The sequence below is a fragment of the Columba livia genome, chromosome 1, assembly GCF_036013475.1.
Source record: "Columba livia isolate bColLiv1 breed racing homer chromosome 1, bColLiv1.pat.W.v2, whole genome shotgun sequence".
Lineage (NCBI taxonomy): Eukaryota > Metazoa > Chordata > Aves > Columbiformes > Columbidae > Columba > Columba livia.
The window spans coordinates 89201621-89345799 of NC_088602.1; the positions used below are offsets into that span (position 1 = coordinate 89201621).

The window sequence follows — 144179 nt, forward strand, 5'->3', positions numbered from 1 at the left end:
CACCCAAGCAGGCTACAAAACCAGGGTTGATGAAAACTTTCCTATATTAGAGTGATTTCATTGCTTTTCCCTCCGGGTCGTGAAGGTTCATTTGGCATTCAACAATTGTGCAAAAAACAAAGCAGGGGAAAAGTCCCTTCTTTTCCCAAAGAAATGCCAGTTGCTCATTTCAGGTTAAACAAACAAAATTAAAGAAAACCATCCTATCCAACTCATATTCACCCCTCATTTATCAAAATATAACCTTCTAGGATGCCTGTCCTAAGTAAATTATAACCTACAACATCATGTACAAAGCTGAAAAAAGAGGCACCTCCCAACCCCTTGAGAAGGTTTTCAGTTCCTCCTTGCAGTGTACACAAGGGTCACGATGCCTCCTGCCACCAAGGGGCTGAGGGCAGGCGCGGTGGCCTGCAGCCACCGTAAGAGCTGATGTCGCTGGCGTGGTCACAGCAAAAAGTTTAGAGTCATAGAATGTCCTGAATTGGAAGGGACCCACAAGGGTCATCGAGTCCAACTCCTGTCCCTGCATATGACAACCCCACAATTCAGGCTGTTAGGTCTCTGTATCACACTTCAGCCCCGGAAAAGTTAAATTTCAAGACCAGTGAGGAAAGCCAATGATGAGCCTTAGTGAAGCTCAGCAATACCACACAGGTGATACAAAACAGATTAATCACCAGTGGAGCCAAATACACCATGGGAGCTTCATCTTCCATGTAAATGGATGCTCAGACCAAAAGGTTTCTTAAGAAGTCATTACGTCTCCTACCATACTCTGTTCTCACGCTGCCTTTGTGGGATATCAGATTTCACTCAACTCACCTCAACACACCCAACTCACATTTACTAGGAATGACATGAGTAATGGCAGCACCAAAGACGGGAAGGCAAAGGGCTTAGAGCAGTGTTCTTGGGGTGTGGTGCAGCCTCTCCAGACCCCTCTGTACCTCCCCATTGTGGATCTGACTATTGTGTCCTCTCTGCTGCCCTCCCAGGTGTGCTACAATGGGTGACAATCACACTTCCATGTCACCACACAGACCCATCCTGAAGTCTAGCCAGCACATTTCAATGAATGAGGCTAGCAAGACACTTTAACTGTCGACCTTGTATTCAATATTTCCCTGGGAAAAACTGAATATTTTGTCATGCCTGATTACATTTAGAAGTTCAAGTCTTCCCTCAGACCCCAACTAGATGTTGAGTAATTTTCTTTCTGAATTACACAGAGACCAGCAAATCATACATAACGGAAACCATTAAAAAAAAAAAAACAAACAAGAAAAAAAAGAAGCTATTTTCTGATGGCATTGTCTCTAATAAATAGAGACTGTGAAAAGGTATTATGCTCAGTATCAATTATTCATATTTCCAACAAGTAACTGACACATCCTCAAGTTACAACTTCCATCCACACTGGCTATAAAATACCATTTTCACTGTGATTGGAATGGCTGTTACTGGCTGCCAATTAAAATATATATCATGTACCAGGCAATAGAAGCTGACAACTCCAGGAAGAAATAACACTTGACAGCCACTTGGGGAATATATAGGCAAGAGAAGACTGAAAATTGCTGAAGATCTTTATCTACAGCTTCTTACTTTTAAACACTGACCTCCACGGTATGAAGAACAGAAAGATTTATCTGCACTTGGAAATTTCCTTTACCTCCTGTTGTTTTGCTTCCATTTCATAACCAGAAGAAATGAAATATTTCTAAATTGGATTGCATTATGCATATTTTAAGGAAGTAGCAAGGAAGTCACTCTCACTGTCCAGCATGAGCAATTCCCCTCAGCAGAAATCCTTGGCTGTCATTTTCTAGCCCTTGCACCCAGGGTGGACTGGAGCTAATTACCTGAAGTGAGGAAGTCTTCAGGTGAAGCCCAGGGAAGATTTATCATTTCGTTTGTTTAGCCCTTAGTTCCAGTGGAATTTGCCTTTCATAGCAATATATCATTCATACAGGAAGGAGGCCTTTTTTTTTCAGAAGCTGGGAAGTCAAACAAAATATTCTCAACTCTTGGAGAGGAACCCAGATATGGACAACTTATGCAAAGTAGCTATACCATCTCAAAAATTAACAGTCTAGAGATTGCAGAGTTGGCCATATAATTACCTAGCAGCTCCCAAGGCTGGATGCAGATGCTCAGAGCTGTGCCTGTTCCCTCCATCCGTGCTGTCACTGGGGTCCAGAGCTACTGCCAGAGGTCAGCCTGAACTCTATTTATTTTTGGGGCAGGGAAGAAGCAAATGGCAAAAATTTAATTGCAAAGATCAGAATTACCAGCTCACCGAATTGACATAAAATGAGTGAGAGTATCTGGTTGAAGATCTCACTTTGCTTAATCCAACTTTATCATGCAAGTCTTATGTGAGGGTCACGGGGAATGGGGCACCAGGTGAAGCACACACTTTGCTCTGTCTAGATCAGAATTATTCTTCCGTCACAGACAGAACCGATCACTGTTGTCCTGCTTCATTTATGAAAACTCACCAGCTACCCTCACTGTCATGATCAAAATAAGTCTATTATCCATGGATGGAGAGGTGCTTTAAAACTTCAGTGAACCTTGAGCTCCAACTAGTGGGATGCTTTGTTTCCCCTCACTTCCCACAACAAAGATCTGAATCATTCCCTTTTATTATCCTAACTGGTGTCAGATCACTGTCCATGCATACCACTGAGCAGATAAGGACTAAAAAAGAAATTCTCTGCACTCATCAGCTAGAGAAAGAACATATGTTGGGCTCCTGATCTTTGTTGTTGTTGTTGTTAAATGACTATGTGGAAAGCATAAGAACATCAGGATGCTACAAACATCAATAAACTTACATGTTAATGTTGTGACTCTTCCCAGGCTTCTTGATTATCAGGTCAATCTTACCTTTCTGCAGGACTTCAACCATTCAGACATACAGCATCCCCTCTCTGCACCACATCACTAGTCACAGCTTGTTCTCAATCTCACTCACTGAAGCTGACCAGAAATTATAATCAGCAATAAACACCAGCAACCAGAAGGATTTTAATGATTTTTATTTTTTTTCAATGAAATTAAGTATGGGCTCTTGCCAAGCTGACTTACTGCTGTGTCCCCTATTTGTTTTGGACTCATGTCTGGGGAGAGGGAGCCCTCCCCAGCAGGGAAGGATGACTAAGTGCCCTAGTTTGATTGTATCACACAGTGAGAGCTACTGGAAGCTCTGTTTTACCCTACCAGTCTCTCAGATGTCTCAGGGACCATTTATACCTCGCTATAGACTCTTGTAGATTATGAAGATGGATATACAGCAAAAGCACGACAAGGGCTGTGGCAGACCTCTTAAACATAGGTCCACAGTTTGTCTCTAAGGAGCCCACATCTATCACCCAGCTGGTGGTTAATCTCCAAGTTCATCACTATGTGCACACACATGAATCAGCTGATTTTCCAATCCTGAATCAGATGGCTGATGCCTCACAATCCACCTCAGAGGAAGAGCACCACCAAATGAGGAAGAGCAATGCAGCACATACTTTTTTTTTTTTTTGTTCCTAATCTCAAGAATTTGCCTGATGAGATCTCAGCTGAGGCCCAGCAGCAGAGACTGCACTACCACAGCACTTCCGTGATGAATGCACACAAGAGCTCTGCCTTGTTTTTTAAACACAGAAATAATGATGATGGTAATTGACAAGGGCAGTCTCAGCTGATTTAACAAATTCTTATTGTGTGAGGTAGCAGGTACAGAAGCAACCTTGTCTCCTAGCTGTCAATAAATGGCAGGTACCCTGGTATCCCTTTATGCCTTGGCAAGTAATCAGCCACCCTAAGCCCATTATCATAACAAAGCAGCTCACTGCTATGATAATCATGAAACTCAAACAAGGGCCAGGCACAAGTATATAGATTTTTTCCACATGCATGTTCTGCATATCCTGCCATACAATCCATACAATCTGTAGTTGTTATTGTTCACATTCCACGGTATAATGAAAGAGTTTAAAGCCCACTACATGGGTTCACTGGATGCTGGGCCACAGATTAAGCACAGCCTGGTCATCATCAATAACAAGACCAAGGGACCGGAGATATCTAAAAATTAAGCCAGGAAGTGTATTATACTTCAACAAAAAGGGTTAAAAGAATTTCCCAGTTGAGTGGTTGTTCATAAAGGTCTGGATGCAAAGCAAGTGGCTATAGGTACCAAAATCACAAGGCAGCCCCAGGGAACGTTTGGGCTTTGCAGTTGCACACGTGCGCATAGCTCACCCTCCCCTCCTGCTAATGGTGCTCTGAGCAAAGGAAAACAGAAAAGAGACAAACTATCAGCTCGATCACTGGCAACACACAGGGAAAAAGACGTTCCTCAGAGCTGAGCTAAACCAGAAAGCAGGTGCGGGCACAACTTCTTTTTCCATTTCCCTTTCCTCTTTATAAGCTTACTGACCACATTTGGATTTTTGTAAACAGAGAGAGAGAAAGAATGGAGTTCCATCACAAGCAAAGCTTGGGCTGAGAGTGATCTCAGGATAGCTGCCGAACAGCTGCTCTCCGTCCCCTGCAGAGGAGGTGACGCTGACAAGCAGCGTAGGGATGACTCTTGCAGAGCTCAACCCCCAGCAGTGGTGACGCAGGGGGGCAGGAAAAGGGTTTGCTTGGAAGATGTTTTCCTGTGATCGACGCTCTTCGGAAAACCTCTTTGGCAAGCAGCAGTGAAATAAGGATGCAGCCCTGAGGGATCTTGAGGGAGCATGTAAAATAAGGGCAATGAGATGAGTCACCGGTAAATATGCTGTGATATAAAAAAGACAGTGCAATTTGGATAAACTGGCAAAAGGCCGTACCAGTCTCCACACTAGTTCCTGTAATGGAGGACTTCCCATGAATGCAACATGGGAACTAACAAGAGAAAGTTGGGAATTGCTTAGTGGCCATGAAAAAAAAGGTTCTGCCCATGTTCTTCAAAACAAACATATCATAGATGTGTTGTGAAGGCTAAGGACCAAGATAGGCAGCCTGACATTCGTGCAAGAAAGGAGAACCGCCATGAAGCCTTCTTCCTGGCAGGTGGGTGAGCAGAGGGCTCAGGTGAAGACTCAGGCCTGGGGACAACCAGCATCATCCAGTTCCCCCTTGAGCTTCCTTCCTGCAGGCTTCAGCTGTTTAAAATCAGCTGCTTGCGCTGGCAGCAGGCCAGCTCGCCTCTGTGAAGGAACCAGCTCCATATGCTATGTTGGCAAAAAAACCCCCACACTTTCTTCAGAAACACCTAAGTCTTTGGCTTTCCTTTTGTTTCTGTTGGCTTTAGACCATTCTTAGTCACCACTGTGATAGCAATGGCGTCTCAACGCTGCCCTTTTCTAGTTTCAACTAAGGATGCAAAGTACTTATGGTGCATAGCTTAACAAAAATAATTAACATTTTCTACTTGCACTGCTGTGTGAATATTAACCATCTAATCTTCACAGCACACCAGACAAATGTTTCTGCTCTAGTTATTGCCTCAGCACCTTGACATCCATGATCCCTTAGTCAGAGCTCCCTGGATCCTTCTCTAGGCTGTTCTCCCAACTCCTGAGCAGCTCTTCAGCATGCTCCATGCTCGCCTTTTCCTTGTCTTACCAGCAACAGCACCAGCGAACCATCCCTGTAGGTCATGCAAAATCAGACAGCCTTGAGCATTTTGGTTTTCCCCTGTAAAGTAAGGGACCACCGCTCCTCCTTTCTGTAGTTCTCTGTTTGTCCATCTCTTTTGGCTGCAAACCAAAACCATGGCAGGAGGGGTGTTTTCAGAACGGGTGCACTGCAATCCAGGTTCGGACCGGGGATCTGCTTTCTGGATCTCAGACATTACTGCAATCTAAAAACCAGTACTAGAATGGCTGTACACATTAGAAAATACTAATAGGGACCACTTGACAATAGGTCCTGGTTGTTATTTTCCCAAGGTGTTTTGTCCAAGCACTGGCATTTTTGTGAAACTGAAGAAATATATTCAGTGTCCCTTAATTCTTCTACCTCAGGGTGTTACATAGTATTACTGTGTGGTGTTCAATGCCTGTTGCATTTTATTCCAAGGTGACTAAAATAATTATTTTTCTAGTTACTAAAGCATTTGGAGAGCTTCCAGGATGAAAGTGAATACAGAAATGCCAAACATTTACTATTCTAATAGATAGCCATCAGTGCTTTATGAACTATCCCACTACATCCAAAAAATATCATTGTGGTTTCACAAAGAGTCTTGAGAACATTTGCTTTAAATTGAAGGCTCTATTTCTGCTATACCAAGAACATTGTTAATATCGATCCAGGTGCTCTATGGAGCAATCTAATCTTTTCATTGTGACACTATTGAAAATCTGGTCTAGTACACTGGCAAAATGGCATCATTCAAAGTTACCAACATTAAAAAAGCAAATCGTTACATTTTTCATTAATTAAAAAAGGCTTATAATAGCATTAACGATCCTTGCATCAGAGATCCTTGCATCATTTAGGTAATGGCAGCCTAGCGCATTAACTTCCCTTGGCTTTGCCTTGGCCTTTTAACTCCTCCGACTGATTATTACCTAATTTGTAAAGTCTCCCAAATGGGTCATTAGCTCTTAAATATATTTCTCCTGCTGTTTGGTGTATACCCGAGAAACAGTAGGCTGTCAGAGAGATAACTCGTTTGGAAGTAGCTCCTTCTGGGGGAAAAAAAAGTTAAAGAAATGCCAGATGAAATTAAGTTTGCGAAATGAATCATAGCTCGAAATATCCCCGATACACGATTAACTAAGACATCACACAGAAATGCTTTTTTTCCACAAAAGAGGACTGGCATCAGAGCATCTGCAAGCTGATGTGCCCCTGCAAGCACCTGCAACTCCTGCTGCTCCTGACCTGTAACAGCCCTAGTGCAACCAGGCAGTCAGCTAATGTGCTAAACTAGGAAACCCAGCAGAAAGGCTTACAGGACCAGCTCCTGTGCTCTCACCTTCCCACTCTGCCTCCCCAGCTCAGCCCTGAAATCATGAGCCAAAGGCAGAGCAACCTCAGACCACAAGAAAATCAGTAGCATTTGGTCCAAGAATATGAACTGCACAGGGCAACGCTACATTCACCAACCAAATTAGTGATAACGTCCACTGCCAAGCCAGAAAAGCAAAAGATCATACAGCCTTTACCAGCCACAGATTACATTTTCGTATTTTTTCTCTTACTTTACAGTATGATGTAGGGCATGAGACTGAAATAAGCCAGTGTGACTAAGTAAAAACTCTTTGTACTAACCCACTCATCTGCAAGCTATTCATGGGAAACAGAATAAATGACTGTTGGCCGGCAGCATCTGCACTGCAGGAACTTTGAATATGGAGGTGTTGAACCAATTACATGTTTCCCCACAAAGAAAATAACAATTAAGGTATAACAACACTTAAACTTTTTCAACTAAATTCGACTAATAAAACTTTAGTACTAGCGAATGCTCCCATTTGTTTATGCAGCAACCTTTGTTCTATTCTTTTACTTCTACAGGTCTTTTTGACTCTCTGCTCCTCTTTGGCTCTCTCGGTTCGCTCATTTATTTTCAATGCTATTATCACCTCTTTCTGAAAAGAGGCTACTCTCTACTAATTTTACCTGGTTTGCTGGAAGGGCCACAGCTTCATGTCCTATGCCTTTTGCAAGGACAAGAGATGTGGTGTCCTTTGGGATAAAAATTACTGTCTGCTATGGCCCAATATACATGGATCTGCAGAACATTAATTAACATACCAAAACAACATCCTCACCAGTGTTTTCATAGCAAACAAATAGCTTTCTCTCACTATGAAATTCTCAATTTGCTATTTCCACAATTTTCCCCTGGAATAAGCTGCATATACTTTGTAGGTACTTTGGTCACTATGACCTTTATGCAGTTATCATCAGAGGCAACATGCAATCACAAAGCTGAAATACAGACGACTCTGTGATCAAAGACTTTTGTTTTCCAGAAATGCCTTTTTATTTAAGAAATCTTCTTTATAACTTGTTCTGACAAATGTCACAGCTGGAGAAATTCTTCCTCTAAGGGAAGCTTTACGATCTATAGGATAGTTTTCTTCCTCTGTGTTTTTCAGGAGGCTGGATTCATCAAATACAAACTGCACTTTGATTTGTGTGTCTGCATGTTCAGCACAAAGAAATGAAATACAAGAATGGGAAAAATGACAATCCTCTTTATCTATAGGTAACTTTTTGGCATAGAAATATCATCCGCTGTCATCAACTGAAAAGTGCTGAGGTACTAGCATAGAATGATGTAGAAGGAACAGGATTTCCCACAGAGCAAACTCTGCTTATTCTGGTTTTGTACTGGCCACCACGTTGTCAAGCACGTCAGTACCCCAGCAGATGGTTTTGAGAAGGGACTGCCAAATCACTGCATGCAGAAGGACGCCCTTCAGGGGAGGATTTCAGCTGAGGAACATCTCACTCTTGAGAGGTCATGGTACCAGCTGAAACATCGCAGGGCATAGCCCAGAGCCAAAGTAATTGTAAAGATAACATGTTCAGGACAGAAATGAGAATACAATTTCTTCAGAGTAGACTTTATGGAATCAGCAGCAAGCAAATCCTGTGATGCAGCTCAGTTTTCCTCTGACTGGGTTACAAATGCCTGGGTGGAGCTAACGGGCCTGTGACTTCAGGCTCAGTTTGGCCAAGGGCCACAACACACATCTTCTGAACTTATAGCGGCAACAAGTGAGGCCATTTGCACTTTCAAGTGCGGTTTCAAGGGGACAAGCTTAGTCAGCCTGGAAAGGACAAATACAATTACAAAATGTGAGCAAGAACAGTCAGAGGTCTTGTTTACAAGAAAGCCTCTGAATAACTCGTGTGCTCAAAGGTGAAAGGTTGCTTGAGTTCTTCCCTGAATCAGGACTGAATGCCAAAAAACAGCAGACTTTGGGAGTGTTGAGAGGTGGACAGTTGACTTCATGGGGATGTGGCAGCACCTTTTGCTTTTTTATTCATTAATCCACTGAAAAACCTAAACAGAAGATGAGGCCTACACTGGAAAACATTTCAATGTGATCTGATCTCTGGGAATCAGCATTAACCTGCAGCCTCTCCCTCTGAAATGAACCTGATGCCAAGGCTGTCCTGTGCTGCATTTTTGTTACCTGCTGCCGTTTTTGCTGTAGCATTCTTAAACTGTCCAGCCACCCAACTGAAACTAAGGGCGTTCAGCACTTTTAAATCTCCAAAGAGAAACACTGTCTTTGTGGTTCGCATATAAAACTGAGAAAAAAACCAGTCTCACCATTGAAGGATGATGCTTTAGGTCATGCAATACTCTATTCTGTAGTCAAACAGTGGCTGCTGAATTAGTTAGCCTCATACATATCCGGAACATTTTAAATCATAAAGGTCTATACTTCACAGAGTAGAGATTAAACAATTTTGAACACTACGCGTGACAAATGCAAAAAGTATTATTTGGTGACTTACAGTTTTAAAATTGCCAAAGACAACATTCAAAAGCAACCTGATGTTCACAGTCTTCATGCTCGTCTCTTTGGTTAGGCTAAATATCATTATTCCGGGTAAACAATAAGTTGTGTTTTGTTTGTTTGTTTAGTCTTTACACAATCCAACTGAAGACAAATCTATTATGTTTTAACATTTGGTTTATATTTCTTCTCTCATTTGTGAGTTTTCCCAATTTAGTACTTTTTTTAAAAAATCCAAGTATCGTTTGCTGATAAAAAAGGCATTGTAGCATATTTCCAACATACATAGTATTTAAGTCCAGGTAAATCAGCTATAAATTAGTGTATTTCACATATACAGATCCTCTTTATGTTTACATTTTAAGCCACAAACTAGTCTCAAACTGTTTAAATGTAGGCACTTCAAACAACCTGCACTTTGCCAAAAACAATATCCGTAATTTTTGGGTTATTGAACAACTCTGACAGCACTTCTCTTTGTAATATGCTTGTCAGACCAACATGCACAGCTGATCATTGGCTATTATCAGCCTGAAGTAGAAATTGAAAACAGCTTCAGTCTTCCTTGTTCCTCCTTCTTCCCCTCATTTCAAGGAAAGCCGTAACACATTCTTGAAGACAACAATTCTAGTTTTTCCCCAGAATAAAGCCTCAGCAGCTGCCTCTTGTGCTTTCAAAACAGCTTCTCGAACCATTTGCACCACTGGCACATTCTTACATGGGAAGACCCCCACTCCCAGGTGCTGTAACAGGCTGCAGCTGGAGCGAAGCACCAACACTAAGCGTTGCCCATCAGGCACTGAGTTACAGAATTGTTTCTTTGGTCACGCGCTGTTTAATCCTGAAACGTGATGATCTGGAGCAGACAGGATTTTTCTTCATCCTGAGCCATGGCAACCTTCCCAGGTTATTTCAACACCTGGCCACATGTGTTGATGCAGACCCCTTCCTGTTTGTCCCTGAGCTGATAATATTTGTCCCAACGGTGCTGGCTGTTTCAACAAGCAGTTAATATCTGTGTGAAGCCATGTAATTATTTCCCTGAATATCCAGGGTATGGAGGGGGCGGGGGATACTGTATTGAAGTCTGTGGGGTTGGAGTATAAGGTGGAGGTAGGTCAGCTGGGTACTCCATTTCGTATTCGTAACTGTATGGTGGTGGAGCCACTGAAATGGGAGAAAAAAGAAGACAAAGTTAAAACCCTTTTTTTTCAGACGCAGGGCCCCAGGTATTTGCTAGTTGACATTCAGACTTCCACACAACAGATGTAAAGTCTCCTGGCAATGCGCTCGCTTTTTTTTCAGACTGTTATAATACAATCACTTTATGTCAACGCAAGTCCTTGCTTCTTGCCCTTTCCTTCACTGCTTAGCCATGTGCCCACCGACATGTTGTGCTGGGAGCCGCGTTTGAGTGGCCATATGGCATATGATACCAGGGTGATGTGTCAGAGCTAAACTTTTTCAGGGGAGGAAGACTGGGATTTTATCAGATCCATTCCCTTCCACCTCCTTCAGCAGCAACACGGATTTATGTTGTCCAAAATGACGGGGTAGCCAGGGCTTTCCCTGATCTTCACAGACCTCTCATACACCCTCTGTGTCCCCAGGAGATGTGTGACATGCCACACCATGCCAAACACTGAAGCATCAGAGCCCCAAGGCCAAATGCTGAACATCTTCCCAGGATGTTCCCAGGGCTCAGACTGAGGAAGAACAGAGTTTTTGCCTTGTTCGCTCCCCTGGAGACATTTGAGGAAAGCCCAGTGTTTGTAAACTGGGTCAGGCATTTAGGAAACATCAAAAGTATGCACAAACATCTGAAAACATTTTCTCAGCTATTTCCACTAACCTTAGAGAAGAAGTGATCAAAAAGACAGTAAATGCTGCAGAACGATGGCATGGTAGGAACTGAAGGCTCCATATCAAGACCCCATTAGAGTAGTCTCTACAAATTTTAAGGTCCAGAGTCTGCTCATGTCTCTCTTCATGTCATGGATGCTTTCCTATCCCTCCCCCAGATGTCCCAAGCAGACTGGCAGTGGAATAGAGAGGAAACAGAAACCTCAAATACTTGTGATGGGGGTTGGGGAAGAGAATCTATATGGGAATGTAGCGGAAGAATGGCGAGGAGGATCATTGTAAACAGGCTCAAGCAACTGCAGCTGGGGTGTAGAACACACACATACATCACACTAATTGTTTTACTGACCTTCTGTGCTTGACAAGTAGAACCTCTGTGCTAGGTAACATAGGCTTGTGAGAAACTCTAAGACACCTTATCATTATGTCTGAGATTCCTGCTTTGTTGTGAGAAAGAGCAAAAGGCTGCGCCTGCTTGAAGCCTTGAAATACAGGCAAATGCAGCAGGCCCAGTGATCTTCTACCAGGGCTGAATTCTGCAGCGCCTGCATCTCCGCTTGTCTCACCTCTGCCCAGGAGGTTAGGTGCTGCTTCGGAGATCCCCCAGTAGAGAAACCCAAATAAATTTGCTCTTTGCAAAAGCATTCGTGGCCTCTGGCTCTTCTTGCAACATGTCTGCATTGGTTCACACAGAGTCAAATCCCAGTGTGCCATGAAAAGCACTTCCTGCTCTCTGAACACCCAGCTGCTGCTGTGGCTGAGGCCAAAGGAAGGGCAGCCCTGAGCTCACTGTTCCTGTCCAAAACAGGTAATGGTGGGGGGAGAGCTGGTCACAAACCCTGCAGACAAAGCCCGGTCAATTGTTACTCCAGAAGCGTCCATGACAGCAGAGAACACAGAAGTAATTTCAGAACCTCCCCAACCTCCAGAAAAATGCTGCTGCTGGGAGGCAGAACAGCTCAAATTGATGTTTGCGGGAACGGGGAGTGTGCAGTCAAACTGCCTGGAGCTGGAGAGAGAGGGGTGAGTCATTGCAGGAGCAGACATGGGGAGGAAGAGGCTACAGCCCCCAAGTCTTCATTTTGCTTTTGTTTTCACAGCCTGCAGTGACTATTAGATTCTGAAGCAGCTCTTCAGCAATTCATGGTTGAGAATACTGCAGTTTGCTTTCATTACTCATCTCTCTATGCAAAACAATGTTGCAATGATAAGGATGATTATAGATGGTTTTAGTTTAACTGGAAAGTAGGAGCATGAGGGAGAAAACATACTCAGAGCAGTGAATGTGTTAAAGGAACAGATAATAAATATTGCACAGCTTGCCTATAAGTGTACATAATGCACTCGTGGTTTGCTGCAACGTTTTAAACAGGAAGGAATACAAAGCCAGGGAACCTCTAAGAGTGGGATGCAGCCACTTCATCCATGAACACCATTGCCCTTTATTACAGAGAACTCTCAAGTTATCTGAAGACAATTGTTCCTGTATTTGTAATTAAGTATCACTGAAGCAGAGATGTAGCTGCATTGCATAAAAACTGTTATGATACTTCCAGGGTCAGCTTTGCTCTTCAACAACGTGGTCACTTTCATGTGGTGGGAGCCCAGACAAGTAAGCCTTGCAGACCCCAGCTGGCTCCATACAGATCCACCTTCAGGGCTCCTGTACCCCAGGGTGATTGGTGGGCTATGAAGATGACTAGGGGTCTAGAGCACCTTTCCTATGAGGAGAGACTGAGAAAGCTGGGTCTGTTCAGCGTGGAGAAGAGAAGGCTGAGAGGGAATCTCACCAATGTTTATAAATATCTCAAGAGTGGGTGTCAAGAGGATGGGACCAGACTCCTTTCAGTGGTGCCCAATAATAGGATGAGGGGCAACGAGCACAGACTGAAGCACAGGAGGTTCCATCTGAATATGAGGAGAAACTTCTTCACAGGGAGGGTGCCAGAGCACTGGCCCAGGCTGCCCAGAGAGGCTGTGGAGTCTCCTTCTCTGGAGACATTCAAGACTCACCTGGACACACTCCTGTGTGATCTCCTCTGGGTGAACCCGCTTTAGCAGGTGGGTTAGACTAGATGATCTCCAGAGGTTCCTTCCAATCCCAACTATTCTGTGATTCTGTGACAAGTGTGGTACAGGGAGTGCCTCTGCACATAGATAGCTCAGGTACAGCCTGAGGTACCAGTTCCCACTCACTGTGGACATAACTCCACTGCAGCAGACCCATCAGGGGTCCCTACTGTCCCCTGGGATGCCCCAGAGCCTGTGACAGCTTATAAGCTCAGTGCCAGATCTGACTTAGGCTCTGTGCCTCCCCTGCTGCTGCCCTGCACCTAAAAAACATTACACCAAAACAATGTAAACCTACAGACAGGCCTGTATTGAACAGGTTCAACACTAAGCCAGAGCTAACAAGCACTGCCAGATCTCAGCTGACTTTGACCTAGGCACAACAGACATCTCTGCACCATTCCTGTCAGTCCAGGCATGGTGCCAGGCAGATGCAGAGAGCTAGCTCGGGTCCGGTGGTGCGTGTCAGCCAGTGGTCCCTTCTGGGGCACACAGCAGCGAACACACTGCAGAGATGCCTCTGTGTCTTTGTAGGAGTCATCGGGGATCCTGCAGCACCCAGCAGTGCCTGTGAGCTCCAGATGAGCACCAGTAAGCTTGGGCTGCATTAGACTCCACATGGCACCACTCGAAACCTTTGCACTACAATTCACAGACCTTATTGTCCAGGTTTTCCCCTCGATGTGGTATGCCGGGTCCCCATTGTATTGGACAATGAAAAGGAGCTGACTGCACACGAACGAGAGCAAATACAAGAACCAGAACACAAAAGAAGAACAACTGATCTGCTGCCAGACAGCCTCTGGCGCAGGGAGAAGGTCTGTCCTGCACAATGCAGCATCGCCCCGAGCGAGGTCTCAACGAGCTGCGGTGGGCACCACCAGTCATACAGCTGTGTGTGTGTGGCACCCAGCCAGACCTCATTAGCCCACCGAGCAGCTGAATCAATTATCCCAGGCAGACTGCTGCACTGACGAACGCCGCGCATGTTGAGCTGCCTTGCGCTTCTCAGCAGGGAGTTGTGCTGATCCCCTCCGGACTGAGAAGAGCTGCCTGCTCTATCCACATCCCCCATTCACTGCGGAGCCATCACAGTCCAAAGATACACCCCTCCCATGACTGCAGGCACCCTTGCAGGGGTGTCATTTTGCTTGCTTACCTGGGTACGTGCTGATAGTGTTGATGTGCGTAGTTCGGATGACCCCTACTCGAGTCCCACGGTTGTTCTTCATGCACATGCAGATACAGATGGCAATCCCAGCAATCACTCCCATTATAAACACTATACCGAAAACAATTCCAGCTATCGCTGTGCCTCTGCAAGGGGAATGAAAACATGAAGTCAATCTCAGCCAAATAATATTTACAAAACAAAACCCTTTTCTCAGGAGTGGCTCCCATTTAAGCAAAAAAGTGCACGTGGATTACTGAAAATGCTGCAAATTTTGATCCATCAAGGCATCTGAACAGAAGAAATGAAAGATCTCTGAGACCAAAATGAGAAACTCTTTCAAAGTTGCCTTTGCAATCATGCCAGTTCACACTGTTGATTTGCCCTATGTTAAATCCTCCCATTCCAGGGCCTTTAGAATTTAACAGTTTTTAAATATTACCAAGAATAATATATTCCTGTTCCCCTCGTCACACAAGATTTTTTTTTTTCCCTAAAGGCACTGGTATGACTTTCTTTTCTAAAGAAAGACTAAGTTATCCCCAGTAATATATTCCAGAAGCATCCCGAAGCGCCTGCATGCTGTGCTTCCACAGGAATGGTTTTGTCATTGTTTTATCTTAGGTCAAAAAGTCCTTCTGCTGTGCTTCTGAGCCCACAGATTAAGGAGAGCCTCCTCTTCTTGAGGATGAGCAGCAAGAAGCAAAGCAAATGCCCACTCTTTCACACATCTGCTGCTGCAGCCAGCACAAGTATTTGAGGCTTAAACGATTTCTTTTCAAACGGCCCAGAGGAAAGAATTTAGCTCGGCCTCTGAAGTAATGAATCAAACTTTCCTTGAAATCCTATAGAGAAAGGAAAGGAAGCCTTATTACCCTGACACACAGGAAAAAAAAAACAACCTTACCAAGAGGCACTGAAGAGCTCCCAATAATATTGAGGGCAAAATCAGCCTTTTTGATGAACCCTAGCTCATTCAAGTTTGCTGTCAGGCATTGGCAGTGCAGCATATGTTATATGAAAGATGGTATTTATAGCCTGCCCTTTCATGAAAAAAACTCAGTGACTTGCCAGAAATATTCTTACTCTGTGTATTTCTTCATCTTCCAGAAAAAATTTCAAGTAGCAACCTTGCTGGCGACTTTTCTACTGGACATTTTAATCAACCCAAACTGATAGTCTGTCAACAAGAATAAGCTTCACTAGGAATTATTGCAATGCGGAAAATAAAACAGGCACTGCAATACTACAAAGACAAATATGAAAAGGTATCTAAAACATAGTTTGGCTTTCCCATACAGGCATGGGAATAAGCAGGAGGCCTGGTTTTCAAAATGCTATTAGTATCCTGGCTTCCAAAGTGCCAGCAAGAGTCAGGATGGACTCAATACTTGAAAAATCAGACCTTCTATTTAGGAACCTAAACATGAATCTAAGAGCTTGTTTTTAGACCCCAACTATTCAGCAGCTTGGTCAAGATTTGCAGTACAATTACAGAATTATATAGCATAAGTAAACAGAGACAATTTGCTGTCTTACTAAAATACACTGCCAGGGAGCTAAATTGCTGTCTGCTGTTACGCAGCAATGAGTGAAGAGTGGGCAGGGAGAGTAAACCTATTAATATTTTGCAAAATATATAAAGGCCTAATTTATGAAACCTTAACTCATGGCAGCAAGCACCTGGCCATAAAGCCAGTAACTCTAAACACTGATGCAATCAAGTGCTTCAGTATTAACCACCATGAGTAACTGAGAAACAACCTCCCCACCCTGCTGCGTTCCCAATAGTTTGGATCTAAAAAAAAGATAGTCTGATGCTCTTGGAAGATGTGACCAAGAGACGCCCAGTTTCGCCATTTTGCTCTCTCTGGGAACATTATCACTACCTTGAGAGAAACTACCGTATGGGAAAACAGTTTGATTTAGCAGACACTTTGACACAATACTCTCTTCATTCCAGAAAGTTTCCTTATAATACCACAATTAAAAAATCAGGCATAACATACCCCAAATATAAACAACAATGAACTGTTACTGCTTTTGCTCCATCCATTTAGTGGATGAATTGTTGTGCCCTTCGCTGGGAGCACTGCATCGCAGAGTCATGGGGAACTCCGTTTCGCTGAAATAATCCCTCTCCGAGGTGGAAGAAGCAGGACCAGCCGCTGCTGACCGCTGGCCTCGGGTCCAGCATTGCATTTCTGCTTTGTACACGGCCCACTGCTGCCCAGCTCCTGCATCCCAGGTACGCTCTGCCTGGCTGATCAGCTTAAATCTCAGAAACCACAAGAGTTTCCTGTACTTCTAACCAGCTGCACCCTGAGGAACACCCACCCTCCATCCTAGAGGCTGACAGAAGTGGGTAACACACAGCACATGTTACTTTCCCAGTGCTAAATTACAAGTTCTTTTATTTAAAAAGCCCATTTCAAACACAGTTTAAATAGTGTTTGTCTCAGCTGTCTCCAAAGTCATTGGTTCCAGAAGTGGGCAGTCAGACGCCATTTGGTCATCTGCCCTGAGTGATGGGTTGCACTCTTCATGCACCAGTGCCTGCCAGACACCCCAGCCTCACACCCAAAGCCCATCTTCCCCTTCTGCATGAACAGGAACTGCTCCAAAGCAACACCCCTCCACTAATTTAAGTGTTGATTCTGTGATATCTGGCCTATGAAGGAAGACGGTTTGTTCACAAGGAAAAAAGATGACAAAAGGCCTGATACCATCTTCAAGAGCAGTTTCAATCTTTCATCAGGTATTAAGCAGATCCTTACACACCTGTCAGCCTGCTTTGGGTGACAGAGCTGAGATCTGAGGACTTACCTGCAGTCCTATAGTTTTACCTAGTGACCCTTTGGAGGTGTTGGCTGATTGGCACTGTCTTACCTCTGCAAAGAAACAGCAGCAGGACCATACACAGCTATAAAAAGCCCCTCTGCATCTGTTTGCATCTGAAATTCAAAAAGAGCTGACCTCGACTGGCGAAACTTCCAAGTTGGAAAAGGCCTCTCACTTTAAACACAACTGTACTAGAAAGCAAAAACCACTTCAGCCAGACTAGGTCAGCAAGCAAAATAACAAATATCTACTAAAGCGCTCATTTGCTGGTCCCCACCATAGCTCCTGCTGCTATAGCCATGAACCAGAAGCAAAAATGGTCACCAAAAAAAAATATTCACCAACTTTAGTTTTGCTGACAAAATTGGTAAGTGCAAGCAAGGACAAAAAGCGGTTTAAATAGCTACACCCACCGCTGCTCATGGATTCAGGTTTTCACACTGCAGTGATAAATTTAGGCCACCTATGGATGGTTACACAAAGAAAGCCTGAGATATGGAGCAAAAGATGTAGGTCATTCTTTAAATCCAGTTGCAGTCTGACCGAATACCAGCAGAAAAGCGCTTGCTGGCCTCAGTGGGCTTCAGACCAGACCCAGTGATACGTATGTTAAACTGTTCCAGGAATCAAGTGTTTGAGTTGAAAAGGATCTGTTTGAGAGGACTTCAGGAGATGCATCTTGCCAAATATATATAACAGGACATATGTAATGTTATACCACTCTCTGACGGTGAGTTAAAGCTTAAACCCATCCAATTCAGAGACCTGTAGCCCCTGCCACTCACAACAGCTCCGAGTAAAACGAGGAGTGCTCTGCCTCTGAACATCGAGCTGCACGTCCTCAGCACCAAATCCCGGCAGGGCGACAGTCATGCAGTAGCTGTTCTGGGCACACAGCACAAAAATAAATACTTGTTCTTTTTGTGGAAAGCTTGTGGTATGACTAGAACTTACAAAGAAAAACAAGCATGTACTTTTTTGTAAAATATGGCAGAGTTTCTCTTTGTGCTACTATGGAATTTCTGAAAATAAATATCCGGTAAGTAGATATCCCTTATTTTATATTAAAAAAAAAATATGCTTGCTTTCTCTCTCTCTCACTGATATTTTAGACTTCTGTATAGAGACACAGAAGGATAGAGTGATTTTTCATGCTATTGCCATTGTAGAGCTGCTCAAGGGAAAATACCTAAGAGAAAAAGGGTACTGTAAAGCAAAAGAAGACCTAGAAACCACACAGCAGAGTCACATAGCAACTAGGAAGTCTGAAATAAAGGTAAAATTTTGAAATGGAACAATTGAAAGGAAAACACGATGCAAAGTCCTCTACAGAAGCAAAGCCAATGAAGAGACAAAGACTGCCAGAGAAAAGCAATGCACAGAAAAGTAAAGATGGAGAAAAGTAATTTTAAAGCTGCGGAAATGTCAAGAGACATTGCCAGGGACAAAATCAGATATTCAAAGAAGCAGCTTTCCACCTGCTTTTAGCAACATTCCCCTGGAAAGAATATAAATCCCATTCACAGCTTAACATTTCTGGCCCAGCAGCGGCCTGTGCAGGGCATCAGGTCCTTTGCTGGGTGGCACTGAGGCCTTGGTGATACTGGAGCCAGGCAGGGCTCTAATTGCTCTTTAAGCTGGCACAGCTGAGGTGCCCAGAGTCAGAGGAATTGTCCTTTGGGAAACTGGTAACTTGGGTGTTTTACACGAGTGGCAGAGGCGCCACCAGCGGTTGCTCCAGCCTGTGATGGCTAGGGTTGAGATGACTGGAGAAAAGGAGAGAGACTGAAGAGCAGCCCTGCTCCTTCGGGTCTTAATGAGTGGGAACGGACTTCATTCAGAGCCTCTTCCCCTTCCAGAAGGTTACTAATTTGGGATTTAGGCAAGTAAAATGGATGTCAAATTTGCTAAAGACAAATATGGCCTCCGCAGTCATTTCCACTTCAGAGTCACTGGATTTCAGAGGCCTAAAAATCTTCTGGTTCAATAGGTCAGCCTTTCCTGGAGGAAGAATGATTACTGAATAGGCACCAATTTTTAAATGCATTGCCAAAATTTGGGAGCCAGGTATATATATGACCTTCATGGCTCTGTGGCAGGGACTTTGTAGTCTGTTTGCCTTTGTTTTTCCTTCTTGGGATCTGTCCTAACTTCCCATGTGGTATGGTGAGATGCATAAAACTTTGCCAGGGAGCCTGATTTATTAGTACAAAACTGCAAAGAAAAGAAAAAAACCTTTCAGTCAGCTTTTCCAGAAAGCCCACATAAAGTGATGCAAACTGTCTTAATCCCACCACCACCAAGACAGTCCCTCCTGAGTCTGCCGCCTCTGCCCCTGCTTCCAACCCAGGGATCCCATGTCCAGTGAAGTGCACGTCCCAAAAACTCCCTGCACTACTGTGGCTGAGGGATGCTGTGCAGCATGTCCCCCTGCCCTCCTCCTGCCTCTGAGGTGTCCTCAGCACAGGGACACACATGGGTCTGGCTCCAGGGAAGGGTCAGGGCAAACCAGGCGATGCAGAGGGGAAGAGATGCTCACCAGCCTGGCCTCGCTGCACCAGAGACCTCCAGCCACGTCCTTGCATCCCAGTGCTGCTTCGACCTCTCCCCAAAACTCTCCTACTGAGGCATGGGTTGCCCTCCTCCCCTCACGTTTGTACTCATGCCTCCAGACCTGCACCTACTCAGTGTGCTGAGAAAGCCCCAGCTCCTGGTGGCCTTCTCCTCCAAGGATGCTATGGGGACAGTTTCCATTTGCAAGTCCCCACCTGGCAGCACTCCTTGTCCCCTGGGTGCCTGGGAGGGAGTGGGTGCTGCCTGGCACTCTGCTGGCTCACCCCACACCCCCAGCTTTTCAGCTTTGGGTCTTGTGACCCTCACACTCCTGCCCATTTTGTTGTCCTTTACAAGCAGATGGTTTCTCTTGATTCCCGTTTTCCTCCCTGGAACACCTTTAGAGGCTTTCTTTGACTGGAGAAGCTACTAGGGGCATGTAGCCAAAAAGATACCTCCAGAAAACCGCAAGAGAGAAAACTTTCTCTCCTGACCTCCTTCAGCGTTTGGCAGCTCAGCAACTTTGTGACCCAGAGAGGTTGGTTTGTTTCTTAAATGTATCACCCAGTCGACTTCTCTGCAAACCTGCTCAGCCTCATCCTGAGCTCATGCAAATTTTAGCATCCACAGCTTCATGGCAAACAGCTCCCCAGCTTAGTTACGTATCACAGAATCACAGAATGTTAGGGACTGGACCTTGAAAGATCATCTAGTCCAATCCCCCTGAAGCAGTGAATCTGAAGAACTGTGTCCTCTGGCAGGTCATGTCAGCCCAGAACCCATCAATTCATGTGGGAGTTTGGATTGTTTTTCCCTGTACACATCACATAGCATTTACAGGCCCAGGATCTCCTGCCTGGACCCATGTTCTCCATTGAGGACAGAAGCGAAAGCTCTAGCACAGGGGAACTGCAGCCGCCGGTTTTTCCAAAACCCAGCTCACTCCGTAACGCTGTTATCAATTTAGAAACTATCATTGCAGAAGCCGCAGAGCTCCGCACCAGAGAGGCATTTATATTGGCATAAAGGTCTTTTCATCCTGTAATAGCTCACATTAGCAATTTTACAGAAATTTGACCGAGTATGGCAAGAAGTCATTAAGAGCATGTGAAGATCAGTATTCCCACTCTGCCTTCGCTATATTTCATTACCATATTAGTGCAAGAAAGACGTGCCGCTCATAGTCTTCACTCTGCTCAGCTGATCTCTTCCACCTCATCATCTTTCCTCATTTCCAGTACTTTTTTAGTTCTCCAATTAATTTATTGCCAAGTCTCTGTATCTATGATTTGCTGGCTCTGCATCTCTGGAATAATATTAAGAAGAAAGCACGCAATGCATTTTGGAATACTACTCCTAATACTAATAAACACCCTTTAATTTTTTCCCCTTTCAGGCATTCAAAAAGAAGCTGATAAGCGATTTTTTAAAACTCATTCTCTGAGATAAAATAAAATTTAAAAAAATCAATGGTCTTTGATCTTCTGATCCAGCCACTGACATTTTGAAAAATGTGCTCTTTGGACTCTCAATCAGACTTGATGTTACTTGGAGGGAAGGGGTGTTGGGCTATTTATGTAATTTGATTGGCAAACCCTGGGTTACTTGGACCATCAGCAGAAGTGCAGCGGGCTTGTGCCCCATTTTCTCCTGCCACTGCCAAGGCAGGCAGACTCATTCTGGGGCATTCGCTCCTCTCTACAGTTGTCCTTTTATTTTCATAAGGACAAAAACACACAGCAAGTGATCCACTAAGAGACTGGCATTGCCATCCCAGGGCATTTGGGCTTGACAGCTGGGGTACCCCATGGCAAAAGCTGATGGAGGAGTGACTGAATTAGCCGGAGTACCCCATGGTTGAACCAGCAGCCCTCTCACCACAGAGTTTTACAGTCCTGGAATGCAGAAATCAGGGTAGTGTTAACCGAAAAGCCATCCAACTAGGGAATCAGTTAAACAGTCAGCTAGCTGCTGCCTCCTGGTTTAAATTAAATAATTGGTTTACAGAGTGGCAACTCAAATGGACCAGGCTTGACTTTGAGGTTTTACTTGGCAAGTTGCACTTAGACAAAATTCCTACTAGTACTTCCTTTAAATACATGATTTACTACAGGGAGGATGGAGATGATTCTGTTTCTGTAAACAAATCCCGCCTGCCTGTTGGAACTGGGTACCGACTGTACTTCGACAGTACTTCCCTCCTTTTGCTCCTACTTGGTTGTATTCAAGGTGAACTGTTAATGTTTAATTTCTTCCAAATAGTTTCCTCTGTGCCGTTCCCTCTCTACCTTGTTATGTTTGAAAGGCTATCAACTCAAGCACCAAAATATCCTGAGTAGCAGATGTACAATGAAAAGGTAGTGAGTAATCATCCCAGTTCATGACCTCCCTCTTCTCAGCTCCTTGAGGACAGTTCATCACTTTTAGACTCCTCCATGTTGTTAAGCTACATAATCTTGCAAAGAGTTAAAGGATCATATGTTCTGTATTTTGGTATTGCCAGTGCCTGAGCAATAGGGTATCTTCTACAGCTTATTCAAATGCTGCTGAGCCACTGAAGCATAACTGTAGCACGCTTGCAAAACCAGAGAGAAAATCATATAAACTGCAAACCAAAAGGATACATAATTACAGCTTGTTCTGGTTTGAGCTATCATTGGACAGACTTTTTAGACAATTTGCCTTTTGAGAAATATGTAGACGTTTTATGCTTACTTCCTTTATGCCAAACCATATGCTTTTCTCCCCAGCACACTGCTGGAAATGCTGCTTGGCCAGCAGTGCTGCAAAGTGTTTCAAATAAGCAACACTGGGAAGGCCAATGGAGCTGCTACAGTAGAGAAAGTGGGTTCTTCCTCTAGCTGGATCCCAAACTGCTTGTGTGCAACAGGCCTGAGATCCTCCTGTTGCCCCAGACAGAGGGGGTGGAGGGAGGGGTGGCACGGCATCCACCCTGCTTCAGACTCAGTGCAGGTCTGCCTCAGAAACTCAGTTTTATGAAGAGAGAATGATGCAGGATATACAGCCGGGAGGTGCGTGCTGCAGTATAGCGAGCACAATACGCAATGCACAGTGGTGTTATTAACTGATCAGGGCTAAGCAGATACATTTTGATCAGTCCCGTCCTGTCCAGCATTTTCATCAGACTAATACATGCTAAAGCAGATGCTGGTTCCGAAACACTAAGTCAGAAATACAGAACTAACTGAGGAGGAGGAAGTGGGTAAGTGGAAGCTTTTGTTTGACCTTTTATGTGAAGGAATTCTGATTAAGATATTGCAAGGTTTCCAGTTACCACTTTTCAACCTTGTGCTCTCCTGCTGCTTCTCTGTCCTTGTTTTGCAGCACCTCCTCTCACCCCACCTTTCCCCCTCAGACATCCTGTCCTGTTCCCTGCAGCCATGACCTTCCCTTGCTCTGTAATGTGCTTCACATGCTTCTCTGGAAAGGAAACAGAAGTCATAATGCAATTTCCACTTTCCAAAACGTTCCTCATTGTGCTCATGAATCCAAAGCCCAACACAACATTGACTTAAACAGAAAATCACGGCACAATTGTACCTCATATAGCCTTCACTTTAACTCGGAGATTTTTATCCTTTTTTATGCCTGTATTTTGCATTGCTGGATGAGTCTGCAATTTAAAATGCTTCCTGAATCAACAGCAACAGGAGAGGCCGAAATTCCTGCCCAGCTTCCAGCCCTTTGAGTATCAAAGCGTGCAAGGTAAGGACGATGTGGTGGGCTTCCAAGAATACCACAAAATTAGTAACCCCCAGTAATAGTTCACTTTTGGCAGTTGCGTTACTGGGTATAAACACTTGGGAGAATCCCAGAAATATTACGTTTCTGGTAATTGTTAACATACTCTTTCTGATAGTCATTTTATTTATATCAATTTCTGCAAATGCTTAACTTTGCATGCTTCATCAGCTCAGTGCGGGAGAATCCCACAGTCTCCCTCCTGGGAAACTCTCGCTGTAGGAGCCTGACTTACTATTCCGACTTCTGGACATCTTGCTTGTCAGATCCTGAAATCTCTGAGCAGCAGACAGTCAAACCTGCCTAGTTTTACCCAGGCATGCATCTAGAGTGTATTTTTACCCAGCCTGAAGCTAAGCCTATAAAGTCACGGTTGCCAGAAAGGTTGATAGTTAGGCATCTCTTTGCATGCCTGCTTCGCACGTGTAATAAACCCCAAACCCAGCTGTGTGTGATGTGATTTTGATGTGCCAGGTAAGATCCTGCACAGGGCTAACTGTGTTTTGGTCAGCGAAACAAGGGAGCAGGCGCTATGGGAAAGGGCTCAGAGACAGAGCTCTTAACTCTTGCTCTGTGAGGCAGAGGAGAACCAAGGCGGGATGAAGGAGATCCACAGATTAATTTTAAAAGAGAAATAACAGTGATAGCTGTAATTAAAAGTGACAGTTCCTCATGATTTCCAAGGCAATGTGCTAAACAGAGAAACAAACGCTAGATATGGAAACCAAAGGAGAGCGCTGCCACACTCCAGGATGTCTTCCGTGACTTCTCTTTATTTTCTTGTGCTGGCCTTGATTTCTGTCTTCATAGTTTCACGCCACTTTGCCCATTCCAGTCAACTTCACTTGCAAAGCTGTGCACAGTGAAGGCTGGTCCTTACTGTATTTATTAATGATTTTCTACGCATAAGACTGTCGCCTTCTCAGCAGCCTTGTGCGTGCCACCTAACCGCTGCCCAGAGCGCTGCGGCACAACCTGCAGGTGCTGGATGAGCTAATCAATAACCATCCTCTGCTGCCACATCTTCTTTGGCTGGAACAAAGAAGCCAGTGACAGAAAATGAACTGGTTGTTGGCATAAAGTCAACTCCTTAACAGAACGACAACACCTTTTTATTGAAGTTTCTGAAAAAGAACAACAAAAACGATGACAAAATGATAGCAGCAGCACTCTTCTCATTGTGTTTCATTTGGGTGGCATCAGGGTGACCCTCCTCTGCTGTTAAGAGCTGGGACCTGATTCCTAGACAAGGCATCCTCCAGCAGAGACCAGGGCCAGGGGCCTCAGGAGGGCAGTGCTGGAAAAGTCTTCTCCTGCCTGTTCCCACTGGCAGGGAACAAACCCATACCAAACTCAACTGACCGTGTATCTCTGGCTGAAATTCAATGACTGAGCGAATCGAGGTAAAAACACATTATTTCCCTGCCAGTTAAACCCCTTCCATGACAGGGTTGTCTTCAAGAAGCAAAACGCCGCTTAAAGTAACTCTAAGACAATGTTACTATTTGGTTTGCTAATGAGAAATCTGTTTGTATTATGTAAACGTGGCTCTTCTAGGCTGCAACCATGGACTTTATAGGTTCCCCTGAGGGGCTCCCAAAGAAGGCCATGGTTCAAGCACTCGGTCTCAAAACAAAATTGCATGTTGCTGACTCAAGATCTCCTTCCCAATTATGGAAAAGTTGAGGCCAACAGAAACATTTTTTTCCTTCTTGGTGGTCAGCTCTGAAGATGAAAGTAACCTAGATGCCAATCTAGCAGCTCATGTAAATTGCCAAGACAGACATATTTTTGATATTGAAAGATTTCCTCCTAGATGCAATGTAGCCCCTAAATAAAGCAACATATGAGCTTTCAGAGGAACGAAGACTACAGAGTAGAAAAGCCAACAAGCAAACACCACAGACCAGATATTACAAAACCAATTGCAGCTCTTTCTTGTGCAAACTGAACTGGAAGAGCATCATAGAGAGCCTCATCCCTGACATGCTCCCTGCTCATTCAGGCCATTTTGCAGGAGTCCATCATTCTCCTCTAAGGGGGATGACAGATCTTCCTCTGACTGCCTAGGATATATCCTCATCACCTGTTTAGAAGTTGAATGGGAGCTCAGATCATCCATAGTAACTTCTTTCATGAGCACACTGATTCTTCATCAATTGCCTCTCTCTGAAATAAGTACTGTCTTGGGAGAGATCAGCAGACACCTGACCACAGCAACGCCAAGAGTACAAACCATATTTATCCACACCACCACTGGAAAAGCATCTGAAGAAGCTCTGGCTCCCTGCTATACCTTCTGGAAAGGCCAGCAATGCTCCTGCTCCTTTTACTGGAATGTGGTGTGAACACCAGCACCATGAGGGAGGGAGCATCAGGACCCACTTGCTGAAGCTGTGTCAGGGCTGGTGCCAGTTACCCAGCGACTACATCCGCGACTAGAAAACAGCTCTGATGATAAAAAGCCAAATGCCTTCCAGCTCCTGCAAAGCTCAGTGCACGTGACAGGCAGTTCATGGTCCTTTCCTAACTAACAGCATTGTTTTATTTGTACTCTTTCACTGACATTAGTGAGCTATAAATTACTGCCAGAGCAGAATCTTATTAACTCTTATTTTATTTTTTTTTTCTCTTCTTGGAAATTGACGGAGGAAGAAGGGAATTTTGCCTTTTTATGCAACAAAGAAGAGGAAGATTGTAACCAAAAATCCTGTTTCACAACAACAACAACAAAGTGAAAAGAACACAGAATATGACAAAGCAATAACATATCTGAAAATTAACAGATGCCTGCAAGCAACACTACTTTATGGATATGAAAAAAAGGTTTTTGACTTCTTCACAAATCTGATTCTCAGAACAGAAACTGTGGCTCCAAAATGCATTCATGATTCATTAGATTTCATCTCAAATTGGAAGATTTTACTGCTTTTAGAATTCTGTCTGTTAGACAGACAAATGAAAAAGATGTAGGGGTTTTTTTGGACATTGAATAATCTGAAGTGGTTCCTGGAAGACGTGGAAGAAAATATCTGGATTAAGAGATTAAAACCCCAGCAACATAAATTATTTTATTCCATTTTGAAAATAAAATAATAAATTATGTGCATTGCCAGAGTAACAGTGCAATAGCTTTTAAAAAGGCAGTGCTAGCTAGTACTTTATATTTTGCGTATCAGTAAATCTATCTAGGCTTTGAATTATCCAGCATAGGGATCTCTCCCTCATATTTTCCAATAAAAATAATAAGACACTGAGAGTTTAATTTTAGAAATTCTGGAGTAGAGTGAAAGAAAAAAAATGTTTTTCATCTTCTCTTTCCATCTTCTTTTTCTAATGTACTTTAATATTCAACTCTCACCCCTGTGAAAGCAATAAAAGAGCCTCTTCTGCATTCTTTTCTTCTCAGATTTATAGCAGCAATTCCATTTTTCTTTCTCATTCTCTCTTCCCAGGTGCTGTGTCCGAGCTTATGGTGACCACGAAGATCCACTGAGTCTAAGCCAGTGGACATTCTAGCTCTAAGTCACCATTTGCAAAAACCTACAATGAACTTTATGTAAGTCTTTGAGGGACTCAAACTTTATTATGTAGCATAAGCAAATTATGGTTTTAGTGGTTTGGAACACCCTTGTTAAGCATGCATGAATGCCACTTACAAATGTAAAAGGAGTTAAGTGGTTGGGTATATGAATCATTTTATATTTCTGGAGAAAAGGACTATGAGTCAGAAAACTAAAAAAACCTGAAAATTAAACTGCAGTTACAAAACCGTGCTGTGGCTCTTACAGGTTCCATAAAATGAGGAAAGTTGCTGTATCTGAAGGCAGCTGTGCTGAGGATGCAGAAGTCACTGCACGATAAAAACGTGTGCACACACTACATTAAGTAACGTTGAGCTAGATTTGACCTCTTCCACCTCAGGAGCTATTTGGGGGCTGGAGAAGAGCCAGTTACTGATGAATCAGCAATAATTTCCCTCGTCAGTGCAGGAAATCCTTGCTGGTGTGCCTGCATGACCCAGACAAAGGGCAGGACACCCCACCGAGCAGCGGGGGAGAGCAGACCTGGGACACAGTCCCCTTCTCCTCTTTCCCAGGCAGTGGGACATTGCTTATTCCTGGAGAGATGTGCAGAAGAGACACCCCTTTGTCCTGGTCCCTTCCTCACAGTTTCAGTGTCACTTTTTACGCTAATGAGGTGTAGCAAATAAAGTACTTTGATTTCTTTAGGCACAGAGCCTGGTGCCTTTTCCCCTCCCATGCAGGGAAGGTTAAGAACCCCTCTTCCCAAGGGCCTTGTTTGGAAACCCCAAGAAAGACCTTAAACATATGCTTAGGTTTAAATACCACACTCCCAATGAAGTCAACAGACTCCATGTGCTTTGTCGAATAAAAGCCTAAATCCACTGTCTCTCAGGCAATTAAAATGTTATCCTTCCATTTTAGTTTTGCCTAAGGTAACAGCTTTGATGCTTACTCGACTATTTGAAAAGAAACGCTCTGTTCCCTCCCCTCGGAAACGCGAGGAAGCCTGGCAGAAGGCTCTCCCATGCTGTGATTATCACATTTGATGGTGGTTAAACACAAGCGGGAACACCAAAGCGCAGCCAATCTTCAGGTGTCCTTTGCCATATCGCACGCACCGGTACGGCCCTGCTCTGTCACAGGGCTGAGCGTTCATCACGGCTCCGTGGAACAACGGAGCATCTGCAAGCCAGAAGAGCTCGTATCCATGCAAATATCTCCGGCAGCATAAATAAAGACGTAGTGACGATCTCAGTGATTTTGACAGAACAGTCCGTAAATATTGCATTTTGCGAAGTTTTCCTCGAGGCTTTAAGTACTGCTGTTATGTCACGACCTGTTACTAATCTAAACTTTACACCAGTTTGCAACAGTGTGACGGAAGTGACTGAATGCCATTATATCACCTGCAAAATATTTAACATCAAAATTATCCACAACCACATATTAATACAGTTTTCATTAAGACACGTGCTTGTGGGGTGAATTTTCTCCCCCAGTGTCAGAGTCCATCACAGTCACTTCAGATGTATGTGCAACTGTTGGAAAGAGCAGACAGGTTGGTCAACAGCACAGTGAAATAACACAGAAAAATGTTTCCCCAGGAAAACGAATGGAATTCTGTCCCTTGGCATAAGCAAACCATGCACCCCATCGATTAAACAAGAGTTATACTCTTGAATCAAGAAATGCACTTTAGCTTACACAGCTGACAAGAACACTGTCATACATGCAAGGATGTATACTCTGCCACACAGCATCTCTCCAAAACAATTCCAGTCTGGAAACACCATCACTTAAGAAGGGATCGAAAAGCTATTTCACACTTTTATATCAAAATGGAATATGCAAGGTCATTTTAGAAACACATCACTAGAAACACACTTGTAGAGGAAGCTTGCAAAAAAAAAGATTCTCAACAAATGGAGGAGTATGGCTCTGAACAGCTTTCCAGGAGATGCAGCAGGGGTTAGTTGCTTGAGAGGTGTGAATATTGAGCTTGGCACGTTTATAAAAGCAATCACGTGACGGGTTGCCCGCGATAGCGGGAGCCCGGTCGCAGTGACCCGGGAGTGCAACGCAAGCAAAAGTTCTGAATTCAAAGCTAAGCTGCAGTAGGTTTAAAAAAGAAAAATATGCAAAGACATCAAAAGGACTCACATCTCTGAGTCAGTGCTAAGTCACCAAAGCTCTGGAAAAGCTCTGGGCTCAGAGATTGAGAGAAGCATCTAATTAGCAGCCTCCATTCCAAACTTTCAATTATTTTCTTTCTGAAGCAGCTGCATGCGTCGACTATTTCCAAACAAAACACGGGAAAATTCTTGTATTAAGCAAACATTTAGTCCAGCAGAGGCATTTTTATCGTGTTGGAACAAATAGAAGTGAGATAATACCCTCAGACAGGTCTTCTCATGGCATAAGAGTGAGATCCTTGGTTTACTGCCAAAGGTACCAGAAGCATGTCACGGACTAGTCAATCTGAACTGCCAACTCAATTAAACTAATGATTGTACCGTACAACAAATTTGCTGAGGTACGAAGTAGAATTATGCTTCCCAGCTATGGGGAAGAAGTGGTAAATGAAAGAAGAACAGAGTGATATGAAGCAAAAAGGCGGATGGTACAATAAGGCAGCGAAAGTAAAAAATGGGAATCTAAGAGCATTTATATTGAAGAATCAAAAAGACTAATAAATGAAAGAATTAACTAGTCCTCTCCACGTCACTGAGAATGTCTCTTTGTGCCTTTCAAATTTCAAAGGCTACTCACACTCAGAGCAAAGGTCCTGACTCAAAAGAACACTTCATCACTTAGGGCTGAGCACACGTTTAAATGCTTTCTTGCACTGGGACGCCAGTGCTTGAGGGGAACGGGAAAGCAGGAACAGAAAAATAAGTGGCAGTATGTTGGACTTGGCAGAAGCTGCAGAACACACTGTGTTTAATACGTGACATGAGCTGAAATGGAAGGAGGCTGGGAAGAGAGTTAAGAATTGACAGAGTTTTAAGTACCGACAGCCAAGATGACATAATGGCTGAGAAGGTCTGATCCTGAAGTGAAGCTAATGACACACACTGATTTCCCTAAAACGGATCAGAGTTTTACAAGCACTGGTGATCTGCCTTTGTATTGTGCCTTGCTTTTCAAACCATGGCATTGCTGTCTCTCACCCTGCACACGAACGGTGAACATTTCCACCACACCGAAGGTTTGGGACAGGCACGCTTTAGGAATGGGACAGCAATGGCACACACAGATCATGGGACTGAGCAAAAGTGGTGGTGATGGGAGGGCCTGAATTCTTGTTGCTTGACACGAGTGCATCAAGAAGTATGAGAAATGCACCAGAAAGCCATGGCACATACATACTCCCATCACAGAATAAGATGCCACAACGTTTTGGGCACATGATGAAGATACATCCAGGCACAAACTGCAGACAGGGCCATGGAGAAAGAGAACAGCAGCTGGGCAACGTGTCAGCTGCATTAATTAGAACATCAGCCACTCTTGTTTTTGAGGGAATTCAATCACTGCACAAAAGCAAAGCATCATCAGGAACACTAAAGAAAAAAAATTAAGACTTAAAAAAAAGGAGGAAAGCAAAACATTAGTGGGTATAACGAAGGAACTGGAAAAAAACAGGTGAAAATACGAAGGTGCTTTATCATACAGTTCTCCTTTTCAGGCTTTTGCAATGGATAGCTTACACTCTGAGTGGCTTTTTTGCAGTTCGACTATCTCAAACTTCAGCTATTTATGTTTGCCTGAACAAAATACATGACTTAGCAATCAGGTAAATGTATTTTTATCTGTCTGTCTTTAATACTACCCTCTTGTCTACAGCACTGAATAGAAGGTAAAGTCGATATGAAACCCATCAAGCAAGAGGATATAACTGCTGTATGTGGCTTAATGGTGTAATGTAATGGACGTATTTTCTGACACAAAAATGCACTCAAGCCTCTCCTATGACCTGCCAGCTTGTGAGTAATGAAGTATGTGATCTAGTTTGCTTTTGCTTCGGAATTATTTAATAATCTTTTTTTCTTCCACATTGTGTTTCTACCCTGTGTTATCACATAGACAATTACAAGAAAGAGATGTACAGCTTCTTTTTTTCTGATCAAAGAGCTCATATGGATAAAGTAACATACATGCTGGCATGTTTTATAATACCTTTATTTCAAACACCAGGATATCACTTGATTTTCAGCCTTCATGTCCTGCACTCACCAAAGACAACAAAGCTTCTAATAGGACTGTGTCAATGACAAACCACCATCATTTTTAAGAAGCAATTTGCTCTTTTTAAAGTGAATGTAAGAAAGTAAAGTAAAAAGTAGTCTTGGTATTTATAACATCTAAGATATTTATTTTGGAACTACTGTTCAGTACATGCCTCGTAGTACAGTCACCAGAGCAAGATACAAATATTGCAGCTGCCAAAGAAGCAGCACAAAGTATCCAAGGAATCATTTCAGTCCCACTGTGCTTTTGCTTTCCTTTATCAGCAAGTTATCTTGAAAGGTGTTTCATCTATTTAAAAATGTTTTTACAACTCCCTCATTTCTTTAATGGATGTGGGGATCATGAACAGACCCTCTCACCACAAGAGAATCTGATAATGCTCAGATAAACAATCTGTTTAGTGACCCAAGGTTATGTGAGACCCATCACCAGATTATGAGTCGTTTGGGGACCCTGTTGTAAACACTAACTTTTGGGAAGCAGAGAAATAGATAAATTAAATTCTTCCATTTCAAAACAGCAATTTGATAAAGTGCTTTTTCCTCCCTCAAAAACAGGGTTTGGGAGATTTCAGAGAGAAAGGTTTTCACCACTAATGAAAGGCTTAGCTGAAAGCTCATATGATCAAAACCACGGTGTTCCTTTCTTCCTATTTAATTGTCAAAGGGAACAGCCATATTTTAATTTTGTCTTTTCCTCATTTACTAATTGCACAGAAAGCTGTTTAATTTAGCTTATTCCTTACAGAATTAAACTCTACAGAAACAAAATGTAAATCATGCTCAATCAGTGACAGTTTAGACTACCAGGAAGCAGTTAGGTCTGATTTGAAGTAAGAGAGAGTTTAAATGCATATCCGACACAGAAGCCAAGATCAAATACTCTGCTTTTTCTAGCCTTACAGCAGTGATGGATTTCCAGAGATGTACCACCAAGACAGGGGTTTTGACTGCCTTTGGCATTTTGCACTGTGCTTCTGGTCCCACCTTCAGCCTCAGGTGAACCAGCCAACTCAGGCAGAGGGGAAGAAGGAGGTGGGGAGAGAGATCTCTCACCTAGTTTTAATTATCGACACCATGCACGTGTGGCAATATTCACAATATGGAAACTTGCTTCTCCTTTCTTTGCAGAGGACAAAAAAACTTGTTTCAGCTCCCCAGCCGGCTTGAGAGGATGCAGGTCTATGAAAGCTGACAAATATTAATGCAGATATTCACCAGCCAAGGACTTAGCTCAGAGGGTTTTAGAATAATTTCTCCTGAGTAGCATTCAAATGACCCTAACTCTACTTCGTCCATGTAAAACAATGGTCAGTGACAGAAGAAATAGTTTCTCCAACCCCTACAGCACCGCACCGAGCAGGTACCCACACTGCAGCCCACCAAGGAGCGCACGCTGGAGCAGGGGAAAGGTGTGAGGAGGAAGGAGCAGCAGAGAGGAGCTCTGAGGGGCAAATCAGACACCCCATTCCCCATCCACCTGTGCCACTCAGGATAGGGAGGCAGAGGAACTGGGGATGAAGCTGAACCTGGATGAAGCCTGGGACAGGAGGTAAGAGGAAGGTATTTTAGTTTACGTCTTTGTTTCTCACCAACCAACTCTATATTTACTTGGCAAAAAAAAATTATTTTTCCCTTGGTTGAGTCTGTTTTGCCCATTATAGTAATGAGTAAGTGATCTCCCTGTCCTTATCTCAACCCACAAGCTTTTTCATCTTATTTCTCCCCCCTGTCCTATTGAAGAGAGTGAGAAAGCAGCTGGGTAGGCATCTGGAAGCCATCCAAGGTCAAACCACCACAAGCAGGCAAATGATCTAGACCCCTAAATCTAATTTTCTTCAATGAATCCAGCTCTCAGAGAGTAATGTTCCATGGTATTCAAGAACCCCATGCCTACAGCAGGAGGAGTCAGATTTTTAGCTGAATTAGAAGGGAGGATCTACCTTAGAAACCCTCTGGACTGGTCCTTAGCTGCCCACTCCACATTCTCCCAGAGATTCCCAGCCACACTGCAGGTATCATTCGGGTTTCTGCTAATTACTTACTCAAGTACCACAAATTGCAGTCTGACGTATTAAGAAAAGACAAAACTAGAGCAAGTTTACCTTAGCTGCATAAAGCTTGATGGGCATTTTAGGGCAGGGGGCACAGTTTTTCACTGAATGTCTGGGCTTTTTGTTGTTGTTGTTTTGGTAATGTTAATGTGACCTCTGAATCAGGGCAGTAAAAAGTTCTGCCTTTTCCAAAATTTTCTGCTTGGTGAGAGCTAATATAAAGAGATATCAGAACTGGCACAAACCAGCAAGGATACATTGTATTTAAAAATGCAACTCACAGGTGCTCAGAGGTTAAGCTCGCCTATTCTGGTCTCAAGCTGACATGACATAAAATCAGAGGTAGAACAGCTTTTGTGAACCAAGCTGAGGGAACAGGCCATTCATTAAAATGTCATACTGAAAAACTGGAGATAAGTGATGACAGTTGAAATATAAAGCAAAATAGAATGACGGGAAAAAATCCCTATTTAGCAATCCAATAACATTTTAAAAGACTTGATAGTAGCTGATTAACCACCATTTCCAGAAAAACAAAAATCTCAATGATTTAATGAGGAAATACAAAAACAAAGACAATCCCAGTACTACAAAAGGAAACACATTCCCTAAGGATAAACTCATCAAACACCTGTGTATCATCTAAATTTATGAAGATAAAGCTATGTCACACCTCTCACAAATACCTGTGCCCACTCTACTAACCTTCCACAGAGAAATCTTAGGTGCTTTTTTTAGGATGTGTGCAGCCATGCAGCATCCTATTACATGGAGCTGTGAAGAAATTAGTCAGTGCTAGAATGGCAAAGCTGGGAAACTCAGCCAAGAAAATCATAGCCTAGAAGTTACAGTGGTGGCAGAAAGAAGATTTGCTGCTGTCCTGGGGCTAATGGGGAGAACTGGATGTTATTTAGTCCCTTCTCATGCTACTAGTCTCCACTCCTGGGGTCAGGATCTGAGTAAGTTTCACTGAAGTGATCAAATAAAATAGAGTCGTCATGCTGGAAGGCATAGCATGGCTGGACGAAATAGAGGTCACAGGCTGGATTTTGCCTCTGCTGCCTGCCTTCTCTTCACTATCTGAAAAGACAAATGGGTTCTTTATACATTCACTCCTCTGTAGCATGATTGCTTTGTCAAGATAAACACTAGAAATCACATTTTTTAAGTTGTGGAGGTTGATGCTGGTGTACCTAACTGAGTTTTTCAAACCTTGTTTAGGACAGAAAATTAGCTTTATAAAAGCACTCCTGTAAGACAAGTACACAACCACCCCAACCACTTCACAAAAGAAGAAGAGGCACAAAAAGGTTTAACCGCAGGAGTTCTTGAAAAAGAACCCAGGATTTCCAGTCCTCATACATACTAGCTGCTTCCCACTGGCATACATCTCCCTGTTGCAAAATAAAGCTTTATCGTTTCCAAGTGTTTTACTGCACTGATGTGCAGATACTGAAAAGCAGCGCTAGAGGCTTCCTCAACAGTCAGAGCACAAAGATCTGTGGAGAAATGCCGAGTTTGATGCAGGCTGTAGGGTCCTTTCCTCTCCCTGAGCATATGCATTCGAAGGGTCTAACACATAAAGAACATGTTCCAGAAATGGCTGCCGAGATGAAGAGCCCGCCAGTGATTCAGTCTGACTCCAGGCTTGAATTTTCTTCTCTGTTCGCAAAGACTTCTCACCCGAAGAGGCTGGCAGTCATAAATAAATGTACAGCAGTTTGTGACTACCAGCAAATTTCCATGATACGTTAGTTTGGGTCTGGACTAAATATGAACCAAAGCCAAAGAAGTTACAGGTCAGGGCACTGATGTACAAGCAAGGTTGGCAATAAATGGAGAAAATCGGCATCAGAAACTACTACAGATAGTTTCGATCTCATCCAGGCATCTTGAGTCAAAATCAGACTTGGGGCTTTACTAGGTGCTTCTCCTGCCTCAGGCACTGTGGCACACAGGATGCTTAACCAAAACACTAATCCTTGATGTGCTCAACAGGTAAGCAGTGAAGGCTGCAGATAAGCTGAGCACAGCTGATGGAAGTAGGAAATTTCAGGCATTTTCCCCCTTTTTGTACAGTAACCCTTCTTTAGAATTTTTCTGCCCCTTTGGCAGGAGGATGAATAGAATGACTGAATCCAAGGCAAAAAGTTTTGTAGGCTTGCTTGTTGTGCAGAAGGGAAGGAAAGACCTCCAACTCTCCTGAGGTCCAGGTAAACACAGAATACTTTCTTTACTTGGCACTATAAATCATGGGGCAAGAAACTGCGTGGAATGGAGTCAGTCCCTGGCAGAAAAGACACAGGTCTTCTCACCTATCTGTTAGGAAACAGGAAAAAAATCTGGTAGCGCATCCCACTCTTCATAGTGTTTGTTCTGTGCTTCAGTGTGGCCATTTACATTCATGCGAAATTAGAGGGAAAAGGCTGCAAATTAGAAAGGTAGGAGTTTACACCCGCTTTGCTCCCTCATAAACACGCAAAATGCAAAACAGTGGAGGGGGGTTGGGGGGGAAACTAAATTGGGCATGGATGGTAGAAGAGGTAGGAGAAACGACATCGTAATGCTTCCACTAAATCCTCATGGCAGATTGTAGAGAAGCCTTTTAAGCACAACACTGAGTCCTGGCTGTGCTGGGACCCTGTCATGCCCTATGGGCCATGCATGGCTCCGAGCCCCCCTCAGTCTCCGTGGTGCTCCTTCTTTCACATGACTGGTGCTGTAGCAGAGGGTGAGTTATCTGACAAATAACATGCATTTCTCAGATCATTATTACATGCTCAGGTGTTAGAAACCAGGAGTGAAACGGTAGCACAAATGTAATCCAGGAAGACAGTACCCACTCCCCGGAGAATCTCAATGGTGCTGCTATGCCCCTGTGAACCAGGCAGAAAAGTCAAGTAGGTATGTAATAAAATATAAGTGAGCTTTTGTAGAACAAGTCTGATCAAAATCCCCGCCAATGTGTTTCCGCCCCTTCAACATTTTAATCTTTGTGTCAATTTCCTGTGTTTCAAATAAAGCAGGAACCATTAATGCATTTTCTTTCATTTCAAGAACCAGGCAGGCTCTTGGCTCAGCACTTGGTGATTGGAAACAGCTATTCTGCCTCAGCATTGAGTCTGCATGAACATAAAATGCTTTGGAAGCCACTATGGCATTGGCAAACATAATTCTTTCGGTGTCATCAATGCAGTGTAAATCCAACCTTTTTTGAAATTCATTGCCTGCCAGGCAAAACTATTCATGCATAATACATATCTTGGAGTTGGACACAAGATTACTGACATTATTTTACTCCCTATTTCCTTTGTCATGGAAGCTCTTCATTCCTGGCAAACAGAAAAAATGTCTTACATCCCTCATAAAGAAAGACGTCTCAACTATGTTTTTATTTACCTTTTCTGAGTATTGACTCAAAGTTTGGCATCAGTATAAGAATTACTCCCATTCTTCCTTTTCATAAAGTTTTTAATTTGTTTGCATTGTTCATAAACGACCTTCAAAATGACATGAAGAGAGAGCATACTTTACAACAAGCACAACCACAGTACAAGTAACGGCATGTGTTATAAAGAAGGTATGTATCAGTCATTCTTGGGGTAATTCTAGCTGTAACAAAATAAAAAATGAAGCAACTCTGAGGTAAGCCTGTAATTTTCCGCTGAAAGCCGTAAGTCTGCATTCTGCTAATATTCTTTGCACTTTTACAAGGCAATAGTTTCATATTTGAGCTTTTCTTTGTTATCTTTTCAAACCTGAGCTTCTCTTTAACCCTCTTGAAAACAAGCATTTGTTCCCAGGAAGAAATATATGCATATGTGCTGTGTAACAGAGATGTGGTAAGGGTAGTGCATCCTGGATGCAACAGGGCTGCAGATACTCAGGAAAAACAACTTCGAACCATGCCAGGCTAACTCTCTGTGTCAATGGCAATAGTGTCTGCTCATGAGGTTTGCAGACCATGGAAATTTTGGCCTTGCTGTGTGAAGTTCTTACCTCTGGGCAGAGATGATCAGTGTCTGACCCATGGGGTGTTTGCAATGGAAATCCTCCTGGTCATGGGAGGTCCCGGGACTCGGCATCAGGTCTGCACTGAGGTCACACATCCCTACCTCTCATCTCCATAAGCATGACAGAAGAATGGCCAAAGATGGCTTTTACAGATCACAGAATCAGGGAATCACAGAATGGTTTGTGTTGGAAGGGACCTTCAAAGCCCATCTAGTCCAACCCCCTGCAATAAGCAGGGACATCTTCAACTAGATCAGGTTGCTCAGAGTCCCAACCAGCCTGGCCTGGAATGTCTCCAGGAATGGGGCTACTACCAGCTCTCTGGGCAACCTGTGCCAGTGTTTCACCACCCTCATTGTAAAAAAACTCTTTCTTCTATCTCGTCTGAATCTACCCTCTTTTAGTTTAAGATCATTCAAATAATTTCTAGAGGCTAGCAGTTGGTCAAATGTAAAAGAAAGTCGGTGTTTTGGATACTTAAAGACAGCTTGTAACCATGTTCTTCCAAGCTGTTCCAGTGGCCACTTGTGTGTGTGACTATTCACCTGATCAAAGTTATTTTTAAGGTGTTTCCAATAAGGTGTTTCTGAGAAAGTCCGTATGATTTACACTCTTGGCTTTGTACTAGAAAATACAGCGGTGAGCATAACAAATATGTAGAATTAAATTGTGGAGCAGAAGTCAAGCTGGCAACGGCTGCTGGCATGGACAAACATTCCAGCCTCTGACTCAGGTGTATCAGGTTCTCTCCCCACCGTTAATCATATCTGAGTCAATTACTTCTTTCAAGGATTATGTGGAAGGAATACAATGACAACATTTGTACTAGCAAATTATGCAAAATATCAGGTGACAATTTCTTGGCAGTTTCAAAATAAGGAAATAGAGCAAAGAGGTCTTTTTGGTAGCTTTCCATTAGTGACCATAAGTCCACTGATGAAGGGAAGTATTTGGTTTTCTCATCTCACCATTGTGATTTTTTTTAAAACTGAGTAATTATCAAATTCCAGTCTGCTTTCACTTCAGAATCTCAAATGACAAGGACTCAAAGATTATCTTGTTGCTTTGTTTAAGTTCTCATTTCTCTCACTACACCTCCTTCCTCCTGGTTTATAACCCTGTGCACAGATGTTTGCTTAGTTAAAGCCTAAGACAGAAAGATGATACAGCTATTTCACAGTAAGCCTGTGCACTGCAGCTGTGGAGGGCTGTGCCTGCACCAGAGCAGCACCACATAAAGTAAGTTTTCAGGCTGCAGCAGCGTTGCATGACCTGGAAGCACCTGTGCTCGGTTTTCTGAGGGTCCTGGGGCAATGGGGCGAAACAAGACAGGAAGGGAGTCAGCATCGAATGCATCTGTTCCCGTACAGGGATGGGCTGCAATAAAAGCCACTGCTGACTGAGGTGCCTGCCACCTCTGCGATGCCTCTGAAAAGGCAGCAGCTTCGTGCAGAGCCCCTGGCGCTGTTCCAGAAAGTTACTCAGTTTTCAAGAGCGCGAAGCAACAAAGCAAGTGCTGCTACTGCAAAACCAATGCCCCCCAGTCACGTTACCCAAGCTGTGGCTGTGCCCTTGGCTGTGGGGAGCAAACTTTCCAAAGGAAAAGTCAAGTGCAATAGATGCGTGGAGAAGGCTGTCCATGCAACCCCGAATAACAGCGTGCATCAGTGCAGAGTGAACATGCAGTGGTAGCTCTCTGGCACAGTTATGTTTTCTTTTCTCTTCATCAGGACCTAAACAACCTGCCTTGGGGAGCAAGGACGAAGGAAAACAGTGCAGAAGATGGAGACCAGGGCAGTTCACAGGAAGACACAAACATGATTGCCAGCAAAGGAGAAAAGAGCTTCTCTTACATGCAAAAGTTATTTTTCATTCTATTCAGAAGTACATTTAATCTTGTATCACTTCAAATACGTGACAGTCTCCCCTACCGTTTTGGAAAAAGTGACTTTTCCTTCTGAGCAGCCTTTCAGGATTATTTTCATCCTGTTGGTTTCCGCATGCGGCCAGGCTGATCTCCTGCCAAGGGCTGCTGCTGAGCTCCCCACCCCTCTGATCCTCACAGGACCTCAACCACTCATGCCTCTCTCATCTCAGAATCAGAAGCAAGAGGGTGGCCTGGACCATCAGCCCTGGGAGAAGCCGACCTCTAAATGCACCAGACAAATGGAGCCACACCACTGCCAAGAAGGGTCAGCAACAAATCACACTCCATTGCCTCTCACATGCAACCGTTTACAGTCTATAGAGAAAGGAAAAACCCCTCCTGCCTACCACGTCCGGCAGGACATTTCTTACTGACGACCCAGGCTGAAATAAAACACCAGGACCTATGCCAGAGCATGCAGAAGTAGAGGCAGATGCAAACCATGCATTGTTCTTCCAGGGATAAAGTGGCACAAACCCCAGAAATTCAAGACCAGAATTTTCCATTTAAAAATTGTGCTAGGATTTGTAAACCTGATACAACCTCAGGATTTTTACTGTTCTGATTCATAAATCAGTGACTTCCATCCCAAGGGTAAAGAAAGGATTTATATTTGAAAGCGTATTTAGGATTTATTGGCAGGATTTGTCCTGTGAAGGCATGGAAGGATTTATAAATCTAATTTCTCACTTATAAAAGCTTTTGAGGATTTTTATGTGGTAAATCCAATTAATGTAATTTTAATGTTATGATTAAAGATCAGGCAACCCTGCCCCACAAATTTTGAACCATGTCACATCTTCATCAGTGAGAGACACTGGAATAGTGAGGGTGTCCTGCCATTGAGTCAGGTTGTATGGAAAAGCCTCAGCTGCCTACCACGGAGGCAGGGGTGACAAAGAGCATGGTTTCCAGCCAGCCGGGTGATGGAGAAGAAGAAACACTGATGGCACAAAGGTCTTCAACTTTTTTCTCAGCACCTTCTTAGCTTGCTCATCACCACCTGTCATGAACCACAGCAGGGAAAGAGCAGGGGCTCTCAGCCCCAGAGAAGGGGACAGGAGACCACCTCCTCCTTCGGACCCAACTCTGTCCCCTCTTCTAGCTAACCCATATAAGTTAAGGAAAGGACCTGGTGGGTGATCAACCCAAAGTCTGAGCCAGCTGTCAGCAGAGCATGGCAGTCTCCAGGCTGATGAACCCAATGATATCTCCTGACACCTGGTGGATTTCTCTTCTGTATCTATTCCTGCCTGGGTCAGAGCACCAAACATGCAGAGTGCCAGCTGAGCTCACAGCATCCACAGCACGGCTTCCCACTGGCACATCTTCACACCAGGGAGGCTCGTGCTTCATTAAGGACGTTACCAACAAGCTTACAGCTACCTCAGAGACCAAGACCCAGACACTGCTAATCCTTGAAACACCAGCCTTCCCAAGTGGAGGAGGTACATGGCATCATTTTTGCAGGGCTTATTTTGAGGACCTAAACTAATTTAGATACCAAATAGATTCAGGGTTTGAAACTCTACTGGACTCAGATGCCCAGGTGCTGCAGGGGCCTCTGTGAGGAGTGGCTGGAGCTGCCCCGTGCCGGACACACCTGGTTCCAGCAGCTGCAACCCACCCGCCGCAGGGCACGGCTGAGCCCCACAGCCACCATGGCGGCTCCTCAGGGACAGTCTGTGTAAGGAAGGGAAAAATGCTGCCCGACGGTGAGGGGAAAATGTGAGAAACAGCCCTGTGAGCCCTGAGGGGAGAGAGAAGGAGGAGAGGAGGAGGTCCTCTGGACACCTGAGCAGCGATACCCTGCAGCCCCTGCAGAGACCAGGCTGGAGCAGGTATCCACACTGCAGCCATGGAGGAGCCCACGCTGCAGCAAGACACATCCTGAAGGAAGCTGCAGCCCGTGTGAAAGACCCATGCTGGAGCATTCGTCCTGCAGGACTGCAGCCCATGGAGAGGCCACACTGGAGCAGGGCAAAAGTGTGCAGAGAAGAGTGGCAGAGAGGAGCTGTTATGGACGGACTGAAACTTTCCATTCCCCAAAAACCTCCTGCACTGCTCAGAGGAGAGAGGCAGAGAAGCTGGGGATGAAGGAGTGAAGTTGAGCCTGGGAAAAGGGGTGGTGGGAGTAAAGCGTTTTAGTTTTTGTCCTTGTTTATCACCATCCAACTCTACTCTAACTGGCAATAAATTAAATTAATATTCCACAGATTGAGTCTGTTTTGCCCATGGCAGCAATTAGTAAGGGCTCTACCTCCCTGTCCTCATGCCAATCCAGAAGCTTTTTCATCTTATTTTCTTCTGCCTGTCCACCTGCTGAAGAGAGGGAGTGAGAGAGCGGCTGGGTGGGTGTCTGGCAGCCGGCCAAGGTCAACCCACCACAGAAACACAGGAGATGTTGGCACAATTCAGGCTGCTGAGGTAGCAGCACCCGTGCTATCCTTTTCCATGGCTAAAGTTTCACATCTCATAATTCTTCCTTGCCAGTCCGTAAGTATTTTTACTTGTTAACCTAATTACGACTTAATATCTTAGAAAGAAACAACAACCACCCTGTTCCTGATGTTTGAAACAGCTAATGCAAGACAAAAGAGTTCCAAGTGCTTAATTATCCACAAGAAACTACTTGATTACAGTAATGTTAAAAACAACCAGCATCACATATGCAATTGGATTTTAAGCAGAGTCTGTTTTCTGCATTCAAATTTGCCAATCTGTTTCTAAGTCTCCTGTGTCAGCAGCCAGAACTGCCTGGGTTTTTTTTCAAACAATGAAAACTACTTTGAAAGAAACCAAATTCCAATGTTACGGCCAACCGTCTGCAGGGCAAGATCAGGGACCGACTCCATTAAGCTAAGCCAGACCCTGCCGATCTGCATCTGGTAAAGACTCGCATAGAGATGCAGTAAATGGAGCAAGGGACCAGATATCAGGAGAAATGGGTTGTGAGTGGTGACATAATTCTATCTCTCACCCATTTAAAATATTTTAGACAACTTACTTCATCTCATGGTGCCTCACTGCAAACACAGGCTCGGGGAGGAAGAAATGATTTTCTGCTACTTCCAAAAGGAGCTGAAAGGCAGTATCTGGTTCCTAGCAGCTTTGGGAATGCGGGCAGCATAAAATGTGGAGGTAATTCTGATTTAATGTCACTCTTAAATTCTGTCAAAGTGCATGCAACAAACAGGGAATATTCTTTATTATGACTAACAGCACCACAGGGTTTCAACCAAAACTATGAACCTACTCAGCCAGGACAAAAAGCAAATAAAAAAGACTGTACACACACTCACAGATTTGGCACAACTTAATTCCTTCAATGCATTAACTGGCTGAGCTGATGACAGCTTGCCCAAGGCTGCCCAGGACGTCAGTGCCAGAGCCAAGAATTTACCTGTGACTTTCACTCGTCCTAATCCAGCACTGCAACCTGAATTCTCTCCTTGATACTTTTACAAAATGAACTAAGAGGGAGGAAATCCCATTATTAGCTGAAGTAATTCTGATGAATCACAAAAACTATAGTACGGCTGGAACATGTGTTTCTCTCCCACGCATTAGAAACAGGGATGATGCAGATAATCCCCAACAAACCACTGGCTTGGTGAAACAATTAATTTCTGACCTAATAAAGGTTTAACAGGATAAAAAATCCTGCTAATAGAACAGCACAACGTACAATTAGGGTTTATCTTCTGACGAAGAAACCTCATTTGTACTAAAATATCAGGTGATTTATATTTTCTGTTTCAACAGATCATGTAAGATTTAACAGATTGCTGAATAAATAGTTTAAATATGCAAATCATCTGGGCATTTTGTAATATGTCTCCAAGGGCATTTTCCCAGTAGTTCTCACTAGATCATGCAAATTACTAGTGATTCCGAAAAGGAAGCATATAATATTTTAATTGATGGAGTGTTTATTTCAGCTCCAGTTCTTTTACATCTTCCCTCTCATAACTAGAAACAGATGACCTCCAGGAATCCCCATATTCTGTGAGGCTCATGACAAAACTGAGTATTAGGAGAGACGGAGCACAGGAAATTAAGTTTTTTATGTACATAAAATGAGCTGACTTGAGGAATACAAATAGTACCACATTACACTATATAGTCTGCCCTGTACACCTAATTTCAATGAAAAATGATGAGCTGTAATGGGCATTCAGGCATTCATGGCATGGCATCCCCAGAACTTCATTTTGCCTCTCCCCACATCCTGCTGACACTGGCCCAGGTTGCCCAGAGAGGTGGTAGATGCCCCATCCCTGGAGACATTTCAGGCCAGGCTGGATGGGGCTCTGAGCAACCTGATCTAGTTGAAGATGTTCCTGCTCATTGCAGGGGGTTGGACTAGATGGCCTTCGAAGGTTCCTTCCAACCCAAACTGTTCTATGATTCTGTGATTCTATGCTTAGAGGCCGGCAGCTGCCACTTCCCAGGGGTCTGGGGACAGCCCTGTGGGGGCAGCGGAAGCCACCAGGCTCGCTGACACCTCCATGATTGGGGTGGGGGCAGCGCACCCCCCTGTGGTTTCCACCGCCACACTCTGCAGCAGCCAAACCCCATTTCCGTGAAGCACTCCCGACTCGATGCTCAGGGAATCTACCTTTCCAACCCAAAGCCACAAAAAGGAAAGGAGGTTTTCTCCTTCTTTCCCATAACTGTCTCCTGAGACTACTTCTTTAATTACCCTATTTAACCACCAGCAGCCCAAAATCAACCTCTGGGCCAGAAAAGGAGAAAAAAAAAAAAAGGGAGAAAAAAGGCAGCTTTTTTTCTTTTAATGCATCATGCACTGATACCACTTACGCGCTACCTGGTGAAAAGGGCAATGCATTTGTAATTGCATTACAAAATAACATAAGACATAACATTTTTTTTCCTGTTTTCTTAAAGCTCAACTTCTGTACCAACCTAGAGAGCAAGCAACACAGACAACACTCAGTCCCTGCTAGCCAAATTGCTCCCCTCATACCCTTCTGCTGAGAAGCAAACCCTGCAGTGGCAGATTTGGGTATGCTGGCTCCAGCATACGCCCAGTTCCCCAGTGATCCACTTCAATCAGAATCTGAAAAGAGCAATTCCAGCCCTGCAGCATGGTGTGAGCTCTGCTGTCTCACGCATTATTTCAGCATGAAATATTTATAAACTGGAGAACAGGGGCAAGCTCCTTCTTTAAAAAGTGTGATGAATTTTTATTAAATGTATGAGCGCAACTTGTAATAATCTCAAACTTGTTTCACATCTTGGGTTTAACAGCCCAGACCCCACTCCTCAACCATACAAAAGGAGCCGAGATTTCACCTTGTAACAAATTTATCTTTAAAAATTGAACTTAGACAAAGCAGGTATTTTTATATCTTAGGGCTAATTTTGCTTTTCTTGACTTAGATGTCAACAGCACACCTATACACTTTTTTTGTAAAATAGAAAGAATAACAGCATTTGTATCATAACTATCTTTCCCGCGGCAGCAGTTTGTATTCTGAAATTAAAACACGATCTACACGGTATACAGTGACACAGTCACAAAACTGGTCCTTGGAAAGCCATACGGGACAGAGAGTGGCAAGGCAGACAACTTAAGGGCCAAACCAGTATTCCCATAATACAAAGCAGTTGGTGGAAAAAGCCACTGACAGGTAGACTCCCTTGCTCTATCAGATTACACCTGCAAAACACACCTCCTCTTTTAGTTGGAAACCTGGAACCTTTTAGTTGGAACCTTGAAAAAAGCTTCAGATAAATTGGTCCCCTGTGGGTAGCGGGGTCCTCAGCAAGTGCAACAGTCTAACAGCTCGGAGGACTTGGGGCTGAAGAGCACAAATCTCTGTAAATTAAGCTTCCGCTTTGACGTGTTACTCTGCTAACGAATTTTGCAGAAGCAGTTACACAATTGACCTGTTCTTTGTAGCACTGATGAAGCTTTGCTCTTTTTTTTTTTACCTGCAGATTTAGAAATATTTACCACCAGAGAACTAATTGACTCTCAGGAGAACAAACCTAATTTTACTTCCTTTGAAACATCAGAAAAAGAATTCCAAATGCATACCACTCCACAAGCAGGAATACAGCAGTTGCTACTACCTATCATTTCTGCAGTAATTTGATTACAGAATAACTAATTACTTTTATTTTTCATGAAACATAGAATGATTTCATATATATTTTTCATATATCCTACTTGGCAAAACAAAGGTTAACTGACCTGCCTCCCATTCAGCCCTAAAACATGTCCTATCTTTGTCACCTGCTGGTGCATACCTTAATTTGTATTTCCTTCAAGCCTGCAATATAAATAGACTTCCACAGAGGTAGTACATAAGAGATCCTTATAAATACCAGGACTACTGTGACTCCAGCCCAGGGAGCCAAGAGATGTGTGTGGAGCTGAGCAACCAAGAACACTGCACAGCCTCCACAGGCTAAGGGGAACACAGTTTTCAGGGAGAATGGGCAATTCCTAAGCATTCTGGTTTAAACAGACCACAAAAAAAAGGCTTAAGTCAAGTGACAGAAGACTAAAAATTATTTATAACTTGCATCATCTGTGGAATTCTAAATTCCTGGTTTGGGAACTGCACAGTTTAAACATCAGGACAGATGCTTCACAGCTAAATTAGCAGATACAAATCCTCTGAAACAAGACATTTGCATCCCCTTACTAAAGTGATAATAGAAGGGTACTAAAGTGACTCGCTAAAAAGATTATGCTTTTACTTTATTAAAGGTAGCTGGTCTGGCTTCAACCACTTATCTCAGTACAAGGAATCTTCCAGGAAATCAACCATTTGCTCAAGCTGATAATTTTTTTCCTATCTGAGGTCATGACTCCCCTTTGGTCATTCATTCCTACAGAGCATCATAGAATCATTTTGGTTGGAAAAGACCTTTAAGATCATCGAGTCCAACTGTTAAGCTCATACTGTCATCTCCATCACTGTCAGACAGTGCAGTGAAAGGTATTATGTGGGGAACAAAACTCTGTATTTAATGTTTCTATCTTGCTGGACGTACCCTTAGTGCCATCAACAAAAGAGGCTCCATTTCACTCAGTGCAGCACAGGCTGTACTAAACCTATGCCATCTGGTGCAGGCGCACACAGTAAGTACCTCTTTAAATTTAGAGAGGAGTTACAGCATGACCTGCAGACCACAGCAGTAGATACTCACGTCTGAGCAACATTATGTGCTTCCATTATCACCCTGCCTTTTAAATGGAGCCCTGAAGCTGACAGCACATTAGCTCTTTTTGCAGGCATTGGCTCTGCTACACACCACCTTCTTCGTGGCAATATAACTAATTCACTGGAAACTGCCAGACATGGATTATACACTGCCATATTCACTGCCTTGCTTCCTGGCATTAAGTGAATAGATTCAAAATGTATCAGCTTTACATCAAAGCACCTCTCTTGAAACCGAATTCTGCAATCTTGTGTTTAGTACACAACTTTGCTTCAGGTTCTAAATGGAGATTACACTGATTTTTAAATGTGCTGCTTGAGAGTTTGAGCCATGCAAAGGAGCTGTAATAAAATTTACTTCCGTGTGATCAGTTCAGAAATACTGCTGTAAGATCAGCAGCGAAATTATTTGATAGCTTTGGCCCACTATTTGAACTGAAAGGGATCCAGCTCCCTATGACCGTCACTGGCTATTAAGCCTCCATAACCAATACCAGCCATGATGCTGACTGCTTGAGTTAGCAGTAGGACTGAAAAGCAAATGCCATTTCTGCTCTGATGGAGGAGGAGAGGACAGTATTACCGCTGGGAAGGCGACTGTCCTCCAGTCTCTACCACCACAGCCCATGAAACACAACACAAAACTTTCTGCTGATTCCCTGTGACCTGAACTGGGACCCAGGTTACAAAGCAAGCAGATTTTAAGAGATGTTCACTACAAATGAAACAAACAAACAAAAAGAGAAACCATCTACATGGGTTACAGTCAATCCATGCACTCTCAGCACAATGATTCGTACTTACAAAATAAACAGCATTTTAAACAACAATTTGGCTCTCATAAAATGGGATGATGATGAATAGGATGATGGCTCTCATAAAATGGCATGTTACAACATGCCTTAGCATAAAACTGTTCTGATTCCCACTAAATACCAATGCTTTCAGGAACTTGTACCACTGTTAGAAAGGTCACTTAGGTTAAGATATCATCACATATTTGGCAGCAGAGGCTTCTTTCTTATGCCCCATTCCTTGTGAAAATCCACCCAGTGGGCTATCTGAAAACACGTCCTCCTGTCTTGCTGACCCCACCAGTGTAAAATGCCTTCAACTTCTCCTCCTTCCTCCTTGCTGCCCTGGTGAGGTGGGAAGGGAAACCTTGGGGATGGGTGGTTACCTCCATGGGTGGGCATGGTTGAGCAAGGCACGCGAGGAGCGAATGGCTTTTTCACGTGCTGCTGATGCAGCCAGAGCGCCAGCAACCCCCCAAAAAGAGGAGGAGATCCATGGAACAGCTGCAGCCAGTTTCTCCTACCCTGAAAACAGGCTGGGCTTCCAGGAGAGGGATTGTTAGGTGGATGATATTCGTCCACAACCCCTTTCAGCTCCCACATTCCTCAGGTTGCTCTGCAAGACAGAAGAAACATTCCTGGGAACTGGCGCTTATATTTGGAGGATGACAACCTCTGCTACCCCTTTCCTGCCTCTCCTCGAATACAAAGCGCCACCCCTGGAAGGGGCAGATATGTTCCACCATCACCTCTCATTTCTCATACCTGCCTCCTGAACCCTCCTGTCACCTTTGTGAGCTCCTCCAGACAGACAGCTTACCACAAACTAATACAATTATGTAAAGTAAACCATACCTATCACTTGACAAGTTGAGCTATTAAATGGAAAGATATCAGCAACAACTGATTTGCCTGGGAATAATCACTTTGGAACTTAAAAAGAAGGGGTGTGGTCAGTAGGTCGAAAGAGGTTCTCCTTCCCCTCTACTCTGCCCTGGTGAGACCACATCTGGAATATTGTGTCCAGTTCTGGGCCCCTCAGTCCAAGAAGGACAGGGAACTGCTGGAGAGAGTCCAGCACAGAGCAACAAAGATGATTAAGGGAGTGGAGCATCTCCATTATGAGGAAAGGCTGAGGGAGCTGGGTCTCTTTAGTTTGGAGGAGACCGAGGGGTGACCTCATTAATGTTTACAAATATGTAAAGGGTGAGTGTCATGAGGATGGAGCCAGGATCTTCATTGTGACAACCAATGACAGGACAAGGGGAAATGGGTTCAAACCGGAACACAGGAGGTTCCACTTTAATATGAGAAGAAACTTCTTCACAGTGAGGGTGACAGACACTGGAACAGGCTGCCCAGGGGGGTTGTGGAGTCTCCTACTCTGGAGACATTCAAAACCTGCCTGGACACCTTCCTGTGTAACCTCATTTGGGTGTTCCTGCTCTGGCAGGGGGATTGGACTAGATGAGCTTTCAAGGTCCCTTCCAATCCCTAACATTCTGTGATTCTGTGAAAACAGTAAATTCACCTTGACTTTGGGTGGGAGAGGCTTTAAATCAAAGGAATGTCTTCTTAGTTGCTAGATCCATACAATAAATCACACAAAAGGTGGGCCCCTTCAGCAGACAGTTGCTGGACAAAATTCTTGATCCTATTTGCTGTACGGAGTTGGATAGTATGACATGCTGGTTCACGAAGTGACAGAATAATGCCACAAAGATTCTACACTGATAATGCATTGCCATGATGATTGGGCTCCAGATATTATTTCCATCTTTTATTTCAGAGATTAAAGTGGCACACATGAATGATACATCGACCATCGCTGTGCATATGGACCAGAGCCACTTATTACCAGTTCACTTCTACAGCCTCGTCAAGATTCTGATTGACTTCAAGATAAATCACACTGGAATTTTCATAAGCATTGGAAATCTGTTTTCAGACTGCAGAAATTAAGCCTCAGACAGACATATAAAGGTAGATTTAATTTTTTTAAGACAGTCTTGAAAATATCTTGCTAAAAATACAACTAAAAAAAATCCTGTTTCATAGATTAAATACAACACTGTTATGAAAAATATGCTAAGTAGCTTAAGAGAATTGTTACTGAAATCTATTTCAAATGGGATAGAGCTTATTTTCACTCTTTTCTTGACCTTTATTTGAGAAGATGCCCTGAAACTCTAGGTATTTTGTATTACATCTGATGGCACTAATTCAAAGGAGTTTTCAACCTATATTAAACTATCAGAGATCACAGCAGAACCCAGAGCCCCCCTTCCTCCCCCTTTTAATTCACCATCTTGGACAGCTTTCAAAAATTGGAATGCAGGCACATCTGATTAAGAATCTATTTATTATATTTCATGGTTTATCAGAAATAATGTAAAAATGTTAGTGGAAAGTATGGAGGATCAAGAATCAGAGTAATTGAGCAAGCAGAGAACGCGAGAGTTTTTTGAAGTGTGCGTGCGTTTTCTTTTTCTTTCAAAGGGACAGGAAAGAGCCATAGTGCCAAGAATGAAAAAAACAAAAACAAACAAACAGAAAAACCCCACAAAAATACACACACACACACAAAATCCCAAACCAACAAACAAAAACCCAGGAAAAGTGCACTGAAGTGAGTGTACACAAATACAAGCAGTCTTCCAATACAGGAGGTAAAATTTTGGCCATGTATCCCAAAGTGTCCCAAAAGCCAGGGATGACATAGTAGAGCATCTGCAGAAAGTCTGAGTCTTTTGCGGCCTCCCAGAACCTTCCCTCTGGAAAAAAGCCTCTTGCTGGATACATGAAAATGGGATTCCCATGAAAATGGGGCTGGAAAACACTTTATTATGTTTTTAATTAGGTTGCATAGATCATTTCTCATTGTATTGTCACTGAATTCCTGAAACACCACAATAAAAATGACAATTAGCATGCTGAAATTTTTATTGTGTTTTCTTAATGTGCTAACATCACAGTAGAACACAGCTTGTTTGTGTTCAGATAAGTTATGCCACAGAAAACAGGAAAAAAAAGCATCCCTTCACTGCCTTGCTACTGTTGTTTGTCCTGGCCAGGAGGTGCGGCCTACCCAACAAGAGGACACACCCAGTTCTCTGGCCCTTGTGCTTCTGGTTTGAGCTATCCAACTAACATTTCACCTTGCACCAGCTGTGATGAATTTTGGTTGTAATCAGCAGCAGCTGGAATGAGGCCAGCAACATATTTCATATGAGCTGGTAAAGATTTTTGGCCATCAAAGGCCTGAGCCACCTACAGGTCTGAAATCTCCCATATCAAGACCAGAGAGGGGCTTTTGCACTACTACATGCAATAGGAATTAAGGGGCCCAGTTGAAATCAGTATGGAGATGTACATGCCCTTATGCATTGAAAACATTGCCATGGAAGACATATACAAATATTACAATCCCACTGCTCTGTGAAAACCATGTAATTGAAGGCTGCACCACAAAGCACACAAAAGAGGAACAAATTAAGGTCACAGAAACACCCTTAAATCTGTCATCTGAGAACTTCCAAAGTGCATTCATTGCAAATGTATCTTGCTCACACACACATCTACGACCAGGGATTTTGCATTTACATCCTAGGTCCTGACTGGCACTGGAAAATTTTCAGTGCTAGTACTAATCCCTGAGGAACCTCCCTGCAAACAACCCTCATTACACAATAATTTTTTGCTGCCTCCACTTTTTGACATATCAGCCAGTTCTTAATCCTTTTAAATTCTTAATGAAAGAGCAGTTCCACAACAGCCAAGGAAGGTCACCAATATGTCTCATGAGAGCACTTCTGTGGCACATGATACGGACACAGGGCTGGGATCCCGCCCATGGGGACGGACACCTCTGGGACACACACCTTCTGGGGGGATGGGGCTCCCAGCCTGGGAGAAGCAGCAGCAGGCCTTTCGGGCTGCGGAGTAACACCCCGGCAATGCATAATTTCAGATAATCTTAGAATCACAGAACAGTTTGGGATGGAAGGGACCTTCAAAGCTCATCTAGTCCAACCCCCTGCCATGAGCAGGGACATCTTCAACTAGATCAGGTTGCTCAGAGCCCCGTCCAGCCTGGCCTGGAATGTCTCCAGGGATGGGGCATCCACCACCTCTCTGGGCAACCTGGGCCACTGTTACACCTCTCTCATTTTAAAAAACGTCTTCCTTGTGTCTAACCTCAGTCTCCCCTCCTTAGTTCAAAACTATGACCCCTTTCTCTATTGCACCAGGCCTTGCTAAGAAGTTTTTTCTCCAAACATTTATTCTGAAGAGATGTCCTGCTTGCAGCTCAGCTCCCTGGGCAGCGACAGCTCCCAGCCTGGGGCTGCAGCCTGACCTCCCTTGGGAGGGCTGATCCGAGCCCACATGCATCCCCACAGCACGAGAGGCACAGCATCGTCCCCCCAGGAACAGCAGTGATGACACTGAGCCTCTGTGAAGACAAGAAAATAGAGCTTTTTTTGTCCAAACTAGTCCTGCGGTGGGTAAGATGCACTTTCTACCCCAAACTGTTTTTATTTTGGCTGCTGGGCCTGTTTGAAGGTGCAACAATGGAAGAGCAAGCGCCTGGCGAGGGGAGCACTGCCAAGCGACGTGCTCGTGGCCGAGGCTTTTGTGTTGCCGCAGCCACTGTGAGGGCTCCACAGGGCATGTACAGCAGGCCAGGCAGGTGGGGGACAGACAACAAGTAAAATCGGCTGGCTATTTTCTGAGGAAGAAGCAGCTAAAAACCACAAGAATAAAACAGGACTGGAAACCCTTGGCTAAAAAACAGGGGCCAGTTTGAAGCTCAGCCTCAAGCAACTTCTTAAGTAGGTCAGAGCACAAAAGATAAAGCTGAAGGTTTGAATTCACAGTGAGAGAAACCTCCAGTCCCTGTTTTATGGCACAGGCACCTGGACAGAAAGGTCTGTGTTGCGCCTGCAAAGCCAATATAAGGATTTTGTTAACAATACCAAGAAAAGAGGCACTTCTTACACTTGAACATGGCCACAGGAGCACAGGGAATCCTTACGGTGGCAGAGCTGCTGTAATGAACTTCTGGCTGGGCCAGAGACAGCTCTAAATATTTAATTTGCCAGTTTTGGAGGAAAATACCATAGCTTTTCTCTTGCTGGACCATATTTTCAGCCAGTGCATGTCAATATAAATCAAGTGACTTGAGGATTTTGCCCAATTAATTGACAGTTTGTATCTCATGACACAAGTTGGAAAAAAACCTAGAGTGATAAAAATATAGCAAGACCTATAGCAGTGCTACTAGTGGTTATGAAGGAGCTGTTAGATCTGGCAGTTATTAAAACAATTCAATGCAAGTGACAGATAACAATAATAAATCAGTGGACTTGTTTCACCTATCCACACATCCAGTGTTTCTGTGAGCACAGCAAGCATTCAGCCTGGAAAAACAACAGCATCTTATTACAAAGCCCTAGCAACAACTGCAATATACATTAAATTATTGACACATAACAAAGCCAAAGTGAAAACCCTTATTTGAGGGGTAACTCCTTCAGGTTTAAACAACATCTGCTAAGTGGTAACTTGCTTTCCAGGTACCAGTCTCATGGAGTAGTAATTGGTTTTATATTAGGTAAAAGAGGAACTGCATTTTCCCTCAACTACTGAGGGCAGCCTGCCCTTTTCCTTCAATTATGGAGCACAAATATCATGAACAATTCTTCTTTAAACCCCAGTATATGACAAGGCATAGCAAGAGAGTACCAAGCAGCAGTTTTCCATCTTTGACACAGCCCTGCTCACCCCCACGCAGTCCGGGCAGCTGGAAGCTCCTCAGGACTCCCAGTAATTTTCTGGATGAGCCAGCAAGCCTCCCCAGGGAGTAACCTCCACACCTTTTAAGCAATAAGAACTTCCAGCATCTTCATGGAAGAGATGAGTCAACCTTTAATGAGAGAATAACCTAGTCATTGCAAGTTCCTGGGGTAATTTAGGGTTGCAAGAAGCTCTGTGATGACAACAAATCCCTGCAAGGAAAATAAACCATAAGTATGCAGAAACTTAACTGATGCTGTCTCAACGGCACCTGACTGTACCTGTACCTGAGAGAGTCAAGTGACATGGATAATAACTGCAGGAGTCAATTTTCTGAACACTTAAAAATACCTGATGATCTATCAGACACTCGGCACAGAGCCCAGGGAGAAGCCCAGGGCTGGCAACCACAGTGGCCTCCCTGCAGCCTCCCACCACCCACTTGCCCAAGTGGGATGCCCTGACACATCTTCCCAGCCCTTCAGAGGGGATCACAGGGCTCCTCAGGTGCTTACTGGGGCATCCGTTTCGGTAACTACTCACAGACATGCAGAGCAAAACCTGTCTTGTAGGAGGTGAAAAACCCTCCCTCCTTTAAACAAGGATGCACGGCTCAAAAACCCAACCCATGTTGCTTTGTAACTTGCTAAACTGGAGGGCTGTAAACCAGGGCTGTCTCCCCAGCAGTGTGGGGGCCAGTTCACATGCAGAGTTGACTGCCTCCACTGGGTAAACAACACTGACCACTGTCTGCTGTGCAAATGCCAACCTGGAGGTGGGCATGTAAGTACCTGCTGTCAGTCTGTGACTGCAGAGGAATATGGGAGAGAGACCCCGTACAGAGCAGCTTGCCAAAAGCTTCAAAATGTTTGAATGACCCAGACCCAAAGAGAACAAATTCTTACTTCTGTGGCTAATGTGAAAGGACCTAACTTGGTCATCAAATCCACCCCCTGCTAGCACAGGTAGCTGTGTCACAGAGGCCATGAGCTGATCGCACTTCATCACACACCTACTTCAGCAGAAAGGAATGACTAGGGAGGGGTATGAGGAGCAAGCAGGAAAAATTTCTGCTCCTGAAGGAGAATATGGAATTTTAATGCAAAATAAATAATGTTAGAAGGCACTAACAATGTAAGCTTACCAAATGCAGATGTTAAATACCACAGGTCCTCTCCTAATCTCAGCACATTATCTTAATGTAGTATATTTGAAACATACAGCTGACATGCCACTTTGTTTACAGCACCCCTGTCATATAGCAATTTTGAAAACATTATTGTCAAGATGACATTTTATTACATTTCTGGAAACATGCTAATTCAATCATTAAGTTTCGTTCAACAGTCTTGAAGGCTCAGGAACAAAGACGTATTGTGCTTTATTTCAGAAAATTTTAAATGTTATTGAAATGGAGAACGAGGGCCATAACTTTTCATCCATCCCTCATCCCCTTGAAGCTCTATTCTTTCACTCTCCACTGGAATTTAATATCTAATTATCCCTGCAAGGAGCCACTGGAGGAAAGCAATGCGAGGTAAGCAGGTTGGCAATCCTGTCATCCATTTTCATAATTTCGGTTTATGTAAACAGGCCATCTATTTCCAAGCCAAACACAGGGTTACCTCCATGGACTGAAGAAATAATATTAGCTTTCAGCCATGCAAATATATTAGCTATCATCAGACTCAGCCTCACTGAGGTCTTTGGGGACCAGGACCACGCGGCATAGCAAGTGGTCGGTATGCACTGCAGTGCGGGAGAAGCTGTGCCCCAGAGTACAGGTGTCAGCAAACACAAAGGCAGGCAAAAATAACTGTTGTCTTAAAAGAATGCAACGTTTGCATATGAGACATTCTGACAGAAGAGTTTTGTTGGAAGGTTACTAATTACTTAGATCAGATTAACACCGAGGCATCTCACTGACAACTGAGACAGCTTTTGTGCTGTATGTGGCACAGAGGGACTCCTCACATGCAATGCCATTCTCCGTCCCAAGAGGTTTTCATCTGAATATGCTTATCCGTGGTATATTTAATGTCTATATTGAGACATCAAACTCTGGCTCCAAGTAACTGAAATTCTGCCCATAACCCAAATAATTAATCTTAATTTGTGGCAGTTAATACTGATTTTAGAACCGAGGAGCCCATCAACAGCAGGAGCAAACTCCATGTGGATGGCAGACAGGCAATGCCCAGACACTGCTGCCTTGCCTGACAGGATTTTGTTAGCATAAGACTGAAATGACTGACAAGCGTTAAGTGTTTTGAAACCCTCCAAAGATAATATGCTACACAAGTGGAAAGCAAAGATGATTACAAAGAAAAAGCAGCAGTATTCTTTATACAATATCCTTCACTAACAAAATTCTTGTTACTCTTCCAGGAAAATCTCAAAGATTCCAAGAGATGTATTTCAACAAGGTCTCGTACAAAAAACTATTAAGAGTGGGTTTAGTCTCAACAATGAAAACGTCAGTGTTAAATTTATGCTGGCTGCTTATTTTCTCTCCTCTTAGTTTATATTTCCAAAGCAGCAGACAAGGAGAGGCCCTAAAGCTCAGGGACTTGAAGGATTTGACCCAAACAAAAGAATTAAGAGCTGCTGTCATGTACCATTTAAACACCATCATATTATAAGTGCTACTTATAGGTAATTAATTTTGGGCCTCTCCAATACGTGTCTGCTATTTCTGCTGTTGGAATACTTCTCCTTCTCCATGCTTAGGGGTCTGTTGCAGAGGCATCATGATACGGGAACAAGAGCTCTGCACCGCCCTTCCTTCCCCCTGTCACCACCCCAGACAAACCACAGAGGCCGGCCCGGAATGCTCCTGGCATGGGGGTCTCGTGGGCTCCACACGGCACCTTGAAGTCCAAATGCCGAGTGCTGCCAACAGGCACCACCAGTGTGGTGCTTCAGCAATACAGACAGCAGAACAGGATGATTCTCTAGATTATTTTAGTGTTGTAAGAAAACAAGAAAGTAGAATTTCAGAAGAAAATTGTTTATAAGTTAATAATTGTGTGTATACAGATATATATATACACATAGAATCATAGAATAGTTTGGGTTGGAAGAGACCTTCAAAGCCCATCTAGTCCAACCCCCTGCAATGAGCAGGGACATCTTCAACTAGATCAGGTTGCTCAGAGCCCCGTCCAGCCTGGCCTTGAATGGGATGGGGCATCTACCACCTCTCTGGGAAACCTGTGCCAGTGTTTCACCTCCCTCAGTGTAAAAAATTTCCTCCTCATGTATATACAAACACACATGATGTAGAAAAGATAACAGGCAGCAGCTGCAATCCCCTGTCCTCTCCTTGACAACCTTCCTGTTCTCCCCAGTTTATGCTGCTGTACCCAGTGGGCTGCAAACTACTCCTGGGGGCTCTGTCCTCCGCAGTGCAAGGCACCTACTGGTGAAGCTGCTGCCTCCCCCTCCATGGTGGGACATGCTGCTCCCCAAGGCTGTTTCCCTCCTGGACCAAATGATTATTTCTGTTCTGTTCCTTTTACTGAGAGGGAGGAGGAAGCACCAGTGGTGAAGGGAGGGAAAGGAAGGAAGGAAGGGGCACTGCTTGCACCCTGGGCCTTCTCCTACCCTGCTAATGGAAAAGTCAAATGCATGGCCACAACAGCAATAAGAAGTATATAGTATAGCGATACATAGTATCAGAGACCAAAATAATGTGATAGCATAAGGACACACATTTGGGCCTGCATTTTATGTCATTCTTAGTTTATGAACACTGGTGCCCTATGGGCTGCTCAGTAGCTGGAAATAGTTACAGGGCTGCAGTACCCTCATTATACCTTCATTAGACCATCTTGACCATGGACTGCATGAAGGACTGGAGTAGAAAAAGCCTGTAAAGCCCCTTTATGCTTCAATAGCAGTGTAGCATGTCCACAAGGCACCTAAAAATAAGGCTCACTGTGTCTTGGCTGATGAACAGACATTTCAACAACAGCTGCATATCCTTGGTACCTCTTGTGCTTGTGACAAACTGTGCCACAGGCCTCAATAAAGAGAGAGGAGCTGGAACATTCAGCATTAAGCCAAGCCTCCCTTGTGAGCAAAAGGAATGACTCCATTTAATGATAGCAGTAAAAATCTCTTATCTGTGCAGATGAGCCAACAGAGGGAGAGACAATGATGAAAAAAGCCTGCACCATTTGTGGTATTAGTGCCTCTCCATCCCATACTAGATACTTACATACGGAATAAGCCCCAGGAGAAATCTTGTATTTAACAAAAATAATTCTTTACAGTAAGGAAAAAAGGTTTTTTCTTTAGAAGTGACTCTGAAAGTAAACGTCACAACTTCTTCCTTTTTTGGAAAAAGAATTCAGAAAATTTCACTGATTTTCTAAAGATTATATAACTGTGGAATTTCTATCTAATTGTGGTTATAAATCTTGAAGGAACATGTGTCTGCCCTGTGAATTAATAGTTCATTTCCTTTATTTTTTAATAATTCACTTGTATACACCAAACTTTGTTTCTGGCCCTTAAAGAGGCACATTAAGATTAGAATGAGAGTTCCTCTTTCTAGGACAATATTGTGCCAATATTGAATTAGTGCTACAGGTTTTATTTGGATTGGCTGCAATTACGCTGTGCAGAGCATTAAATGGACCTCTGGCTCATCTTTTGACCCAGAAGTATCTTCATTAATAATCCTGCTCTGAGTTGGTGCGATATTACCTGCTACAGAGCAACCAGTACAAAATGCAACAGACTAACCCTCTCAGAATCCCGCAAGCTCAATGAAATCTCAGAATTAGCCAATTAAACAGAAGTTCTTCAGCTGGGGGTCGAGGAGCCCTGTATGCATTGATGCGGAAGGAGAGGATGAGTCCGCTGACGTGGGACCATCCTGTGGATCTCCTGATTCTCCAGGAGCGAAACATCTCATTAAGCAGTGCTTGAACTGGGAACAAGGGAGCATGAAGTGGCAGTAAATGTGGAAGGTACTATGGTGATTAAAAAAAAAAGAGGTTTTTTCCTGACACTTGGGTTCAACAAGGTACTTGAGCTTACAACTTGTCCCATTACAACCAGTGCATGAAATCCCCACTGAAGTAATTAGCTTATTGATTTCGACAGAAGGAGGACTCTATCCATTGCATCTGCTTCCCGCCTTGAAGTTACAAATGCATTTAACTCCTTTGCTGAACTGATGCCTAGCAGCCTATCTGAATTCTCTCAAAAGCAGTGGAAGTACAGATGACTGAACAGAATTACATTCATAGGTAGACATTTCCTCCACTTGAGAAAGCAAAAGATGAGGTGGTATAAAATAACAGACAGAAGGTAAAATTCTTATGAAGAAAGGACAGTCCTCTTGTGATCAACATAATCCCCAGGCTCAGTCTTTACATCACTCTTACTAAGTGTTAAGAAAACATTTACCTTTTACATGACCGAACCTTACATGAAAATCCTACAGGCTTCCAAAACAGACCACTGCAAGTGATAAACACAAAATTCTCTCTCCTTTTCACTGAAAACTCTTTTCAAAATAAATGGTGCAGTATAAAGAACCCAATTTCACTGAAATCCTTATGAATGTTTTTTTTTTTTTCCCCCTTAGTGAGTTTTCTGTGAGCCAGAGAGAGTATTTTAGTGATTTATACTTTAATGCTTCCATTTTCAGGCCAAATTCTAACAATCTTCCAAATGATGAAAACCAGATGATCCACAGGGATGTCAACAACTCAAGGTTTAGCACAAAATTGTGCTATCCTTTCTATTTATGAACAACTGAACCTGCATGTTTACAAACACTTCCAGTTTTCTCTGAAAAAAAAAAGTATTCTGGTTCTTATGACTAACTTCTAAATTAAAGAACCTGAAACTTTCAAAACCAATCAATCAAACAAAAGAATCTTGTCCCTTAAGTCCCAAACATTTCAAAACAGTCAGTCAGACCCCCCCCCCCCCAAAAAAAAAAAAAAGTGGGAGACTTGAAGTGGGAACTACCTTTTGAGAGCCTGTGTTTGGAAAGCAAACCAGTTTTTGCCCATTTTGAGCTGCTTGTCACAATGCAGGTCAGAAATGAAAAGGAAAAGACTAAAGAAGAGGCTCCCTGTGTTTTAATTCTGGCACTGACAAGGCTTTCCTCTGCAGCCATCATCAGGAGCAGATACTGCTCTGGTTGTAAATCTGATCACTCATTCTCTGCTGAAGGATATGAACTGGGACGATAGGCATGCAATAAAAAAAACCCTGGAAGTTCAAACACTTTGCAAAGGTCACATTTTGAATACCAGCTCTCTCACATTGAAAAGGTGGTCCTGGATGCTCCTCTAAGCTGTGGTTAATCAATCCCCTGCACAGAGAGAGCAGGGTGCCTCCCTTGCGGAGGTGTTCCCAGGCACGAATAGCATGCTTCCTTAGGTACTCCAGATGTTGAAGACCAAGGATTAAAAGGCTGAACTGCTATTCACCTCTTAGAATGAAAGGTTTTGGTCTAATTATCAGAGTCTTGCCCTTACTGATGACATGTTTATAGCCAGCCCCCAGCACAAGCATCCTCAGGCTTTGCTCCACGTGCTCATTCAGGAAGACTCTCCTGATCAGAAGCCACTACTCAAACCAAATGGAAAAAATACTTATTGAACCAGGCCTTCGGCGTACCTCTGGCATCCTATCAGAAGTCACAGAGCCAGAGACAAGAAATGGCAACTGCCAGGTAAATTGTCATTTTACATTTTGTCCCAAAGCTCTTCAATCTTTGGAAATTTTTAACATTACATTGATGAAGAGGAACACAATTTTATTTTAAGCAGAGTACCATACAATTGTGGTGCAGACACAGAACCATCCCCAACCCATATGCTGCTTCACATATTTACTGTGGGATGCCTGAAAGTGTCTAATTTTAATTATTTGGAATCTTCAGCAAATGCCAGGCTTCCTGTGGTGGTTTGTTTTGTTTTGTTTTCTGCATTCACTATAAACTCCAGAGGCTACACCTCTATATTCCTAACTCTTAAAATGTTCATTGTGTCCATCCCATATTCTCATATCAAGTAAATCAGCTTAAGGGACATTCTTGATTTCATGAACAAAACCAGCATTCTCTGAGGTCAGCTGCTTTTCTCAAAAGTGTTACTGGATATAAAGTACTTCATGTCAAATGCCACACTTAGATACACTACACACAGCTTTTTCTACAGTTTTGCAGGCCGAGGCATGCACACAATTTTTATGCGAAATGTATTCTCTGCCTCTTTCCTCCCATTCTGCCTGCCTTCCTTCCTTCCTGGACACATTGTACAACCTCTAGACTTAGAACGAAACAAAACAAAACAAACACCCAAAAACCTCACCCCTTCCAATATACATGTTCATGTAAATAACACCTGATATTTCAGCAGTCACTGAACAGGCTGTTGCTTCCTCATTATCCCTGATAAGATTTTTTTTCCACCTACTCTCTTGCACATCACCATCCACTACCTATAATGAGATCACAGTTCCCTTGAGTTTTTATTTGCTTTCTCCTCCAGTCATGTTTGAAGTCCTTGAAATCACGTGATTTGTTTTGTTTTTCTAAATAAAAGTTGCCTTAGAGTACCTCATTCTGAACACATTTACCAAGAAACTTTGCAACATAATGTAGCATCACTGTATTTTAGCTTCTTCTTCAGCTTAAGCTAGTATTGCAGTTTACTACCCTTAGAGACTTACCCAGGAATATACGGACAAATCACCAAGGCTGAATTTTTTATCAACGAACTTCCTTAAATATTGTGGGCCAAATCTGTGTAAGTCCTTTAATTTTGACTGAATAGTTAACTGGCCCAGCAGTATTCATCTGAAAGAATAGCTGCACTATTTGTCCTCTTTGTTTCATTATTTACCTGGATTCTGGCATTATTTCACAACAACTCACAGCTGCTTGTCGTGAAGTGCTGTGAAAGAGCAAAGGCAGCATCCAGAACCAGCCCTGATGACTGACATCTTTGCCCAGGGAACTCCCCACAGCTCAAAAATCACCTGTGGGTAATGATAATCACAACGTAGAATGTGGTAAAGAAGACTAAACTGCAAATCAGCCCTCAGAAAATCCAACAGCCACCAGGATAAGTCTGAGGTCCAGACAATTTGGGGCCTCTCAGAAGCAAATGCAAAGAGCACTGTCAGAAACACACATAAAAACTTGGGTTCTGCAGAAGAAACCCCTTTCGCGCCAACTCCCACCTCTGAGGAGCTCTGGAGGCTGGAGCTGAAGGCAATAACCTGATGTCTCCAGCTCCTTGGAGTGACAGACGGCAAAACGCTGTGGGTTGGTTAGTTGGGGAGATGCTGTTGTTGTGGGCAAACCTGGAGCATCTCTCGCAGTCCTCAGTCCCTAGCCTGGCAGCAAGCTGCAGAAGCAGATGCAGCACAGGGAAACTGATAAAAGGTCAGTCGCAAATGATTCAACAGCTTAGAAACTAGATTCTGAGCTTCTTGATGCAAAGGGCTGGGATGATGCCGAAGGCTGGGAAGTGTGCCTCCAAGCTCGCTTCTGGTGAGGAGTGAGAAGGTGGGCAGGAGAAAAAGCCTGAGCACTCAAGCATCCCTGCACCTTTTCCTTCATCCCACAGACACAGCTCCGTTATGTTGCACAAGTCCAAACATAAATCTGTAATTTGTCCAAGAAAAAGAAAACGTTTTTAGAAGTGCTATTAAGCACTAGATGCTGAGCAAATAAACAGGAGGAAATGCATATGCATCAGAGGAAATAATGACAGGCTGTAGCTATTGAAAACTAGTGGGAAGGGAAATATAGCTGGAACATTAATGCTGTAACAACTTGCTCTGAAAGGGCATCATGAAGGGGGGGAGGAGGAGGAAGGATGTGTTACTTTACATTAGAGATGCTTATGGGATTACAGACGACTCAGCCACAGACCTCAAATGCTTACAGATTATACCTGTAGTCCAACTAAAGATGAAGTCTCTGGAACATCTCTTGCAGGCCCTGAAATCCTAACACTAGCGTGAGCCAATAACTCTGCATCTGTTCTTCATGTGTGGAAAGAAAAACAGGCTAATCACAGATGCACACAGCCTGGAGGATGTTTGCTGAAAACATCATCTGACTAAAGAAAAAAATTCCCTGGTCTCCTAAAACGATGACAATTTCTTAAAATAGAAAATTCTAAAACCCTACATGGAATATCTCAATGTAGAACCTTATTTTAATGAGTGAAGAGACTTAATTAATCACCTAAAAGCTACAAGCAACTCAAGTATCAGTGATCATGACCTAATCACCCCGACTTTGTTTTACAATCAGTATATCCATTATTGCCTGGTGTGTATAGTCTGTTTGCACTATTGCTGGCATATTGGGGCTAGAAAGAGAAGAGGCATAAAAAAAACCAGATAATTGTTTAAAAAGAACCTGGTGCATACCAAAAGACTCTTCCAAAACTGCAAGAGTTATGCTTGTTAAAAAAAAAAAAAAATCCCAGAGAAGATAAAGAGCAGACACTTCAGAAAGACATGCAGATTTACAAAGAATGGAGAGAGCTGAGAAATTAGTGTAAACAAATGAAGAAGCAACCTCTAAAGAAGCAGAAGAGCCAATACAACCCTGAGGACTACTAAGGGTGTTGGAGACAGCAAGAAGACACTCTGAAAGCACCCACACAGATCAAGGCCATTGTTTGGTGCAGACAGTAAGGTCGAAAACGATGACACGAGAAAAGAAGGATGTTTAAAGAACAGCACTACATGGAATTATCAGGACGCTGTTTGTTGGACTAAACATAGTTCTTTAAAAGATTTCAATGCACAGTTGTTAACAGAAAGACATAAGCAGATAGGTTGCTAGCGGCCATGTCCAAATTCCAGGCATCTTGTCTTCTAATACAATTTCATCCGTTTGACATTTGGGGGTGAGGCAACATGAAACTTCTGCAGGAAAACCTTGCACATAAAAAAAAAAAAAAAGGCTAGTATAGTATCAAATAATGAAAAGGGAAGGTTATTCTTATGGAGCACAGTCAAAGTCACAATAACATCTTTTGCAATGCAACTAAATACAAGGTAGTAACCCTAGCAAAGAACAGTTTTTAGGCTTAAAGCAGTAGACATGCTTTGAAGACCGTGACTTAAGGACTCAGAGCTGGAACAAATTGCTAAGTTCATTTCTGTCTTCTGTGATGATCACAGATAGCTGCTTCTAAACAGGTTCTCAAAGAAAAGTACAGGAAAAAACTCTCCTAGCAAGGCTTCTGTCAAAACCCTGTGCTCAGCCCTGCTAGCCACACTTCAGGAACGAAGGGAAAATACTAGAGGGAGCTCAAAGGATGGCCAAAGAATTGGCCCCTGGGCAGGGCAAAGCAAAACAAAGCAAATCTTACATGTGAGGCTGACAGAGTTCACCCAGCTCAGCGATAAGGTTGAGAGCTGTCATGATGACTATTTAGGGCCACATTGCAAACTCACAGATAAGTTAAGAGCTAGCTGTAGGAATTTCAACCTTGATTTCCCAGCAAAATTTCCCAGCAGTGTTAGTAAATGAACTATAGAGCAGTTTACCAGGACAGATGGTCAACTCATTAATGTCTGAAGTTTTAAAATTAGATTCTACATTTAAAGAAGACACATCTCAAACATCTTTTAAGCAAAAATAAATAAATAAATAAATAAATAAATAAATAAATAAATAAATGGTTCAATCATGCTAAACGTCAGGTCAGAGGAGTATAATGACTCCTGACTGGTCTTGGAGTCTATGAATTGAAGTACTTAACCATAAAAAATTAGAAGAATCAAATGTCTCCTTCGAGACATGTTGAGGCAAACAGCGCTTGTAAGATCCTCTCCAGTATTCAAAACCATCCAGACACAGATAAACCTTTCCCATGTGTCAGAGCCATTCACACTCAGCTCTAATTCAATAACTGTTTACATTTGTTAAATAAATATACAAAAAAGACTAGGTATCAACTTGGCCCTGAAGGCACAGTTTGAACATTTCAGCGGTCACTCTAAAGAATCCCATGGCCAAACCTTTCCCAAGTAGAGCTCTGGCATTAGTCTAGATAAATGCCAGTGATATTCACATGGAAGTGGGACATGAAATCCACTTGCTTTGTTGCTCTATGAGAAGCTTCCTTCTTATAATGTGATATCACGTGCTATTGTGTCCATCATTCCTAAGCACATGCAAAATGGAATAAGATATTCAAAAACAGCACCACCTTCCACACATGTAAATGGGTAAACAATTTTGCAATGAGAAAAGACAAAAAAAAAATCACTTGTCCTTATGCAACAGTAATCAGTCTTAAGTACATGCTTTTTTATTTCCAGAGGAATGAAGGATTCTGGTGCTCTATCATAGTTTTATTTACTTTAGCCCAGGAAGTGTCTGATCAGTTCTGTATTAAAATACCATTACTCTGCCTACTCCTTCAAAGTGCTATAAAATGTGCTAAAGGGAACACTGCCGTGCTCTGCAGGTACCATGGCTCAAATAAAACCTGCAAGAGAGGAGTCTGTTTAGAAAAAGCAACTACTACCTTCCCACTCGCTCATCCCCAAACATCGCACAGTCCATATGACACACCTCTTTTTCCTTTTCTGGTTTTAGTCAAGAATACAAACCAAAAATACATGACAGACTGCACGCTAAAGGTTATGGAAATTACTGGTGAGGTTGATGAAACAGATGGTAAGATGACCTATCTTGAAGAACAACATTTCATGTTTTGTTTAGGTTTGTCCTTGCACATGAATGTAGTACTTACAGGTTGTCACTTAAATTAAACCCAGAGCCTAGAGTCAGGTCCACTAGCACAGGGGCTTCCCTTCTTTGTCACCAAGGTGGAGGCAACAGCTGCAGTGAAGCCTATGTTTTTAATCAACAGTTTACTCTTACATTTTTCTCTGGACGGGAAACATTCACATCTACCCCATTTCACCTGCTGTGTTTTTTTAAGCACTGTGAAACATGCTATTCATACTGCAACATTAAAAGGTCAGGTTACCCTCACCTAGAACCTATTCAATCCACTAAAAGCCAAAAACCACCATTTGACAAAAACAAGCCAGTCAATAAAAATAAAAGGAAAATAAGATTACTCAAGGCAAAAAGAATCTCAAATCCAAGTCATTTGAATAGTGGTTTGATTCAGGTATTTTAACAAAGCATTTCAACCAAACCCACAAAACTCACAGTCCTTTTCATCTGAAGAGTCTGAAACAAAGTTCTCACCACCTCTAAAGCTTATGTCCACAAATTATATTATTGTACACAAACTAAGGACATAACCTTCAATTTTAGAAAGCTCTCTGGTATGCTTCAAAAATACATGCAACACGAGACTTCAGAGGAATACTGATGTTTGTTAACAGCAAAAAAAAAAACCAAACCAAACCAAAACCGAAAAACCATAAACTCTGCCACTGTTTGTTGCCAAAACACAGCTTCCTGAAACCTGATTTTACATCAAGTCCATGAACACAGCAAGTCATTTTTTTTCTGAAGCTCAAATATACTTACGAAAGGACATTCCCAATGTAGGCATAATATGAGCAGCAGTAGGGAGCAGTCCCATCACAGCAGTAAGCTTTGCAGTCATTATCACACTGAGCCAGACAATCTTCTGCTGAATAAAAATAACACACATGCGGTCAAATGGCAGCAACAACAAAATGCTGTACAGCACAGCTTTAAAGAAAATGCAATCTCACAGTTTTATACAATCACAGGACTTCACTCGAGGCGTGACCTGATCCTGTAATCCAAATGGCAGCCCATTCCCACTCATTCTGCATTTCAGGACGAAGTTCAGAGTTAGGTGCTCTGTGTATGGGTATTTTGTAGCTGGCAGGATCAGTTCCTTCTCATATTTAATCACTTAAAATGAAAAAAAAAGGACATTTTGAAACATCAAGATGCCACAGATCACCTTTCTACCATTTCAGCAAGGAGTCCAGAGAGAAACCTGAGGCCAGGCTGCCTGTCTTGCAGAGCTGCAGGAGAGGAGAGGGAAGCTGCCAGAGAACTGGCTTCGACCCCCAGTCCCTGCCCAGCCCCAGGACACGCTGTAAATTGGAGCTGCCTGGAGCTCCCTCATCCCCTTGCCCTGCTCCAGCCCCAGGGCCATGGCCAGTGCGGCACGGGAGCCAGATGTGCCATTTCTGCCCCATCGCCAGGCACAGACTGTCCTGCACAGCTGGGGACCCAAACGTTTCCAGTGGCGATGCTCTGCCAGACCGAGGAACAATGTAAATTGTGAAACAACAGTGACAGAGATCTTTACAAGTAAGAAACATGGAAGAACACCCACTCTTTTATTGCTGTGGGAAGCTACTGTAAAACCTCTTGTCTCTAGGTACTGGCCAATGCGCTGTAAGAGTGTCCTCATGAGTTCCACACTTCCCAGATTTCATCCCAGTCTTTCCTTCCCCACTGCCAGGACCTCAGGTGCAGCCTGGATGGACCTAAATGGACTCCCTGTCCCACACACCATCACCCTTGGTCACCTCTTTGGTCACACAAATGCACGCTGCCACAGTAAAGACCTCAAAGTAAAGATGATGAACTATGCTTCTGCATTCCCAATATGCTGTGGCTCCTGTTCCCCAGGCAGCAAGTCATGCTAAGGGGTTCCCATTCCCATGACTGCCTCAAATCTGTGTTGGCCCAACTTTTGGTGTGTCAGGATTTGGGCAACTCCACCTAATCACAGCTGCTGCCACAGTTCCATTACCTCCCCACCTTTTGCTGCAAATTCCCACCCTGCACCCAGGCTCTTTTGCACATTGACTGCGTAGTGAACGGCTTTCACTGCTGATCCATCCCAAAACCTTAATCTTGCTAGTTAGATTTTAGCGGGTCAGCTCTCTGAACCTGCTCATTCTTGATCTTGACTTGAAAACAAGCACCAACTGAGAGTGAGGACAGGTCTGTGTAATTACCTCTGTATTAAAGAAACTCATAGGCACAAAAAAGTGGAACAACTGACCCATCGGTCTGAAGACCCCAGCATATGAATCAGGGCAGGTGGAAGGCCAGCAATCTCCAGAAGGAGAGGAGAGGTCAGCGCCAGGTATGGGCCCCGCTGTGAAGGAGCAGCAACAGAGGGTGACTGCACACAGGACTCCTGATGCTGAAGCTTTCGCACTGTTACCCGTGCAGGACTACCCAACTCAGCAGCTGCAGGGTTTTGCACCGTTACCCATTCTTTGGCATCAGCACGCGTGTCTCTGGCTGTGCCCATAACGTGCCTGGCGGGCACAGCTACCCGACCAGAAGCCACAGTCACCCTTGGCTCTCACTCCTGCTTTCCCACGAAAGCCGGTGGCACCGGGGATGCCCTCGTCCTGCCCGGGGGTCGGGACACCTCACGGCACCTCTGCCGAAGGGCTCGGATGTGACCGCCCTGCAGCCCGAGAGGGACCCGCACACAGCACGTCCTGCCCGAGGGGGCGTCTGCTGGGACTACCCGGCCCCTTCTTTCAGGTCCGGCTGCCAGCTCAGTCACCGACAACAAGCAAAGACGCCGCGACTGCCTCAAACCGCCGCGGCCCCGCTGTCCACGGCGGCTGCCGGCAGGGGACAGCGCGGGGGCCACCGCCGGGCCCCGGCCCTCACCGCACTCCCAGCCCCGCGACTTCGCGGCTGCCGCCCCCCAACACGCACCCGCCCGGCCCCGCTGACCTGCCAGGAGGAGGAGGAGGAGGAATGGGGGACGCAGGACCCTCACGGCGGGACGCCCCTCAGCCCAGCCGCGCCGCCCCGCTGCCTCCATGCCGGCGGCGGGCGCGGAGCCGCCGACCGCCCCGTCGCGGCGCGGAGGCGGGCCGAGGTGGGGAGGATGGCGGTGGCGGGCGGCGCCGTCGGGGCCGGGCCGGGCCCGCTGCCCCCCGCCGCGCCGGGGCCGCCTCCGGGCTGTCCCGGTGGCGCCGTGGGTGGTGACGGCGGGGCCGCCCCGTCGCGGTGCGACCCCTCAAGCTTCCCCGCCTCCCGCCGCCTTTGTCCGCCTGGGCCCCGCTCGGACGGGCCCGGGCCCGCGGGTATGGGGGGAGAGCCCCGAAGGGGCGTGAAAGGCTTCGCCCGCCCTCCTCCCGCTGCCCCGGTCAGATGCTGTAGTCGAAGGGGTTTCAGCTGGGATTAAAATGTGTGAAGTGGGATTAAAATCTTGACTTGTGTGTAAACGCCAGAGCAGAACCCGCGTGTGGGACGGGGTGCGCTCTGGTGAAGGCGGGATGCCAGCCGTGCTGGTGGCTGAACGACGGCAAAACCGGAGTTCTCCCCGTGCGGCTGCCGGCGCCCGCCGCGCTGTGCCAGCACCGGCTCTGCACTCTGCTGCCGCGGGCAGCCACAGCGTGACCCTGCTGCTGACCAAAAACCCCGAACACGCTTGGCCATGCTGTTCAGTGTTAAAAATTTTCCATGAGCAGGCCAGAACCATTCTCTGAAGTATTTCATCTGGAGTCATTTTTTTGGTAACTGTTTAAATGCTGTTGTGTGTGAGAATTCCCACAGACAGGGCCCAGAGGCCAAAATATTCACCCATGGTCTCAGGGAACAAAAGGGTTAGCTCTGACTTTGCATGAAGAGCTGCAAGCTGAGGAATTCCCTTTGAAAGGTTGAAGTAAGCACATAAAAATGAGAAACATCCACAGGTGTTTCTGCTCATAAAGGGTTTCCTGCTGCTGGCAGCTTAGAGGGGAAGGCTGACACAGGAACATATAATGAATTTTTTTAAAGGATTTAGCTATTCTGCCCTGATGACAACAAACCCCCAAACCACCAAGCCAAATCACTTGAAAGCTGATGGTTTGATTTATCAACACACAGCTGATTGCTTTTGTAAATGTGCACCAGAATCTGACCATTGACAATGAAAGAACAACTTTTTATGTTTTTAACTACCCTGCAGTGTGTATTCCTTAGTTTATGCAACATCCTGAATTAAAGGTATAAAAGGAAATCTCAGTTACATGTCAGTTGCTGAGAGTAAAGCTTGGACCAGGTCAGTAACTTAATTTCAAAGGAACTGCATCTGCTCCCTGTGTCTTCATCTCGTCGCAGGCCGTGGTTTATCACTGTGAACAAATCCCTGAAAAAATAATATTGTTTTGCCAATAGATAGCATTGATAGTGAAGGAAAATAATTTATCAGATAAAGGAGACTCAGATCTGGTAGGCAGCTCCCAGAAACTCTGACATCTCCAGGCTTTTAATTTTAATTAATCATTTTCAATCACTTTGCCAACCTGTCTTACAAAAGTCTTTTGTTGGTATTTCTTTTCTGTTCTTCCATTTTTTCTTGTTGATTCCTTCCCTTGCAGTCCCCTCCCCTTCATAGCTCTCTTGGCAAGTCATATTTCAGTATTTCCCAAAAATGTCAAGTAAAATTGCCCAGTAGTTGTAATCCAGCATAGCATGTTTGCCCTCAGTGCTGATTTGCACACAACAACCTTATGGACCTTCTGTAGCTGTTAGTTTTTTTCTGTCAGCAGGAGACAAGTCCTTTGAACCTCTCTAACACTCCCCAGCCCTAATTACTTCCCAAGTACTGTCCTTTGGACAAACGATTGAAAGGTCCATCTGAGAAAGAGAAATGTCTCTGTCCTATTTCCTCTGCTCCTAGCATCATGGAGGGCATGTGTAGAAGGCTGAGAAGAGGGAGAATGATGTCAGGGTGGTATTGTCGGTTTGTGCCAGGGTGCAGTAAGGACCTTCTGAAACCAAAGCTATTTCTTGTTCTCAGAAAGAGATTTTAAAGGAAGGCTACTTCATAGCAAAGAACAACAAAAGATCAGAGCTAGGGTCCTGGCCACAATGATGCTCCTTAGAAAACTCCGTATCAGCACCGCTTGATGGAAAAATCGTATCTTATCAGAAATGTTTTATGAAAGATGTTTTTGAAAAGCATGCAGGATTGATAAAATTATGTTAAGTGTACAAGCCCTGAAGTGCTAATCTTCAGTCACAGTTCGAGGAGAAAATCCTGTTCCCAGTGCATTAGTGTTTTGAAACTTACTATAATCAGGCACCTCTGTCTCCAGAAGTTTAATTAGCCATTTAGAAACAGTAATTATCACACATAGAGCACTAGAGGAGACTTAATAGAGAAAAAGACACATGCTTAGGGCAAGCATTTAAATTTACCTCTAGATTACCTCCAGAGAAATCACTTCAAAACAGTTAACAGGATCTCTTACGTACATACTAAAGGTGTCTGTCGTTGAACTCAAGCTGCTAACTGGCTCAAGATGAAGAATGATACGCTTTCTACATGTTTTCTGGCACATAACCAGCCAACGAAGTTCAGAGCATCTCCAAAAGGGCCTGGACATAACTTGCAGCAGCACAGGAGCGGCTGAGTGGGGCAAACCCCTGGTTCTGGAAAGAAGGGAGGCTTGGGAGGATGTCTGTTCAGCTCTGCCTCATGTTGTTCTGTAATGGCTTTGAGGAGCAGTCTCATCTTTTGAGCATTAGCCACCTCTGAGCACCACCTTCTCCTCCTGGCTCTGGAAGATTCGGGTGTGTGATTCTCAGGCAGGAGCAGTGGCTGTATCTGCTCTGGTACCTGGGAGAAGTGTGAACCTCACCCTTATTTTCCTATAGGTTCCTTGTGTTGATGTCCAGTTGTAGGGAGTGAACCAGATACACTGTACTTCAGATGGCAAGTATAATTTCATAATACTTTTCATTTAGTATCTCCTCTTTTCCTTCACCATGAAAGAACAAGCAGAATTAGCTGACAGGGGGTATACTCTGACCTCTGCTGAGGTTAATGAAAGGCTTCCCAACAACTCCACTGTTAGCTGGATCGTGCTTTTAATTTCTGATTCCCTCCAATCTCCCTTTACTTATCGCTGGTCAAAAAGACTTAATCTTTTAAACGGATTTCTTTTTGCACTTCTAATCAGTTTCATTGCCACTTTGGGCTGCTCTTTCTGCTAAATCTTTTTCTGAGGGTGGCCTGAATACTAACTGCAATATTTAAAATGGATTTCCAGTATCAGACTCTGTCCTCCTTTGACAGAATGCCACGTCTTTTCCTGACTACTCCATTAGCACACATTAGGGCTATTGTATTATTGGCATATAGTTACACATACACTATTAATGACTATAACACACACACATGAAAACAAACAAAAACCAAAACACATGCTTGCTTTCTTTTTCCAAAATGTTGTCTATGATTACATTGCTACTTATCTCCACACAAGCCACTTGATTATCTCCTTTGGGTTTTCTCATTTCTGCCACTGTCTTTGACACTGGAGAATTTATCACAGAACTGCTAGGAGGCTACGAGACAGTCTTGTTGTTCTCTGCACAGACCGTCGGCCTCTGTCAGATGAGGAATGTACTGAGCGCTCCTGCCTGTTGCCATATAAAGCTCACAAAAAGCATAATGCAGGAATGCCGTTATTCCTAGGCAGCAAACAACATATCTTGCAGCCCCCTCAGTTATATCTGCTATCTCAAAGTAGATGTAATCTCTGCAGTATAGCTGTTATATTCTACAGAATGGAATACTTCTGCAGGTAGAAATACGTTACTTTTGTAATCTTGTGTGAAAGCTACTAAAATCTTTACCTACATTTTGCCTACAGAAAACCTCAAGGCAGCAGACAAGAAGGTAGGTGGATGTTTTTTAGTTATTTGCAAGTCAGAAATTTTCCTGTTCATAACCATCTTCATGCATTTGCCAACACAAAGGGAAATAGTGGAACACTTTTAGCGTTATTTCTACTAAGATCAGGGAGTGTCTAAAAAATGCTGTATCCTTTCTGGTAGAGCACCAGACAGTGATTTATAAACCTATGTTGACAGTAGGCTTCTGCTGAAAGGCTGAATTTCATTCAGACTTGATAAACGCGTTTTAAAAATACAGGCACTTGTGTGCTTTATTAGTTTCCTTAATTAAACATTTATTTAATAAACTGATCAGTAGTGCTTGGTGAAGCCTAGCAAATGGAAACACCACCTGCAGAAAATTCACTAACCACAGCAGTCTTGGGTTTAGGCATTAGCACTGATATTTTTTCTCTTCCAGACTCCCTCCCAAATGATAATTTTAATTTTGTAATTCAATATGAAAATTCAGCATTTGAATGATTAAACAGTCTTTCTTAAATATCTGTGTTCCTCAAAAATCAGAAATATAAGAACTTAATCTAAACTAGACTTTTATTTGGCATTAGCCATTCAACACTCATGACATGAAATCCATGGTCGAAGTGAGTTAACTATCAAACTAAAGTGTACTGAGAGCTATCGTATCATCTGACTAATAAACTTTTTTTTTTTTAAACTTTTAAATTTCAGGGGATTTATTCTGAAAATTTTATCGTGCACATGTTTTTAGGGGACAATGTTTTTTGTGAAAAGCATCCTTTTGTAGAATGACAGTCAGTGAGGAAGGTATGAAATGGGGTGAGCAACAAGCTGGAGATGACCAAGTGAAAATGTGGTCTCAATGTCCTGGTCACTGTTATTTTTCACTTTCCTTCTCCAGAGCACTTTAAATGATCAGTCAGATCTTCAATTATGTTGGAAAGCATTGAAATAGTATGGAGAGCTCTGTACCAGATTATCTCAGTGCCAGGAAAAGTGATATACCCCAGAAAGCAATAAATCCCCATAGTTTGTCAAGGGCTATTACCAACAGCTAAGATTTAGTATTATTCCAATACTTAGTTTTGTGCCGTAGGAAAAATCCAGCAGCCTAGGATTCAGGGAACCATGAATATGACTTAAAGTTCTCTCTCACATTGATTCAGAAATACCACACCTAAGAATTTGGCCTGGAATTTTTAAATTATATAAAATACTTGTAGAAAAATATTTATAAAATACTAAGTAATATATTCTCTTTAATAAAGTTGATTGTTTACAAGTTTATTTTACTGTGCTGCAAACTTTATAGGAAGTGTTTGCCTCTGTCACACTCAATGCAAACAAAGCAAGACCTCTGAAGACATGTCAGAGGCTAACATTAAAGAACTACTTACGAGAAACAGATGAATACCCACTTAAGAAACAATAAACCTGGTGTTCTTCAATTTTCTACTCCAAATAGAACTTAAAAAAAAAACCAAACCCAGAATAATTTAGATCATAGTCACGATGCCTCCACCATTCAATGCTGAGTGGGATTTTAAAAGCTTATGTTGGGAACGGGTAGATGAAAGTTTCATTGGATCAGCAGTGCTGGTGAAGAATGCATTTGAGTCCAAAGAACAGCTCTGTCTGATATGGTACATTTTCTCTTACAAACTCTGCTCTATCTTCTGTTTTCCCACACATCATGTATTTATCTCATTTTGTCTTTGTTATGTGGCACCTGTGATAAGAGCAGAATGAAGGGGTGGATAGAATAATCATAGAATCATAGAATGTCCTGAGTTGGAAGGGACCCACAAGGATCATTGAGTCCAACTCCTGTCCCTGCACAGGACAACCCCACAGTTCACACCATGTGTCTGAGGGCTTGTCCAGTCTCTTCTTGAACACTGTCAGGCTTGGGGCCGTGACACCTCCCTGGGGAGCCTGTTCCAGTGCTCCACCACCCTCTGGGGGAAGAACCTTTTCCTCATGGCCAACCTAAACCTCCCCTGGCACATCTTCTGACATTCCCTCAGTTCTGTCACTGATCACCAGAGAAAAGAGCTCAGTGCCTGCCCCTCCTGCTCCCCTTGTGAGGAAGCTGTAGAAGGTCTCTGGGTTTGGGGGTTTTTCCCTCCTCATATAATGAACCTACTGAAATTATTTTTCCTGAGAAATGTACAGTACAAAGAGCCAAATGTCACCTTTTCCTGCAGCATCCAACACATGGGGTGAGTAGCCTCAAGTTCCCATATTAGTGTCTGTTGTAATTACTGATGCATGGCTGGTATTTGTGACCTGCAGAAAACTTTGTCTTTGTGAAAAGTATCACTAAATTTACTTTTCTTGATTGCTAAACAGATCTATATAGGAAAACATTTTATAGAAACAAACAGCAGAGTGAAAATGATTCATTTCAGTCTGTTCGTAAACTGGATTACATATTAATACAGTTACTTGAAGAAAGATGAAATAGCAGGTAGCAGAAAACAGCTAAGACTGTTGGCAAATGCAGAGGAACACACTGCATAGGAATTGTAGCCTGTATTTAGGAGAGAGGAAATAGTTATTCTGCTGATTCTTTCGTCCCTGGCCTACAGTTGTAAGGGTTGAAACAGGTAGTCTTCTGTAGTGCCATGTTCTTACATAGTTGCTTGGGTAGCAAGATAGCTATTTGCTATTTTTAAAAGGTCATCTTTTGTATAACAACCTTTTAATCCTCATAGTTGCAACAAAATATTTGTGGCTGCCAGTGCTTGTTGACATTGCATGACTTGACAGGAACCATTACATTGAAGAAAGCTTGACTTTTGCTCTGGAAGCCTAAGGGAATATAGACATTGTCGGTCTGAAGGGACTGCAGTCTGACATGCTGTTCATAGAAGTGGTGGAATGTCACTAGCCCAGCAGATACCCTGTGCTAATGGGCCCTGGCCATGCCCAGTATCCTATTCTATGGACTGAAACAGGAGAGTGGTATTTGATAACATTATTTTATTAAACTCTCACACAAGAAAGAACCTAGTCCCTATTAGCTGGACTCAACACCTTGCCTTCCAAAATTCTTTTGGCCTGCATTGTCTACTCATTAAATTCTTATATAAATTGATATGGAGGACAGTAGTGGTAAATGAAGAGCTTGTGAGATGGGGAAGAGAAAAAAACTCAATTACCATAATCACAATTCTGCAACTATCAAAGGGCTCAAAGTCACATTTCTGAAGTCGGTCACTTTTGTTAGCTTCAGTATTTTAATTACTCTAGTCAAAATGCAGTTGTTTTTCCTTGAGCAATTTCAGGATGTGGAAGCAAATCTTTGGCTATTTCTCTGTCTTAGATAAGGATGCTTTCAGAAGCGTCAGCGTGCTTTCATTGAAAAACAAACCAAAATGTTCTAAACTTTCCAGTTAAAGAAGATGATAAATGTTTTGGAGCTGGGCAGAACTCATTCAAGCTGGAGGCAGAGAGAAGGGTCAAGACAGCACCATCTATATTCAGCAATGTTCCTAATCATCACGGCCAGTGCTGCTGGAATTACTATTCAAGCTGTACGCTCATCACCACCTTGGCAGCTTGCTAGTTCACCAGAACTGTCAATAGAAACAAGTGATTTGTATTAATAAGCTATGGGGAAAAAATACATCCTCACAATTGCTAGATGTTTTTCAGCTTCCCAAAAAACCTCAGCTGAACAACTTAGGTCTCCTATTTTCAATGCTCTATGCGAGTGTCTTTGTACCAAACCCCATGAAGTAGAGTATGTTAGAATAACAATGTTGTCAGTATTCTTAACAGCCGTCTGTGAGGAAACAGAGACACTACTTGGCTTTTCTAATCCACTATGAGAAGTCAGTGACAGAGTCAAGATTTGAATCTAAATGATCCCAAGCTCCTCCTTCAAGTGCAGTCATAGAACCAGAAATACTAGATAGACTAGTTTTATCAACAGATTCTGTTGAAAAAGTTAAGACAAAACTGGCCGTATCTGACCTTCACACTCTGGCCACACACATAAATGAAAAAAGCTGCTTCAAGAACTGTGGTTCTGCTCTGGTTCAAAATGCAGAGATTGTGTAACCCCATCTAAAAGCTATAAACATGTTGTTCTTCTTCCTAGTAATACAATAAATGCACACATATATGTATATATATATATATAGTATATATGTGTGTATACAAATATTTTTACATGCATACATACACCCACACACACACACATAGATGTAAATATATAAATGGACAATGTATCTGAGTTGTGATAAGCAAGCAGACAAAAATACCCAGCTATTTGGAAGTTTAGTGAACCTGAAGTTTGTACGTAACACCCATGTCCTATGTGAAGAATGGTTGGATGTTGCAGAAAGAGGACAAGGGATACAGCCTAATGGCATCCTTTTATACTGTTGTTGTTTTTGCTCTGTTAGCTAAGACAGTGGGTAACCCCAAGCCTCACCCTTCACTTCCAAGCCTCACAGAATGTTACAGCAGGATTTCAGAAGCATGGGTAATGGTAAGTCTCCTCTGTAGCAGCCAGCACAGGAAAACAGAGCTGTTTGGTTTGGTTCTTGGCTGTCTGGTCTTTGGGTACATACACCAGCTGCACAAGATGCTTGTTGTGGAGAACCAGTGCTTCTGGACAAGGCTAAGAGGCAATGTCCGTAGCAGGTACTGGATTCGGAGGAGGAAACTGGTACTGGATTCAGAGGCTCCACCCATGCTCTTCCATGGTGGCACCATGTTCTGGCCCTTATGCAATGGTTCCTCCCCAAACCCTGAGGTCTGACAGTCTTCAGCTCCTGTGGCTAGAGACAGAGAAGAAGCACAGGGATTCAGAAGTAAATACCAAGGAACCTGTACTTATTATACAAGTACTTATTATAATAAGTACTTGTACTTATAATAAGTGGAAGATTAAAGCTCACCCTTCTGAGAAATGTCCCACAGAACTAATGACTTCTTGCCATAAGGAGGACTTACTGGAATCAAGGAGCTGATAACACAAATAAAAAGTAGCATTAACAACAACAGGTCTAACAAGTGACAAATGCATCTTCTTTATTCTTCCCAGACACTTGGGTCTTTGAAAGTCTTGCTCTCTCCTACAGAGATCAAGGCTCAGAGGCTTTTGTTTAAGAAATAATTTTTGAAGAGAAAAACATTTTTCCAGAGATTTCATGACCAGCTACCATAACATTTCAGGTGATCTTTTTTCAAGCAGTGACCCACTTTTCATTGTATGCCTTAGCTTTGTGGGTGGATGGTTTTCAATCTCTTAACATTTTTTTAAGGTTTTTCTTTTGAATTGGGAGGCAGCTTGCATGCAATGTCACCCTTGCCAGCAGCACAACAGCTGTTAATTGTATTCTGCAGAGTTTGTCATGTGGTGACACAAGATGTGGAACTGAAAAGCAAAGGGCTGGAACAGCACAGGCATATAATAATAAGGGGGGCCATTACAATCAAGCCATATACATTCCATTTTTGAACTGAAAAAATTATCTTTTCAGAGCGATGAAAGACGTGGTAAAATGGATTGTAGGAGTTAAGCCAAGAGATTTCTAACTTAATCAGTAGAAAAGACATCTCCATGTACCTTTAGATTTATTAATCATTGCATCTATTCAGAATTATCCTGTTATAATGGATCATGCAATGGATTACCTGGTATACAATAGTAACTATTTTTTATAAAGAATAGGGAAAAAGCAAGCTCTTCCCTCCTGTATTAATCCACATGCACTCGATGAAGTAGGGAAAACATTTTATCAAGGACTTCAGCCCTCCCCTGTAGGGACGTTCTTTCTGAAGACCCCATTTAGATACCAGAATGGGTCAGTTTGTGAAAACTGTTGCAGCACAGGACTTGGTCCTCACTGTGTCATGAAAGCAACACTCTTGTGCACACTTATTTTGGGTCCCAGGAAGGTGGGAGGTGGAAGAGGAAGGACCATAGGGAAGACTCTGTATCCATGTGTTGATGCTGAGTGGCTAAAAATCTGTTCTGTTGGAAAATTGTGTCTCTGCAGCTCAGAGGCACCTAGCTTGTCCCTGTGTCAAACGTGGTGGGTATGGGGTTTTACTAAGAGCACACCAATGCAGTCAAGTCACTAACAGGAATGCTGCTGAGAAACTCCTACTAGCTTGGGGCAATTCCCATGAAAACCAGTGGTATTATGTCAATGGGGACAGCTGTAACTGCACTCAGTCCTGAGAACACCTTATACCACATCTACCTCCATAAGAAGCAAACTCATTGTGCACCTTCACTCCCATTCTGCTCCTAGTACCCTCTTCTTATGTTCCGCCTTGGGAACTGGTGGCGTTGCCTGGTGAAGAGGACTGGGACACTGCTCTGAGTTAACCATTACTTCCTTTTTTTCTTTCTTTTTTCTTTTTTTTTTCTTAAACTTTTTTGTCTAGGTGATTTCTTGGGAACAAAATGGGGCCAGATGTCTATACAAGGTCCAACATATACAATGAGCTTTTCCTTACCCATTTCCTTTGTTCTATTTAAAGTGGCCGTCTGTCTAAGATATCAGCCTTCTCCATTTTAATTATTTCTCTCCCTGTCAGACATTCCTGTGATAAAGCATGAGTTTAGAATTCCATTCACCTGTTTATGGTGATCAGAGGTAATAATTGTAAGTGGTTGTTGACCAGTGAGTGTTGCTTCATGGAAATCAGCTGGAAAACTGAAGCTATGAAAGGTCATTTTTAGTCAATTCCTCTCTTGAAAAATCTTCTCCAAAGACCTCTTACTTTTGGTTGTACACTTAGCTAGTCATGCAACACTGATTAAAAAAAAAAAAAAGTAGCAATGAATATGAGTAATCTCAAAGATATTTCACAGTCTGTGCTTAAGTTTACATGTCATTAGTTACAATAAAGCGATTGTCAATGAAAATTAGGATTTGTGCACAGTTATCAAACAATGATTGATATTTTCTCTGTTCAGAACAGAAAATATTTCTACCTTTAAAAAAAAGTTGACATCTTAATTATAATCGCTTTATTACACTGGCTGGCCACATGCATTTTTACTGAAGCATTAAAAAACAAGTTTGTACATGTAATAGGTATGTGTTCATAACCATAACTCTCAAAAGAAGTACTGGTTTGGCTTCCTAAAGGCAATACTATTGGTCAATAATATCTATGCCCATATGACAAGCAGTCAAGGAGTGACCTCTTCAGGAAACAGTGATATTCTAACTCCTGTTTGACAGAGATGTCCTTACAGGGCATGATGGCACTTGAGGTAATAAAAAAAAAAAAAGGAAAATGCCCATAAAAACAGTGTTATTGAGGGTTAGGTAAATCCTACTTTAGCATTCAGATTAAAAAGCAAACCCCACTAAATTCATGAAAGATATTTGAAACATGCCATTTATGTTTGGAATTCATGGTTATAGCCGCTGCTGTTGTAAACTGTAGGAGAGCCACTGAAATCTGAGCAGTCCACCAGTCTGCAGCAAATAAGGGTCTGGCTCATGGTGTTCACGCACAAAGCTTGCAGAAAGTACAAACTGCAAGAAAACATAAATGCAAACTGATAAACTGAAGAGGCGTTGAACCACAGGATCAAAAGCCAATTACTTTTTGGAAGCCACAATGAGAAATGGAAAGAATTACAGGAAGAGAGGGCTGAAAGTAAAAAAATAAGAGTTATTGTGGCAAGGATTTCCTCTGTGAGCTCCCTAACCTTTGTATTCCTCGTTTATCAAACCATAAATTAAATTGGACCATGAGAGCTACCCACACAGCGCTTAGTTCGCTGTTGTTTTGTAGGATAGATTGAAAACCATCAGGAGAATCTGCAATAGAAGGTAAGCTATATCTTATGGCCCAAATTCCACAGCTATGATAAATCAATAAGTAATAAATTTTAATGCATAACACTTTTAGCATTGCTAGCATGACAGTAAAAGACAGAAGGATTTTTTTGATAACACAAAGATTGCTGATGAACTTGTGCTATAGTAAGAAACACCATAACCAAAATTCAGAGAAGACAAATCTTAGTTACCTACTGCCAACAGGGCATGTAAAAATGAGGCTTTTAAAACTTTTCTTTTTTTTTTGTTCCATTATTATACAAGGACAAAAGAAGTCTATACTAATATGCTGTGCAACTGAATGCATGGTTCATGGTAGCATCCATGTCTGAAGGCTGGAATGTGGCTGAATATATCCAAGGTCATTTGTTATTTGGAGGAAGAAAGAGAATCAGCATCATCCACATTTTCCAGAACAGAGGTCATTTTACAGATTTTAATAAGCTTGGATTTTAAAGGTCTGTTTCCTACAAGAGCTGCTTTTTTATTGTCATCCTCTCTGTTCAGTAAAAAGAAACATTACTTTGAGCCCAGGGATTACTGCTCAGTCTCTTCTTCAAACTCTACAACAAAGACCACCACCACCATCCTCCTACTTTCAAAAATGCTTCTTGCCTAAATTCTATGTTCCACAAAAGCCTTTTGAAAATCCTTGTAAAAATGCAGTTGGTTGTGCTGGAAGATGGCAATATTAATAATCTTGCAACAGTATTTCACTTGTTGGTCAAAAATAACTGCTTTTCTTACTCCTGACAGTAAATAGCTTGTCTAATTGTTACAAGCTATTTACGGGTATCTAGGGCATGATGAATGTGGACATTCATAAATTCAGGCGTACTCTTCTTCTGTACTAAACTTAAAAGATAAAAAAGCCTAATTTTTTATATTTCTAGGAATGGTCTCATTACTTCCACTGGTATGAATGGGATTACCTGTTTGGGAAAGTTAAGCTTGTGCTTAAAAGCATTGCTGGATCAACACCTAAAATTTGTAATTTTACCAGATGGTTTAATTTTGCAGATCCCTGCTCATTGACTGATCTGTTTACAGTGGAGGTCCTATATATTTTATAGAATATTACACTATTTAAGTGGCATTTTAAGGCAATTTAAATTACGTAACACACAAAAGTATAGTAAGAACATTTTGGAAGTCTCCAGAAATTATTTAAAAGAGATTGCTCTTCAACGTTGTTGTTTTCAAAACAGGTGTAAACTGCTTAAGCAGGGTGCTTAAACCTATCCTTAATGCTAGTTTACTTCAAGGAGAGAAAACGGGTATAAGTATTTGCTGAAGAAGGATGAGCTTAATTCATAAAGGCTTCCATGAGCTTTCCTGAGAAACAAATGGAAAAGCTGGGATGGTCCTTTTCCTATAGCGTAAAGCTTTTGCAATCCAGTTCCTATTAGCTGTATTGCATGTTTATCCTGTCATTAGTCAGGACAGGAATACCATAGATTTATATATCATTCTCATGTTAAGTCATCTTATTTTTGTGGCAGATTTTATTGACACTCAAAATCCTATTATATGTTTCATGGTAGGGATTTGGGAAGCTTGGTGAAACCCCAAGAGAGGCAGCAACAAGCAGAAGGTAAGTGATGCACCCTAGATCCAATATTTTATATGTCCACGACTTTCGTGATATGTTGGATAACATATACAACATGCACACCACACTAACAACTCAAAATATATGTTCAGTTCAGCTGAATAACTGAAATGTTGTTACATACAGAGATGAATAAGAGTACTGTCTGTAGAAAATGTCATAGACTTGAATGACTTTCTTAAATGGTAAATAAAAATTTGAATAATAGGTATAATTGCCTATTTACCAGATAGACTAGAGTAACTTCTGTATTGTCATTCTGGTCTGCTGAGTACATAATATGCTTTAAAAAGGCTTAATTACATACTTAGCTGATAGACTAATAGCTCCAGTGGGAGTAATTTTGCTCTATTAAGTATGAATAAATATGTATTTACCCAAGATGGAGCCTTCCTAGTCTCCAGAATGAAAGGTAAGAATTGTTAGTTTCTACCCAAACATGAGAGAATAATAATTAAAAGAAACCCAAAACCAGAAAAAGGGCAAAATAAGGTATTTTTGCCTACCAGAATATCTACATTAAAAATAAATTCATGAAAAAGATTTAATGGACAATAAAGCATTAAAGTAACACTTTTCCAGTCTCTCTCCAGATAGTGGTCCAGCTATAAATATCAACAGGTGAAAAAGAAACTCCCCTCACATCTTTAAAATGCCAACAGCTGTGTAGTAATTTCCCTCCTTGCAGGACAAATTGTGCTGCAGAGAATACACGGGCCTGCCAGCTGGGAGGTATTTATGTTCTGTGGGGCTTGGTAGACATCAAGAGAGACCTTGAGGAGACAGTCCTTCCAGATGCTCTGCACAGCTCCATACCAACCAACCTGTTCAGCACACACAATCGGGTGCACCCAATTCTCATTGAATATGCTAGGGAAATGCCCTGCACCCCTTTGCATCCCAGGACAACTAGGTACTGTAAGGCTAATTCAACACCCTTCTCCAAGCAGGGATAATTTCAAAGTCAGATCAGGTTGGTCAGGCTTTGTACAGTCATGTTCTGAATATTTCCAAGGATGGATGTTATGAAAATTCACTGGGCAACCTGAGCCAGTGCATAGACACCATAATTGTGATCTTTTTACATTATGGTTGGTATTTCCCTCTTTGTGACTTGTGAACATTGCATCCTGTCCTTTTGCTGCATACCTCCAGCCATTCTGAGTCTGTATCTTCTACAGACCCCAGAAGATAGCTAAGGAAGGCAATCTGAAGCCATCTCTTCTCCAATCTGAACCAATCAAGCTCCCACAGCCTCTCCTTGCACATCAACTGCACCAGCCCCTTGCTGTCCTAGCAGTCTGTTCCCAGACTTGCCGCAGTGAGCTGGTGTTTCTCTTGCCAGTCCTTCAGCTAAAGTCTTAAAAGACCTACATAGAGAAGAAGCATCACTCTTGACCTGCTGGTTACACACTTCCTAACTCGGCGCAGTCTGTGGTGGTTCTGCCTTGCTGCAAGGGTGCACTTGCTGCTCATGTTCAACCTGTCAGCCACCATCACTCCCAGCTCCTCCTCTGCAAAGCTGCCTCCTGACCAGTCAGTTCTCAGCCTGTGCTGCTTCACAGGGTTGTTCAGTCCCAGGTGAAAGACTGTCCTTGTCTTTGTTGAACTTCAGGGGGGCTTCTTCGTCCTGTTTCTCAGGCCTGTTGAGGTCTCTCTGCATGCAGCTCTCCCCTCTGCTTTGTCAACCACTTACCCTTGGTTTGCTGTTATCCACAAAGTTGAATTACAAAGTTGAATTCTGTCACATCACCAAGGTCACAGGTAGAAATGTCAAATACATGGGGTCAGTACTGAACCCTGAGGAATGCTGACAGTGAACAGCTGTTAACTAGATTTTGAACCACTGAGTACTAAATTTTGAGCCCAGTGTTCTTGACAGCTTTTCACTCATTTTACAGTCAACACATCCAGTGCATACTTTGAAATGGGCTATACAGATGAGAAATAACAAAAGTTTTTTGCACTTTAGCACTCTGAGCCCATACTGTGACTTAATACAGATGCTGAACGGACTAAAAAGAAATTGTAGCAACCCATAATCACAGAATGCAGCTTGCCATCCTCCCTAAGCATTCAGTACATTTCTCTGTTTAAGTGCACACCCTTGGGCATGTGTCATTTTGCTGATGGAAAACTACAGTACTGCATGAACCAGGGTGTGAGTTCCTGCACAGAAGCTCAGAATGATGAAAATAGCTCTCCACCATAATCAGAAAGGCATACATTAAGAGCTTTTAATCCCTGTTCTGGTCCAAATCTAGATTGTGCCAAGTCTCAGATGCATTTAGACAATACAAGGAGTATATTTGCAGCTGGCTTTTGACTATTTTTTCCCAAGAGTTTGGTATGAAATGGCATGTATGACACTGACAGTAGCTGGTTAGAGGCAACGGATGGAGGATTGGCTTCTCTACTTGCAAGTGACCTGTTGAGAATTTGAAATTGAAAGGGAAGACCTCTTTCCTTGTTTTGATCAAGAATTGCATTCAGGAGCTCAGGAATATCCTTCAATGGTCAGAAAGGGAGTAGATTGGATTTGTCACTGAAGGATCAAGACTCTTTAGGGAAGGCTGGTATCTCTTAAGAATAAGCATATACAAAACTGAGAGACAGCCTACCAGTCCATATACAAAGCACAGATCTGTGCTACAGAGGAAATCTTGCTGAATGTGTGTATTATCCCACTTCTAATGTGGTCAAATAATAGTTTAACGTAAGAATGCCTGGTCCAGGGCAGGGTGAATGTCTGCTTTATTCAGTACTATGTCTCTTGATGGTGACTAAGAAGTGATGCATAGGGTGAAGCATAAGGAAGAGACAAAACCACACTGCAGTGCTTCTTTAGTCCGAGACACAGACTTGTTTTGTTTGATTATTCTTGAAGTACCATTTTTCTTGGATGTGTCTGAATTTCTTTTTGAATCCCTGAGAAAGCTTGTGGTGCTCATAACCTCCAGCAGTCAAGGATTCCATACCTGAGCTATGCATTGTATAAGAAGGTCACTTCTTTTGTTTTCTTTGAGCCTGTTGTTTTTATGACTAATTTGATGCCCCTTTGTGCTTATACTGGGAAGCAGTGAATAATCATCCTTTATTTACCTCTGCATTATCATAACTTTATAGGTATCATAAAGGTCATTAATCTTCCAGGCTGAAGGGTTCTAGTCTGCTTAATCTCTTCTTGTATGGAAGCCTCACACCTTAACCATCTGTGTTACCTTTTGCTGCATCTTTACTAATAGTACTGTATTCTCTTGAGATAGGGGATGAAGGTTACGCATCCTACTGAGGATGCCGCCACCATCTAGATCTATACAGCAGCCTAGTGATATTTGTTGTTTTGTTCTCTGTTCTATTTGCTTTTTTGACCACTGCCAAGCTTTGAGCTGACATTTTCACAGAACTATTTATTATAATTCCAAGATCTCTTTTCTGAATGGTAATTGCTAGTTCAGAGCCCATCATTCTGTATGCAAAGTGAGGGCTGTTTTTCCTCTTGTGAATCACCTCACAAACAGTGAAATCCATATGCTGTTTTATTCATCCATCACTCTTCCAAGAACATTCTGCAGCCTGTCACAGTTGACTTTTAAATTTTCTTTTGACCATTGCCCTGACAAATCTAGTATCACCTGCAAATTGACACTGCACCCTCTACTCATGATGAGGTCATTTAGGGATATGTTAGATAGCATATGTCCTAGCACCAATTTCTGCAACCTTTCCCCTTTTGCAAAAATATCAATTGTTCCTACCTTTTGTTTCTTGCCTTTCAGTAAAGCACTAATCCGTGAGGGCACTTCCTCCTTTTTGTCTGCAGCAACTGAATCTCTTGAAGATCTTTCTGCCTGGGGAGGAGAAGGAAATCTTACTAAAAGTCTTCTGGAGACCAAGTAGACCATGAGCCTGTGGTGCTTGTCTGTGTGCTCAGTCCACTCAATCCACTTAGGAGGACTCATGCAGATTTGTGCGGCATGACTTGTGACGTTCCTCAGTGTCATATTTGTCTGTGCATTTATGAATTTGATTCTTTAGTGCAGCTTCTGTCAGTTTGCCTTGTTCTGATATCAGGTCTTAAATTGTCAGTATATAAAAAGAAACAACAAAAATGGTGCTGCTAAAACTTCTGGAGAAAGGAAGTGGCCATGTTTTGTCTGCTCTGACTCACCTCTGCTAAGTTCTCTGTCCCAGTAGATAAACTCCCTGCTATAGTGTTTGATAGGTTCCTACAATAGCTATTCTCCCTTTACAATGATAATCTGAGAGGCAGTTAATGAGAAGAATGTGGAAGGTCCTCATGTAAGGACATTACTGACTTTGAAGTCCTCATGAAGATCCAAAAGAGCACTGTCACGAATAAAGTTTTTGCACATTCTAAGACTGATTTGAAAAAATCCCACTAGTAAAGACCTCAGATTTGTTCTGGTTATTTATGGACACAGCTATGTATTGATGTTTACTCAAACACACCTTAATATGTCTTTTCCCCTGCCCTTCAGTATTTTAAAAAGGTAAATAGTAGTTTCATAGGATACTTGGAGCTTTATGTGTGCCATATGACAATAAGGTTGCCATGGAGACTTCTCATCATTGAATACTGGTGTAATTAATGTAAAAGAATTCAGCTCCTTTTATCTGCATAAGAGTTACAAGACAGTCTCTTCTTTCTTGTTGACTTTTTTTTTTTTTCCTAGTGAATATGCATGCTTTGTGTAACAGAGCAAGGCATGTAAATCTGCAGTCTCCTGACCTCTGAAACAATGCAGGAATATAGAAATACAATGTTTGCTACTGCAGGCAAAGACCGAGATTACAGCCTGTGTGAAAAACGCATCAGTAATAACACAGTAGCAGCTATGTGCAGTAGGATCCATATAAAGCAGATGGAAAGCCAGAAATATGATGAATCACAAAATGGTAGCTCCCCTCTGACACTTCTCTTCCTTGTTGCGTCAGTAACAATTTGTCACATATGATATGGAGATAGCTCTTTAATTAATTCATTGATACCTAAGTAGCCATCCAACATACAAAAATATGACTTGGAAAATTTCCTTTACCTGACACTGCGGAAGTAAATGTGGTGTTGTTTGGAGATTATCACCAAAAGCAACATGTTGCATTGACAATGTAATGCTTCAGAAAAAGGAAAAAAAACCCCAAAAACTGCATATTTAAGAGCTATGGGATGAAGAAAGGGATGTTGGCTCTAAGTCAGAAGAAATATTTTCTTGCAGCTCTGCATATTTCTTTATTTACATTTGGGATGTTCTCCAAGACTGGACCGAAGGTAGGCTGCCTTATATATTAAGGTCACTTAGTTTTTTCCTTTCATCTTGCCTGTCACTAGGGATTCAGATCCTGCCTGGACTGGATAATTCTTTTCACTACAGAACTAATGAAACCATGGCTGCAGGAGAGACAAGAAAATGAGCTATTACAACAAAATAGGGTTTCAATACAATTTTGTTTTGCTTTTGTTTGCACCTATTTAATTTCAGCACCTCATGTTCTGTATAACTCAGCAAGGTTCTGTTAAAATTTCTACACTGCTAGCATTTCACTTAAGAATTTGAAATAAACAACCATTAGGCTGTCTCTCAACAAAAAAAAAAAAAAAAAAAAAGCAAAAAAAAAAAAAGCAAGTTATTTCTGATTTTATATATTCCAGGGTGTGCTGTCAGTATAAAGTAATATATGTTCTCAATTCATGTTAATTAACTCATCTCAAATGCTGAAAGATAGTCTCTCATGATGAACTTAATGGTCTTTTCTTCTTCATGGAGATGTAAACCAAGGTACAAATCAGGCACAATTTAAGGACAACAGTAAAAAACATAGAAAACATCACCTTTCAAACTCTTTGATATTCCATCAGATATTCAGAAGAGCTTCTAGCAGTCAGATTTTTTTTTTTTTTCACCTGTATACTTCCATTTTCTCTGCTATTTTTGAAGTGGAAATACAGGAGAAAGAGCTACTGATAAAAGCCATGCAACTTGGTCCTTGTAACTTTATTTTTCTGAGACTAATTGAGGTAAGAAAACCTCGGTTTTCTCTCCAACACGTGGTCTAGTTTTATACCTACAATGAAGATGCCAAGTAGACTTAAAGGAAGACAGACTTCAGGAGCAGCAGTCTCTGGTAGCACACAGGTAGGAGAGGCCAGACCAAGCCACAGCACTGCAGTGGGCAGAGCACAACCAACAGGCTACTGGTAAAAACATACTTTCAGAGGACATTCCACTTCTGCTCCCTGCAACATCTGGCCCCTAAACAGAAGCCGTTTGAGCAGGGCCTAGACTGGAAAACAGAGGATGTGATCTCATTTTGTGGCTCTCTCACAAGCTTTCTTGGGGCCCATGTATTCAAAGGGTTTTCAAGGACCTGACATTCAGTGAGCCGAGGTGACCAAACACCCGGAGATCAATGGCCTGGAGTTCTCTGTCCATCACAGAGTCTATTCTCATCCTCCTGCTTTCAACCTCTTCTTCATCCTTGCAGTTAAAACTGAGAGAGTAATCCTTTATTCCATACCTTATAGAGCACCTTATTTAACTGACAACTTGCTCTCATGTTATGCGTAAATTAGTAGATGCGATGTGCCCACAGATGATGTGGCTGGCACACTGCTCCTTGTCTTTGTTGCAGTTCTTGTGAGCTAGATGGCCCCAGAGGGGTTCCTCATGCTGTGTGAGTGGGACTCTATGTTGCTTGCATCAATGGAAGGGGAGACCACACTAAAAAATGGAAACAAACCTTTCTAGGAGATGGGAGCTGTCAGACATCTCCACACACACCTGCATTAGGCGTGTTTGACCCTAATATTATAGCTCTGTGGAAACATTTAGTGGTAAGCAACAGAAAGACAGAGAGAGAGGGAAAGGAGGAGTGTCTCTGCAACTGTGACTGTGTCTCTGTGACTGAAGTGTTGTTGAGGTAAACACCAGACACAAAGCTTTTGTCTGCTCTTAATGTTCTTCTGGTGCAGCCATTAAGAAACCTAAAACATCAGATTCACATTTCTGGAACCTGTCCACAACTTGTTGTAAATCAGCTCCCACAGAAGATGTACATACCTTGTATTTTCATTTAATCTTTGGGTTAATTTCTAAGGGTCGTTCTGTCTTATTTTGCAGAATTCTCTTGAAAGTGATTACAAAATGATCCAGTAAACAACCAGAACCAGCCACAGAGTGCCTGGCACCTCTAGTGAGATGGGTTACAATGACCCATATGGAAAAAGAGATAGGATAGACTTTCCTATCTGAGGGTTTTTTACTGACAAGGGTTTTAAGATTTCATTTTCACTTACAGAAAAATGTTGTCAATAGAAGCAGATCTTCTCATCACATGTTTAGACAGAAAGGTTATCAACAGCATTTGTTGTCCAAACATTGCAGGTGGTGAGCTCAACTTGGAGCACGGAGATTATTATGTGGTATAATTAATTCTGTGTTATTTTTGGCTCACTGAAGTTGAATGCAAAGGAGAAGCAAGAGTTTGTGCCTACCATCACTGCATGGAAGGTATGTTGCTGTGCCAGTGCCCAAGTAGCCTGTTGGCAATCACACCTCAAATGCCCAGGTAATGTTGCTGCACCTTAAAAGGAAGCCTGTGTCAGCAGCCAAAATTTATTTAGTGAGCAAGAAGCCAGAACTGCCATACAGGCTGCTGTGAGAAGTCAGTATCAGATGAGGCTGCAGAAAGACCATGGCTTGCCTGAAGCACAGTTTTGTTCCTTATGTGGTTTATATTATGCATGTGACACCTCACTCTACTCTGCTCTTAGTCTCATCCTGAGTGAGGTTGTCCTGCACAGTTCCCTGTGTCAGCACACTATATATTTTAGAAAGAAAGTTGGGAATGTTGCTAGCTATTGCAAATGCTCCACAATGGAAAATATCCATCTTCGTTTGCTGTCAATGTGTCAGTTCTGCCCTGGAGGACACTAGTGTCCCAACCGGGGTGGGCTTGCCCTGATGGGACATGGTTGGAGAAGGAGGGCACGGCACCATGTCACCTTGATGGCCCTGCATGCCCCCTTCTTCCCTGTGTAGGAACTGACTGAGGGTATTTAAGTTACCCATTGCTTTTTCTTTTTTAAATCTAAAAAACTCCCAAGGTATTTGGCTTTGTAACTGTAAAGCGTGGTGCTTTTATTTTTTCCTTCTAATCGGGAAGAACTGCCTCAGATTTGCAGACATCTGTATGAGCCAATACAAGCCAGTCACAGGAAAAACCAGAAGCCACAGATGCAATGCAAAGAGTAGACTGAATTTTGTTACCTCTCTAGACAGGGAATCTCTGAAACAGCACTTAAGCTCCTGGTCAGAGGTCACGCACGTGGAGACAGAGACACTGCAGAACTCAGCCCTTGGTGAAGATCAATGAGCCTGCTCATTTCAGCCTGTATATAGGGATTCACGCAGGCACAGTTTACCACACTGCTTTGATTTTTGCCTGCAGAACCCTCCAGGATGTATGATAAGGTGCCTTTACGACTTTTTTCATGGGCCTGTTATCTAAACACAGAGTTTCTACTTTTGATTTATGTGGTTTTCTACACTCCAGCTGCAGTCGCTTGAGCATATTTACAATTATCCTCCTCACCATTCTTGTGCTATTCCCACACAGAATTAAAGCAAAACTCAAAAATCAGGTGTATCTGTCTTCTACTCCTCTCTATCGCTGGTGATACAGTCAGAGGTTGTGCTGGCTGCTTCAGTCGCGTGATCGCACATTTTGCTGACCGTGGCCTCCTGCTGGAGTGTGACCTCCAGCCCCCACTCCCAGGCGTGTGGCTGCACTATGTCAGATGGAGGGGAAGGTGTTTTGTTGGCTTGTCTCCCGCTTACCAGGACAGCTCTGAGCCAGTGACTTCATCCTTTCCACTCTTGGCTGCTGTCCTAGCACTCGTGCTCACTGAAAACTTTGTTAGCAATGATTTTATAGAGGCTTACAGGTCACACATCAAATGGTAAATAGCACAAAAACAAGGCCAGCAATAGAGAGCCAGCAACTTCATGGCATGTCCTTTTACATCACTTAAGCCAGTTTAGATCCTTTTAGTGAAGAGCAAGATGATTTTGAATCATTCTAATTTCTTGACCAAAATACAGAATAGTGTCTATTCAGGCAAACTGCTCAAGCCTAAATACATTACCTCCATATACACTCTTTATTAACAATATTTATAATGTCCTAAAAAGTTTTTTTTAAGAAATCTGTGTGTGTAGGCTGGTGTGCTATGTCACAACTTCAAAGAGACATAACAGATATACCACATCTTTCTGGTATGGGTTAAAGACAATGTTCCTACTGAGGAATTAGTATCACTTCGTGGTATATACCTATAATAAGCTCCCATGCACAGGGTAGTTGTCTGAAAGATCTGGGATATTTTGGTTTTACTTTTCAAAATGTATAATCCTGATTCTGCTACCTTCAGTCACACTCAGACTTTATTCCTCACATGTTTACTTGAACTGATGGGGAATTCACAGATTAATATAAGAAAAAGGTATCAGGATCTTGTTCTAAATAGTAGAAGTATATGAACGCATATGGTATTTGAACTATTGTTTTGAAAGTATGTGACAGCAAGAATCCATTACCTGCCCAACAGCAAGTAGAAGTGACCAGTATTATCACAGATAGAACATTTTTTTTCTTTCTTGACGGGTCAGTTCTCAAGAAACCATCATGCTTTCCTCTAAGTATTTCTGTCCCTCTCCCTGAATTTAAATTACTGAGGAACACTTCTGAAATTATCTGTTGAAGCTCATTGACCATGTGCTTCAAAATCAATGAGAGTCCGAATTTCTTAATGCAGCTTGATTTCTTTTATAGCATCATAATATTTTCAAAAAACAGGAGTAAAGGTCTCACCATGGCAGAAACAACTATTATGAGAAAAAAAAAAAAAAGATAAAATCAGTTTATAATAGCTAACAGTGCTTCCAGGCAGACACAAATGCAATATGGATCTTTTCCCAAAGATATGCACTGCATTCTATGGTTTTAAAATGAGAACCTTCCACAATGAAAAATAGGATGAGTTTTCTCCTGGTGTTTGCTCTTCTCACCATGAATTTCCCCATTAACTGCTGCTTTCTTTGGCAACCAGATCTTTTTATTTTCTAGAAAGCTGTTGTTTTAGTAGAACAAAATGAACTGCTGACAGAGGAAATGACTTAGAAGTATGTTGAGAAAGGTATCTGCCCTAACAGGGTCGTGTTCTTCAGCTCCCTGCTCTGGTAAACACTCTGAAAGAAACAGGATTTCTTTCATTTCAGGGGTTTTCAGAAATATGTGTAATTGATCCCATTGCTTGGATCCAGTTGTGCAGTCTCTGATGCTGAGGCCGAAAGACGGTGTTGGATCTGACAAATAGCAGAGTCGAGTCCCTGTGGCATGGGAAGGTCTTACTCCAAATTCAAGGAAGAATTTTTTTTTGAGCAGCCTCTGGATAGTGCAAAACACTGTCAATGACAAAGCAATAACAAAATAATGTTGCTAATTGAATTTCAGTATATTTGATTTGATTGGCTTAAAAGCAGTGAAAACACACACTGCTAAATACACTTTTGGCTGTTCCAAGTCATCAATGGAGCCCAGAAGGATTAGAGCTGAATTTCTAATGTTCCCACAGAAGTACTTTTTAAGGTCTCTTCTCCCCTTATTTCTATTAATCACAAAGATTGTACAATGCTTATTTCAAAATTACTTTTAACAGCCAGTTCAATTCTGACAGCATGCTGTAATCCTTTTCTAATGCATTATCTTTTTGTATTTTATGGATCACAGACTAGGATATATGAAATCTTTCCCTTCTCCTGACAGCACAGGACAGCCAGACAAATCCTTGTATCTATCTAAATTAGGCTATCAGACAACAAACTTTCTGGTTTGTTTTATTACAGCTGCTCAGTGCCCTGGCATAATTCAGAAGCCATCCCAATAATTTTCTTCACTTGATTCTCCCATAATTGTGAAAAAGTGGGTTGGGAAGAAGAAAACACTTGTTCTTACAGTAACAGCATGCCGTTCCCTTGCCTTTGAGTACCTGAAGTACTAGTCTTGGATGCACATTTGGATTTCCTATCTGTGTTTTCCCCATTCTGGAGGCTTTGGGGACCTCACTGAATCTTCCAATGCTTTGGTTTTCCAGCTGTGTGAGTAAAATATAAGTATTGCCTCCCTCTTGTTGACAGAGTGCTAAGCAGAGAGACCTCCAGTTGTAGTACAATATCAACACCCAAACTAATAAAACATATCAAAGCTCTGTTATTTGTAACATCTGGCTCCACATAGATCTGAAATCCTTCAAGCATCTTTAAGAATAAGATGGACAGGCAGAATATTCATAAAAGACCATAAGTCATTACTGGCAGAGGTGAACAGTACGTTAGCATGTTTCTACAAAGGAAGGGAGCAGATGTTTGGGTTTTTTTTTTTCCATTTTTTTCTAAAACTTGAGAATCAAGTTTTCAGTTTGAGTTAGTTGCCAGTTAGAGAAGCTGTGGCAATTTCCTCCAGCTAGAGTTCTGCCCACTATGGCTCTAGCGTGATCCCTGAGCTGTGTGATACGCTGCTAAAGAAATGCAATCTTAGGGCTAATATTAACTTCTTTTATCACAAAGCTGTTGTCATATCAAATACAGTATCAGCATGTGCCAAAAGGAGAACCATGAGAATAACAACACTGAAAAAGCTCTGTAATTCTATTTTTAGTGGGAGTAAAATCTCTTCAAAACTTTTCCAAAGGACATGAAATGCAGAAACCTGAGTCATACTGCAATGATTAGAAAGTGATTGCTCCTTCTGAGGAAAGTTTTAAAGCAACTGGGATTGCCACGATCATGTCCGTTTCTAACTTTGTGTATTAGTCTTTCCATGAGTCAACTAAGTATATCACAAATTAAAGGGAAGACTTTGTGTGGGCAGGGTATTGTCTGGAAGCTGGTGCTGCAATGGGTTTGTTAATAAAGTGAGAAGCATCCATGCAGTAAAAGACTTGGCAAACTTGCAGTCAATGATGTGTAACTTCAGCTGGATGAAAAACACAGTGGAGCGTAGATGTCTGAGTGAGAAAAGCAACCACAAGAAAGGTCATCATCTACCTGGACTTGTGCAAAGAATTTGACAGTTTCCCACACAACATCCTTGTTTCTAAATTAAAGAGACATGGATTTGACAGATGGACTACTCACTGGATAAGAAATTGGCTGGAGGGTCACACTCAAACTGTTGTGGTCAACAGCTCAATGTCCAAGTGGAGACCAGTGACAGGTGGTGGTCCTCAGGAGTTGGTATTGGGACTGATGCTGTTTAATATCTCTGTCAGTGAGACGGACAGTGGCATTGGATGCACAATCAACAAGTTTGCTGACGACACCAAGCTGTTTGGTGTGGTCAGCATGGTGGAGGGTAGGAATGCCACCCAGAAGGACTGTGACAGGCTTGAGAGGCAGGCCTGTGCAAACTTCATGAACTTCAGTAAGGTCAAATGCAAGGAACTTCACCTAGGTCAAGGCAGTCCCAAGCACAAATACAGGCTGTATGGAGAATGGATTGAGAGCAGCCCTGAGGAACAGGACTTGGTTGATGCAAAGCTCAACATGACCCAACATTGTACACAAGCAGCCCAGAAAGCCAACTGTATCCTGGGCTGCATCAAAAGAAGTGTGATCAGCAAGTCAAGGGAGGTGATTCTCCTCCTTTACTCCACTTTCATGAGACCCCACCTACAGCACTGTGTTCAGCTCATAGGCCTGCAAGATAAAGACTTGGATCTATTGGAGTGAGTTCAGAGGAGGGCCACAAAGATGATTAGAGGGCTGGAACACCTCTTCTATGAAGACAGGCTGAGAGAGTTGGGGTTGTTCAGCTTGTAGAAGAGAAGGCTCCAGGCAGACGTTATAGCAGCCTTCAAGTAGCTAAATGTGCATACAAGAAAGCTGGAGGGGCACTTCTGGCAAGAGCATGTAGTGATAGGACAAGGGGTAATGGCTGTAAACTGAAAGAGGGTAAATTTAGACTAGATACAAAGAAGAAATTCTTCACCATGAGGGTGGTGAGACACTAGAACAGGTTGCCAAGAGAAGCTGTAGATGCCCCATCCCTGGAAGTGTTCAAGGACAGGATGTATGGGGCTTTGAGCAACCTGGTCTAATGAAAGGTCTCTCTGCTCATTGCATGGGGGTTGGACCTAAATGACCTTTGAAGGTCCCTTCCAGCCCAAACCATTCTATCATGATTCTATGACGAATATCTTTAAGTAAAGCCTAAACATGTAAACAGAAAGATACCATTTGTTACATTGCACTACGTTTCTCCACACAGGTCAGGCCTGTAACATAGAGAGATTCATTTGTGGGAACACTGCATAATTATATTGCACCGTCACACTCATGCTTTGTTTGTTTACTCATTGTCTGCTTGGCATGGAACATGCTACTTTGGAGAGGGAAATGCCTAATGGCTTCCACATTGCAAACACATATGATACACTATTATTATGAGAGCTCAGCATGGTGCTCTTTTCTGCACATGGACAGTAGTGCATGGACCACAGGTAGAAAATAGTGTAGGTGCTCTTCCTGCTTTTTCTCATTAATCACTCAAAGACTGAAATGGCAGCTGCATAATGGTAAATACATCCCTACAGATTCAAAGCAATTATTAGGTACCTCCACCATAACAACAGATTGTTAGACTGCAAAAGAACAGATGGGAATTTATGATAGATTCATTTCATTTGGAAGAGACCCTCAAGTTCATCAAGTCCAACCATAACCTAACTTGAGCACTAAACCAATATGCCTAAGAACCTTGTCTATATGACTTTTCACAGCATCTTTAGTGATGAAACAGGAGTAGGACAGTAGGCCTTAACAACAACTACAAGTTTTTCAGCACCTTCTAGGCAGAGATCTCAAAAATATTCTAACCTTTTACTGCCTTTCTGAGTTACGATTTAGTATCTCAAGTAAGTATGCAGAAAAATGGAAGCACCAAGTATTACATGACTGAGAGAATAAACAAAATCAATAACAGATCTAGAAACAGAATCCGGAGTTTGTAACTTCCAAGCTTGTCTTCTCAACACACTGTCTAAAATGAAATTGTTTGTTCAGTGCGCTTTCAAAATTTGGAGCAAATGCAATCTACATGAATATCAACCCACATTAGCTCCTGATAGGTGTTTTGTACAAAAATCACCTGTTCAGGGTTTCTGTTTATAACTACAGTCTTCACTGGCAGCCTGCAAAACAAGGTGAGAAGAGTAATAAAAAACATCCTCTACAACACTGGGGCTAAAGAAATTTCAATAGGAAAGATGGGAAACTTATGTTCTTCCCTGGCCTATTATTTTTGCATGTGTTGAGCTGAAAGTTCAGAATCTCTTTCAAAATTTTTTCCGTATCTAGAATGGCATATTTCACAGAATTAGAACCATGCAAACCTCAGTCCTGCCAAAACACCCATGCATGTGCTGTCATGGAGAAATATGCTCATGTCCACCAGCTCATTATGAATAAAATGCTCGCTGCTACTGCAGGTTAAGAGATTCTGAATAGTTTTGATTAATGCTCCTTGACTGGTTGAAAATAAGAAAAGAATCACTATTCATTTGGATTATCAAATTCCTTCATGGAATAAAAATCAAAACATAATAAATTTATTAATTGTCATAAGAAGGAAGATGAAGAGTCCAAAAGATTACTTGTATACTTACTGTCCCAAATCCCTTGACATCTAGCAAATTGCAAAAGACTCCAGGCTTTCACTAAAATGCAAGTCAGATTAAAATGTGAAAAATACAGTTCACTGGATACAGAGGCTCATAATCCATTTTTAATAGTTTGAGATTAATTTCAGTTATATATTTCCTATTAATCTGCTGAAGTATAGAGCTGTAATCCAGAGAGGAAATAATGATATTTTTAATTCATAATATTAAATCGCCTTGTCTGGACTTGCTGCTCTTGGTTTCAGTTCTGAAACTCCAGGAATTTCATGTAAGACTGATAGTTCTAGATTAATTACTTTTAACATTCTTTTTCCCTGTAATTCTTCTTTTAAAACCAACTTAGAAAAAAATACATTTTCTTACCCCACAACTTCCAATATTCAATTGAAAATAAAAAAAGTCATGCCAAACAACCAAAACTCTGTTCCACCTTGTATGACAAAGCATCCTATTCACTGCTTTATTAATGCATCCTATATCTTGTGTTAAGATGGCAACCTTTTCGGATTTTGTAGATTAGAACAAAATTCTAAAATCTATAAGGAAACACAGGCTTACCGTATTTGATTTTGAGATTTGATTTGGAAATCTAGCATGGAGGTTCAGATGTCAAAGGAAGTGTCTGTACAACAAGTTGCAGCATAATGTTGAGGCACACTAGCTATTTTTAAACAAGAAAGAACCGAACTGGAACACATGGTCCTCTATTCTACCGTAGTTTTTTGCTTCCAGAACCTGATCTACCTTACTGAGAACTACCTCTAATATTACTGTGTTAATGATGTGAATGTAGGATATTGTAAACCTTCCCTTCCATGTAAAACTGCAAGGGGAGTCACACCACTTGCCTTCAAAATTCCGTATTTCTTTGCAAAATGGTGACAGGAATTATAAAAGGAAGTGTTAAGTTCATACACTTTAAGTGTAATGATGTTCGAAACTCAAAACAATCAATTTAAACTTGGTCTGCAATAGCACAGCAGGGAAAAGATGAAGTAGTCTGGTCTACAAAATAAAGTAAAACAGAATTTGGGAATTCAGAACTTAATATGTATATATATTAAAAAAACTAAATAAAACATAACCTACCAATACCCAGTCAGTGGAAGGGAAGTTAGGGAAAGCCACATGAGGAGCAGGTAAATCACTGGGTTTGTTCAGCCTGGAGAAGAGGAGACTGAGGGGAGACCTCATGGTGGCTACAGCTTCCTCACAAGGGGAGCAGGAGGGGCAGGTGCTGATCTCTTCTCTCTGGTGATCGGTGACAGAACTGAGGGAATGTCAGGAAGATGTGCCAGGGAAGGTTTAGGTTGGACATGAGGAAAAGGTTCTTCCCCCAGAGGGTGGTGCAGCACTGGAACAGGCTCCCCAGGGAGGTGTCACGGCCCCAAGGCTGACAGTGTTCAAGAAGAGACTGGACAACGCCCTCAGACACATGGTGGGAACTGTGGAGTTGTCACGTTCAGGGACAGGAGATGGACTCGATGATCCTTGTGGGTCCCTTCCAACTCAGGGCATTCCATGATTCTGTGATTCTCATGATGCATACACAGAGCAAAAGAACTAACTACTACTCACTACTGTTTCCTTCCTTTTTAGGAAAGAATTAAAACGATCTGCTTGAATGCAGGGGAGATTCTCAGGAAGGAAAAAAGCCCTCTACTTTTCAACATATTCCTCAGGTCCTCAAGAGAACAGGAGAGAAATCATTAGAGCGATGAGGAACTTTCTGTTGTACTTTCAGAGCACGCCAATGTTACATTCCTTTCGAGATTGCCCCCCAGAGGCAGCGAGGGATAGTGAAGGTACATCTCCCATACTCCAGCCACTTCATCTACCTTACTTAGTGTCGCTACTGCAGCAAGGGTATAATTTATAGTAGTAATGCTGGATCTTTCTGATTCAAAGCCTAGGATCCCTACGAAACAATTTATAACACTTAAACCTCTAGGAAAGATTATTAGTGATAACTGACCTTAGTCTAGTGAAAACTATGTGCTCTTGATTCTAGTTTGTGATGCTTAAGCGCTCAGCTCAGCCAACTGTGTCACAGTAATATTGATATCATTGTGTTTTCCTATTAAAGACACTGTCTGCCACTAAACATCAACAAGACATTCAGCCTGTCACACATGAGCAATCAATGGCTGATGGCTTGTAATTCTCAAATTACAACTAACCTAAAAGAAATAACTGTTCCGCTAAATGTTAGCTGAATCACTCCCCTTTACAATACAAGGCATAAATGCGGGGCTGAATTTTTTGAAGGGTCTAACACAAACCATCATAGATCTATTCTGCTTGGAGTTCAATCTCTTGAAATCTGAATAAAGAAAATGAGAAGACAAGAACCCTCTTCATGGGCTTTGGGAGTTTTCAAACACTCAAAAAATATTACAGATTAAAAGAGTTTTAATCTAACCTATCACAAAATCTTCAAATAAGATTGTATTCCCTGCAGTACATTCGAGACCACTTGATCTTTGGTCATAGTGAGATGGAGCTTCTCATAGCTGGAAATAAACATGACTCATATACCGCCGTGCAGAGATTAAGTATTCTGGACTCAATTAATGTTCTTTCAGAATGCTTTGAACTTAAAAAATAGATCAAACCCCAACATACAAAAATGAGTCTTTTGAGAAATAGGATATTATAGTTCACCCAGAATACACGTCATCCTAAAGGGTCTTTTTCATTTTAGCATCCTGACTGCACCTGAACCCTGGAGTCTTACAGACCAGCATTTTTTCCACAGTGACAGCTGTGTGGGAAGGGTGGTGACTATCTTCTCGGCTCTAATCACAAACTTCTTTTCTTGCTTTCTCACTTACTTGAGGAATTGTAATTTGCTTTGGCCCTATACCAAGAGAAAGCTGTAACATCTCCTGTTGGTTCAGCCATGCTTGCTTCTTCAGTGGAAGAGCGAAAAAACAGGCCTCTACATCCTCTCCACACTTTTCCCTGCCAAACCATCAGGACTGATACAGATCTTGGCTTGGGTTTATCATTACACAGGATGGTATCAAGCTTCTTCTGCTACAGCGAGGCTGCCTCTTCCACTCTCCTCTCAAAATCTGCTTTGGGTTTTACTATGGTTAGTTATAAGACTGAGATTCAAAGTGTTATAAGCTTAGATGAAAAGTCAGAATGTATTACAGTGCTGGTTCCAACTCTCATTTGTCAATAGAAAGCTTCCTCTGACAGCATTTATCTTACTTCAGACACTTACACATTAGATGTCTAACTGTAGCCACTGCCTAAATTCCTACTGTGGTCAGTTGACAGAGACAGGCAGTGCTCAAGGATGATTTACCCCACATGACTGAGATGCTGGCTGTGGAGACACAACATACTACTAAAGGATGCCTGTCTCCCTGTTTCTCCCTCAACTGAGATTCAATGCCTAACTCCTTAACAGTTGAACAGATGGATCCCACCCCAGGGAACACCAAGGGATCAGATTAGCTTCCCAAACGTTAATACTTTTTTATTTGCAGAACATCCCTGTAGATAAAGTTTGTAATTAAGTAAAGAACTTGAATTCAGTAGTCTGGGTGTCAGAGGTAGGTAGATTTTTATGTATAAGCTAATACTGCATCACGGTATTGGCATGTTTAAACCTTCTGGGCTGAAACATGCTGTGGTGTTTACCTGTTCCCTACACCTGATCATTTAGAATCACTCAGTTATTTCTAAGGAGATTAAGAACAAATATGTTGCCTGGTTTATACTACAAATTTCCTATAGAATACTACATGCAACAGTTCTAGTATTTTTAGAGCTACAAGTTCAAATGTTGTGAGAAAGATTCCTACACTGTGGGTTGTCCCCTGCGAAGTCTTACCCAAATTTGGCCAAATTATGTGCATTTGGAAACTTCAGTTCATATTGCTCATGAGAGCATCTGGCAGCTATTAATGTCTGTTTGTTCCATCTGATGTGGATTATGGCCTAGTGTAGTTCCTTCAAGGGCTGCACAAAACTCTCCGCTGCAACTTGGAGGCTACATGAAGGTTTGCCCTGTGCTCTCAGCAATCCCCCACTCTGGTCCCAGCAACACTCTCACCTGGCTGATGACCCACAAAGAACAAAGTTAGAACTGAGGGGAGGGAAAGACTGGCATGGAAGGGGCCTGGGACTAAAACTGAGGAAGGGCTAGGGAGGGAAAAGGAAGAACTTGTTTATGAGGTTGGAAATGGATGGTGCAATATTCAGTAGAGCAGATTCAGTGTCTGGATGGGGCACTAGGGTTGATATGGGTCAGCATCAGACGCTTCTCAGGATGTCAATAACCAGGAAATGAAGGCTGACACCTTCATTTTAAAGTGTTAGCCATGAGAGTGGAGGGGATGGCTCCTGCCTGGAGAGTCTGTGTGGTTCAGCCTGGCTTTTAATCACTGTCCTATATAGAACTGACAGAGAAAATGCTTCCCAAAGAATCTTGCTCCCTCCACAACTCCCCTGTGTATATTTTCATCTGAAACAACAAGTAGCACCACACACATCAGGTCATGATTCAGTCCTGCAATCTTTTGTCATATAGATTGTACCTGGAAAGTAAAGAGTGTTTGCAATGTAAAGCTAAAGGCAATAGACTAGAATTCAAAATCATTGGAGTTTTCTTGCTTCTGCCAACCCAACTATTTAGGCATCATAAACATATCTCCACAAGAATGTAAGAGTTTAAAAATAAAATAAATTTATCATTCTCCTTATTCGCCTTCTGGATTTCTGTCTCCACTATCCACACATCAAATATCACCCTGAAAAAAAGCCCTTGTTTATCTAATTCAGAAAAAATATAAAGCTCTACATTTCATGTAGTCACACAAACTAAGGAACAGAAAGGCCTTGGTGAAAAGAGAGGACTAGCTAATATAAGCATGGACCTGGGAAAGAACGGCCGTGCAGCACAGGTCTTCTCATTGCTTGCCACAGCTGCATTTATTCCTGTCACATGAATTCTGACAGAAATTGTGTGCAGTACCGTCTGCTTGAAAACCAGGGAGCAAATAGAGCAAAGCATAGAAAGTATGTAGTTTCAGTGCTCACTCTCTTCTATTCAGTTCCAAGAGCAATTAAAAAATGCTATTAATCTCCTTTCTCTGCCTCTTCCTGTCTTCTTCATTATTCTTCACTGAAAGAAGAGGAAGGGGAAGGAAGGTTAAAAGGTGAAATTGTTTTGTGCTTCATCTCAGAAATGGACTAATCCTTCCAGCCTATAACTTCTCATAACTCCAGCTGCCAGGTGAGTCTTTTCAGCTGCTGCTTCCAATACAGGATTTTCTGAAGCCACATGTTGCTCTGTGGTACTTTCCAGATTCTTATTGTTAAAATTTACTATAAGAAAACAAAATACAGCTTTTGATATCCTCTGCTTGCCTTGAACCCTGCAGTAAAGAATAAAAAAGCCATAAAATGTAAGAAATCTAAGGCTTCCTGCCACCCCCACCTGATTTTTAACCCGAATGCATTGCCTACTACTACGTGTGAGCTTTTTTTCTCCCTTCTCTTTTGTTTGTGATTGCAAATCCAAATCTGCCAAGCTGAACAGTTTATATTTCATAGAGTGAAAGAAATGAATTGTCCAACAAAAATGCCTCTTCCCTGCTGAAACTGTTGACACACTGTTTGTTCTTCACAGTTGAGGACTCTGTACATTACTTGTGCTTACAAGGTCAGTGAATCACACAAAAACATGGTAAATAGTGAGTTGAAAATATCGATCTGGGTGTAAAAAGGCCCTGTCACCCTCCTGTATATGAGCTGATAAAGTGCTTATAAAATTCCAGTAAATGTTAATGATGCAAGTCCATCAAAGTTAAAACTATACTTAATATTATAAACTCATGCTAATAAGATGCTCTCAAAGAGGCCCTGGATAACATCATGCACTGCTACCCTTAAGATGTGAAGAGAAGGGCATACATTAATCATTTTATGTGTTTTTTAGGTGCCAAATGAACCTTTAGCTGAAAGAAAATGTTTAAAGCCCTGATCCATCACTAGGACTACTGGGATGAGTAAAGACTATAGAACTCAGCCATCAAAGAAGAAGAGTGCCAGAGCCCTGCTGGTCTGTCCCTATAAAATGTGCCTCTGGGTGCATTCAGAGTGAAATGATCTGCAGCTAATGCCTTGGGAGAAGAGCTTATGGGTCTGCCCATCCTCGAATCAAACTTGGGCTTGTTTGTAATGTAACTCTCTAGGAGTGACTAGTTAAAAAATAAAAATACTAATTCTCGGCCTCATTCATTTTGCTTCTCTGTGTTCAGCCCCTTTGCATTGTATTTTTAACACCCCTGTCAGCGTCACTGTTGAGAATGGCTTTTTTTTGGTGTGGTCATACCCTATTAACTCCCATATATATCACAGTATCACAGTATCACAGTATGTTTGAGATTGGAAGGGACCTCAAAAGATCATCTAGTCCAATCCCCCTGCTGGAGCAGGAACACCTAGGTGAGGTCGCACAGGAACATGTCCAGGTGGGTTTTGAATGTCTCCAGAGAAGGAGACTCCACAATATCATGGAGGTTTAGGAGTTGAAAAGAAACAGGAGGCATTAAAAAGACAAGGTAATGCTGCTCTGCTGTAGTCAGAGTGCGGTGCTGCTTGCCCAAGGCGGACCATCTGCACATCCTACACCACCACCTTCTCCCTGGGCCTGCGGGCAGGGGCTGCAGATCTCAGGCTGATGCAGAAGGAGTCCTGTGCACTAAGGGTGCCCCAGGTGGGACAGCAGACATCTTGGTCTGAGCCCCATCTCTGAGGGCGGTTGCTGACACTCTGAACTGGCATCACTTGTAGGCATTGGTTCAGCTGAAATTATTGTGATCTTGAGGTTATTTTTTAAGACATTGCGACTGAGACTAGGAAGGCTTTGTAATAGCCATGGTAGAAAGAGTGCCCTTCGTGCTTTTTTCTACCTTACGAGTGCATAAAGCTGGACCAGGCATACAAGCTTTACCTAAAAACCACTAAATCAACTAGCTTAACTGAATAAGGACAGACAGGAATAACGTATTCTGACATTTCATTTTTGCAATGCACCCTGTGGGAACCATTCTACTGCTTCTATTGCAGTTTAACTTCAGTTTAACTTTTTCCTACACTTCAAAGTCACATGCCACCTAATGAACCTAAAAACCATAATAATCTATCTTTTTGTAAGAAATCACTTCACTGTACACATCCCACGCAGTCCCTACTGAGGGGCTGTCATAACTGGGCAAGTAGCAGGGCACTGGGGAGAGTACAATATTGTTGCCTGTATATTTATGCTTCGCAACTAAAATAACATAACAAATATTTTAAAACATTTGCTTCCTTTACTTTGAGAGGCTACTTCCAGGCTATTTCTTCTTATAGGCAAATATTGCCCTTTAAACACGGCTACTTTTAAGGACAGTTATCAGCTCATATGTGCTATAAAGATATTACAGATGTACCAGTGTAGTGTGAAAGAATGGTAATTAAGACAGAATGTGGCACCTTGACTGAACCAATCAGCAAATAAAAATGTCTGCTTAGACTTGAACTGTATAATATTTAGTAACTTCAGGCATCACAGACTCTTGGTCCCTGTTGGGGTTTGACCCAAACTAGCAATTGCAAACACAATAGCTGCTTGGTTACTGTCCCCCAGCCACCTCCAAATAGCAGAGAGAATCAAAAGGAAAGGGAGAAACTCATGAACTGAGATAAACAGAGTTTAATAAAATAACAAAATAATACTCATATACCACTACTACTAATATACATAAAATGGAAAAGGGAATATAGAATAAAAGATACTCAATGCAATTCCTCATGACATCTGTCTGCACCATCCTCTGTCTCCCCAGCTAGAAAAACCCAACTCTCCTTAAATATGAAGCATGACACTAACAGCATGGAATATTCTTATTGATCAGGCTGGATGTCAGTCAAGCTCTGCCCCATCTGTGCCCCTCTTCCTTGCTGCATCACACCTGTGGGAAGAGTGCTCAGAAAAGTCCTTGGCTCCCAGATAACAACAACTAAACAACATTAACTCTGTCCCAGGTTGTTAACTTCTTGTTCTCATACTAAATGTGAACAGCAGTCATGCTAGCTAGGAAAAAAGAACAGTTTCTGACTGCAGGAAGAAAACTAACTTGCTTTCAGTCAAACCAGCACAGTCCCCTGGGTGCCCAGCTACATGGTTAGCCTGGGCAGAGCCAGACCAAGTTCACTGAGAAATATGACAAAGTTCTACTGTATGGGGTTTGAACAGCAATTAAATTAACCCTTTCCTTGCTATACATTGAAACAGATGTTAGTGTGTGTGCAGGATTTGATTTTCAGTATCTCAAAATGAAGAACCGGGTGAGAACAGAGCATAGGCCAGAAGCATCAGTGACACTCAAGCCATTTTTTGTAGATTGTTTCACAATTTTCATCCTAGGATCACAGGGAGCTTTACAAAGAAGGTCAGAACTACCATTTTGTTGAAGTCAACTATATTCATAATGCTTGCTTTCTTTGTACATTCCTGCTACATTCCTCGGAAGTGAGGACCTTTTTTTTTTGCTATATCAGTCATGCCAAGCCAGGTAAGACTCTGGGACTGGAGTACAGCTGGCAGCAGAGACAGGGCCAGCTACATTTATTGGCTACCCTTTTTTCTCTTCCTTTGGAGTGGGAGTGCATCCCTGGTACATGGGACTCTTGATTAGGACTTAAAAACATGGCTCAGATGCAATCACATCAGGATGCCAGAGGTTCCAAATTTGAAGCTTAGAGAGGGTCATATACTTGCTATACAATTTCATGATATCCTGTTTTCTCAGACAGTTTGCATGCATGACTATGCCTAACAACAACCAAACAAAAGAACCACCCCTGACACTTCTTCATCACTGAAGGAAGCAATAAAATGGCAAATGATCAAATACAGCATTAATATGTTGCATTTTTGCAGCTGAACAGCCAGATAATACACTTTGCACACAGTTAAGACACCAGAAGCATGCATCATCTTTGGACATCATACTAGTATAAAGTAGCATGCATTTTATTTCTAGTGTAGACAAGGCTAGGAGTCATGTATATGTTCTAAAATGTCAAGTTCTAGTATTTCAGATTTAACAGTTTGGTAATCATATTTTTAAATGCATATACTTATGATAAGTTCAAAATTACTTGCAACTTTCAGTCTGTGAGGGTAATCACATGAAGGGCAGATGAACATATTTATTTCTAAGAGCACAGATTAAATCCTAAGTTGCAAAAGCCAAATGTGGAGGATCTCACTGAGACTTGTACTGCAATCAGTGACAATTTTCCTGGACTTACAATAGGGCAGACAATGTGGAAGGTTACAAAAACCTGATAAAGGAAAAAGCACTCATATTGTTTTAGAAATACTGATGTATGTAAAATTTTAAAAAAAGCTATTAATAATGTACTGTAAAAATCACATAGAATCATAGAATGGTTTGGATTAGAAGGGACCTTAAAGATCATCTAATTCCAACTCTCCCTGCCATGGCCAGGGACACCTTCCACTAGACCAGGTTGCTCAAAGCCCCATCCAAGCTGGCCTTGAACACTTCCAAGGATGGGGCATCCACAGTTTCTCTGGGCAACCTGTTCCAGTGCCTCACCACCCTCCATTACATGGAGTAATATAACTAATAAACATGTATGCCCAACTAATTTTTTTTTTTTTTCTGCAGAGCCAATGGAAAGCAACATTGGCCATGTGGATACCTTAGCTTGGAAGCAAAAGTTCACTTTCCTAAGAGCAGCATGCTGTTTGTTTGAATTTGTTCATTATTCAGCTTTCCCTCAGACAGTTTATAAGCAGTGTCTTGTGAATCTCTTACAATCAGAATTCAATCAGTTGTGCTGGATCTCACTACTGAAACCACTTCAGTGTACTTTTGTGGCCACAGAGACTTGAATGCAGGATCAAAGCATACAGTGCTTGATCTAGACTGGATTAATATCCTCGAGGACTCTTTGCTCCTTATGTATTTGATAAGTGTAATTCTTTGACTTCTTAATGATATTTATTAACTCAAACATAGTTTTCATGGATATTTTCTATAACAGCATATAATTGTAATGCTGTAGTGACTGTTCCCACTTACAAACCCATTTGCTGGAATATTCACGGCTGCAAACATCTGAATACAGGTAGCTCCATTTCATCTTTAAAAGGCATTTTTTCCAGCTCTTCCATTCAGTAATTTGTCAATGAATAGGCACCAAAATGTTTTGTATCCCACAGATGGGAAAACTAAAGTAACTGGCTTGGTGCTGGCTATCTACACAAAAGTTTTGTGTGCAGCATTTGCTTCTGAAATTTCCAGCTTATGAGTGTGGCAAGTAAATGGCTCCTGCCCTTTCTTCTCTTTCCGGGCCTCTGCTGGGCCAGGCTCCAGGCCTGCACCACACTCAGGCACGGCTGTTATGCAAGGAAGGGCCTCAGCTGTCAGTGAGAAGCCAGCTCCTGTGGATGTGGGGGATGCGAGGGAAAGCAGGAAGACAAGGGCCACATCTCCAAAGGTGCCAGCTCTTTAAAAACATCTAAAAGCTATATTAACCAATTAAGGAGCTATGAATTCCATTCTTACTTCTATTTTAAATACCTTGTTTCCCTCTCCCCACTTCAAAAACAATGAAATTAGACTGTTAAAATAGTAAATCATCAAAGTTATCTCTTTCTACCGTTTGAATAATGCGAGTTTCTTACTCTTGCTAGGGATCCTCATTGTCTTTTGAAGGGTCAGAGCAGAATACTGTATGTGAAGATTTTTATACTTCCATATAAATAGATTATAGAAAATATAATATAGTTTTTATATCACTCATATTATTGCTTTGTGTTTCACAGTTGAATTAGCTAGAAGCACTAACTTATGGGTATAATAGTATAAGGTGCTAGGTACATTTCCAGACATAGAAAAGTATAATAATAATAACAACAACAGTAAATCATAATGGTGGATGTAGAATCATCACATAAGCAGGATTGTATAAAGCATGCTCCTCCAACTAGGGACAAGTTATTACCTCTAGACATCCAGATTAGTCACACCTGACTTCATGTCTTCTCCCACAGCCTTGCTATGTTTACTGGAATTAATCTGAGTATCAGTCAGGTAGTAAGTGCTACAATGACTTTTGCTTTCAAACCTATTCCCACACCCCTTGCCACCAAACTAAAGAACTATGGTGTTTGTGACTGAGGAAAGTTGTAAAGTTGACTAAATTTCTAGTGTGGCACAAACTTTACCAGAGACCTTGTAAAACAAGAGTGTTGAATATTGATGCCTTTTACAAAAGAAGATGTAATTTAGAAATATATTTTTCTCTTTTTTTCACATCACTGGCCTACATGGCATTACTGATGAATCTGATATAATCATTAAGGGCCATACCTACCTTTTAAGAATTGTGTTATGCATCTCTCACAACAATATATTTTGATCCTGCCGTTGATCCTAGAAGGTCCTAGATCATTGCCATTGGCTAATCTCTCCTTACCACTGGAAAGTAGCCCTCTCTACAAAGTAATCTGTGCCAATCACTGTACTGTGCAGCATTAGGAGATGTGGGAGGAAAGTCAGCATTTTGCACCTAAACATTAAATCTCTTGACCTCATTAACTCTGCTGCAGGAAATTTAATAAATATCTAGGAAATGAAAGAGCTAAAATATCAAAATATCTTAAAAGATCCTACTTAATAGCTTGGAACTCAATGTCACTAACCTTAGACCAAGGCAGGCATGAGCTGGTCTCTCAGCAGTGTAAAAGCATGGTTTCAAGGAGATTTTCCCTTGGGCAAGGTGGAAGGAGAGTCACTTTATGCCCATACCTATTCTTGCTGATTAACACATTTGTATTATTGCCATGTCTTCTTCTCCTCTATGCCTACCCCCTCATTTTGTTCACTTGCTGTGCCTTTGTTTTGTTCACCTGCTTTGCGGTGGTCAAATCTCTTCAGTTCTGTGTGACATTTTATGCAAGTGACTTTAATTATTTGGAAAAAAAAATAACAAATCTGAAGCAGCCAACATCTTCCGTGCACACACAGCTGAGGAGGGAGGGCAAGAAGCTCTACAGAAGCTAACAGCCCTGGCCAAGTGAAGCTTTTATGTGGGTGGACAGGTGCCTTAGTGCTTCCTGATCTGCTGTGGCAAGAAGATCATTCAGGTGGAAGGGGCTGGTCATAAGAAAAGGGAAGCAAAAGGTGATGTTAAGTAAGCACACTTTCATCTGCTTCCGCTGTGATCCCTGCTTGAGAGGAGTCCTGGCTATTCCCAACCAAAGGTGATGCTGCCTCATGGCAAGCTCAGCCAGGAGCTTTGGCATGTAACCCAGCTGGGCAGAGGCCAACCAGCAGAAAATAGTCCAAAAATACCCCTGCTGTGTGACAGACCTGACCATAGCATCTCCAGAAAATCCCCCATGGCCACCAGGTCAATGGCATTACAAATGCCAGCTATAGTCATTGGGGACATATCTACGGGTCCTCGTACTTTGCCATGTAGTGGTCCAAAACCAGACATGACAGAAATCCTGTTCTCTCAACTGGGGCATCAGGCACAACTAGAAGTAATTTTGATAATTTGATTTTTATTTGTTCTTTTAGCTATTGGCTGAATGAGACCTTTGTGTTGCTTTGTGTCTCTGAGATACCACAGGCTGAGTGCAGAGAGATATACAATACATAAGGACACTTCCCCCTACGTGAACTTCCGTTTGAGTTGAGTGACTTTCCCCTCTGACTTTACATTGTAGAGTTTGCAGAATGAAAAAGTTATTCTTTTGACCACACTTTCTTTCCACATGTATTTACCAATGCCTGAATACATATTTTAAAAAGCACACTGTAGAAAATCTGTTTTCAACTGTTTTTTCTTTTGGTTTTTGAGAAAATCATCGAGCCAGATCTTTTTGACCATGGATGATGCCATGAACTTTATTACTAGCAAGTATCTGTTCCATGCTACATAAGCAAAGCACCTCACACAGCCCCCTAGGCAATCATGCTAACCATACCTTGAAAGTTTATAGCTATATCAGACAGAAAGAAAAATGGGTAAGACAGCCTAGAAAAGGTAATGTGTATGGGAAAAGATGCAGAAAATGATTTATTGTTATGATTATTTCCTGTAAAATGAAGGCTGCTCAAAGAGGCTACTTCTGCTCTTGTGTTCATAGTAGAGTTCCAGCAGCACATTTGAAATTTCCCAAATCTCTCATAGCTGATATGGGGCTAAACTCATGTACCCTTAACAGCCCACCACTTTTAAAGAAGTGAACGAAGTCAAGAACAGAAATAGAGAACAGATAGTTCTACACCCTGGAAGTTTTTCAGTGCAAGGGCTGCCTTGTTAGTGCTCTTCACTATTCATGTTGTGCCTAGCATGGGAGGTCCCACTACGAATTAGAGCCCATGGGTGGCTGCTATAAGAGAAAGGCAAGAACAAAAGAAAATTATAATAGCACAGGGGTAAGGAAGGGCAGTAGGAGAAAGAGGAGAAGAGGGGAGGGGAGGGGAGGGGAGGGGAGGGGAGGGAGGGGAGGGTGAGGGGAGAGGGGAGGGGAGGGGGAGGGGAGGGGAAGGGAAGGGAGGGAGAGGGGAAGGGAAGGGAAGGGGAGGGGAGGGGAGGGGAGGGGAAGGGAAGGGAGGGGAGGGGAAGGGAAGGGAGGGGAGGGGGAAGGGAAGGGGAGGGAGGGGAGGGGGAGGGGAGGGGAGGGGAGGGGAGAGGGAGGGGAGGGGAGGGGAGGGGAGGGGAGGGGAGGGAGGGGAGGAGGGGAGAGGGGAAGGGAAGGGGAGGGGAGAGGGGAAGGGAAGGGAGGGGAGGGAGGGAGGGAGAGGGAGGGGAGGGGAGGGGAGGGGAAGGGAAGGGAGGGCGAGGGGAGGGAGAGGGAGGGAAGGGAGGGGAGGGAGAGGGAGAGGGGAGGAGGGGAGGGGAGAGGGGAGGGGAGGGGAGGGGAGGGGAGGGGAGGGGAGGGGAGGGTGAGGGGAGGGGAGGGAGAGAGGAAGGGAGAAGAGAAGAGAAGAGAAGAGAAGAGAAGAGAAGAGAAGAAGAGAAGAGAAGAGAAGAGAAGAGAAGAGAAGAGAAGAGAAGAGAAGAGAAGAGAAGAGAAGAGAAGAGAGAAGAGAAGAGAAGAGAAGAGAAGAGAAGGAGAAGAGAAGAGAAGAGAAGAGAAGGAGAAGAGAAGAGAAGAGAAGAGAAGAGAAGAGAAGAGAAGAGAAGAGAGAGAAGGAGAAGAGAAGAGGAGGGAAGGAAGGAAGGAGGGAGAGAAGGAGAAAGAAGAGAAGAAAGAGAGAGAAAGAGAGAGAGAAAGAGAGAAAGAGAGAGAAAGAAAGAAAGAAAAGAAGAAGGAAAGAAAGAAAGAAGTGAAATAAATGACTTCTGAGGAGACATTAGAGAAACAGCAGGAGGGTGCTGAGTGTTGCTTTCCCCTGTGTGCCATTTTTGGTGCAGAGAATAAAATAGTAATGCTTATTTATCAGTTTGTCTTTATTGCTAAGCAGACTAAATCTCTAAACAGCCAAATTACTTCTTTAGCAAAGAGAGATTTGCACAGACTTGACATTAAGCCACTAATCTTTATTTTTCATTATGACCACATGCAAGATTTTGTCTAGCCTACAGTTTGACCTTTCACAGGCTAGATAGCTGTGTGAGTATCTGCTGGTGCTATAACTTCTGCCACAGTGATTCAGAAGGAAAAAGGAATAAAGAAGAAACACTATAATGCTGCAGCCTCAGATCTGAGTCTTTTCTTCCCTGCTTATACTCATTACCCTTCTGTCGCATTCATGTTAAGGCATAAAAGAAAACAGTGCCTGATACTCACTTATGCCACTGTCGTACAGACAGCTAAGCCTTAAAACACATTCATTTCTGGAACATGGCATGATACCACAAATAATAATTATGGCACTGATTTCAGAAAAGATCACACAGCAAGCACTAGCCTACAGCAACAAAGCATTTCATTTCCTAGTATCTTTCTTCTTCAGTACAAGCTATATGGAATGACCTAAATTAAAAGCTCTTCATGGAAGAAGAAGTAAAACAAGAACCCTAGACAATTCAAGCAGAACACATCAGCTACTTAAAGGCTGGAAAAATAAAAGCCAAAGCAAATGGCACCATATTGGGCAATGTAAAACCAGTTTGTTGTATTTTAAATGGCACTCAACTGATCCTTCTGTTTGTTTGTCCCAGGTTTGCAAATTGCCTTAGATGCACATGGTTTCACATTAGTGTCAACAATCCCTCTTCATAAATTCTTTTTTAAAAAGAAAATTATGGCATTTGATGTGATTATCACCCTTCCCCCCCAGCTATTTATTGGACTGGGAGTGGGAGGTACAGGAGAGAAGTGAGCCTCTATAACATCTCTTCATCATTTTTTACATGGGACAAAGGCATTTCGTCTTTCCCAAATAGATAGAACATGAAAATTTCTGAGTATGAAGTGCAGAGATAAATAAAAAAAAAACACCTTAATATTTCTAATCAGTGATTTACAGATTTTATCAGCAAATCCTGCAAGCTAGTTGGCATTCACTTAGAGTTTGTCTTTTTAGGAAACTAAATTGGAAGCTTCAAATCAGCATTCAGTTCTGCTTTCAAGTACTTGTTACCTGTAAATTTAAAATCAATCCCTCTTTTTCTCAAGCACTGATGAGTCCGCATAGTGGGGCTCTGAGGTCAAACATGATGGTTTTTCACTGGAACTGCTTCAGTTGAGAAGTGCTAATGGCAGAACTTGAAAAGAAAATTTACGTTTCCAACACGGCCTTGCTTTTAGGATGGAAGCACACCTAAGAAGTGGAAGAGCCAGTTTTCACTGAAGTGTAATTGGACCAGCATGAAATAATCTACTTGAAGGGAAGAATATTTTTGTCTGGGATCAAGCCTCATCTATGAGCTAACAAAGGTTTATTAAGCTCTTATTAGAGATTTCTTGACCTACCTGTATCCAGTGCCTACTGACTTTCTGAAGTTGTTTAAGGACCACTTCAGGTTCAAGTAAAATTTGTCAGCAGATAGCATAAGTTCACATAATTCTTTTTCACTAGTTTGATGATCCTGTCATATGTGACCAGCAAAGCCCTTTTTTTGAGACAGAGAAAGGTAGAAACAGAATTATAGTGACAACCTGACCCAGCAGAAGAAAAAGAAAGTAATCAGATTAAAAAGTAATTTTCTCTGACTGCCTTAGTATTTTTATTTGTGTTATGGTGGCCTTGTATATTTTTGCTTTGTGTAACAGTCCCCGTGTCGAGGCTATCTTAAAAATAATGTGAGCAAATAAAGAAAAGAAATAAAATAAGTCCTTGTTGCATAAGAAAACTTCCTTTCCCTGCCTGACACCTATCAAACAAGTGTCTGGAAATGCTCTTTTTCTGTAGCATTTTTAAAAGTTTTGGGAACTTTACATTTTCAGTCATGTAAATAAGTAATAGTTAGGCACTCATAGGCACCAATTTACTGACTGGGTTGTCTTACCAACTTTGCTGTTGTCAGGAGCTCTGGTCTGGGATGCTGTTGAGGTTTTTTGCCCAGTGCTATTGAGTGGCACTCATCCACATGGACACCAGTGATTCTGCTGGTGGAGATCTGGAGCATGCTAAGAGTTACTACATACCTCCAGGGCCTGAGAAATGGGCTCATAGGTTCATTCAGGCCTTTTTATGATTTCCAGTGTGTCTCCACACTAGACCTTTGAAGGGAATGTGTAAACAGATGTGGACATCGCTGGCTTGAAGCTCCACGTCACCTCACCCACTTGAATCTCACTTTCCTCATTTAATGGAAGTGAATCACTCAGAGAGGAGGGTACCAGGAATGGAAGAAAATAACAATATGTCACACAAGTTGCACTCTTCCTTCTCTTCTGAACAGATCTGCATATTCGATTGCAGTGTACTGTTAAAGAATGTATGTCAAACCCCTCCAAAATGGGTTGAGAAAAACACAGGAATCAAAAGTCAGCATCTGGAGCAAGTTCATAATATCAATACTCCCCACCATAGCAGATAGAACTCAGAGTGACAACTTTTCATAGTTTTGTAAAATTAGTTTTAATCTAATCTTTGTGAACATTTTGGGGAGGCAAATAGTCACACAAAATGAGTTACCCAGTCTTCTGTGCTAGCTATGTACAGGTCCATTTTTATTGTTTTCCTCTATCTCACTTTCTCTTCACTTCGTAGCAAAACAAGAAAAAGAAAAGAGGTATGACAGAAAAAGCAAGAAGAAATGGTAGAGAAACAACCTCTTCCTTCCCTCCAAATTTCAAAAAGTGACCAACTGCTATCTGAAATGCAGGATGTAGGTACAGCCCTATTTAAATAAATTACCAAAGTCACGGCATTTAAGAACCTTGACCACAAACTAAAATGTGAGTACCCCTTTGTCATGCATCATTTCACTGGAAGAGTTCAGTGAAAATGTAGTATTTTGTGGGCCTGCTTTGCATTCACACAAATACTGTTATTTTCACTCTTATTATGCAACTCTTTATAAAAAAAGCAAAACCAAATTTTCCTCATACTGAAAAGAAGGGAGTGGCTGGATAATGCTAGTTGTCCATATTTGAAACCACATTGTCTGCTACTTGCAGAAACACTATGGAAGATGGTTAATCCATCATTGCTTTATAATGTCAGAGAGAGTTCCCTGAAGGAAAAGTATCTCCTGGAAAAAGTGTGCAATACCATAAATGGCTATGTTATATTTAGACATCAAGGGATGATATACAGAGGCACTTCTGAAAAATCAAATAATACTTCTGATACTATCCTACTGCAAGACTAGAGACTGGCTTTTGTCACCAGGCTAGTGCATATACTACTACAAATGTATGCTGCAAGGATTTTCTTATTGTCTATAAAACTGATTTTTAGATAAAAATTAAGAGACAGATCAGTAAATTCTGCCATGGTTGTGACACCATTTACTTTTCCAAAAGCTCTATTTATGCCCAGTTATGAAAAGTCTTTGATAATCTGCACATATTTCTGCACTTTATTATGTTGCAGTGCTAGCCCAATTATTTTGAAAAAAGTCTGTATCATAATGTTTGTAAAAAAAAGACAGGGTTTGAATATAGTTTGATAGACTGTTTATTACAGAGAAATCCACATATAGCTAAAAAATGAGATAATAACATCTAATTCTGTTCATTTAAGTATTTAGACTCAGTTTTGTATTCTGGAGCTATTTTCGTAAGTATTTTTCTTTATGTTCTTCTGCCAGTATTTTTCTTTAATGACTGGTAAAAAAGTCATAGGAAGGAGCCTTCAAATAACAGAGTCAATTTCCCTTTAGCAGAAGTAATAACTTGCACATCTGAAACATTTTCAATACCTTAACCTAAGCCAATACAGGTAAGACCGCTCGAGAAAATACTGAAGAAGCTACAGAGAAATAGTTTGGACAACCAGATATTAATCATTATTGTCTCTTCCCTCTGTTCAAGTGATATTCTGAGGACATTTATGAGCATCCAATGCAATTACTTTCTGGACTGGTTATCAATCAATAGACACTGCAATGCCCTCTTTCTATAGCCCCCCTGAGGTACTTTTCTTTCCAGTCTCCTCAGATACATCTCTCACTAAAGGAAAAAAAAAAGACCAATCCTACGTTCAATTAATCTTAGGCTGCCTGCATAAGACCAACAGGCATTGTAACAAAACAAAACACAACACAACAACAGCCCCCCTCCCATACTAGAGCTCTGTGTTGCCAAATATCTCACTTTCTTTTTGTCTTCTGACTAAGCAAATGAAGCCCAACACTCGGCTCTAAGAAACACCTTATTTCAGTTTCGCTAATTCCAGGTGTGCCAAGTTATGAATTTGTACTTTCCTATGGCCACATGCTCTTATTGCCTTCAAAAGGAAAATGTGATTATTTTAGGTATAGTAGTAACCTTCTGGTCTGCTTCCCTTTACACACTGATATATGTTCTTACTTGCCAGTTTCCTTCCAGCCTCATGAGGTTTGGAAATTTTTATTTTTCATAAATGAGATTCTCATGTCCACATGACTGAGGAAGTATGATATCAAAGCAAAAAATGAAGCCATAAAACTCAGTAATATTGGTGGAGTCGACTGGAGTAATGTCAATCACACAGCAGACAGATATGTTTACAAAACTAAGTCGTGTGGCTTCCCAAATTCACCGAGCTGAAGCAAAAAATGTGCTATAAATACCTGGTGCTTTGGGAAATAAAGTGTCTGGTCTGATTGCACTGTTAAGTGTTGCAGAACCCTTTGCCAAAATGAACTGAGCTAAATGAAAAGCAGTTATACAGGATTACCTATCTGCACCCATAGGGAAGGTAAAACAAGGGACTCCACAAGGAGCGTTCCTGTTCGTCTAATACCTGACTCTTATAACCACAGAAGAGGCCTTGGTCTTGCCCTGTGATAGTCCTGACTTACCTGAGAGAAAGAAGGTCAAAGTGATCTGTTAAAAATGGGCTCTGCAGCAAAGAGGGGGCTGCAGGGAAAATCCAAAAGGCTGTAGAGGTTTTTTGCCAGGGAGACAGTGACAAACCTGGAGGCAGGGGTGGGATGAGGCAAACCTGACTCAGCTGTTATTGTGGAGTTCAGCTTAGGAAAAAGAAATTATTAATCTTGGTCTTTCACTTCATGCTGATTTTATTGTGCTTTGTTTAGAAGAAGCTGTCTGTGCCACTTGGCCAGTTGTCATAGCTCCAAAAAGAGGACTTGCAGCTGAAACTGGACCAGCTTAGAATCACAGAATCGTAGAATATCCTGAGTTGGAAGGGAGCCAAAAGGATCGTCAAGTCCAACTCCTGTCCCTGCATATGACAACCCCACAGTTCACACCATGTGTCTGAGGACGTTGTCCAGTCTCTTCTTGAACACTGTCAGGCTTGGGGTCATGACACCTCCCTGGGGAACCTGTTCCAGTGCTGCACCACCCTCTGCGGGAAGAACCTTTTCCTCATGTCCAACCTAAACCTCCCCTGGCACATCTTCCCACCATTCCCTCAGTTCTGTCATTGGTCACCAGAAAGAAGAGATCAGTGCCCGCCCCTCCTCCTCTCCTTGTGAGGAAGCTGTAGCCACCATGAGGTCTCCCCTCAGTCTCCTCCAGGCTGAGCAAAGCAAATGACTTTAGCTGCTCCTCATACGGCTTCCTCTCCAAAACCCTCACCAACACTGTGACCCTAAAGCTTGAACTCGCTGGAAGAAAGCGGGGAAGATGGTGCAACTTTTCTGTTTGGGTCATTTTCTGAGAGCAAAACAGGGCCAGGCAGTAAGGAGAAAGTGGTTTAAAGCACACAGCCAGTGAAGATAAAGGAATACAGTCTTTAGACCGGAGAGATGCATTTGATGACACTCAAAGAGCAACATGACACTTTCCGTCTTACCAAATATCCAGGACTTTTGCAGATTACAATGTTTAACTTCCCTTCAAATATGAAGCTGCTGAACTAATTTTGTTGATGCTCAAGTGAAACAGAGGAAAGGGCCAGGAAAGTTGTCCTCCAACGTGGAATTAATAAAACACTTCTTTATCCTTCAGGTAGCCTAAATGGAGTCTCCTCTACCCTGTAGCCAGGAGAGTCTAACAAGCACAGATGCAGAGGTTCTGTGAAGTTCAACATAGACACAGGTGACCTGAAAAGAAATTGAACACAAAGTGACAATATTCACTAAGGGTATAAAAATCAACCTCCAGGTAGCTGAAGAGCAGCAGAAGAATCTCACAGTGTGGTGATTTAAAAAAATCGCAGGTGACATTCCATATAAATGAAGTTCACATAAAATGAAATAACTTCAACAATACAAATACAGTGATAGGTCCTCAAGAAAGAAATAGTAATTTCATGGAGACCTCATAGATGGTACAGTTGGCTCTCTAAATATGTCTCATTGCTACACATTGACCAAAACATGAACACAACATGAGACAATTTTAGGAAAAACCAGAGAACACTCTTATAGTACTGTTCACTTTGCTGAAGAGAGGAAACACAGTTTAGAGGAGAGATGACTGTAGGGTGATACAATAAAAATCTATGAACTCAATATGTGATGGTTTTGGAGATGGTTTCACCTTCCCAGGCAGGAAGGAGGGAGAAACTTGGCACAAAATTCCCAATGTTTGCCAGGGCAAATTTTCAGATACTTTTAGTCTCAATTAATATCAGCATCAAATTCCTTTGTTAAGAAACAGGGACTGCCATTGTGCTTGTATAATCCATCTGATTTGTAAAAATACTTCTCTATATGCTGAAAAGCATTTAATCTTGCAACATACAACAGAACACAAAGTCTTGGACTTAAGATCCAAGTTAGGACTTTTCAACTGTAGTTTGGCTACAATAGCTACTTTAAGAATTATAACAAATTTCTTATTAATAATATCTACATTTAAGAAGGCAATTTTACCTTAAACTGTAGGAACTCAGCAAAAAATGAAGTGTGTCTAATCATCATGATGCCTAAATATAAACAAAAATCAGAAGTCAGAATAAAACTTGTTCATGGGACAAACAAACCTAGGATCACGAAAGCATAGAATAATTTATGTGGAAGGGACCTCTGGAAAACATATGGAGCAACGCTCTGCTCAGGGCTTTCTTCCCACCTAGCACTAATTGCCAGGGCTGTGCTCTAGTGCCTTGATCATTTTCATTAACATCACCAATCACACAGGTACTGATATTAAGATTAATATTTTTTAATTTTTATTTCGGGTAGGTTACATGATGTTCAATATAAATAAAGTGAAGCACACATAAAATGAAATAACTGCAACAACGCATACACGGTGATAGGTGTGTAAATAACTCAGTGCAATGGTAAGTAACTAAACCAAGTAGACCAAACTTCTCTCTAGACAGAAACTCTTTAACAGTATCAGCTCTAAGTGGGCTAAGTAGCACAGGGGTCTTTTCTGATGAAGCTTTTCAAAAGCACTAAAGTCTGCTCAAATTCCAGTCTCTCTGAAATGTCCAATAGCTTCCCACTGGAGTACAATGCTGCTATCACTGAGCATTCAGCAATATTTCAGTAGGGAGAACAGCATCTTCACATTTCATAAAGGATCCATTTTGTACCTGTTAGAAGATTTTTGGATGAGTAACGTAATAAAAGTCTTTGCTATATACCAATAATTATTTCACAAACTGCCACATGTGTTTACTTATAGGCTATCGTTTACTATTAAATACGTGTATGAGTTGACTACAAAGAAATACACTCTTTTAAAGAAACAGCTGTAATGAATAGCTGCATCTTTAGAAATCATCAAGGGAATGTTAAATGCTATCATTTAATGCAATCAATATCTGAATCTAAACATATGTTAGCACTTCTTCATAATACCAATCTAATTATTTCCAAATGAAATGACAATAATTTCAGAAAGGAGCATTTTAAAAAAGAGGAACTACAGGAGTAGAGACACTGAAAACAGAGCTCTGCCGGCTTGAATGCAAATCTCTGTCTCCCAAAGCAGGAGATAAAGCTGTGTCATGCAGGCTGCCTGTATGGCAATGCTAACATGGCCGAGGCAGGCAGGCACACTTCGCCACTGCACACACAAGGCCCCTAGGCCATACTCTCTGCAGTTAACCCATCCCAGGAGGAAAGGCAAACACAAACATCAGAGCCTTCAACTCATTTCCTACTTGGCTCGACTATCTGAAATGTGGAGCACCACCCCCCATCCCACCTCATAACCACTGATTAGGCATGGAGGGCAAGTGTGAAATCTGCCTGGCACATCCCTGTCACCCTCCAAGCCCTGCCCAGGCCGGTCACACAGCCCAGCACATGCTGAGCCCCTCCAAGCTGCCATACCCATCCTCAGGGATCAGCAAAGCTCTGCTCTCTCCTCTGCTCGTCTCTGGTTGACCCATTGCCCCATTTCCCTTGACCACCGAGAGAGATCCCGTAATTAAAAGGGGCCCTCAGATCAGTCACACTCAGTGGCCAATATTTAGTAGCTGAGGTTGCACTGGGCTCACGGTATTTATTCAGCATTCACTGTAATAAGAGGTGACATTTAATGCTCTGTTGATCACTGCAGCAACAGGTCTCGTTCTGAGGAGATGGATGGTGTCCTGCCTGTTTCACCACATTCAGCTGAGATTGAACATTGTGGCCTTAACACTCAAACGCACGGATCCACTGGTGTGTGTAACACACTGAATAGAGCAGATCAGCCTTGCTGCAGCGAAGCAGGAAAACGTATATTCTTCAGGAAGGAAAACTGATGAAATTAAAGAGACTTGATTTTGTTTATGTCCACCAAAACCTATTGTGTCTACCTACTAATGTGTGTTCATTTTTATTGCGTTGAACTAATTTAAGGCTTCATCCTTAGTCCCAATATCTGTGGGAGGTTTTTCATTGGTCTTAGTGAGCACTAAGTCCACAGTTCCCACTGTGCTTTTCTCTGCCTGAAGAAAGCAGTTGCAGATATTAGACATTCTGCGAGTGAGACTGCAGGGCTCAGTACAGCGTCTCTTGCGATCAGCCAAATATGAGAGAGCAGTTCAGCTTATAAAAATAACCTTCCTGTAACACAAGGACCATTTTGTGTGTGTGTGCAAGCTTCAAGACAGCAAAGTCAACCTTTGTCTGAAACCACGAGAAAGGAAGATTTTCAGAAAAGAACAGGGGACTTTTGCAGGATTTTCTGTGAGAAACAGCTATCTGTCTGTGAAAATGTAACCCCAGAAGCATATGCTACTTTTTGCATTTTCTTTTCTCTTCCTCAGCTTTCTGTTTTAATAAAATTAATCTGCCATTTTACTAAGAAACAGCTGTGGAAAACATCCTTACGTTCATTTTCAGTATTAGTTGAATCAAATTAATTAGTTTTAACTTTATCTCCTCCACAACACTATCAAATTATCTTTCAAAACGATTTTTATCTTTAGCATCTGTCTCATTTTTTTTAAACTATCTGTTCTCATATCTCAGAATTTTATAATGGGACTGTTACATGTCCACTTATTTAGAAGTCTGTCATATTAGCAACCCTCTTAAATATTAAAAGGGACTAGACGTGACCTGAGAGTTTCAAACTGCCAATTTCTTCCTTGAGCAAAGAAATTTTGGTTAAGCAACGCATTTATTTCTCCTCTCAATTTGAAACAAAGCTGCCTCTTTGTACTTGCCAAGTTATAAAAATGTTCGGAAGGACTTCTCAGCTCTGCTGATGCAAACAACTGGAGTGCCAAGAAGAGGAAAGCAATTATTATAAGAAAACCTAAAACATCTCAGCGAACTGTAGAGCCATTTCCCAAAAAGAAGAGGCAGACACTTTACCGGGGTAATCTCAGTACAGACTGGAGCAAGCATTTGAGAGTACAGAACAAGCACCAAACTTTCTTGATTGGGTGGCAAGTAAGGAAATAGCTTCACAGTTCCAAGTCTTCACTATCTACTTGTTAGTATAGTCCCATGTAAATTATTACACAGTTTATTTCTGTAGGCACAACTCCTATGTAATAAGCTTGGACATGCCACAATTATCAAATATTTATAAAATTATGAATATACTTAAATTAATTACACAGTTTTCTTGTAACTGGCAATCAATACTAGTGTTGCACTTGGCAGTGAAGAGGGGTGGACGGGGGAAAGGTGTCTCTCAATAGACCACTAGCACTTCCAGGTGTTTCATTGCCATCCTCCCCATTGCTAACTTCCATCTGAAGATTTCTGTTATACTGCAGAAAAGAATACATCAGACCTTCTGAATATTACCGCTGCTGGGTATATACCAGAGACATCCAGCTCCATTGACAAAGTTCAAATTTCTGCAAGGAGTTCTCAGTTTCCCTTGTGTCAATGCTGACAGCACTTTCATGGCGATGGTCCTGACAGCCCTTACATAGGTTGACGAATAGGAGTTTGATGGATTAGTTGTTTAGCCCAAAGTTAAAATATTCCTGAATGTCTTTGTATGGAAGAAATCACCACTCCAGCAAGGGAATAGGTTTCATCTATCACTCAATCACTTTTCCTACAACTCCAAGGAGGATCATCTGCAGACAATAGTAGATGCTGGGAAAGAAAGGTAGGGATTGATTGGTGGTCAACCTTATCAGCCAGTTAGCAAGAGCAGGAAGGTGAAAATAAAACATCCTGAGGTTATTTTACCAAATATTGTTTCAAACTGAAGTGTCAAAATACTTCATTTTGTCAAAGCAAATTATAAATTCTGCCTTTGCACCTTTAGATTCAGAAAAGTTTGAAATCTCCCTGAAATACTTTTTGGGACATACAGGACAAGAGAAATTTACTACAATATATATGATATATATATCATATATATGATATATGATATATAGATAGATATAGATATAGATATAGATATAGATATAGATATAGATATAGATATAGATATAGATATAGATATAGATATAGATATAGATATAGATATAGATTTTTTTTTTTTCCTCAGTTCTGTTTGCTCCTGACAATAACAGATAGTTCAAAAGCCAGCTCATACATTAGCTAGGGAAAGACTGAGGATGAGATGATCCAAAATAAAAAGCATTACTGCTGTTTTGCAAGCTTTTCAGAATAAAGGAGTGGTCTCGATACCCATAATTACTTGTTTACTTCACTTGGAAAAATTGCAGTGGCATCTAGGATGGCCATGAGCATGTCTGGAAGCTAACTACCATGTCACAGGATGTCTGTCACCTGTTGGAAAATATTGGAAGGGTCATGTTGAACTGCTAACAGGTGTAGAGAATGGTAATCAAACATCTGGTTACTTCTTCAGTAATGTAGGATGCTCACACAAAATAGGGACTTAGCACAAATGGTAACTGAGACTAGAATCACAGAATATTTTGGGTTGGAAGGGATCCTTGAAGATCATCTAGTCCAAACCCCCTTGCCATGAGCAGGGACATGTTTCCTAGGTCAGAAAATATAGATAGACTATTGGAATAGAGACAGAACAAAAGGGTTTAGGATTTCATTTTCCCATGGGAAAATCTTAAAGAACTGTCTCCTTCTGTACACTATTCCCGAAATGTGAGCTTGGGAAAGTGTATATAAACTGGCAGAAAAGCGTAACCTTTCAAATAACCGTAACGACTGTAGAACTTGCACCCATGTATTATTTTGCAGTATGGATGCACCAAAAAGAAACCCATCATCTACTCCAAAACTGAAAAGGGGAAATATTGTCTCTCAGCTTTGAAGGGTCTTTACCTTAAACACTTTCCTAAGTCTCCACATTATAGAAAGCAGCCACAGCATGTAAGCTAGGAGCCCCTTCAAAGTTCACACACACCTTGTGGATCTCCCAGAAGGGTAATGCTAAATGCTTTACTCTGTTATTATTTTAAAAACTTTAGTTTTCCTCAGCAGTTGTACATTTAATGTTGCTAAACAAATGAAAAATAGAAAAGAGTAAGGAATAGCTAAGTTTTTACAATGCATGACTGGAGTATGTAAACTAAACACCCAAATTCCATGCCTACTGATCAGCTATTATACTTAATTAGTGAAATCACTCAGCAGGGCTAAGGAGGCTGAGATGACCAGCTTCTCTAAGATGAAATGGGCCATCTAATTATGCACTTTTATAGCTCATTATACCTCATTTTGAACTTGAAGCACAAATTAATTCAGGGGAATGCAGTGGTTGTATTAAACTGAAGGCCGTGTTATTTAATCATGGAAGTCCTCATTGATATTAAAAATGTGTATCTCTGAATCTCTCTTAAATCGATATATCTGGAGATTTAGCATTATTATTCTATTTTTAACATTTTCCTTGAACATTTGAAGCTGCATTCTGGTGAGTCTCCATTGCTGCAAGTGTGGTTTGAATGTGCCTGGCTGATGCAGTGACAGGCAGCCCGTGTCTCAAAGGGCAGCTGTTTGTCACTTAAGTGGCACTGAAGAAGGAAGGCCAAAGGAAGGGCAGGCACTGGGGAGTGAACAAGGCATCTCCCTGTGACTATGCCACTCCCAGACACTTCCATGTCAGCTCAGTGCTTGTGTAATGGGCCAGGCAGATGGCCACCTGCTGCCTGGTTCTGCCACATGTCACCCCACCAGGCACCATGCACCATAACCCCAGTGGGGGAAAATGTGACCTTCCCACCCTGGTGGCCTTTACCCCTTGCTCAGAGGCACTGTCAAGGGAAGGGATCAGCTGTCTGAAGAGGGGGCCACGAGCAGCAGCCATCAGCCCTGGGGGAAAGAGTTAGGTGAAGTCTTGAAGGGTCTGGTGGGCTGAGAGAACTGGGGTTGTTTAGCCTGGAGAAAAGGAGGCTGAGGGGAGACCTTATTGCTGTCTACAGCTACCTGAAAGGAGGTTGTAGCATGGAGGGTGTTGGTCTCTTCTCCCAAGTAGCAAGTGACAGGACAAGAGGAAATGGCCTCAAGTCGCACCAGGGAAGGTTCAGATTGGATATCAGGAAAAAATTCTTTACAGAAAGGGTTGTCAGGCATTGGAACAGGCTGCCCAGGGAAGTGGTGGAGTCACCATCCCTGGAGGTGTTTGAAAGGCATTTAGACAAGGTTCTTAGGATCACGGTTTAGTGCTAGAGCAAGGTTATGGTTGGACTCCATGATCCTGAGGGTCTCTTCCAACCAAAACGTTTCTATGATTCTATGATATTATGACATGGAGGAGTATTGCCCTCCAGACTCCATGGCAGGAGGTTCCCCTGTTGTGCTCCTCCGCACCACTGAAAAATGAAATGGGGACCCTGTGGAGATCCTGACCCAGGGGTTTTGGCCCCAGAGGTGCCTAGGGGTGGCCACAGGGCTTCCTTCTCTGTCCTTCTCTGTGGGACAGGGCCCAGGGTTCATCTGCCGAGCAGCTGGTGATTTGCTTCTCCTCCAGCGAAGGGTCCAGATCTCCTTCAGGGGATGCAGAGCCCATCCTGGACCTCCACGCACCAGATCCGCCCCAGCAAAGGTGGGTGGTGGGTTCACATCAGGCAATCATCAGCAAAACAAATCAAGCTAATCTCTATAGGGGTACGCAGTAATATTAAACCAGACTTTGTCATCATGCCCAAAGACATGGTGACACCAGACAGAAACTCAGAGATTTTTAGTATTGTGTGAAAAGATATACTCAAAGATATATTAATGGACCGCCTTACCATCAAGTGAATGAAATATTTTAATGCAACTGAAAGCCTAAATTCGTTTATTTATCCTTTGCAAATGTGCACTTAAATTTACTCAATGCATGTAACGTTTATCACAATTTTCCACACCAGCTGAACTAATAAATCACTTTCAGCCTTTACTCCAAAGATTTTTGAAAGGCAGATCACGTTTGGCACGCTAGAGACGGTCATGACTTTTTCATATAAAATTAAGATCAAAATAAACAGACCGGGTTTTACTTCGGCGGCGGTGGCGGAGGCCGGGCCCCGGAACAGGGTGCTGCGGCTCAGCCGGCCGCGCGCGCCGCCTGCCCCCCAGCGGCCGCGGGCCGCAGCACTCCCTCCGCCGCGCTGCCCTGCCGGGGGGGCGGAAATCGGGGCCCGTCGCCCCTCATCCCCTTTCGTGCGCCTGCGGTGACCCGACACCCGCCCTGTCGTTTTTAATCCCGCTAACAATTGTACGCAGATTTTAGGGATAAAGTATAAATTGGGGAATGGCCTATGAGAGAGCAATGTAGGGGAAAGGGACCTGGGGGTTCTGGTGGACAGCAGGATGACCATGAGCCAGCACTGTGCCCTTGTGGCCAGGAAGGCCAATGGCATCCTGGGGTGTATTAGAAGAGAGAGATTCTCCTTCCCCTCTACTCTGCCCTGGTGAGACCACACCTGGAATATTGTGTCCAGTTCTGGGCCCCTCAGTTCCAGAAGGACAGGGAACTGCTGGAGAGAGTCCAGCGTAGGGCAACAAAGATGATTAAGGGAGTGGAGCATCTCCCGTGTGAGGAAAGGCTGAGGGAGCTGGGTCTCTTTAGCCTGGAGGAGACTGAGGGGTGACCTCATTAATGTTTATAAATGTGTAAAGAGTGAGTGCCACAAGGATGGACCCAGGCACTTCTCGGTGACAACCAATGACAGGACAAGGGGAAATGGGTACAAACTGGAACACAGAAGGTTCCACTTAAATTTGAGAAGAAACTTCTTCTCAGTGAGGGTGACAGAGCACTGGAACAGGCTGCCCAGGGAGGTTGTGGAGTCTGCTCTGGAGACATTAAAAACCCACCTGGACACCTTCCTGTGTAACCTCATCTGGGTGTTCCTGCTCCAGCAGGGGAATTGGACTAGATGATCTTTTGAGGTCTCTTACAATCCTGAACGTTCTGTGATTCTGTGATTCTGTGAAGTGCATGTGGAGCCAGAGACGTCGATGCCACAGCTCTGAACTTACAGCCTTCTTGTGCAGTGACTTCTTTTTATGACATAAAAATCCTGTGTATGCACTCTTTCATTTCGGGGCGGGGGGGGGTGGGGAGTCAAATTCTTAAGGTGAAGCTGTTTCTTAAAAGCATCCTCTGTGCCTATACATGTATTCAACACAGAGTCATTTTGGTTGAAAAAGGAAGTTCTTTAAGATCATTGAGTTCCTACGAAGATGATTAGGGCCCTGGAGCATCTTTCTTATGAGGACAGACTGAGAGAGCTGGGTCTGTTCAGCCCGGAGAAGAGAAAGCTGAGAGGGAATCTCGTCAATGTTTATAAATATCTCAAGGGTGGATGTCAAGAGGACGGGACCAGACTTCTTTCAGTGGTACCCAACAATAGGATGAGGGACAACGGGCACAGACTGAAGCACAGGAGGTTCCATCTAAATATGAGGAGAAACTTCTTTTCTTTGAGGTGCCAGAGCACTGGAACAGGCTGCCCAGAGAGGTTGTGGAGTCTCCTTCTCTGGAGATATTCAACACCTGGCTGAACCCATTCCTATGTGATCTGTTCTGGGTGAACCTACTTTAGGAGGTAGGTTGGACTGGATGATCTCCAGAGGTCCTTTCCAACCCCAACCATTCTGTGATTCTGTGACTGTTAACCTTACACTGCCAAGTCCACCTCTAAACCACACCCCTAAGAACCTCATCTATGCATCTTTTAAACACCTCCGGGGATGGCGACTCAAACACCTCACTGGGCAGCCTGTTCCAATGTCTGACAACCTTTTATGTGAAGAAATTTTTCCTAATATCCAATCTGAACCTCCCCTGGTGCAACTTGGAGGCCATTTCCTCTCATCCTATCACTTGCTACTTATTTCTTATGATTAATTAAATTTGTACTGGCTATAACTGGACAAATGAGTGGATTTAGTTTGCTTTAATATCTAGCTGATTCTAAAGGTTAAAGAAGACTAAAGTGGCAAATGCATCGCCACTAGAGCTGTGTGTGTGCATGTGTCTTTTCATGATTCCCCTCCCACCCCCCCATAACTAAATTGCATTGCGGCCGTTTGCAACCATCCTTGACGGGACACCAGCCGGGCCCATTTCAGCCAGCTCTGTGAATTGCATGTAGATTCCTTGGGTTAGAATTTATTACCTGTGCACTGCTTGTCTGTCCTGAACACTCCCCTGGACTTCTCTTTTCTATTCTTCAACATGCAGAGGTTGCACCAATGCATTTTATTGGATGCTCATCTAAATCACAAAATGTAATTGTGACCCGATATTTCTTTACATTAAAATAGATCAGTCAAAATGTATAACTAACCGGCAATTTGAAGGGCCTACATTAAAATTAACCAGAAGTATCTACATGCTCACCTTGCGTTTTTGATTTTAAAGACATGCTGCTACTATTAACTTCCTGTGCAACTGCCTCAAATAGAGACTGAAGAGCAACGAGCTCAGCAATTAGATGCCAATGAGCAGAAGTGAATAGAACATCTGTCTTTCTTATCATATGCTTCATATTCATGGCCAAGGGTTTTGTGCTGTTTGTGCAGTCATTCAAGCAAACAATGAACCAAATTTCAATGCAGAGGAACCTTTTCCTTTATTTACAGTTTTACAAATCATTCAGGAGCTTTTATTTTAATAAAATAAACATCAGATGCTGAAGTTTAACAAATATTCTGTATTCAGGTTATTTTGCTAAAAATAACTACAGAGAAAGAGCATCCATCACTGGTAGTGATTAGTCTGACAACCCCCCTGCGTGTCTACAGCAGGTGAAGCTGCCTCAAAAAAGCCCAGATGATCCTTTCAGAACCTGCAAACCTCTCCACAGCCGCGCCGTTATTATTAACTGCACTCGAGACCAAGGTGCTTCTGAATTAGGTGCTATATGTAAACAGCTAATGATGGCCGTGCTGCACATTAATTAATTAGGTAAGGAGGATTTTGCCATCCTTGTGCTGCTGAGGGGAAGCCAACCAACATTATCAAATTTGTTGAACCTGCTTTTGAGTAATGAGCTCAAGGCACTTAAGTTGTACTGAAGTTCATTGTAGGCGATAAACCTACATTTGGTTTGAAAAAATAATCCAGAAAACTACATGAATCCCTGTGCCTTAATCTAATTTTTTGAGCAGCTTGTTTACACTTTCTCTGAGAAGTGCTTTGAAGCCAGAAAGTAGAGGCATTCATTCCCTGGCTCGCACCGGAATGGAGACACCTATGACTTTAGGGACTTGCAAGCTGTTTATCTGCAATTCACAGATGTTTCATTGGCCTGACCTGGATGAACAACTCACACCCTAGTTTTCATCAGTTAGTGAATAAATTATTTTATGCCGGCTGGGCTTCTCTGTGCTAGAGGTGTTGCTGTCTCACTGCTCTCTACGCAGCAATGTGGCCAACAAACATCAATGAGCAAAAGCACCAAGGTGACAGGGGCTGCCACAATATTGTGATACAGCTTGTTCTTGTTTTCCCCCTTCTCTCTCAAAAAGAGAACAGGGCTGACTTTGGTTTTCTTTGATGCTTATGTATCTGTATCTACAGAATTAAGAGCTCTCTCTGCTCAAGCAGTTGATTTCTATCTATTCCCAGTAAAAAGAACCCCAACAATCAAAACCCCACAAAACATTCAGTGCTGTCTCTGTCTCCTATTCCGCTCCATCAGAGCTCTTGACATTCACATCCAAAATAATATACATAATGTTATTATTGGCTGCAGGTAAACAGCTATAAAAAGAAGTCTAATAAAACACTGCTCAGATTTCTACAGATGCATATTTGCCTTTCAGATAAAACATATTTATCAAGGCTCTTACTGTAAAAGTGAGAATATTTTCAAGATACATTTAAGACAACCAGACCACGCCCCCCCAAAACCCACAATCCAAAATTCAAATGTTCGAATTAAGGACCTGTACCTGACATTCCTTTAAGAGTTTCTGCTGCTGTTGAACCCAGTTTTCTCAGGCAACAGCAGAAGAAACCTGTGGACATGATCTCAGCAAACTGGCTGTTCTGAAAGAAGCCTGTTACTGCACCAGAAAAGGAAAGAAACAACAATTGAAAATGAGGGGATGTGTTGGTATTTCTTAACAGATCCAAGGAGTTAGCACTTCAGCTTTTTTTTACTTTCTCATTTTTTCTTGTCTTCCAGTACACTACAGGATCATAGTGGTCCTCCTTTAGAAAACTGCAGGTAGCCTCATCCAGCTTACAGTGAGTGAGACACTAGTTTTCACAACTAAAAAAAAAAAAAAAAGATGCAGGACATTCCTTTGAAATCCATGAAAGGTATGTCTTTGGGTGCTGTGCTGCTGCCACCACATTCCTGTCCTAGTGCCTACTACATGACATGGTTTGGCAGAAAGAAGTCAACCTCTGGCTTTTCTCAGCCAACACAGAATACGTCACCATTCTCCACAGATTCCTCAGCTTTGCATAACTAACAAGCTTCACCTCTGAAAGCTTACTCCTGTCACATGCTTAATGTCTTCCAGCCCACAGAGAATGGAAGTGCAAAATGGTGCATCTGTCAAAGGATAAAGACTCTGATGAGAATTCCCCCAAGAAATAGCAGAAAAAAAAAAAAGTATGGTTAACTGGTAACACAGATCTGTTCCCCCTGTTGTGTTCCTGCCTGAAGAATTTGCTGCCTGAAGTAGAACATTTTAATAGTGGCAAGTGGATGGTTCTGCCCTGACTTGTTAATGATGCAAAGAGCAACTCTCACATTAACGTTCTGAAGCATGCGGAAAAACATAAAATGCATATACATCCTAGAGGAATCATTTTTCAAGAGCCATTTGCTTACCAAGGCTAAGAGATGATGATAAAAATCCCCAAACTATTGTAACTTATTTCCTTAAATCTTAAAAAAAAATACATCCCTTTTTCTAAAATGCTGAGGCAAAGCATGTGATAAACATTTTCAAGTCACATTACATAGATAAAGGCATGCATAATATTACTTGTATGCAGATACAGAACCATGATGATCTGTGATGGTAAGAAAGCTTGTTGAGAGAGGCCATATCTTTTATTAGAACAATAGAGAGCTGGAAAAAATATGGGCTTTTCTTCAGGTTTGAAATGCGTAAAGACCTTTGCAGTCCTGACTTGAGTTGGCAAATTTATCACAGTATCACAGTATGTTTGGGATTGGAAGGGGCCTCAGAAGATCATCTAGTCCAATCCCCCTGCTGGAGCAGGAACGCCTAGGTGAGGTCGCACAGGAACATGCCCAGGCGGGTTTTGAATGTCTCCAGAGAAGGAGACTCCACAACCTCCCTGGGCAGCCTGTTCCAGTGCTCTGTCACCCTCACTGAGAAGAAGTTTTTTCTCAAATTTAAGTGGAACCTCTTGTGTTCCAGCTTGATCCCATTACCCCTTGTCCTATCGTTTGCCACTGAGAAGAGCCTGGCTCCATCCTCATGGCACTCACCTTTCTACCAGCAAATAGTTTATTTGTCAAGAAACATAGTTTTAGGGCAGACAAAACTCTTTGCCAAATCTGAAGTATTCAACCATGAGTTACAGCCAAGAAGAGAAAGAGCTGGAATGTCAAAAGGATTTCTCTTCTTTCTTCTGAAATGGAAACAGTGACCAAGCTCATAAACAAAAGCCCTGACACAGAAATATAGGCACATGCACACAGTTCACGTTCCATTCACAAAATAGCAGGCAGTCCTCCCCAACCTAAAGCAGGGCAGCTGGGAAGTTTAGGCTCAGATGTCCTTCTTACATTTAGTAAATCTGAGTTTTCCGTACTTTAGAGAGCATCCTCACTGTCTTTTGACCATTCTGACGTACAACTTTCTTGCTGGCACCAGTAGCCTGTGTTCTATTTTAACCTTACTAGATCAGTGAAGGGGACTGAGCCAAAGTCATATTTTGTGTGACTATAGCCAAGAGTGGGGGGAAATAAAAGGAAAAGGAAAAAACCCAGATTGCTTGCATTTCCATGCCACAGCTTTTAAAAAGATAATTTGGCCTTAAAAATAATAAGTAAAAGAAAAAAAAAGTAAAAGATTTTTTTAGACTTCAGCTGTTAACTCCCTTATGTTCAACATATCTGTTTCGACATGGTGTTCTAAAATATGTACAACCAGATATCCACATTCAGCAGTATTTCTTGTTAGACCCAGCAATAAAGATTTCTTCTTGAAAAACGTCCCATTTTCAAGCCAGTATATGATTGTGAGCATTTTCTTATGATTGGAATCAAAAGGGACCCAAGGTGAACTAAGAAACAGCATAAACAAAATAGATGCTTAGATGATATGAGTTATTAAATGAGACTAAGTGATTTACTGTTTGCAATTTATGGAAAGGGAAACAATCACAACAACATTACAAATCTCGATTTCTTGTGTGTTTTTAATCTCAAGAGATAAATGCTGTAGAAAATGAACTGAAATAAAAACATGCAGCTCATTCAGTAGTGAAAAACAGCTGCCTCTAGGAATGGAAGAAGCAAATGCTGATCAGGACATTAAGAACAAACCTCAGAGGACAACAAGGATGAGGGAACTGTAAATGCTGTATGTAGTAATGTCTGCTTGCATGTTACAGAACTGAGGATTACTCCATTAAGCCCAACACTAATTTGAAACACTGGAAATGTGGAGACAGAGGCCAACTTCTCTTGAACTTCCAGCTCTTCTTCCTTATCTGATGCCTGTCCCAGCTCCAACACTGGTGAGGTCTAGAAGGGATTAAATGTGCAGGAACACAGATGGAAAACTGCCTCATGGTCTTCCCTGGGAAAACAGCAGGAGAAACTGCCAGGGGTTATTCCCCATAACTCAGGGGGTGAAACCACGAGCATCTTTCCTGGCAATGAGAGTGACAGACCCCCTAAGGATGGGGCTTATGACCTGAAAGGTGTTTCTAATACACACGCTAGCTGCAGCTGGTCCCGTATCTCCTACCAGCCATCCCAGACTTCAGCCAGGCTTATTTAACACACCATTTTCCAGGAGTTCCAAGGAGTCAGCTCAATCCTTCTCTCTGTGGCGTAAGAATTAGCATTACTGGGTAGGGAATTTCATCACGCTGCTATGTGGTAGAATGAGAGGAAGAAAGGGGACAAGTGATAAGGGACACCAGGGAATCCCACCTGCAGCTGATGGATCTGTCACATGCCCAGTGTCTTGCACGTCCCTCTTCCCTCCTGTGTTTTGGTGGGCGCTCCTTCGGATACACGAGTTTGTGATGCATGCTCTCTTCCTTCAGGTTAAACACTTAGGTGACAACAGAAGCATGGGAAAATACCAATTATTAGAGCAGGCTGCTTGCCTGCCTGGAAGTTTTGCCCCAGTTTTCTTCTTGGCCTCTGAACAGCTCGTTATCAGAAGGGAGAGCAACAACTCAGCAGCTGTGCAGTGACTTCTTGCTCTCAACACCTCCAGCATACATCAGATGGGGAAATCAGCTTGCAATAAGCAGAAATATTTCCTGACCCAGATTCTGGCATTTTATAAACTTTGAGTCTCTTTTCCAGCTGTAGAGATCACTGTGCTGAAGCAAGGAACAGTGATAGCTGTCAGAAACAGACATCTACGCCCTCCTTCACTATGTGTGCCACCACTGCTCAGGAAATTTATAGGGGGTTTCACAACAGAAATGAACGTATGTTTCGGCTCTGAAAGCCTCTCTACTTGATTTGTTCCACTGTTTCTGCCGAGCAGCGCAGTGCTGACTGCAAAACCCTGCTGCAATGCAAAACGTTACACAACAAGTCATTTGCTGAGCGCTCCAACAAAAAGACACCTGAGTAGAGAAATGGCATCTTCCCAACTCAGACGTCCTTAGGCAGGAACCCAGCAGTGCCTGCAGGCTCACGGAAAGGCTTCCGTGGTATCTCAGCCTGTGCAGCGGCTGTTGCAGCTGGGAGCTCGCAGGGAGGTGGCAGAGACTCCATGCCTGGTGGCATGAAGTACTGCAGTGACATCCGTGGTGGCTGCCCAGAACACTAACTTAGGAAAGACCAAGAAGTCTTTGAAGGAAAAAATTAAGAGTTTCATTAAAAAAAAGAAAACAACAACAAAAAACCATGTTAAATAATCCCCATTCAAACTCAGATAACTGCATTCTGCAGATAGTAAAAATACAAATTCACAAGACTATGTTGTGCTCTTTATTTTGAAGCTAGGGAATACATTCTACCATATCTGAAAATTTCCTAATGTCTTCTAAGAACAGATGTCCACTTTTCTGAGGAAGGCAACATGGTTCATTATTGTCCTCGTTCACTACCCATAACAAGAGGGTCTTTATACATGGCTACAACAGAAATTCTAATTGACACTTGAGAGTAACATTGCTAGAGGGAGAAATTGCATGGAATTGCTTCAGAGGGTGTTTTGTTTGTTTGTTTGTTTGTTTGTTTAAATTAATAAAGTCTTGTATATTTATTCCCGTTAAAATGAAATTATTTCTTATGAAATTCTGGTGATGGTTCTGAAGGCACTTTCTCCTGGATTGTGCACCTCAAGTGGGCAGGCATGCCATTTTACAGTCACAGTTCAGAGGTGCTGCTTTTAGGACACGTTTCATGGCATCTCTGACACCAGGGTTTGTGGACTGACACCATGTCCTTCACTCAAAAACGATGCAATGGCTACCCAAGGGAGATACTAAATATCAATCTTACCTCCAAATTGCTTTTACTGATTTAAATATTTAGGTGGTGGGGTGGTAGCAATGTTTCTAGGGCATCTGGCATGCTGAATTTTTTCAGCTGTGGCTAAAGTAAAACATACTCCATTATCTAAATGAACATGAATAACAAAGTTTGGTTTCCTATTTCCATGTCCTCCATCCTTCTCCTTTGTCCTGTTGTAACTCCCCCCATTTCTGTCCTGTCAAGTCCTTCCAGCTGTTATCCCAACGCAGAACGCAGCCCAGGCTCAGGTGCTTCCAGCATTGTGGATGCTGGATCCAGCAGTTTGGAGTTGTCCCTGCCTCTCTGCACCCCTGGAAGCACCTGGTGAGCTGTGCAGCCTGGCTCTGCTAGAGGCAGGTGGGGGATTTCCTGGGTGCTACCTCTCCCCTCCATCCCTGGGCAGCCAAAGCCTTCCCTAATTGTTCTGGGTCCTGCCTGGGCTGAGCTGGACAGACCTTGGACGGCTGAGGGGACCCAGCACCATGTCCCGGCCCCCGTGGAGCTGCCTCCATCTCACCCACCCACGGTTTCCAAAGGGAAGCTGCCAGACTCCATAGCCACGAGGGTCACTGGAGCAGAGCTCCCCTTGCTTTCCCCACAGCACGGCCACCTTTTTTAATAAATTCCGTAAAAGAAACCAAAATGCAGCAGCAGTTGAAAATGACCCAGCTGAAATAGTATAATTGGATTTGGAAAGGGGAAGCCTGTTTCAAAAGAAAATTCCTGGGATGCTTGTTTTTAAAGTGATAGCAGCAACCTCAAGAAAACAACAAAGCATCTGCCATAAAATGAAGGGTAATGTAAGGTCTGACCTGAGGACTTACACTGGCACAAATCTGTTGCCCTGCAAATATCTCACATCCTTGGGAGCAAAATCATCTTCAGCACAACAGAATCAAAGTAAATCACTCCAGACATTTCTGGGTGCAATTTGTCACACAATACATTTTCCACTGAGGTAAAGAGGGCACATGTAAAACTGGACGGGAAGAGAGCTTCCAGCCAATAAAGGCGGGCAACATTTTTGGGGCAGCTTTTTAATATGGTTTTTGAGATGCTAGTCAGCCAAGTTCCAGTGCTGCTTAAAGCAGGTTGTTTGAAATGTCACTAGGCAGATGAAGGAGCTGGACTATGTTTGTCTGTTAATGCTATATGCCGACTTCATCTGAGCCTGGGGAACTACTGTGCTAAACACACTACAAAACAAAACCTAGAATAAATTACAAATCTGAACAAACAAGACAGGCAAAAAACCTAATAATTACTAATAATGCTTGATCTTCAGAGAAAGAGACTGCGACAGAGCCTGTCTTGCATGTAAATCAAAAAGCTTCCAGGAGACTGCATAGTTTTGTTCACAGAGAAATAGGATGAGCCAAAATTAGAGACAAATTAAGAGATGGCAAAGTGCTGAATGTCTCTATTACCCAAGCAATTTCTTCAGAGGGCCAAATTATTTCTCGCCTCTGGGGGAATTTGGTCTACTGTACAGTATCCATATTCTGTATGAGAAAGCCACAATTAAAAGCTGCCTCGCTGAGGGATTCAATGAATGCTTCTGCAGATCAGTGACTTTTTTTGAAGTTGAAATAGTTGCTTTTGTATCAGTTGATTTGCTTTCAAATCCTCAGATCACACATGGTAACTGTAGAGCTTTTTTATCCTAGGAATGTACATGAAACAGACAAAGGAAAAACTTTGTTGTTATTTAGCTGTTTTTTCCTCATTATATTCATTCTCCTGCAGCCATCACTTGCAGGTCAACTGTATCTGACACAGGCTGTGCACATTCATAAAGGACATGCAAACAAAAGAACTGCTGTATAACAATTTTCAGTCTGGACATGAAGATACCCTGTGTTATACAATATTTACTAGCACCAAGAGACAGCAATGAAAGAAAAAACAATATATAGTTATATTGCAAATACAGACATAATAATAAAGAAAAGGCTGATAAAAATCTCTCGATGCCAGCGGTTGCAGTATGTGGTTTATGTTCACTTTTTACTACACCCTCTTCCTGTTTGCCTGAGAGCTTATCTTTGATGAAAAACACAAACATTGTTTAAGGTCTGACTAATACCCACAAAAACAAGGACAGGCAGAGAAGGACATGAGAACTCCCATTTCTGTGCATTCTCTGTTGTCTTAAGAGTAGGGTAACATTGCGGAATAAAGCATTACGCTTACATCTGAAGAAGTTATGATCTGCAATTGCAGATTTTTTTGCCTAGAATAGGATCACTTTTACATATATAGGTAAAATTTATCGCCAATTATACATAAGCAAACAGCTCTTCCTAGGTTACCTGCAATGACTAATGACAAGCGTTCAGTATCCCTCACCCTCTTTGGTGTGTATTTATGCTGACATGCAAAAGGAGACCTTTTCTGTTAAGACCTGAGTGACATTTAAAATCAAGCATCTCAGCAAGCTCTTGTACTGAGGATTTCAATATTTACTTTCCATAAATAACCTCTTTAAAATTTTCTGTTTCTTTGCACTTCTCTGCAGGAAAAATAATTTGCTAATATCAAGCACTGAGGAAAATTTGCACAAGGGCAGGCAAAGCAAATCTCTGTTTTATTCAAACAAGACACTCCCTTCCTCAATTTTTGAGTTCCTTTCTTTGAAGACCTGTAAGCTATTAAATTAGATTTACATCTTCCAAGTTGAAAGAAACAGAATTTCTCACCACTTCCAAGTACCCAACTTTGGGAGTAAACACATAGAGATATACACTAAATCTTCTCAAAATTTATACAAAAGTTGCGCTTCAGCTATTGCATATTTGTCTTCAGTGGACTTATTTGTGTGTAAAGGGAAATGGGTCCCAAAGCCCTTAAAGAATCAGAGGTCTGAGTTGCTACTAAGTTCACAACACTCCTTCTTTCCTTCTCTGAAATGCTTTCTGTCCTCCCTAGTACACTGAATGTGTCTGAGCACGCATTGTTCTCCATCATCAAACACTGAACTGCAAAATCATACTGCAATGTGACTTTTCTATTTGCAGTCCCTTCGGTAGGTTTGTCATAGGACACGTTCTGAAAGCAACAAGATACTTCACCAAGAGTGAAAAAAAAAGGGTTTTAAAAGAGTTCTGCAGTCTGGTTAATTGGATCATTCATCACCCAAATCTGTCTTCAGAGCATAGTTAGTATTTGCTTCACAGATGATCACCAGTTATTTTATGAGGATAAGCACATTTATTAAAAAAATATTATTGGTCCATAATTTTACAGATTTCTGCATGCAACTAATTATGTAACTGGTAAGTTACTATTAATAAAACTCCCTTTCCTGAATCAACTGTCTTGAAGAAATATTTCAGTCTAGCTTCTGCATTTTAACATTTCTAATGTTGTTTTTACTCTGCATTTTTGCAGCCTCTGCTTTTGATGGAGAAGGAGAAGTGGGATTCCAGCCATCTAAAACACATTTTCAAAGTTGTGATAGCTAATCCCTTTAAAGAATAACCAGACTGGTCAAGGCACTCCTACAGCAAAGCGAAGACTTAGTACGCCAACTTCATGGTGCATCTCACCCCATCAGTTCAAGGGACAAGGGACAAGAGGTCATTGCTGAACCTTAACCTCTCTCACAATGGCATGCAGAACTGCCTGGCCAATTTCCTCTGAGTTTTATTTACCAGGCATGTGGCCAGCATGGGAAGCAGCCTTTCCCACAGATGTTTAGTATAAAAGAAGCTATTTATCAGTGTGAGTTATACAGTCAGGCTGTGATCAGAATAGATCAGGTCTCTATGTAACACAGAAGTTCCCATGTTCTCTGAAACAATGGTTTAGAACAGCTAAATTAGAGCTAATTTGTGTCTGAAGCCTGTTTTCTTGCTTTATTTTCTTTTGGAGGACACTGATTTACACCCATTTCTCGCCAGGACTGATGTTGCCTGGGAGAATGGGAAAGGTCACAGGGCAAATGGTGGCACTGTCCAAGGTGACCAGCTGAACAGGCCTTGGGCAGATGCCAGGGTTTTCTGACAGCCTAAGTCCTATTTCTGCTAGCCATTCCAGCAGTTCCCTTTAATACAAGCATTTTTCTTCCCCAAAAGCATTCTGACTTGGTGATCTTCTTGCTTTTTTTTTTTTTTAAAAAAAAAAAAAAAAAAAGAAGCAACAAAACAGGTATTAAGTCAGTCTAAGTTCCTTCCCCAAAACAATTTTGCTCTATCCTGTAACGTATTTGCCATTTGTTAGGAGAAGTACCACTGCACTTGTTTCACATGCAAAAAATACCTCAGGCACAAATCATTAGGTTTTTCTGGGACCAGGAGAACCATGGGTATTAATCCACAGTAAATTGTCAGATTGGACAAATTCTCCATCAAGCCTATGAATGTCTCTGATGTATGAGTTACTTCTCTCTAATGTAATAAGGCAGATTGATTAGATATGTTTTTTGATGTATGTTTTTGCAGCACATTGGAAGACATTTGGATTCAGCCTACTCTCTATTCAGTGATTTATATTTACCTCAAACAGAAAATTTTCTTCCCTTGCCATATCTGTGTGAGGTCTTCAACAACCCCAAAAAAACTCATTAGCATCTCTGTAGACTTGAAACATGGCCTTGGGTATTCTTACTTCTGTCCTTCACTCTAAAGCTACAGGGTAATTTATAACCTTAAAGAGCAAGAAAGTTTCTCTTGTAAATTTTGCCGTGGAACCATGATAAATACAATCAAATCTACTGATTTACTGAACTGATTAAACTGAAACCATTGTAAAACAACCCCTCTGGCACTTGAAATTAGGAAAAAAATATATAACCTTTCTAGGGCAGGCAGAGGTGGAAGGCACGTGAGTTTAAGCAGCACACTTCATTTCTGGGACTGTAACTGAGTCATCCCAAACGTGGGGATTTTCAGCGCCCAGGTTTTAAGTCTGGCCCTTGCAGAGGATTTTGAAAATGTGATGGTTTTATCCCCATTTTATTAAATTAGAGAGCTTTTATTAATTTCTAGACGTTTTCAAAAGCCTTCAGGCTTTGGTTTGAGTCAGAAAAAGTAGAACTCCCTGGATGAGAGATACAGAAAGCTCATTTTCCTCCTCCAGTCAAATCAGGTGCATCCCTTTTGTTCTGCAGGACTCACTGACCCAGCCCGTGCCTGTGTTCCCCATGCTGAGGCCAGATGGTCCGTGGGCTGACAGAGGGACTGTCAGACCCAGGAGGGTCACTGGCTGCTCTGCCCATGGCTCTGCTGCTGCATCAGCCCTGAAAACTTCTGGATGCAATGTTGCCCTCAACTCTGAACCTCCAAGCCAATGGAGATGGAGCGTCAGAGCTTTCACCAAGAAAGCCTAGCAAACTTCAAATTAGCATGGTATGAGAGAGATGCTTCAAAGGCTTATGCATTTAAACACATTTGGGCAAAATTTCAGGAGCAAAACAGTTTTTCCACAGAAACACAGTTCTCCATGTCCAGAAGTCAAGTTCCTGCTACAAAGCATGACAGTCTTGTCCTCTCCCAGTAGAACGCTTGTAGGAATTCAGGGACATGAGAAAATGCTTCATGTCACAATTAGTTTGAGAACAGATGCTTTTTTTTTTTGGCAGAAATGTTAAAAAAAACACATCAGTAACTATAAAATAAAACTGCAAGTATTCACCCTGAGGCGGAGGCCTGGCACAAGAAATTTCAGAGCACTGAAAAATAATTTACCCCAGCAGAAGCAGGATTTTACAAGGGAAATTGTTGGCCAAATGTAACTATTGGCAGCATTGCCAGCTTGACTTTTAGGAAATAATGTGCCTATGCAAATCAGCCAGTTCTTGAAAATTTACAAACCCCAAATGCTGCACCTCAGTCATATAGCTGAAAGGAAAGTTTATTACTTCAAGAGCTGTTAGCCGTATTTTGAATAATGTCTTTTCAGGAAAGGCTTATAAAAGATTAAGAAAAAAGAGAACTCAGCTGGCACAGTGTTTACTGAAGACATTTGGCAACGCCTCCAGCTGCTCCCCCAATTTCAACTGGAGTTACGCCTGTCCCAGGTGGGGTGAGGCCCCATTGGGTCAGGACTGTCACCACACATTTTCTGTCTCTTCAGTGGCAGCACAGCTCTTTCATCACAGCTCTAAAGCAGCCGTGTGAGCCTCCATTGTGCTCAAGCCCCTCCTCAGCACACGTGTACTGGTGTCAGTGCAATGTCACTTCACAAGGGACTGTGGAGAAGGAGGGCTAGACTAAGCTTTGGGCCTCTCTGCATGCAGCCCCCTGCTGTGCCCATGTCCTTCATGGGTGGGGTTTGATGTCTTTCTCAGGGGGAACATGGTGAACATCTTGATGCAATCCCTTTGGCACTTTGAGAAGTGAGAAAATATTATCTTTCTCTTCTGTGCTCTCCACTCACTTGTAGTACGCTTAATATGCAGAAAAACACTGTGAATTTTTAGTTGCCTTTGTCAAATGACAGAGGATACACAGGAGCTCACTTTCGAAGCACAAATCTATATGAAAGCAGACTTTGGGGATTTCGCTGTGCACTGCTATAATTTGCTTGTTACTTGGGAAATGTGATCAGTGGTGCTGTAGGCTAAGTGTGCACAGGACTGCAACCTCTATTTCAACCAAGCCTGGATACCAAAAATTTCACGTTCAGTTATCATGAACCAATAAGCCAGTGCCCTAAATAATAATTTGCTCAGCAAGACATAACATTCCCACTTCTTTGGCAGCTTTTGTACTAGTCCCTATTTCTCCCCTCTTGTAGTAATGAGGGCTCACTAAAAACCGAATTTATTGGATTGACTTGTCATAAAATATACTTTTACTGTCTTGCTTCTAGCAGACTCAGTGTAGTAGGCACCCTGTCTGTAATCTCCGCCATCTGGACTCTTCTCCATTTGTGCATGCTGGAATAGATCTCTGTCTTTAGACATGAACCCAAATATTTATTGTGCATGTCCACATCTCTATCTTGCTTAAAAGAATCATCATAGGAGAAAAAAAAAAGTATGGAAAAATAGGGAGAAAGAGTCAATAAGGGAGAGAGTAAAAAGAAAAAGAGGAATCAGCTCATTTTTGACAGAGAGAAAATGAAGCAAACCTAAAAATCTCATGAGATCCTGAAAACGAAGTGAATAATTTGACAAAGATACAGCTATATATTGCAAGGGCAAAATAGGATGCATTTTAATATTTTCAAAATAGCTCATGTTTCACACTTGGTATTATAATAGACAAATGAGTATTCTAGCATTAAATAAGTTTTCCCCACTATGCTCTTTTATATTTTACACACAATTTGAAACATCTGGTAAATGACTTGTTTTCCTGAAGCATAGCAGAGAGCACGCTTGGATGATCCGCTGCTGTTTGCAAAATGCTTCTCTCTGTGGAACAGTTCCTCTCTTCCATTTCCTCTCCTTTTTTGCTATTTGCTTATTCTGAAAATAATAACAGCAATCTGAAAACACAATAACAGATTAGAATATTGATTGTGCTGTAAGAATGAAACAATAATATACAACAGATGCTATGTTTTACCACTGGAAGATCACAACGTTAATAAGATGGGGTCTTCAGACAGAAGTATGGTTTTCTTAAGAGCGATGAATTGAGATGCCACACTACTGTAGTAGAGACCATTGTGCCATAGCTTGTTTGCAATTTGTCATTAATTGTAAGAGTGGTTATTTTCTGACAGGTGGCTTGATATAAAGGTGCTCTCTGACTCTTATTATTTGGGAAATGACACTGAATACCATTTAATTTTAAATATATGGCCTCGTCATCTTTCCCACTCACTTTCTAAGTGATATATGAGATTTTTCAGTTTTCAGCTACAGTTGTGAATAGCCCCTAACACTGGGTTGACTGTTGCAGTAAAACATATAGCCTGTTATAGTACCATGTAGCCTTCTAATGGCTACTGTTTTGAGGATGCCACTGTCAGCCTTGCAATAATGGAGAAAGAACATAATCATACACAAGACAGGTCTTCTAGCTAGCTCAGGTGAAATACATTAGGCAGACATTACGGGAACTATTACCTCCTGCTCTTTGACTAGAAATACTATAGAAGATACCAGAATAAACAAATCTCTGCAAAACATTTATATATCTAGCAAAGTACTATGTTGAGTGCTCATTCCACTTCCTAAGCCTGACAAGCCTCATACCTGTTATTTTGTTGGGTTGGTTATTGGTTTTTGACAATTTTAGTCCTGAAATTGATTATATTCTTAGCAAAAGAGTTATAGCAGCCAGCATGCTCAGAGAAGTTGCATTCAAGTACAGCAAAATAATACTGACCTTATACAAGCCTATGTTCCACTCAGCCACGTTCATCCTTTCAGTTGTTCTAGTGCCATCTGCATGCTAGCATACACATTTTTTGTCTAGAAGAAATTCAGAGTGAAGTGAACAGAAAGTATCAGTCTCTGCAAGCCCAGTCTTGCAATCCATCCAAGAATGGTGCTCCCTTGAAATGAATAATTTGTAGCAGTGTGTTTTGCATCCATGAGTTCAGTGAGCACATAATTTGAGCATGTACACTTCTGGCCTGAAGATTATTTCTTCTCTTGTATCTGCGTGAGATTATTTCCAGAGTTAACTAACAGGGAAAGCTTTTACTCCCTCAGTGCTTAAAAAAGATATTTTAATCTTCTGGTTTGCACCTTTGGCCAGCTCAGGAACTAGATGGGAAATGAAGGAGTACAAACCTTTATCCTAAGGATGGCTACTACATGAAAAGCAAATAACTTTTCACATGATAATCATTTCAGGAAGTCTGGGGCAGGAGGGAGCTTAAAAATAGGTATGGTCCCTTAGGTAACTTATCTTTTAAAAACAAACACCAAAACATTAATTACCATGAAATTCACCCAGGCTGAGTAATGACCACAACTACTCTCACATTGTATCACAAAGTATAAGCATATGTTGAGAAGTGGAGCTGGACATGAGAAGTAATCAGGTTATGGAAAGGTAACGGGGAAAGGTCCAAGGAATCTCTCCCTCTACAGACCACAAAAATGAAAGAAAAATGCAATCACAGAAATTGAGTTTATTTCCCTTGATAAAAAATGGATGCAAAATATGGAAACTCATCAAATTTTCTGACTGGCAACTATTATCTTCAAAAACATACTGAAAATAGCACTTCAGACAATAGGCAATTGCTATGAATTTTATGTTGTAAAAGATAAGTTATTCTCTCACTGAAGTCTATAATAGGCCTGTCTTTTAAGTCGAAATCTGTGAGTCCAGAGGAGTTTCAATTACTCCAAATATTTTCAGATGTTTTGCAAAGGCAAAGAAGTAATCTAACAACTCTAAGTCATTGATGGAGAAAAGGGTGAAGGGAGGAAAGGGAGTGAGGAATCCTCAAGGACGTCTGACCTCTGGAGTCCTGCTTCCCCCATCTCCTCTTTACACCAGTCGGCATGCTGAGGTCAGAGAGAAACCAAGGTCAGCAATGGACAGAAGCAAACAGAAGGGAGCATAAAAGAACAATTTCAAGCTGTATAAAAGGCACAAAGGGAGAATGCCATATTCTGCATATTTCTCTTTAGTAACTGGGAATGACACCGTCTCTTGACTCTCATGCCTCAGAGGCTGCCCATATACTTTAAGGAAAAGTAGATTACAAATGAATCAACACCTTTATTTTATGTTAACTTGAACGGTTATTGTGTTTCTTTGCTGTTACTACAGTTTTCCTTTTCTAAGAGTCCTCATTAGTATTCTTATTCCAACAAGTCAAGACGACAGTTTATCACTGCATTTCTCTTCAAAGTAATACCCAACAATGCATAGTCATCTAAAACTTACAGAAAATATAGAGATACAAATTAATTTTGCGTGGACTACATGATAGATTGAAGAGCAAATTGCTGGAATCTTCCAAACTTACAAACCCAGAAGGACTCCGGTGAGGGGAGTAGATAAATTTAAAAATAAATCTGTAGATACTTCAAACGTCACAGTAATCACCCAAACTGTGAACTTTAATTATGCTAACGGAAGATCAGAATTTATGCCCTTACTGAACACTGCCAAGCCAACATCAATAAAATCTATGCTCAATTCCAATACGAATTAAAACTGGTTTCTCTGATATTGGGGGCACCTGACATAAAGCTGACCAGTCACAGTTCTTTGAAACTGCTGACATAAATAATACATCTACCTGCCCATTGTAATTTGCTATGGATGATTTGATTGAAAGGACTTGCTTTCCAAACTGTAACTGGGTGAGAACAACTCTGTCTTCATGTCTGAAAGCATACAAGTGCAAGATATTAGGGAATTTTCTGTAATGACAGTAATATGAAAGGTCAGATGTATGTTTAGGAAGGAGTGAAGTCTGTAGGTGGCAGCTGTGTTCACTGACTAAAGCAAAATTTGGTCATTTGAAACCTACTGTGAAGACTTGCAATTAGAAAAACTCAACTCATACGTACTTTCCATCTCAACATGCAGATGTGGAAACCCTGAAAGAAAAGTTTTATTTATTTATCAGATACTATCCTGAACAGATTCATAATAATTAAGGACCCACTGGCCACTTATCTCCAAAGAATCCGGAAAAGAAAATGGAAATTCCTGTCTGAAACACAGGGTAAACTCAAAACTTCTGGCATAACCTGTCAGTCACTGCAGACGCCAGAGGAGCACACGAAAGACGATGGTTAGAAGCTGTCAATCAAACTGCAAGAGGGTAAACTTAGGGGGCTTCACAATAGGCAGGACTTGCAGGAGGGAGCCACTATGGGCAGTAATTGCAGAACCTTGTTTGCTTCTTCAGAGATGTCTGAATGGAAGAAAGGATTTAGGCATTAAGTTACAAGGACTCTGCTGCTTGTGCATACAAGCCACACACTCTGTCCCAAGAGGAAGAGGACTGTGAAATAAGTCCTCAGTTACCTAAAATTAGAACCTGTGACATGGTTAACTTATTATTCTGCAAGCTGCTGCCTTAGGACATGCTTGATATTGAGAAGATTCATTTCTATTCATGTGTTTTAGCCTATCAAA

The 144179-nt window shown here is 42.2% G+C and overlaps 1 protein-coding gene across 3 annotated transcripts; it reads right to left on the minus strand.

Annotated features, from left to right (window-relative positions):
• Positions 1-7966: 7966 nt before the first annotated feature.
• Positions 7967-68209, minus strand: CYYR1 (cysteine and tyrosine rich 1). 3 transcript variants are annotated; one of them, XM_065065708.1, is made up of 4 exons: positions 67990-68209; positions 65827-65932; positions 14575-14732; positions 7967-10649 (listed from the first exon to the last, which is right to left on the minus strand). In XM_065065708.1, exons 1-4 carry the CDS (start codon positions 68078-68080, stop codon positions 10516-10518), a joined length of 489 nt encoding a protein of 162 aa, XP_064921780.1. In that variant the 5' UTR covers positions 68081-68209; the 3' UTR covers positions 7967-10515. The 3 variants fall into 3 exon arrangements, with proteins under 3 accessions (XP_064921780.1, XP_064921789.1, XP_021155358.1); XM_065065717.1 differs by having other exon boundaries at positions 65827-65929; positions 67990-68201; XM_021299683.2 differs by lacking the exon at positions 67990-68209 and adding an exon at positions 67295-67313.
• Between the last annotated feature and the right edge of the window lie 75970 nt (positions 68210-144179).

Coding starts and splice junctions, on each gene's coding strand:
- CYYR1 (XM_065065708.1), bottom strand. CDS start 68,080: ATGGAGGCAGCGGGGCGGCGCGGCTGGGCTGAGGGGCGTCCCGCCGTG. Junction 65,933..67,989: donor CCTCCTCCTCCTCCTGGCAG/GTCAGCGGGGCC, acceptor ATTTTTATTCAG/CAGAAGATTGTCTGGCTCAG. Junction 10,650..14,574: donor CACTATCAGCACGTACCCAG/GTAAGCAAGCAA, acceptor CTCCCATTTCAG/TGGCTCCACCACCATACAGT.